At 45.8% G+C, this 144,179-nt stretch overlaps 1 protein-coding gene across 1 annotated transcript; it reads right to left on the bottom strand.

Moving 5' to 3' along the window:
- Positions 1 to 30,543: 30,543 nt before the first annotated feature.
- Positions 30,544 to 138,782, bottom strand: LOC144129281 (uncharacterized). The gene is made up of 10 exons (XM_077663300.1): positions 138,615 to 138,782; positions 137,005 to 137,086; positions 130,401 to 130,592; positions 125,066 to 125,223; positions 120,439 to 120,631; positions 116,047 to 116,204; positions 83,913 to 84,015; positions 73,353 to 73,471; positions 43,393 to 43,656; positions 30,544 to 30,687 (listed from the first exon to the last, which is right to left on the bottom strand). The coding sequence occupies exons 3-10, from the start codon at positions 130,570 to 130,572 to the stop codon at positions 30,544 to 30,546; spliced, it is 1,311 nt and encodes a 436-aa protein (XP_077519426.1). The 5' UTR covers positions 130,573 to 130,592; positions 137,005 to 137,086; positions 138,615 to 138,782.
- Positions 138,783 to 144,179: the final 5,397 nt, after the last annotated feature.

The raw sequence follows: 144,179 nt of genomic DNA, 5'->3' as shown, positions 1-144,179 counted from the left end.
AGTGGCGGTTTTTATGAGCTTATATGACATAACTTCGTGGGAGCTTGACGGTTGGACAAAGAGTAAATATGCTGAAAATTGTGTTAATAACTAGAGACAGGTTTGTCAAGTCTTTGTGTTTTATATTACATTAACAAAGCCAACTTGCTTGCCCTAGATAAATGCGCTTTAAGCAAGTATAACAAAATACAACACCAGAGGCTCTGGCTAGTTTTTCAAGCGGACTTCGCTCCTCTCTTCAAACATCCCACGACGTAGGACTCTATACATGTGGCTATCTGTGAGCGGCTTTGCGGAATCGATCTCATCGATCCATTGAATTGTATATGCGTTCGTTCCAGTCCCAAACAAGGATGCGTTCGTTTCTCATTTAGCATGGAGTGCGCAACGTCAGCTTGTGGAGCATCACCGGGCTGCGACGCCCGATGGCGCCACGTTCCTGTAAACATGTAGTCAAGAGTTCGACGGAAATCCGTCTGGTCAGGCATGGTGATGCAATGAAGTGAAGTAGCAGTCACTGACAATAGTCGAAAAAAGAAAGATGTTTCGAAACCGGTACGTGTTTCTTGTTCACAGTGAGCAGGACAAGAGCGGTGGCGAAATTATATCCGGAGAATGTGACGTAAAGATCGGGCGTAGATGCCTGGCATGGGGCCAGCGTTCTTGTTTAATGTTGCTTGTGTTGTTTGGATGAATAGCGATTCTAGCAGAAGGCGCGTCGTCAGGTTTCTTTCCTTAGATAAGATGGAGGCATTGCCCCAGTCAATCTGGTGGCCAGTGTCGCGTGCATGACCCGCCAGCGCATTTGTGGCATGCTTTTAGTTTTTCACATCACGTTGGTGGTCCTTTATGCATCTTGAGGACTTTCCTGTCTCACCGATGTAGGCATGATTGCAGTTCAGGCATGGTATTTTGTAGACGACTAATGGAAGCTGCTCATTTGGTAGTCGCTCTTTCACATTCATTCGCTGATTCCGCAGCTTGCTAACAGGCATGTGGGCCACGCGTAAGTCGTATTCTGAGAACACACGAGACAACGCTTCGCTGATACCACGCATGTATGGAATGCCTGCTCGTGTTCGATACGTCCTACAATCAGTGGTAGCTGGATGTGCAGCTCGTTCTTGTATCTTTGATATGAAGCGGCTCGGATAACCGTTGGCTGACAGTTCTTCGTGCACTCTTTTTAACTCCTTTTCTTGATGTTCTTGGCTTTTGCAGACACGTGTCGCACGTTTGGACAGTGATGTGACGACAGAGGCTTTGTGCGCAACTGGATGATTTGAATGAAAATTTAAGTACTGGGCTGTGTGCGTAGGCTTACTGTACACAGAGAGCGAAAGGCGATTGTCCCTCCGCTCGACCAGGACATCCAAGAAGGGAAGACGGTTTTCTTGCTCAAACTCCAGCTACCACTGATTGTAGGACGTATCGAACACGAGCAGGCATTCCATACATGCTTGGTATCAGCGAAGCGTTGTCTCGTGTGTTCTCAGAATACGACTCACGCGTGGCCCACATGCCTGTTAGCAAGCTGCGGAATCAGCGAATGAATGTGAAAGACCGACTACCAAATGAGCAGCTTCCAGGAGTCGTCTACAAAATACCATGCCTGAACTGCAATCATGCCTACATCGGTGAGACAGGAAAGTCCTCAAGACGCATAAAGGACCACCAACGTGATGTGAAAAACAAAAAGCATGCCACAAATGCGCTGGCGGGTCATGTACACGACACTGGCCACCAGATTGACTGGGGCAATGCCTCCATCTTATCTAAGGAAAGAAACCTGACGACGCGCCTTCTGCTGGAATCGCTATTCATCCAAACAACACAAGCAACATTAAACAAGAACGCTGGCTCCATGCCAGGCATCTACGCCCGATCTTTACGTCACATTCTCCGGATATAAATCCGCCACCGCTCTTGTCCTGCTCACTGTGAACAAGAAACCCGTACCGGTTTCGAAACGTCTTTCTTTTTTCGACTATGGTCAGTGACTGCTACTTCACTTCATTGCGTTCCTGTAAACAGCGCGCATTTCTTGCTCGCCATGACCAACCAGCGTTTTGGAGCGACGGGTGATGGTCCGTGGCAAGTAGTAGCTGTACGCGCTATTCTAAATATATCTTATAGCTTGCGCAGGCTATCACATCGTCGCCTTATCTCGAGCTCTAGTTCGGATTCATAAGGAAACGTCACTGATGAGTGGTTCCTTCTGCGACGTAGACGTAGCAATGAAGCATTGCTGGGTGAGCTGAGTGTTCACATGGTTGTTGTAACTATGCAAACTGCATTGCCAACCTCGGCATGAACGAGTTACAGAGAACAGGCAAACATGAATTACGCACATCCGCCACTTGCTCAAGTAGGCTGTTTTGATTGGCCGCGCTAATTGTCGTCATTGGGAGAGCGAAATGAGAATAGGGAGCCATGAACTACGGTGAATAAAAGTGGTTTGTGCTATTTACTCTGTAAAAGTGCATTATCACATGCACGAACGACTGCTCCTCTCATTTCAGCTTCTATTGATATTTGACCATCTGTCCTGCTCAACAGGCCATGAATCACAGTGCATAATAGTGTATTGTGATTTTATTCTGTAAAACTGCATTAAAAGAACCACAAACGACTGCTCCTGCCATTCCTCTTCTTTTTTGACCCTCTGGCCTCATTGACATGCCATGAACCATAGTGGATAATAGTGGTTGGTGCTATTTACTCAATGAAACTGCATTAAAACTACTAATCACAAATGGTCCTATCTCATCAACTTCCCTTCGGTCATATTTAACCTTCTGCTGTCGTCCCAGGCCTTGAAACAAATTGCTTAAAAGTGGTTTGTGATATTTACTCTGTATTACTGCATTAACGCCATCACAATCATCAACTTCACAACCGAGAGCGCAGAAAGGGCTTCTTCCCTATGATTCTGCCCACTCGAAGATAGTTAAGAGAGCCATAGTCAGCTCATGCCTGGAATCATCTCTGACGAAGTCATGCCCGCATGCAATGCACACCAGCTTTCACAACCAGATAAACAGGCTGCTTTCAGCCGGCTTCCCCTGCGAGGTCACCTCAGCTGTGGCCGAGAACCTTCTTCAGAAGGTAAAAAAAGGAAACCGCGCCAACAAAGAGGAGCGATTGCCGCGAAGAAAGACTACGGTCGTCCCGTATAAGCACAAGGTGGCCCACAATATAAAAAAGTGGCTAATAGGCATGGCGTCCCTGTGGTGTTTTCGGCGCCACGCAAGCTAGCTGGGTTGTGCCCAAGGATCAGCGCGGAAGGCGCTCGACAAAGAGCATGCGTGATAAAGCATGCGGCACAATTTGTAAAATGCGCCACGGGCGTTGTGTATCTCATCCCGCTCAAGTGTGGTCGCGTGTATGTGGGCCAGACAGGACGCTGCGTGAATGAACGCGCAGGGGAGCATCAGCGTTCAATTAGGAATAGAGAAGGAGCAAATTTGCCTGCTCATTGCATTGCATGCACGGGTTGTGAGCCACTGCTAAATAATATTAGAATTCTGGGCAGGAGTAATGACAAAGTTTCCCGTGAACTTCTAGAGGCATTCCACATCAAGGCAAGAGGTGATAACTGTGTGAGTGACACCTCCGTTTCATTGTACAACGCGGAAAAGAATTTTTTCGAGCGGTTTTGATGGATTGTCGCGCAGGGTTGATTTGCCTTCTTTTCCTCTCCTTCCCCTCTTCGTAGGTACGTGTGCACACTGCCTATAAAAGCGGCACTGAATCTAATAAACACCAGTTGATAGTTCGCGCTCTTTCAGTCTCCCTCGTGTTTTTTCCTGTGTGTGTCTTTTGTGCGCAATTCGTACCTACAGCAATCATCTCCTCCTACCATTTCGCCTTCACTTTATATTGGGCCCTCTGGCCTCTTTGACAGGCCATGAACAACAGCGTATAAAAGTTGTTTGTGGTTTTTAGTCAGTAAAACTGCATTAACGCAACCATTCCCGAATTTTCTTCTTTTATCACCTTCTCTTCAGTCATATTTGACCAGCATACTCCCCAGATCATAAAAAACAGTGCACAAAAGTGGTTTGTGCTATATACTCAAGGTGTGTTACCGCAAGCACAAATAGGTGCTCCTAATATTTTAACCTTCCCTTCATATTTGACCTTCTGGTATCCTCGACAGGCCATTAACTGCTGTGAATAAAAGTGATTTGTGCTATTCACTGTGTAAAATTGCAGTAACCAAACCACTGACTACTCCTCCTACCATTCCCAATTCTTTTAAAATTATAGCCTGTGCCTTCCTCCACAGGCCATAAACTTCTGTGCATGAAAGTGCTTTATGCTATTTGCTCTGTCAAAGTGCATTAACGCAAACACAAACGAATGCTCCTACTATTTCACCTTCTTTTCATATTTAACTTCCGGCCTCCTTGACAGGCGATCGACCACAGCTCCTAAAAGTTGTTTGTTCTATTTTCTGTGATAAACACTCTTAAAACAACTACAAACGGCTCCTCCTGCCACTTCTCTTCCTCTATTTCTTTGACCCTCTGTTCTTTATGACCGGCCATGAATCACAGCGCATAAAATTGGTTTGTGCTATTTACTCTGTAAAACTGCATTAAAACAACCGCAAACGACTCCTCCTACCATTTCGCCTTCCCCATGTTTGACCCTCTGGCCGCCTCGATAGGCCATGAGCCTCACTGAATAAAAGTGGTTTCTGATATTTACTCTGTAAAACTGCAAAAACAACCACAAGCGACTCCTTCTAATATTTCACCTTATCTTCATATTTGACCTTGTGGTCTCCTCGACAGGCCATGAACAACAGAGAATAAAGTGGTTGGTGTTATTTACCGTGTAAAACTGCATTAAAATTACCCCAAACGGCTACTCCTGCCATTTTACCTTCTTTCCATGTTTGACCTTCTGGCCTCTTCGACAGGCCACTAACCACAGGGAATAAAAGTGGTTTCTGCTACTTATTCTGTCCAATTGCATTAAAACAACCACAAAAATTTTCTTGCCATTTCACCTTCTCTTTATATTTGACCCATAGGTGTTCTCGACAGGGCATGAACCACCGTGAATAAAAATTGTTAGTGCTATTTACTCTCTAAAACAGCACAAAACAACCACAAACGATTCCTCCTGCCGTTTCTCCTCTATTTCATTCTCTGGTCTCCTAGACTGGCCAAGAACCACCATGCATAAAAGTGGTTAGTGCTATTTACTCTGTAAAACTGCATAAAACAAACACAATGACTCCTCCTGTAATTTTTCCATCTCTTTTATTTGACCCTCTGGTGCCTCCGACCGTCCCTGAGCCACAGTGCAAAAAGTGTTTTGTGCTATTTACTCTGTGAAAGAGCAATAAATGAACTACAAGTGACTCTGATCATTTCACCTGCTCTGTGTATTTGACGCTTTGGCCTCCTCGACAGGCCATGAACCTCGGTAAATAAAAGTGTTTCGTGCTATTTACTCTGCAAAACTGCATTAAAACCCCCAAAAACGACTCCTCCTACCATTTCACCTTGTCTCACAATTGGCCTGCTGTCCTACTCAACAGGTGATGAAAAACAGTAGATAAGAGTGGTTAGTGCTATTTACTCTGAAAATCTGCATTAGGACAACCACAAGTGATTCCGTGTCCTTTTTTACCTTATCTTCCTAATTGACCTGGCCTCCTAGTGAGGCCATGAACCGCATTGAATAAAAGTAGTTTGTGCTATTTACTCTGTAAAACTGCATTAAAACTACAAAAAAACGACTCCCCTTATTATTTCACCTTCTCTTCATATTTTACCCTGTGTCGTCCTTTACAGGGCATATACCACAGTTCATAAAAGTGGTTTGCGCTGTTTACTCTGTAACACTGCATTAACAGAAGCATTCACGATTTGTACTATCTTCTCGCCTTCCCCTCAGTCATATTCTACATTCTGCAATCCTCCCCAGCCTATAAACCGGAGTGCTTAAAATGGTTTGTGCTGTTTACTCTGTAAAACTGCATTATTACAACCACAAACGACTCCTCCTGTCATTTCTGTTTCACTTTTTATTTGAAATTCTACTGTCCTTGACCGCCATCAACCGCAGTGCGTAAAAGAGCTTGTGCTATTCACTCTGCAAAACTGCATTAAAACAACTAGAAACAAATTCTACCATTTCACTTGATCTTCATATTTTACCCTCGGCTTCCTCGACAGGCCATGAACCTCAGTGAATAAGAGTTGTTTGTGCTATTTACTCTGATAACTGCATTAAAACAACCACAAACGACTACTCTTACCATTTCACCTTCTCTTCATATTTTAACCTCTCGCCTCCTTGTCAGGCAATGAGCCTCAGTGATTAAAAGTGGTTTGGGCTATTTACTCTGAAAACTGAAAAAATAACCACAAACGACTACTCTTACCATTTCACCTTCTCTTCATATTTGAACCTCTCGTCTCCTTGTCAGGCAATGAGCCTCAGTGATTAAAAGTGGTTTGGGCTATTTACTCTGTAAAACTGAATAAAAAACAACCACAAAACATTCCTCCTACCATTTCACCTTCTCTACATATTTGACCTTCTGGCCACCTCCACATACTATGAACCACAGTAAATAAAAGTGGTTTGTGCTATTTACTCCGGGAAATTGCATTAACACAAGCACAAACGACTGCTCCTGCCATTTCAGCTTCTCTTCATATTTGACCGTCTGTCCTTCTGGACAGCCTATGAATCACAGTGCATGAAAGTGGTTTGTGTTATTTACACTGTAAAACTTCTTTAAACGAACCACGAACTACTCCTCCTGCCAATTCTCCTCTTTTTATTTGGCCCTCCGGCCTCGTCGACATGCCATATACCAAAGTGGACAAATGTGGTTTGTGCTCTTTACACCTAAACTGCATTAAATCTATTAACAAATGGTCCGATCTCATCACCTTCTCTTCGGTCATATTTAACCATTGCTGTCCTCTCCTGGCACTTTACCATAGTATTTAAAAGCGGTTTGTGCTATTTACAGCATCAAAACTGCTATTTACTGCGTAAACAGCAATAAAACAGCCACAAAAGAATCCTCCTGTCATTTCTGCTCCTCATTTTATTTGACCCTCTTGTCTTCACGAGCGGCCACGAATCATAGTGCATAAAAGTGCTTTGTGCTGTTTATTATGTAAAAACTGAATTATAACAAACACAAACGACTCCTCCTACCATATCACTTTCTCTTCATAATGGACCTTCTGAACTCCTTGACGGGCCATGAACCCACTGCATAAAAGTGGTTTTGCGCTATTTATTCAGCGAAACTGGTGGTTTATTCAGCGGTGGGCTTGGTGGCTGTGCCACGATGCGGTCGCTTAAGCTGTTCTGCCTCGCCATGTAGGTGATCGCTCCCCTCTGGATTACCATGCTTTTCCCCGCCCCTCTTGCTGCCTGTCCACCGGACATCTCGCCGGAATGGACGCCCGCTCTCAACCGAACCGATATGTGCCAGCCTTGCGCCAACACCGCTTCGCCCGATCGTGCGCTGACCTCACCAGTGCACTGCACCGTCGACAGACAGTTGGAAACACCATTGCCATCAACATCCTCTCCCGCTCCAGCTTTTAAGCAGCTTCGGCCACCGGCGTCGCTTTGTGGGCTCGGTGGCTGTGCCACGATGCGGTCCCTTAACCCGTTCTGCCTCACCATGCAGGTTAGTAAGCCATGTTGTCTTTACGCTAAGAAATCTAGTGATTACTTTTTGATACAGCTGCCGAGCCCGCAATGCTGCCTTGCCATTGTCACTGAGCGTTCTGATGTCATTATTTCCTTGCTTTTGTTGTCCGGCGACATAGAGACTAACCCCGGCCCTGCCTCACTCGAAACTGTAGTTACGGAACTTAAAAAATCATCCGCCGGTCAGTCGACATTAATCGCGGAAGTTACAGACCTCAAAAACCAGTTACTAACAACAGACAACCTTATTTCTGATCTAAGCAGGCGCATCAGCGCTCTTGAAGGTCATTACCAAACCATACAGTCACTACGCACAGAGATAGAAGGCCTAAGCACTCACACCACCCAGGCAACTCGCCAGCTCTGTGATCTCGAGGATCGCATAGACGAAGCAGAAAACCAATCACGAAGAAGCAACCTCATATTCTACAACATTCCGGACCCTGACCCATCTGAAACGTGGGCCGACTCTGAAAAGCTACTAATTCGCCATTGCTCCGAATTTTTGGACATCACCCTCGACCCCAAAACAATAGACCGCACCCACCGTCTTGGGCGCCACGAACCTGATCGCTGCCGTCCGTTAATTGCCAGATTCGCACTTTTCAAAACGAAGGATGAAATTCTAGCTAATAGCCGCAAATTCAAGGACACTGACTACTCCGTCGGTGAAGATTTTTCACGCCGCGTTCGCAATGTGCGCAAACACCTAGTTACATTGGCCAAAAGCAAGACTAACCGCTTTTCTTTGCGATACAAAACCCTGTTCATTGGTTCCCGACGATATATCTTCGACGAACCATCGCAATCTGTAAAAGAGATACCATAGCGGTTGCTGCGCCGCCAGCCCCCAGCCGCTCATGTACCTGCCACCCCCCAGCCTAATCTTTCCTTTTCGGCGATTTTCACAAACATACGTAGTTTTTTTCCGAAACGCGAAATCATCTCCAATCTTGTGTGTTCATCTGCTAGTAACTTGCTGATACTTACCGAAACATGGCTCACTAATGGCTTCACCGATACTGAAGTTCTTGCTGACTTACCGAATTTTAACCTTTTTCGCAAAGATCGCACATCCGCTCGAGGTGGAGGCGTTTTCATCGCAGTTAGCAATCAGTTCTCGTGTACAGTTATTAATATTCCATCAGGCCTTCAGATAGTATGGCTACTTTGTCGCGCTGCGCCCCAAACCGTACTGCTGGGCGTTTGTTATAGAGCGCCAAATACCAACTCCGATTTCTCTCGAATTCTTAATGACGTGATCAGACAATTAACGAGGAAATACCCAAAAGCGCATATCATTCTTTTTGGAGACTTCAATTTTCCAGAAATCAACTGGCAGACACAGACAGTAGTCGGCAACAGGGAAGCGAATGATTTTATCGAGGTCTGCCTAAACTTCAACTTAACTCAAGTGGTATCTGAACCGACCCGCGGTGCAAACATCCTAGATCTAATCCTGACTACCCACCCGGAAGCCCTCTCATCTATCACTTATCTACGCGAAATCAGCTACCATAAAATAATCCACGCCAAATTTGAGTTCCACCCATCACGACGCCAGAATGAAAACAAAACTATTCGCCTCTACGACAAAGCAAACTATGAAGCCTTTAGTCTTGAATTAAACCAATATCTCACAACATTTGAAGCATCTTTTCACGATAATTCAGTAAATGACAATTGGTCCCGTTTTAAGAAAAAGGTTAGCGAACTAACCGATAGATACATCCCCAAAATAAGCTTCCACTCGGACCGCCAGAAACCATGGTATACCAAAACGATAAAAAGACTCGACAATAAAAAGAAGCGCCTTTTCCGTGCGGCAAAATTAAAGCAATACGAAGAGTGCGCATTGGAAAAATACTATACAGCCCAACGCACCTACCTATCAGAAATTCGGAACGCAAAATACTCTTTCTTTCACAACGACCTCCCCAAATTGTTGAATTCCAATCCCAGAAAGTTTTGGCAGGTCATAAGTGAGCACCCGGCACATACCATCACTCTAACTAAAGAGTCTGGAGAGGAAGCTGATGACATTGAGTGCGCTGACATTTTTAATAACGCCTTTTCATCTGTGTTCACTAATGAAATTCACCCACCAACTGCAACTTTCGCCGTCAATATAGAGTCCAGCATGCCTGCTATCGCGTTTTCTGAAGCCGGCATTTCCTCGCTCATTGAACACCTTCATCATCGGCCGGCGTCGACGAAATTAACTCCAAAATACTGCGCAACACTAAAAATATTTCTGCAATGTACTTATTGTTATTGTTTTCACAGTATCTTTCTACAGGTTCCATTCCGGATGACTGGAAAGTGGGAAAGGTCATTCCCGTCTTTAAGTCCGGTAACAAAGATTCTCCTTTAAATTACCGTCCGATATCATTAACCAGCATACCTTGCAAAAGCATGGAACACGTTATCTATTCTCAAATCATGGACTTTCTTGACGCTATCAACTTCTTTCATCCCTCACAACACGGGTTTCGCAAGGGTTTGTCATGTGAAACTCAACTGGCCGTCTTCATGACGTTCACTCTAAACTCGACCTAAAATTACAAACTGACGCTATTTTTCTAGACTTTGCTAAAGCATCTGATAAAGCTCCCCACAGGCGTTTACTGCTAAAACTAACCATGCTAAAACTGCATCCTAACGTCTTATTGTGGATCGAAGAATTCCTTTCTAACCGCTCCCAGTTTGTTCTCGCTAACAGCCAGAGTTCCAACCCTCTTCCAGTAACATCAGGCGTACCCCAAGGTTCTGTACTTGCTCCCCTCCTATTCTTAATCTACATAAACGACTTACCCTCAAACCTGGTTTGCAATGTTCGTCTGTTTGCAGACGACTGCGTTATTTACCACACGATTTCCAACACCTTTGACCAATCACAGCTCCAAAACGACATTGACACAGTGCATGCCTGGTGCGATGACTGGCTAATGTCGCTTAATCCTAATAAATGTAAACTGGTATCTTTTCACCGCAGGCGTAACCCCCATAATTTCCCTTACTCCGTTGCTAACGTTCCACTAAAATCTGTATACTCATACAAGTACCTAGGTGTCACCTTGTGCCAGGATCTCTCCTGGCGCTCTCATGTAACGAACATCGTCGCATCAGCTAACCGGTCATTGGGTTTTTTGAAACGTCATCTACGGCACGCCCCTCAAAGTATTAAACTTCTCGCCTACCAATCACTCATTCGACCAAAACTACAATACGCATCTGCTATCTGGAGCCCGCAACAAGCATATCTTATCAGTTCACTAGAATCTGTCCAAAATCGCGCCACGAGGTTCATTCATTGTGCCTATTCATACGACATATCGTCACTTAAACGACAATCAGGTTTGTCAACTCTTGCCCATCGTCGTCGCATTGCTTCTCTTAGTCTGTTTCATAAGTTTTTTTACAGTTCCCTCGGACGACCACCCTACATCACACCGCCCGCTCGCATATCTCATCGCACCGGCCATCCACTGCAAGTGTCATGCCAACGCACCCGCACCGTCACTTTTCCCGCATCCTTTTTTTTCGCACTGCTAGACTGGAATGGCCTTCCCCACGACGTTGATGCCATCACCTGCCAATCAAGTTTTGTGAACAATTTAAATATGCATTTCATAAATATCATGAGCAATCATATTCAACCTATATTTGTACTCCCACCCCTTATGTAACACCCCCAAAGTGGGGTCTTTAGGGTAATAAAGTGAAGCGAAGTGAAACTGCATTAAAACAATCACAAACTACTCCTCGCATCATTTCTGCTTCTTTTCATATTTGACCATGTTGCCTCCCCTACATGCCATGAACCACAGTGCATAAAAGTGGTTTGTGCTATTTACTCTGTAAAACTGCATTAAAACAACCACAAACGACTACTGCTGCCATTTCTCCTTCTGTTCATAATAGACCCTGCTTTTAACTCCACAGGGCATGGAACACAGTGCGTTAATGTGGTTTCTGCTATTTATTCTTTTAAAGTGTATTAATGCAAACACAAATGACTGCTCTCAGGATTTCACCTTCTTTTCATATTTAACCCTCTGGCCTCCTCGACAGGCTATGAGCCACAGTGAATAAATCGGGTTTGAGCTATTTACTCTGTAAAAATGCAAAAAACTACCACAAACGACTCCTACCATTTAATCTTCTCTTCACCTTTGAACTTCTGGCTTTCTCGAGAGGCCATGAAACACAGATAATAATAGTGGTTACTGCTATTTACTATTTAAAATTGCATGAACACAACCACAGACTTCTCCTACCATTCCACCTTCTCATATTTGAGCCTGTGACTTCCTCCACAGGCCATAAACCGACAGTGTATAAAAGTCCTTTGTGCTATTTACTCTGTCAAACTGTATTAGGCAAGCACGGACGACTGCTCCTAAAATTTCACCTTCTCTTCAGATTTGACCCTCTGGCCTCCTCGACAGGCTATGAACCATAGTGCATAAAAGTGATTTATGCTTTTTACTCTCTAAAACTGCATTAAAACGTCCTGAAACGACTCGTCCTGCGATTTCTCTTTATTTATTTGGCATTCTGGCCTCCTCGTCCGGCCATGAACCACAGTGCAGAAAAGTGGTCAGTGCTATTTACTCACTAAAACTGCATTAACCCAACCACGGACGGCTCCTCCTACCATTTCACCTTCTCTTCATATTTGACCCTGTGTCTTCCTCCACAAGCCATAAACCACAGTGCATAAAAACGGTTTGTGCTATTTATTCTTTGAAACTGCATTAACCCAACCACAAACAATCCTCATACCATTTCACCTACTCTTCATACTCGACACGGTGTCTTCGTCCACAGGGCATTACCCATTGTTCATAAAAGTGGTTCTTGCTATTTACTCTGTCTAAGTGCATTAACGCAAGCACAAACGACTGCTCCTACCATTTCACCTTCTCTTCATATTTGACCCTATGTGCTTCTCGAGAGCCCAAGAATAACAGTGCTTAAAAGTGGTCTGTGCTCTTTATTTTGTAAACGTGTATTAAAACAACCATAAAGAATTCCTCCACCTCTTTCACCTTTTCTTCATATTTGACCTGGCCTCCTCGAGAATCTATGACGCGCAGTACATAAAAGTGGTTTGTGCTATTTATTCTGTAAAACTGTATTAAAACAACCACAAACTACTCATCCTGCCATTACACCTTCTCTTCATAATAGACCCTGTGCCTTCCTCCACAGGGCAATAACCGTAGTGCATTGAAGTGGTTCTTGCTATTTACTCTGCAAACTGGAATAAAACAACCACAAACGACTCCCCTTACCATTTCACCACGTCTTTATATTTCACCCTTTGGCCTCCTGGTTAGCCACTGAACCACAGTGCAAAAAGTAGTTTGTGCCCTTTACTGTGTAAAACTGCATTATTACAACCGCAATCGACTCTCCCTACTATTTATTCTTCTCTTCATAAGGCCGTGAACCTCAGTGAATAAGAGTGGTTTGTGCTATTTACTCTGAAAACTGCAATAAAACAACGACAAACGACTCCTCATACCATTTCACCTTCTCTTCATATTTGAACCTGTCGCCTCCTTGTCAGGCCATGAACCTCAGTGATTAAAAGTGGTTTGGGCTATTTACTCTGAAAACTGAAAAAATAACCACAAACGATTCCTCCTACCATTTCACATTCTCTTCATATTTAACTTTCTGACCTCCTCCACATGCTTTGCACCCCAGTAAATAAAATTCATTTGTGCTGTTTACTCTGGGAAAGTGCATTAACACAACCACAAAGGACCGCTTCTGCCATTTCAGCTTCTCATCATATTTGACCACCTGTCCTCCTCGACAGCCAATGAATTACAGTGCATAAAAGTGGTTTGCGTAATTTACAATCAAAAACTGCATTAAAAGAACCACAAACGATTCCTCCTGCCATTTCTCTTTGTTTTTATTTGAACCTTAGGCCTCGTCGACATGCCATGAACCAAAGTGTATAAAAGTGGTTTGAGTTATTTACTCTGCACACTTGCATTAAATCTTCTATTCACAAATGGTCCTATCTATATGAGATGAGGTGATGAGACTGTCTTCCACAGGCATTGAACCACAGTGCTTAAAAGTGGTTTGTGCTATTTACTCTGTAAAACTGCATTGACACAACCACAAACGACTCCTCCTGCCATTTCTCCTATTTTTATTGGACGCTTTGGTCTCCTTGTCCGGCCATAAACCACACTGCTTAAAAGTGCTTTCTGCTATTTACTTTGTGAAACTGCATTAACCCAACCACAGACGACTCTTTTTCTCATTTTCTTTTCATATTTAAACCTCTGTCTTCCTCCACAGGCCATAAATCGAAGTGCATGTAAGTGGTTAGTGCTATTTACTCTCAAAAACTGCATTAACGCAACCACTAACTGCCAAACTGCATTAATGCAACCTCACAACAATTTACCTGCAATTTCACCTCTTCATATTTTACCCTCTCACCTCCTCGACAGGTCATGAACCACGCTACATAAATGTGGTTTGTGCTATTTTTCTCTGTTAAACAGCATTAAAAAAGCCACAAATGACTCTTCCTGCCATTTCTGCTCCTCTCTTTATTTGGCCCTCTGGCCTTCTCTAGCGGCTATGAATCATAGTGCATAAAAGTGGTTTTCGCTATTTACTCTGTAAAAATTGAATTATAACAACCACAAACGACTCCTCCTAACATATCACTTTCTCTTCATATTTGACCCTCTGAACTACTTGACAGGCCACGAACCTACTGCATAAAAGTGGTTTGCGCAATTATTAGCCGAAACTGCAATGAAACAACCACAAACAACTCCTCGCATCATTTATTCTTTTCATATTTGACCCTCTTGCCTCCCCGACAGGCCGTGAACCACACTGCATAAAAGTGTTTTGTGCTATTTACTCTGTAAAACAGCATTAAAACAACCACAAACGACTCTTGCTGCCATTTCACCTTCTCTTTTTAATATACCCTGAGTCTTCCTCCACAGGGCATGAACCACTGTGAATTGAAGTGGTTTGTGCTGTTTACTTTTTTAAAGTCTATTAACGCAATCACAAATTGTTGCTCCCACCATTTCAGCTTCGCTTCATATTTAACCCTCTGGCCTCCTCGACAGGTTATGAGCCACAGTGAATAAAAGGGGTTGGTGCTATTTACTCTTTAAAACAGCAAAAAACAGCCACAAACGATTCCTGCTACCATTTATCCTTCTCTTCATCTTTGAACTTCTGACTTCCTCGAGAGGCCACGAACCACTGATAATAATAGTGGTTACTGCTATTTACTCTGTAAAAATGCTTCAACCTAACCACAGATGCCTCCTCCTGCCATTCCACCTTCTTTTCATATTTGACACTGTGTCTTCCTCCACAGGCCACAAACTGGGAGTGCATAAAAGTGGTTTGTGCTATTTTCTCTGTCAAACTGTATTAACCCAAGCACGGACGACTGCTCCTACCATTTCAACTTTTCTTCATATTTGACCCTCTGGCCTCCTCCACAGGTCATGAACCACAGTGCATAAAAGTGGTTTGTGCTTTTTACTCTGAAAAAATGCCTTAAAACATCCAGAAACGACTCCTCCTGCGACTTCTCCTTCTCTTTTTATTTGGCGCTCTGGCCACCTCCTCCGGCCGTGAACCACAGTGCATATAAATGGTTTGTGCCAACTACGCTGTTAAACTGCATTAAAACAACCACAAACGGTACCTCGTACCATTTACCCTTCTCTTCATATTTGACCCTCTAGCCTCTTCGATAGGCCATGAACCTCAATGAATAAAAAAGGTTTCTGCTATTTACTCTTTAAAACTGCATTAGGACAACCACAAACGGCTCCTCCTACCATCTCAACTTCTCTCATATTTGACCCTATAGTCTCTGCGAAAGGCTATGAACCACCGTGCTTATAAGTGCTTTGTGCTATTTACTCTCTAAAACTGCATTAACCCAACCACGGACGACTCCTCGTACCTTTTACCCTTCGCTTCATTGTTGACCCTCTGGCCTAATAGAGAGGCATTGAACCTCAAATAATAAAAAAGGTTTCCCCTATTTGCTCGTTAAAACTAAAAAAACTACAAATGAGTCCTACCATTTCACCTTCTCTTCATATTAGACCTTCTGGCATCCTCAAACGGCCATGAACAACAGTGTGTAAAAGTGGGTAGTGCTGTTTACTCTGTAAAATTGCATTTAAACAACAAAGGAATCCTCCTACTGTATCACCTTCTCATCATACTTTACCTTCTCGCCTCTTCCACAGGCCATGAAACGCAGTGAATAAAAGTTGTTTGTGCCATTTATTCTGGAAAAATGCATTAAAACAACCACAAACTACTCCTTTTGTCATTTCTCTATCTCTTTTTACTTGACCCTCTGGCCTCCTCGACCGGCCATGAACCACAGTGCTTAAAAGTTTTTTGTGCTATTTACTCTGTAAAACTGCCAAAATGCAACCAGAAACAACCCCTGCTGCCGTTTCACCTTCTCTCTATATTTTACCTTCTGTCCTTATCGACAGGACATGAACCACAGCGAAAAAAATTGGTTACTGCTATTTACTCGGAAAAACATCTTTAAAACAACCCCTAACTACGCATCCTACCGTGTCACCTTCTCTTCATATTTGACCTTCCAGCCTCCCCGGCAGGCCATGAACCGCAGGAAATAAAAATGTCTTTGGTAGTTACGCTGTTAAACTGCATTAAAGCACACTCAAAACAATCTACCTGCCATTTCACCTTAACTTCAGATTTGACCCATTCGCCTCCTCAACAGGCCGTGAACGATCGTGAATAAAAGTTTTTAGCGCTATTTACTCTCTAAAACTGCATAAAACAACGACAGACGACTCGTGCTGTCATTTATCCTCTTTTTATTTGAACCTCTGGTCTCCTCGACCGGCCATGAACCACTGTGCAAAAAGTGGCTAGTGCTATTTATTCTGTAAAACTGCATGAAACAACCACAAACGACTCCCCTTACCATTTCACCATCTCTTCATATTTGGCGACCCTATGGCCTCCTCGTTAGGCCCTGAACCACAGTGCAAAACATGGTTTGTGCCCTTTACTCTGTAAAACTGCATTAATACAATCACAAACAATTCCGCCAAACATTCTTCTCTTCATATTTGACCCTCTGGCCTCATCGAGGTGCCATTATCCAAAGTTTTTAAAAGATGTTTGTGCTATTTACTCCATAAAACTGAATAAAAACAAACACAGACGACTCCTCTCATCATTTCATCTTCTCTTCATATTTGACCCACATGGCCTCCTTGACAGGACATGAACCGCAGTGCATAAAAGTGGTTTGTTCTAAATACTCTCTAAAACTGCATAAAACAAACAAACACGACTACCCCTTCCAATTATTTTCTTTGTTTGACGCTCTGTCTCCTCGACTGGCCCTGAACCACAGCGCGAAAAGCGGTTTGTGCTATTGACTCTGAAACTACATTAAAACCACCAAAAACGACTCCTACGATTTCACATTCTTTTCATATTTGACCTGCTGTCCTCCTCAAAAGGCCACGAAAAACAGTCAATAAAAGTGGTTAGTGCTATTTACTCTGTAAAACTACATGAAGACAACCACAAGCGACTCCTAGTACCATTTCACCTTCTTTACATATTTTACCCTATGTCTTCCTCCACAGGGCATGAACCACAGTGCATAAAGTGGTTTGTGCTGTTCATTCTGTAAAACTGCATTAACACTAGCATTCACAAATTGTCTTATCTTCTCACCTTCTCTTCAGTCATATTCTACTTTCTGCAATCCTCCCCAGGCGATGAACCACAGGGCTTAAAATTGGTTTGTGCTGTTTACTCTGTAAAACTGCATTAGGACAACCACAAACGGCTCCTCCTACCATCTCAACTTCTCTCATATTTGACCCTATAGTCTCTACGAAAGGCTATGAACCACCGTGCTTATAAGTGCTTTGTACTGTTTACTCTCTAAAACTGCATTAACCCAAGCACGGACGACTCCTCGTACATTTTACCCTTCTCTTCATTGTTGACCCTCTGTCCTCTTCGACAGGCCATGAACCTTAAATAATAAAAAAGATTTCTCCTATTTACTCGATAAATATGAAAAAAACACAAATTAGTCCTATCAAATCACCCTCTCTTCAAATTAGACCTTCTGGCCTCCTCAACCGGCCATTGGCAACAGCGAGTAAAAGTGGGTAGTGCTGTTTACATTGAAAAATGCATTAAAACAACCAAAAACGACTCCTCCTACCCTTTCACCTTCTCTTTATATTTGACCTTCCGCCCTCAAGATTCCTTGAACCACAGGGCATAAAAGCGGTTTGTGCTTTTACTCTGGAAAACTGTATTAAAACAACCGCAACCGACTCGTCCTGCCATTTCACCTTCTCTTCATAATAAACCCTGTGTCTTCCTCCACAGGGCAAGAACCATAGTGCATTAAAGTGGGTTGCGCTATTTACTCTTTCAAAGTGTATTAAAGCAAGCACAAACGACTGCTCCTACTTTTTCATCTCCTCTTCATATTTGACCCTCAGGCCTCCTCGGCAGGCGGTGAATCACAGTGCATAAATGTGGTTTGTGCTTTTACTCTGTAAAACTGCATTCAAGCAACCACAAAAGAATTTACCTGCCATTTCACCTTCATTTCAGATTTGACCCATTGGCCTCCTCGACAGGCCTTGAGCCACCATGAATAAAATTTGTTAGCGCTATTTACTCTCTAAAACTGTATATAACAACCACAAACGACTCCTCTCGCCATTTCACCATCTCTTTATATTTTACCCTCAGGCCTCCTTGACAGCCCTAAACCACAGTGCAAAAAGCGGTTTGTGCCCTTTACTCTGTGAAACTGCAATAATACAACAACGAACGACTCCAAAAACCATTTCATCTTTTCTTTATATTTAACCCTCTGGCCTCATCGAGAGGCCATTAACCAAAGTGCATAAAAGTTGCTTGTGCTATTTACTTCATAAAACTGAATAAAAACAGACACAGACGACTCCTGCCATTTCACCTTCTCTTCATATTTGACATATGGCCTCCTTGACAGGTTTTGAACCACTGTGCATAAAAGTTTTTTTTTCTTATTACTCTCTAAAACTGCATATAACAAACATACGACAACTCCTGCCAATTCTTCTCTTTTTGCTTGACAGTCTCCTCTCCTCGACCGGCCTTGAACCACAGCGCAAAAAGTATTTTGTGCTATTGACTCTCTAAAACTGCATTAAAACCACCACAACGACTCCTCCTACGATTTCACCTTCTCTTCATATTTGAACTTCTGCCCTCGAAACGCCATGAAAAACAGTCATTAAAAGCGGTTAGTGCTATTTACTCTGCAAAACTGCATTATGACAACCACAAGCGACCCCTACCACCATTTCACCTTCTCTTCATATTTGACCCTATAGTCTTCACGGCAGGCTAGGAACCACCGTGCTTATAGGTGCTTTGTGCTATTTACTCTTTAAAACTGCAATAACCCAACCACAAACGACTCCACCTACTATTTCACCTTCTCTTCATATCTGACCCTGTGTCTTCCTCTGCAGGCCATAAACCACAGTGCATTAAAGTGGTTTGTGCTATTTATTCTTTGAAACTGCATTAACGCAACTACAAAGACTCCTCATACCATTTTACCTACTCTTCATACTCGACACAGTGTCTTCCTTCACAAGGCATTACACACATTCCATAAATGTGGTTTTTGCTACTTACTTTGTCAAAGTGCATTAACATAAGCACAAAGGACTGCTCCTACGATTTCACCTTTCCTTCATATTTGACCCTGTGTCCTCCTAGACAGCCTAAGAATAACAGTGCAGAAAAGTGGTTTGTGCTATTTAGTCTGTAAAGCTGCGTTAAACCAACCATAAACGACTCCTTGTACCATTTCTCCTTCTCTTCATATTTGACCCTCTGGCCCCCTCAAGAATCCATGAACCACAGTGCATAAAAGTGGTTTGTGCTATTTACTCTTTCAAAGTGTATTAACGCAAGCACAAATGAATGCTCCTGCGATTTCACCTTCTCCTGATATTTGACCCTCAGGCCTCCTCGGCAGGCCGTGAACCACAGTGCACAAAAGTGGTTTTTGCTAATTACTCTCTAAAACTGCATAAAACAAACACATACGACTACACCTGCCAATTCTCTTTCTCTTTTTGTTTGACGTTCTGGCCTCCTCGACCGGCGCTGAACCACAGCGCAAAAGTGGTTTGTGCAATCGCCGCTCTAAAACTGCATTAATACCAACAGAAACGACTCCTCCTACGATTTAACCTTCTCTTCATATTTGACCTGCAGTCCTGCTTGAAAGGCCATGAAAAATAGTCAATAAAAGCGGTTAGTGCTATTTACTCTGTAAATCTGCATCATGACAACCACAAGCGGCCCCTAGTATCATTTCACCTTCTCTTCACATTTTATAATGTTTCTTCCTCCACAGGGCTTGAACCACAGTGCATAAAAGTGGTTTGTGCTCTTTACTCTGTAAAACAGCAAAAAACACAGGCATTCACGAATTGTCTTGTCTTCTCACCTTCTCTTCAGTCATATTATACCTTCTTCAATCCTCCCCAAGCTATGAATCACATTGCTTAAAATTGGTTTGTGCTGTTTACTCTGTTAACTGCAGTAACACAACCACAGACGACTCCTCCACCATCTTACCTTCTGCCATATTTGACACAATATTCTCCGCGAGAGGCTATGAACCACCGCGCTTATTACTACTTTGTGCTACGTATTCTTTAAAACTGCATTAACGCAACGACAAAAAACTCCTTATAGCATTTCACCTACTCTTCATACTCGACCCAGGGTCTTCCTGCACTGGGCATTGCCCACAGTCCATAAAAGTTGTTTGTGCTACTGACACTGTCAAATTGCATTAACACAAGCACAAACGACTGCTCCTACCATTGCACCTTCTCTTCATATTGACCATTTGTCTTCCTCGGCAGCCCAAGCATAACAGCGCAAAAAATGGTTTGTGCACTTTACTCTAAACCTGCATGAAAAAAAACAAAAAACGACTCCTCCTACCCTTTCACCTTCTCTTCATATTTGACCCTCTGGCCTCCTCGAGAATTCATGAACCACAGTGCATAAAAGATGTCTGTGCTATTTACTCTGTAAAAGTGCATTAAACCAACCACAAACGACTCCTTGTACCATTTCTCCTTCTCTTCAAATTTGACCCTCTGGCCTCCTCGAGAATCCATGAACCACAGTGCATGAAAGTGGTTTGTGCTATTTACCCTGTAAAACTGTATAAAAACTTCCACAAACGGCTCCTCCTTCCATTTCACCTTCTCTTCATAACAGACCCTGTGCCTTCCTCCACAGGGCAAGAACCATAGTGCATTGAATTCGTTCGTGCTATGTACTCTTTCAAAGAGTATTACCGCAAGCGCAAACGACTGCTCCTACTATTTCACCTTCTCTTCATATTTGACTCTCTGGCCTCCTCGGCAGGCCGTGAACCACAGTGCACAAAAATATTTTAGTTTGTACGCTAAAACTGCATTAAAACTTCCAAGAACTGCTCCTGCGATTTCTGCTTTATTTGGCGCTCTGGCCTCCTCGACCGGCCATGCACCACAGTGCATAAAGGTGGTTTGTGCTATCTATGCTGTAAAACTGCATTAAAAAAACCACAAATGACACCTCGTACCATTTTAACTTCTCTTAATATATGGCCCTCTGGCCTCTTCGACAGACCATTAGCCTCAATGAATAAAATATGTATCTGCTTTTTACTCTGTACAACTGCAAAAAAAAATTAGTCCTACCATTTCACCTTCTCTTCATATTAGTCCTTCTGACCTTCTCGAAAGGCAATGAACAACGATGAATAAAATTGGTTGGAGCTATTTGCTCTGTAAAACTGCATTAAAACAGCCTCAAACTAATCCTTGTATCATTTCACCTTCACTTCATATCTTACCTTCTGGCCTCTTCGACATGCTATGAACAGCCGTGAATAAATGTTTTGTCCTATTTACTCTGTAGAAATGCATTAAAGCAACCATAAACAACTCCTTCTGTCGTTTCTCCTCTTTTTATTTGACCCCTGTACTCCTCGACCGGCCATGAACCACAGTGCTTAAAATTCTTTGTACTATTTACTCTGTAAAGCTGCGAAAATACACCCGCAAATACTCCTCCTGCCATTTCACCTTCTGTTTGTATTTTACCTTCTCGCCTCCTCTACAGGATATGAATCATAGTGAATAAAATTGGTTACTGCTATTTACTGTGTAAAACATTATTAAAACAACCGCAAACGAATCCCCTTACCATTTCACCATCTCTTCATATTTGACCCTCTAACCTCCTCGGCAGGCCCTGAACCAGAGTGCAAAAAGTGGTTTGTGCCATTTACTCTGTCGAACTGCATTAAAACAACCACAAAGCAATCTACCTGTCATTTCACCTTCACTTCAGATTTGACCCATTGGCCTTCTCGACTGGCCATGAAGCACTGTGCATAAAAGTGGTTTGTGCTATTCACTCTTCAAAACTGCATGAAACAACTACAAACGACTCCCCTTATGATTTCACCATCTCTTCATATTTAACCCTCTGGCCTCCTCGAGAGGCCAATAAACAATGTGCAGAAAAGTTGTTTGCACTATTTACACCATAAATCTGAATTAAAACAACCTCAAGCGACTCCTCCTACCATTTCACCTTCTCTTCATATTTGACTCTTATGCCTCCTTGACAGGCCTTGAACCCTGTGCATAAAATTGGTTTGTGATATTTACTCTGTAAAACTGCATTAAATGAACTACAAACGACTCCTACCATTTCACCCTCTTTTCATATCTGTCCCTCTGTGCTCCTCGACAGCCCATGAATCACTGTGCATAAAAGTGGTTTGTGCTCTTTACTCTGTAAACCTGCATTAAAGCAATAAAAAAACTACTCCTGCAATTTCACCTTCTCATCATATTTGCCCTTCTGGCCTCCTTGAGAATCCATGAACTACAGTGAATAAAAGTGGTTTTTTGCTATTTACTCTGTAAAACTGCAATAAAACAACCACAAACGGTAGCTCCTGTAATTTCTCCTCTTTTTTTTTTGATCCTGTGGTCTCCTTGACTTGCCATGAAGCGCAGTACATAAAAGTTCTTTTTGCTATTAACCCTGTAAAACTGCATTAAAACTGCCATTCACAAATGGTCCTATCTTATTACCTTCTACGGTCATATTTGGCCTTCTGCGGTCCTCCCCAGGCTATGAACATCACTGCTTAAAATTTGCTATTTACTCTCTAAAACTGCAATAACGCAATCACTAACGTCTCCTGCCATTTCACCTTGACTTCCCATTTGACTCTGTCCTCTTTGACAGGGCGTGAACCACAGTATATAAAAAATTGTTTGTGCTTTTTAGTCAGTAAAACTGCATTAACGCAACCATTCACAAATTGTCCTATCTTATCACCACCTCTTCAGTCATATCTGACCTTCTGCAATACTCTCCAGGCAAATAACCGCAGTGCACAAAAGTGGTTGTGCTATATACTGTGTAAAGGTGTGTTAACGCAAGCATAAACGACTGCCCCTACCAATTTTACCTTCTCTTCATATTTGACCCTCTGACCTCCTCCTCGGGCCACAAACCACAGTCCATAATAGTGCTCTGTACCATTTGTTGTGCCGAAGTGCATTAATGCTACCATCGGCGACTTCACCTACCTTTTCACCTTCCCTTCATTCATAATTCAAGCTCCTGCTGCTCAGGTCATGAAAAACATTGCATAAAAGTTGTTTCTGCTGTTTAGTCTGTAACTCTGCATTTACGCAACCATTCACGAACTGTCTTGTCCTCTCACCTTCTCGTCAGTCATATTTGACCTTCTGTAATCCTCTTCAGGCCATGAACCACAGTGCTTATGAGTTGTTTGTGCTATTTAGTCTGTAAAACTTCATTAACGCAACCACAAAAGACTCCGCCTATCATTTCACCTTCTCTTCATACTTGTCCCTCTGTCCTCGTCCTGAGGCCATGAACACAGTGCATAAAAGTGGTTTGTGCTATTTACTCTGTAAAACTTTATAAAACAACCACTAACGACTCCTCCGACCATTCGCTTCTCTTCATATTTTACCCTCTGGCCTCCTCGACAGGCTATGAACCTGAGTACATAGGTGTTTTGTGCGATTTACTCTGTAAAACGGCATTAACACAACCATTTATGACTCCTCAATGTTCTCGTCACCTTCCTTCAGTTCGATTTTGATCGTCTGTCATTCGGAGGACATGAATCACCATATGTAAATATATGGTGAAAGAATGCAGCGCGAAAAAAAACAAGGACGAACAGAAGTGGACAGGACAGGGCGCTGACTACCAACACATTTATTCAGAAAGATGAGCAGCTTATATAACGCAGTCCAACACCCACGTGACCAAGAAAATAGCAAACGCGTTCAACTATCTAATACAAAAAAAAACAAAATGAAGTACACAATATCAAAGTGATACATATCTAGGTAACGCAAAGTCAGCCAAGAACCGATAAAACCGAGAGGACCACGACGAACCGTAAGGTGCACGCATGGAAAATGATCAGTCAGCGACCTTTGCCGCCAATGCAGCACGAGGCAAAACGAAAACGAAAATAACAATATAGTCACCGAACACTAAGTAAAAGTCGAAGCTAAAAGCAGGGTCGGGGCCAAACGCATAACAAAACAATACAAAACGCAACGCAAGAGCTGAGTTAACCGTTCACAGTCAAACTGAGTAAAAAAAGTTGAAAGTTCTCTAGAACAAGAATTAAAAGCAGACGTCATTAAAAAAAGGACGTGTTTATAGTGGGCCTAGAAAACTGGACTCCTTGTCTGTAAGTAAAATTGAAGGCGTGCTAACGCACTTGTCTCCAGCTTTGGCTATCATCCTTGCCTCAATGATGACCCTTTCAATTTCTGTCCGCGCCCGTGCTCTGACAACCGTGCGCGTGTAACATGGTTCGCACCCTTTGCAAGACTTGCAATGGTCGTCCAGGTGCCCGCCTTTTTTGTTACGGACCCTCCGGCGGTGTTCAAACAATCTCTCGTTGAGACACCTGCCGGTTTGCCCAATATACACGCTTCCAAACTTCAAGGGAATCTCGTAAATGACACATGTAGCACAATGTGCGAGTGGTTCTACATGTCTAATAGGGCAAACCTTTTTCTTTTTCTTTTGCTTTGTCAGCAGTGTACACACTCGTGACAATTTGCACGGGGCTGAGAAGACAAGGTTTACGTTGTTTCTTTTTGCAACTTTCTTTAAATTGTGAGACAGCTTGTGAAGATACGGGATGACAGCCAAGGGAGGTCGTTTGGTCTGTTCTAGTTTGCCTGCGTCTTTGCCTTGCACTTTCAATTTCTGGAGAAGAGTCTCTAAAACGCTACTCACTAGTGTTGGTGAGTAGCCAGCACTGTAAAGACGTTGGACTTGGTTGTTAACACTGCTCTGCATCGTATGGGGACAGCTTTTTGTGAGCGCTGCCTGGATGACAGAAGAAACAATGCCTCGCTTGATCAATTTCGAGTGAGCGCTGTCATGCGGAAGAAGACCTTTCTTAGAGCGAGGGTTGTACGGCCAACCGAGGTGGGTTTGTTCAAAACTAAAAAGTACGTCCAAAAACTGAACATCCCTGCCTCTCGGCGGTTCACAGGTAAAGTTCAGGCCCCCAAAATGGGATTTCAAAAGGGCGACAATTTCAAGAATGACACGCTCCACAGAACCAGGTGGGCAACTTCTGAGGACGATCATAAAATCATCCACATACCGGAAGACCGAATGGACCACATCACCCGGGAGAACCTGGCTAATGCGCTTGTCGGCTGCCGCCAGGTAGATATCACACAGGTCTGGCGCAATTGATGACCCGATGCATACGCCATTCTTTTGCACGAAGTACTGACCGCTGTACTGAACAACAGTAGATTCAAGGTAGAACAGAAAAAGGCGAAGGAAATTGTCGCTGCTCACACCCGAGCGGTTCTGGAAACGCACTTCACCCGACTGTTGGATCACGTCGCGCACCGCTGCGTATAGACCACCGTGCGGAACGGAATAAAACAAGTCTTCAACGTCAATTGTAAAGCCTGTCGTAGCGTCTGAACTGTCTTTGAATCGCTGTAACACCTCTGACGAGTTCCTTACCAGAAAAGGGTCATCTAAAGGTAGGCCATTCAAGGGGCGTTGTAAGTAGGCACTAACTTCAGCCTGCCACGTACCTTTTTCCGAGATGATGGTGCTCAGAGGGCAGTCAGGCTTATGGGTTTTGCCTGTGAAGACTTCCAAGAAGCAGTCTCGGGCCTTTTCTGCCGATGATCTAATTCTATCGAGATGGAAACTTGTCAGTAGCTTCAAAGCCAAAGTTTTCTGTCTGCTGGGGCGGAATTGAACCTTCTTGAAATTCTTTTCGAGCGCTACCTCAGCCTTCTCCTTGTACAAGTGGTCAGGGAGGATGACAAATCCGCCTTCTTTGTCGCTTTGCAGAGCCATAAGGTTTCCCTCCTTGAGGCGTTTAGCAATGCACACGATGGGAGGCTTAGCATGCGTGAGCGAGGCCCCACAGCGACGTAGAACATCGACGCCATCCCCAATGACTCGTGCCTTGTCTTGCTCTGGTACTCGTTGTGCCATCTGCCGCGAGTACCAGAGCAAGACAAGGCACGAGTCATTGGGGATGGCGTCGATGTTCTACGTCGCTGTAGGGCCTCGCTCACGCATGCTAAGCCTCCCATCGTTTCGATTGCTAAACGCCTCAAGGAGGGAAACCTTATGGCTCTGCAAAGCGACAAAGAAGGCGGATTTGTCATCCTCCCTGACCACTTGTAGAAGGAGAAGGCTGAGGTAGCGCTCGAAAAGAATTTCAAGAAGGTTCAATTCCGCCCCATCAGAAAGAAAACTTTGGCTTTGAAGCTACTGACAAGTTTCCATCTCGATAGAATTAGATTATCGGCAGAAAAGGCCCGAGAGTGCTTCTTGGAAGTCTTCTTCACAGGCAAAACCCATAAGCCTGACTGCCCTCTGAGGACCATCATCTCGGAAAAAGGTACGTGGCAGGCTGAAGTTGGTGCCTACCTACAACGCCACATGAATGGCCTACCCTTAGATGACCCTTTTCTGGTAAGGAACTCGTCAGAGGTGTTACAGCGATTCAAAGGCAGTTCAGACGCTACGACTGGCTTTACAATTGACGTTGAAGACTTGTTTTATTCCGTTCCGCACGGTGGTCTATACGCAGCGGTGCGCGACGTGATCCAACAGTCGGGTGAAGTGCGTTTCCAGAACCGCTCGGGTGTGAGCAGCGACAATTTCCTTCGCCTTTTTCTGTTCTACCTTGAATCTACTGTTGTTCAGTACAGCGGTCAGTACTTCGTGCAAAAGAATGGCGTATGCATCGGGTCATCAATCGCGCCAGTCCTGTGTGATATCTACCTGGCGGCAGCCGACAAGCGCATTAGCCAGGTTCTCCCGGGTGATGTGGTCCATTCGGTCTTCCGGTATGTGGATGATGTTATGATCGTCCTCAGAAGTTGCCCACCTGGTTCTGTGGAGCGTGTCATTCTTGAAATTGTCGCCCTTTTCAAATCCCATCTTGGGGGACTGAACTTTACCTGTGAACCGCCGAGAGGCCAGGATGTTCATTTTTTGGACGTGCTTTTTAGTTTTGAACAAACCCACCTCTGTTGGACGTACAACCCTCGCTCTAAGAAAGGTCTTCTTCAGCATGACAGCGCTCACTCGAAATTGATCAAGCGAGGCATTGTTTCTTCTGCCATCCAGGCAGCGCTCACAAAAAGCTGTCCCCATACGATGCAGAGCAGTGTTAACAACCAAGTCCAACGTCTTTGCAGTGCTGGCTGCTCACCAACACTAGTGAGTAGCGTTTTAGAGACTCTTCTCCAGAAATTGAAAGTGCAAGGCAAAGACGCAGGCAAGCTTGAACAGACCAAACGACCTCCCTTGGCCGTCATCACGTATCTTCACAAGCTGTCTCACGATTTAAAGAAGGTTGCAAAAAGAAACAACGTAAACCTTGTCTTCTCAGCCCCGTGCAAATTGTCACGAGTGTTTACACTGCTGACAAAGCAAAAGAAAAAGAAAAACGTTTGCCCTATTAGACATGTAGAACCACTCACACATTGTGCTACATGTGTCATTTACGAGATTCCCTTGAAGTGTGGACGCGTGTATATTGGGCAAACCGGCAGGTGTCTCAACGAGAGATTGTTTGAACACCGCCGGAGGGTCCGTAACAAAAGTGGCGGGCACCAGGACGACCATTGCAAGTCTTGCAAAGGGTGCGAACCATGTTACACGCGCACGGTAGTCAGAGCACGGGCGCGGACAGAAATTGAAAGGGTCATCATTGAGGCAAGGATGATAGCCAAAGCTGGAGACAAGCGCGTCAGCACGCCTTCAATTTTACTTACAGACAAGGAGTCCAGTTTTCTAGGCGCACTATAAACACGTCCTTTTTTTAAACACGTCTGGTTTTAATTCTTGTTCTAGAGAACTTTCAACTTTTTTGACTCAGTTTGACTGTGAACGGTTGACTCAGCTTTTGCGATGCGTTTTGTATTGTTTTGTTATGCGTTTGGCCCCGACCCTGCTTTTAGCTTCGACTTTTACTTAGTGTTCGGTGACTATATTGTAATTTTCGTTTTCGTTTTGCCTCGTGCTGCATTGGCGGCAAAGGTCGCTGACTGATCATTTTCCATGCGTGCACCTTACGGTTCGTCGTGGTCCTCTCGGTTTTATCGGTTCTTGGCTGACTTTGCGTTACCTAGATATGAATCACTTTGATATTGTGTACTTCGTTTTGTTTTTTGTATTAGATAGTTGAACGCGTTTGCTATTTTCTTGGTCACGTGGGTGTTGGACTGCGTTATATAAGCTGCTCATCTTTCTGAATAAATGTGTTGGTAGTCAGCGCCCTGTCCTGTCCACTTCTGTTCGTCCTTGTTTTTTTTCGCGCTGCAGTCTTTTACCATGTTCACTGACCAACAAGCCCAAACAGCCGCTTTAGTTCATGTAAATATAGCCTGTGCTCTTTAAAGTGGTGGAAGAGCATAACTGAAACATTTAAGACTCCTGTGTCGTTCAATTATTTTCCCAGTGATCATTTTCATTCGTGTCGCAGGCTCAACAAACCATGAACATACGTACGTAAAAATGGGTTGTGCAATTTGCTTTCATAAACCTCCGTTGACTTGTGAAATTAACTACATTTGGGTTTCCTTCACATTCCATTCGGTCATTTTGTACCTGCATTCTCCTCCTCAGGTTTTGTTACTACCGTGCGAAAAAATGCTACATTAACGCAACTCTTTACGACTCCTCTAAAGTTCCCCTCAAATTCTTGTGGACCATTTTTTACCGTCCGTCCTCCTCACGCCAGGGTGGTACAACTGCAGTAACAATTATTTATGACTCCGGCGTTCTCCTCACTTTTCGTTCGCTCATTTTGACCCTCCGTCGTCCTCCTCAGACCGTAAATCACCATGAACAACACCAGCTTGTTGTATTTATTGTGTTAATTATGCCTTTACTATTCCTTAGAGATCCCTTAAATATGCTTCCCTACAAATTTGAAGGCATCAGGGAAGATGCTTTAGTTGACACTGTTTCTTATCTTTCCGTTATTCGCTCATCCTTTTCGGAGCTCAGTATTTCTCTGCATACATTGAGCAGTACGCGTAATATAGACGGACTCCTCCACTAGCTCTGATTGTGCTCTGCTGTCTTCGTGGACTTGCAAACTCATGCTGGGCTGGAATTCCTACAGCACGTGGCCGATTTTAATACGCCATCTCCTCCTCCCTTTTCAAACCGGCAAGTCCAGCCATCGTAAGCCAGATAACGCCACTTCATAAAAGTTTGAAAGTCTATGATAGTTGGTACTGAATTTTTTAGGACTTTAACTAGAAAAAATCTTCGTAACTTCAGTTCTAGAGAATGTTCACTACGCTATTCCGCGAAGGCATAACGTTGCCCGCCCATTCAGCAAACCTCCAAAGAAATCTCCCAGCACGTTACATTCTTAGGCAGGCACCTCAGAAAAAATAGTTGAAAGTTACATTTTTATATCTGCCATTAAAAATCAAGATATAAAATTCCTTTGAATGTACGTGATATGAGTGTCTGCTCCATCTTTAGATAGGGCAGCCTGGTTAGCAAGTAAACCTCAGGTAACCGGCGGAAGACTTACGGGGAATGCTTAGTCACACGTAGCGTGTGACTCGTCAGGCAGTAGAGCTTCCATGTGGTTAGAACAAAGCACAGTTGGTCACAAAAATAACAATAAACCAACAAATTATCAACTAAAATACTCAAACACAATAAAACTTCTAACTGAATAACTCAAGTCGATACGAATGGAAAGGACCGAAACCGGAGAAGTGGAACATAACCATGAGAAAACGTACACATATTTCGCTTAACAGGAATGATTAATGTTTGTAAAGCGGAAAGTTGTGTTCTCTCTAACGCTGCACCCAAATGAAGATTAAGAGGCATATAAAAGAAAATTTTGTGAAAGAAGTCTACTGGCTGTGCATCAAGTACCAGGAAACATAAACCCTCCAAAAATATTGCTTCCATGGTATACTTGCCCGCCTCTGCTACATCAGACCTTTTTACGCGACAGTATTCACTTCGCTGTAACAAGCCAAGCTAGCATTCGAAAAGTTATCAAGAGACAAGGCAGCACCTTTCCTTTTGCTAGCTTTGTTGTTCTTCAACTATCATTCAGGCGGGACATAGAACGTTATTTGACAAACACATTTGTTATTCACAAAGTTCTTCAAGATTGAGACTTTTCATCTCAGCAGCCCTTGCCGTTGCGTGCGCTGCAAGTGCTTGCATGCTATGAGGGGCCAATTCCTCGATGTCCTTGCCGGCTCTGACCACCACCTCGAGAATCCGCTGCGCCTGGACACAGATAATGGCGTGTTTTAGTTCAGAGGCAGCGGCTAAGAGACACATTATAGAGCACGGGCAGTCATGGTATAGGAGTGGCTGTGCGCAGGCGGAAAATCAGAAGAAAGATAGAAAACAGAAATAAACAGAATACACCAAAAACAGCAAAGTGTGAAGCCACATTCAGAAACCTCCCGAAAAGATTTCTCTAATTTTATAGATTAGAACAGGTGTTCGTTAAGAACCTCTTAATTTAAAAATATTCGGCAAATGAATAGCGCGCACGTAAGGCTCAGGGTATGCTTTCCTAGCTAATTAATATTCCTTAGCGACAACTACATGCTCCATTCCGCGATGAATTTGCGCGGCTTAAGCTGACTACCACAACTAAACGTATACTCTTCTCTTTAAGTTCTTTAATACATAACACCTGCATCGTCACTGCTCTGGTGAATATTTTAATGCGATTACATGTAAAATTCTCTGCTGACCAGATACTGCACACTTCTGAGCTTGCTGCGAGCATGTGACGATGCGTGCTCCACAGTGTTAGGTAGCAGGTGAATGCAAAGACGACGGCTTGCAAGTCAGTTTAGAAGTTGGACTGCGCACTTATGAGAAAGAAAGGAGAATTATGGAAACAGCTTTGGTAGCGAAATCATCATCTCCTCAACCTGCTTTCAGAACTGGCTCTTTTTCCATTACGCGGACTGATTTCGACCCCTGACTTTGTAAGTAGCTCATTTCGCGACACAGGCCTGGGGGAAAGCGCAGATGGTTCCGGCAACGTTAGAGACTCTATTCAAGGCGACCATAAGAGCCATGCCAAAAAAAACGCGCTTAAGTGAGCATCGCCTAATATGATACAAATAGTAGCAAGGACATGCCATGAAGAGTTTTTCCAGGTCATTTTATTTGGGCCCAAACGCGCAATTAGGTAGAGAAGGATGAGGGACTTCTGTGGCCAAAGGCTGGTTAAAATCCACTAAAATCCACTAGTGGATTTTACCCGTTCGCCCCTATGCCAGCTGTCGGGTTACCTTCACCGTGTCTTCGCGCCGCTAGTAGGAAAAGGACCCACATTCATACGCAACTCGTTTGACTTCACTGAAAAAGTGCGTGACGTCGTGGTGGAGGATGACGACATCATTGTGTCTTTTGACGTTACGTCGCTCTTCACCAGCGTCCCAGTCGATCTAGCGGTAGATGTTTGCGCGGCTGCCCTCCCAAATGACGAGAAGCTCAGCGAAAGAACACCCCTTGAGGCACAGGACCTGTCACGGTTGTTAAAGTTTTGCCTCGAAAACATGTACTTCTTTTTTCGAGGTTCGTTCTACAAGCAAGTGCACGGAACTGCAATGGGCGCTTCCATTTCTGTCACGGCCGCCAACCTGACCATGGAAGCCATCGAAAACCGGGCTCTGGCCTCCTTCCATCCACGACCTAATGTGTTCCTGCGGTACATCGACGACTGTTTTTGTATAGTCAAGAAGGACGCACTTGCCGCGTTCACCAGGCACATTAACAGCATAGAAAAGGCCATACAGTTCACTGTCGAGGAGGAGGTTGGCAACCAACTACCATTCTTGGACGTGTTAGTGGAGCGAGTGGGCCATAACCTCTCCTATCGAGTGTTCAGGAAGTCGACCCACACGGGCAGGTACCTACATTTTAACTCAGTGAACCCGGCCTGCTACAAACGTGCTGTAGCGGCTTCACTTTTGTTGCGGCTTTTGTTGCGGCTGTTGCGGCTTTTTCTCGACCTTTCGGTCGAGAAAAATTTGCTCACGACATCAAGACCATGCCTCGGACCTGGTGCAAGTGCGCCGTGAGTTGACGACTTGCGGCTACCCCAGGAAATTTCTAGCCTCCGTGGAACGCCGCTCAGTGCTCCTAGAGAACACGGCCCGCAGCCATTGCCAATTACGTGCCGCCATCCCCTATGTGCCTGGTGTAAGCGAAGCACTGGGACGTGTGCTGCGCTCGTACGACGTTCACGTTGCCCACGTTCCCACCCACAAGTTACGGCACGAACTTGTGAATGTGAAGTAAAAGCTGGAAAAGGAAAAATTCCCGGGCGTGGTGTACCGGATCCCTTGTGATGAGTGCGATTATGTATACATAGGCGAAAGCGGGAATTTTCGAAGGCGCCTGAAAGAGCACAAGAAGGACGTAGAAAACCAAAAAGTAGTTGCCAACGCTCTTGCGGAGCATGCCGTATCAGCAAAACATCGTATCTGCTGGAATGAGGCCTCTATTATCGCCAAAGAAAGAAACGGTCTTACACGCCAATATCTTGAGTCGCTGGCGATACAAACGACTAAAAAAACACTTAATCGCAATGACAGCAATCTCCCGCCAGTGTATGCAAGATGCCTCGGACGATTATTGAAACGTATTTAAGAGCCGGGTTTTTTAGTAAAGCCTTCAGTGAACAAGGCTTCCGTAAGGAAGCCGAAACGTCGTTTATTGACACAAGCCTTTGGTCGGTGATTCATGTATTTTTGTTTTCCTATGACGCTACTACCCGACCAGACGAGATTACGTCCAACCTTAGACTTCAAAAAGTACAATACTTCCGCTAGTTTCCGTGCGTTACTTTCAGGTTTGTACTCAGACAAAAAACAATTTAAAATCCGTTTTCGTGTATAAATCTGATTTTAGCTAGTTCTTGCGAATTAACACGTTCTTTCTAACAGGTAGAATAACACGACAACTTAGAAAGGAAAAGTAGGAAATGAAATGCTGTTCTACCAATTGGAAACGTTTTGACATCGTTCACCCCTCAGTTTCGAGCAGACTGTTTTAACAACCAGTTATTCGGTCTCGCGCTGACGCTTCAGCCGCAACTCGCTGTCACTATGAACAGGAGAGCCAAGAGCACGAAACGGCCAACCAGCCTGCATCGAAGCACCGCACACTTCAGTTCACCCTGTGAGCATGTTCCGCGCGTGCAGCTCCACTTCATAGCATTGAAGGAAACGCATACCCGTAGCGACTCGGCCCACGACTCCCAAGCTACGTAGGATAACAGAGCAGGAGGTCTTGTACTAAGCGTATCTGTCCATTCCTTCACAGTATTCCTGGTCAGAACCTCGGGACGTCACGCCTGTCGGTATAAGGTAGGGATAACTCGGCGCAAGCTGAATGGATCACGCACCCTGTTGTTACCAGCCCAATCCGTGGGAATAGGAGATCACAGTCGCTTTCACCTACACCCACCAGGTCCAGCAACGCGAAGACAAAGAGTTTCGGCGCCCAACTGAGCTTCTCGACACTACTATGTAGTATGCAGTGACCCTGCCTGTATCACATGGGAGCCGCCGCGGCAGCTCAACGGTTAGGGGCTCGGCTACATACCGTTAATGACTATGCTTAAGTGCACCACATTTTGTTACAAACTCTGCGATTAGCAGAAATGCTCCAAAAATTTTGCCATTAGCAGGGTATTCCCCTCCTATACTTCTTCACCGTTTGAATCATGCATAACGCGGGCGTGTCAGTCGCCTCCTTTACGTACCGCCGTTAACGCAATTTTTTTTTCCCCTCCGGGGGCCTTTCAGACACCATTCTCCTTTCTTTCTTGCCTCCAACCTCTGCTTTCCCTCTGCCAATGTCTCGACCGCAGAGCTCCGCCATCCACTATATCTATCTACTCCACTTGGCGGAACCGACCACGTGCTGCGACGCTCCGCGTCTCTCTCCTCTTCACCTCTCCCTTCTTTTCTTTAACTCCCCTATTTTCTATACCACAGTCCGGAGCATCAGGGGTGGCACCACTTAGCCCAGTCAAAATTTGCGTGCGCCAAGCGACTTTCCTTTCTTTTTAACATGACATCTTCTCTCTCATGCCTTCCCTGGGAAGACACTGCCTTTACTCCCGTTTAATACCTTATTTCAGGGTGCGGGAAGGGAAGCAGTATGACAATTACTGAGCTCTTACTACAAAAGCAGTAATTCCGCTCCCCCTGGCACTCTTCCGCGTGGCTGCCTTTCCGGGATTCAACTTACGCTCTGTTCCTTTCTGGCGCAGTGTAAAACCAGAAGCTGACGCTACAGGAGAAATCATTTCAGTTTTTTTTTTATTTTGCGGTCTGGAGCAGTATTACAGATCCTAGTCAGGTACTATCAATCTTACTTTTGCGCAGCTATAAATTTTCGCTTTTAATAAAGAATACAATAAACACTAATTTTCCCCTCTAATTAAGCCTCTTCGTTCTACCTTCTCACAGTGGATAGCAAGCATCGAGCTGTAATTTTAACCTTCCCAAATGTAGCAGTGTATATACTGAACGGCTGATGAATTTCAACGCTGCAAGGATATGCAATCAATTAGCCTTCACGGTCTAACTAGCCACGGGTTTTAAATTGACCTTTAATTTTTTTTACAGGTGTAATCATGTTTTACCTGATAATCCCGCTTTGCGAGTCCGCATTGATATCTTGTTCCTAATTTTTGTTTTATATATGTGTTGTTGTAACTTTTATAGCATTTTATTGCTACTTGCATAAATCGTTCTTTTATTTTAGAAATATGTATTTTTGTTGCGTATTTAGTAAATTTATGCTATTATTGTAGCACTGTATAGTGTATATTATTTTTTTGTACAGCCCTCCACCCTCTCCAGTTGAACCTGTTGGTAAAATTTGCATTGTACCTCCCGCTAGGACTTGAAGCAATATGTCCAAACAATGTTATAAATTTTTCTTGCTTTGACATAATAAATTTTATCTTTAAAAAACTCAGTGTCCAAGTACGGGTATGGATATCCAAGAATTGTCCAAGGAGCTGCACTGCCGCAACTTCAGCGCTTGCCAACTACTACGGCTTCTCAGTGATGTTAACGAGAAAGTGATTCCTTAAGGGCGTCACGCAACCATGTGGTAGACAGCTCAGCTCTGACGTTGTTCACGATGTGCGGATTAAGCCGTACTACACGCGGTAACGGCAAGTGTGTTCGAGTCGTCGCGAGCTTCAGTTGTGACTCTTTGCCCGTTTTTCTTTCTAAGTACTTTGTTTTTCGTTTTAAACTTATCTTGACTGCGACGCGGCCGGCATTGCTCTGCTTCTCGAAGAATTCCACCTAATATCAACCGGTGACGCACAGCAGACGTGCTGGGCGACGGTGCACCGCTCGCGCTATCGCGTATCGGCCGCCAATGCCGTATGGTTTTGCCTGGCTCCAGCTATTGAAGCACTCGTCGTCAACAACCACGGAAAAACACAATCCTGTCCGCCAAACTCACGTTGGAAATATATATTTACAAGGTTGCCAGAAGCTTTTTTCTAAGGAGAATGCTGTCAAACGCGACTAAAGAAATTCATTTAATTTTCTACAAGTCGCTTACTTGGCAATTTATACAACACACAGAGGCGTATGATCCCACATCAAAATGAAATAAAACACTTTGCACAATAGAGCGCAAGTCAACACATTTTATATATTCTAAATACTGCCTATGATGGTCAAAAAGTGTTAAAACAGTGTAGCGTAGAATTAGTGAAGTCAGAAGACAAAAGCACTGATCGAATCTTTTTTTAGATAATTCGAGGCACATTATAAATTATTAAACAATACTCTCTTAAGCTTCATTTCATACGCGGCCCACAAAAAAAAAAGAGAATAGTGTAACAGAACCTTACATTACAGGTGCTCATATACCGCTATTCTTTATTTGTAAAAGTGACTGAAATGCATGCAGAAATATGGCCGAGTGATGTTGTGGAGCCGCCTAAGGTAGAAGAATATTAGGTAGGTGCGGGCATGTGTTGCGAGAGCGGTGAGGTAAATTCTAGGCGTATTTTTTTAGGGTACCTTCTTCCATTAAAATATGAGATTGTAACTGTATTTCGTTTTTTTGGGTGGGGGGTGGGGGTGTTACCCTCTTCGCTTCGACTTGAGTAAGAGATGGCTGGTGACCGCGCTCTCGGCCAGTGGCATCCTCCGTGTTATTCTGTCACTTCCTCCGTAATAAGTAACTGAAAACCAGCTGATTTCTGACGATCAGCTTGGCAAACATATCTGCCTTATATTTGAAGACCGCAGTATGAACAAAGACGACCCAGGTGCTTCTAAGCCAAGGTTTGTCGTTTTATCTTCTACAAGTTGTGAGCCTTATGCATGGCTCATATGGAACCAAAAGGCAACATTGCACCAAGAATGACTGCAGGAATTGAACACATGGCAAATTACGATTATCATCCGCAAAACCGTTGTTATGACTTTCACTAATAGAATGGCATCTTCCGTGTTTACTTACAGAATTAAAAATACACCCCTCCAGAGCTTGAATCTATTCAAATGCCTTGGTCTTCGTTTTACACCCAACATGTCACGGTCAAAACATACAGATTGAATTACCTCAAAGCCACTAAAAAGTTAGGATACCTGCGTCCTACAATAAATTGGCTCCTGGAGATACGAAACCACTAAAGTATAAGTCGCTAATCCATCCGCTACTTGAATACGCCTTTACTGTCTGCAAAACGCATAAACAACGCGAAATTAACCAAATCGAGGCACTCGAGAAAAAAGCCGTTCGTTTCTTATACCACAGGATTGGTGAGTTTTCTCGCCTTCCATATTACTTTCAGCACTGGGCCTGCAACTGGTCTCAGCTCGACGAAGGGCTGAGTGTTTAATATTTCTGCATTGTATTATTAACTCTTCTTGCCGAACCTATGCAAATGATTATCTAATGCCAGCTATACTAACTAAAACTAGAAGTCGCCACAGCCTAAACATCACTCCTTATTTTGCCCGAATGGACAATTTTACGTACACTTATTTTCCGCGTGTAATTATAGAATGCTAGAATTCTTCACCTGGTTGTACGCGCTCTCTTCCTTTAAAGCTGTTTTTAGAAGTGATTGAATACTTTTGCCTTTTTTGCACTTGATTTTTTTCTACTCATATTGTCTCTACTGTTCGCCACTCTTGTGCTAATTGTTTCTCTACATTGTTTTGCTTACACCCACCTCAATAGGGCTGCAGTATGTACCAATAAATAAATAAATAATAAACCACCTTTAAGACATTTCGTCCACTGTTTTCGTAGAAAAGAAGGGGCACGAAGCTCTAGCAATCACATCGAAAGAAGACCTCATTTGTAACGCATATTCGTTCCTGAGTCTTCTGGGCGTATAAATTTACTTGAAATAGCATTGAAAATTGCGTCAGAAATCTGATGAGTCACATGATTTATGAAGAAACTTGAACGTTTTAATTGAAGACAATGCATTTGATTGATTTTCAGTTCGATGACGGGAAGGCAGTTCCTCAGATAGCCATTCCTAGTTTTCTTCTCCAGAATGTAACATTTTTGCGTATTAGTTTTCGTGCTAACGTTTGCTCTTCGCGCTTTGGGTTGACGCAGGTGGAAGTAATGCGAAAGAAAGAAATGTCATCTAAATCAAGGAAAGCACAGAGGGGATGGAGCGTTCGTTAATGCTTGTGTAGATTATGGTGAGAACGTCACTTTTTTATCTCTAAACCCTAGGGCCCCAGGATGAGTGACTGTGCCTATATCGTCATTCGGATGGATACCATCGCATTCGAATGTGAGGCTTCACTTCTTTCTACAGATTTACCACACACAGCATATGTGTCACCGTCTTCATTAAATTTCTTTTTCTCACTGCGCATTCCAAGACACCCTGACCTGATACCGAAGAGTAGGGCACTGCCTCCTGAGTTTTCCTAGAACGATGCGTTCCTGATCTGCTTTTTCCAGTATCTATATAGCTCTACACGTTACTTCTTCACCACTGAATTAATTCAAATTTTTCCTTCCGCGTTTTCAACGTGTCGTTTAATGTTCTTTCTTTCTCCGCCCTCGTGTCTGTCATACTTACTGGTTGGCTACCTAGTTCTTTTCCGCCAGTGTGAGTCAACTCTCCATCTGTATAGGTATTTAAATACCTTAGCTGCTCACCTGTTCTCGTTCAATCTCCTCAGGTGTTCTTCGTATAGAATTTTACTCCGAGCTTCCCGTACTTCGAGCGCCGACCAGCCAATACCCCCCTGTGCTGCCTCGTTTGTGGTTTTCCCGTGGGCACCCAGTGCTAATCTACCAACAGCTCTCTGATTTATTTCTAATCTCGACTGAACTTCTGTCCTTAAGCAAAGAACCGCATTCTCGAAAGTAGGCCCCGTCACCATTATTCGTTCGCAATTACATCTCACTGCTTCATAATTGTGGTACCCCCCCTAATCCCTATGTTTCTTGATCCCGGCAGCTCTTTGGCCTTTTGCTATAATAAACTGTTCGTGCTTTTCCCAGCATACCTGCCTTTCGTTTACTCACACTCCCGAGATATTTATTTTCGGCCACTCTAGGCATTTCATGCATTGTATTCTAGGCACCTGTTTGCTTGTATAGTTTAAAATTATCACACCTGACTTTGTTGCCCTCAAACTGAAACCTAGAGCGTCTCATTCTTCTCGCCAGCAATTAACCAGACTTTGCCAATCTTCCTGAAGATCTGCTAACAGTACAATATCGTCCGCTTACACTATACCCGATAGCCGTTGCTCAACGAACTTCACGCTTAATTTGTATGACAGATTATTGCCTAATTTGATTCATTGTAGCCTTGTTTCCATTTTTATCATATGAAGCATGAAGAGCAATGGTGATAGCGGACAACTTTGCCTAAATCCTTTTTGTACCTCGGCACTTTTTGTAATTTTTTTCCTTCCAATGTAATTTTAACTTTAATTTCTCGATATAATTCTTGTAGAAAAAACAATTGCCTCATGACCGATACCTTCGCCTTTTTTTATCTTGCACAGGGGTTCCCTGTTTACGCTGTCGTATGCACCACTAATGTCCAGGAAGGCTAAATACAGAAGTTTTTTCCGCCCTAGCTATTTCTATGCATTGAGTAAGCCCGAACAGGCTATCCACTAAGCGCCTACTAACGCTGAACCCGTTCTGAACTTCTCCGAGTATCCTATTACTTTCTACCTCTGACCGCATTTTTAATTTCACCGCCGGTTTTGCCAGCATGTATATAACGGATGTTATCGTATTAGGTGGGAAGGATTTTATGTTCATCTTGTCTTGATTTTATCTGATACAAAGACATGTTATTCGCAGGCTGATTTCATTCTTTGCAAATTTGTTCCGTGAACTATCAGCATACTTCCTCCTCCCTTCTTCTCCGCTGTTCTTGTGTTGCTCCCCTTCCCAGACGTAGCCATCAATAAACGGTGCATCTTCTAGTTATGTATCTTGCAAAGGGCCTACGCACCTACTTCCTCCTTTAACTGCTGTTCTATTTCTTACCATTTCGCTCTCCTTCCACCCTCTTCTATGTTTACTCAACTGATCCTGCTGTTAAATTTGTTTCTAGCAGTTTTCTTTTTGGACCTTCAGTGGCCATTTTGTTATATTTTCTACTTTGCTTCCAACTTTTGCCTATCCCTGAGCGTAGCGAAAAAAGGTACTGCCCCTAAAAAATCTATTGTCCGGCCTGTCACTCGCCAGCCGATGTCTGCTCCAAACCTTCCACCAGAATGGATGCCATCTCGTGTAAAGCCTCGGCCAAAGCTGCTCTATGCACTTCCCTGTTTATGTATGCCACTTCAAAGCCTTTCTCCAGTCTTAACTTCCTTATCACTCGAGTAACCTTCACCACGTCCGTGGCAGCCTTTCCGTTCCGTCCTTGCGCATTCGGCTCTGTACACACCAGCATCTGCCCTTTCTGTGCTGTCACTCTTATATCGTCAACTCCCTCGGCTGATCTTTCCACTACTTGTGCGGTGTCACCATTCAGGACATCATTTAGCCCGGCTGCCGTTACCACTACCAAATTGCGCCCTGCAACATTATCAGAAAGTTCGTTTTTTGCTTTTTTGTTTCTCTCAGCACCACGTTCATTGCCCTCACTGAGAATACCCAGATTTTTACCCACCTATCTGCCTTTACACGCTTCATTATAGCTACTTTTCTCCTCCTCATGTTTGAGTCACCAGCGGTAAGCAAAATGCTACTCTCTCCCTCCCTCCTAGCTTCCAGATTTTGCTGCCTCTTAACAGTGACGGACCTCAATCCTCAGGGTTAGCTTTTTCCCTTTCTCTCCATCCTCTCGAGACATACTGGTTGCCACCTCCACATAGCTGATTCTGTCTGACACTGCCCGATTTACTTTTTTATCGCTGTTCATGCCATCGCAGGTCCCGTCCACGTGTCTGGCGATGGAATGTCCGCCAATGTGGCTTCGGGCAACAGTGTCGGCCATTTTTTCTTGCAATTCACCAACTGTTCTCGAAGTTTGCGCTTCTCTGTCCTTTCTACCTATAGGTCTCTTTCTAGGGTATCTATACATAACGCTAGGTTGGTGTTCGCTTCGTCAGCCCTGTCCAGGTGTGCCCTTGATACGCCGCATTTGCGCGAACAATCTGCGCCTACAGCCGCCTTTACCGATTCGAACTACGTTTACTTCAAATTCAGCGACGCCTCACACTCCTTGCATTTAACCTTCAGTTGCTTGACCATCTTAACAGCCTTCGTTTATTGCTACCACAAAATGCTACAATATCCACAGGATAAAAACGCTTGCAAACACGTGTTCAAATAAAATTCTGCCTACCGCAGATGCCAATCACCTTGAAAATGAATAGTTACCTTTCTAACGCTGTTAAAACACAAATGAGCGCTGAAAATCTATAGCTGCCGGCCAGAATAGGCCAGGCTGTTAGATCACTGACCTAAATTCTGCGCTTTAGTCTGCACTTCACCTAACTAGCTTAAATATATAAACTAGCCGATATAAACTTTCAAAATATTAAAAAAAAACACTCATACGCTTCACGCAGTCACGTCGCTCTCGCTGTCGTCAGTCCGTCCTATTCCCGTCACCACACGCAATCCGAAGAGCACCAAAACGTGCGTCCGCGAAGCATGTCAAACATGCGGTTGACTGCGCGACATGGTGGCTAACAGAAATTTATCATAAAAACAGAAAAGAGCAGGAAGTGTGCTCTTTCTTATTGATGCTGTGGAGCAATGAGCTGGCGCTACTTATTTGAAACCTCAAAAGAGCTAGCTATCTGAACTTTTTTGTTGCAGACAGGCCCATCTTTTTTTGAAGGAGTTCAAAATTTACGGTGCGCAAACCACTTACCGTATCCTTTGCATGAGTTCTACCTTTTAAGTTTCATTTCGAGATGCTTTTGAGCCAAAATTGAAGTTTCGAAAGCTCTATAATAAGTCTGGAGTTAAGAACGGAAAATGTGCTGCTGCCCTGCAAGGAGAACGAAATCAGGCGCCTCCGATTGGATGTCAATCTATGACCTGCGCAAGCTGCCTGCGATGCTTTGCCACCTGAGCTACGATGACCTCTGCCTCACGGTTTACTTTAAATCTACAAAAAATCTTGAGAGTTGTACCGACGCGTGCCCCAGTCCTGACCAGCTAGTCTAGATCATAGATGTTTGCAGCATTTGCAGTGAACATTCAAGATGGCACAAGATTAGGCTAAAACATATTGGAAAAACCACTAGCGCTCGCATAAAAGGTCAATCATTAAAATATTCAAAGTGTACTCACACATCTATAAACACGCGAACTACGCGGCCGTTCAACACTCAGCGATGAAGCCTGCTGTAGAACTACGCTAAACTACGTCCGACGGCAAAATTGCTCGCTTCAGACAATGCACCAAGTAATATTTTGCGCATGATGTCTATCACTAGAGATCGCAAACTAACTATTGTAATGTCGAGGGGACGCTTGTGAGAAGCCTTCAGTTGCAATGCCACACTCGTTTTTCGAAGGTACAACTCGAATACATATTGACGATAACCCACACCCGCTGGAAAAGTCCGCTGCGAGGAACGGAGTAAAACAGTCCGTTGGTGTCCAACGAGAAGCAGTCATTCACATCTACTGGGCATAATTTGAAAGCAGCCGGTCAGGTAAAGGTAAAACAACTCTTCTAGTGCTTTGACAAAACGAAGCAGCGGCGTGTATTCGTGGCATGTGGTAACCCTAGTGTGGCTGCTTCATTGGAACAAAACATTAGCCAACGATTACGCTTCATGGTAATAAGAGCAACTGTCGTGGTTCCTGAACCGCAGGTGACCGCATACAGAACACGCAGTGCTGAACGGAGGCAGTAATGAATGTCGATTCGGGTAACGCGCAGAGCGTTCCGCCGCAGGTGAGCCTCGCCTGGGGCGAACGACAGCGGGCTACCGCTATCTAGTCTTCGCGTTTCCGCGGTTCTCTGCTGCTCCGCTTTCTTCCACGCCCTGTCTTCGCTATTACCGTAGCTGGAGAGAGTCGGTGGCACACGGCGCAAGCTCTCTAGTTGCCATCAGTCTCATAGCGGTGCCATCTATGACGAGCGATGCATACCTTCTCAGCGAAGTCATCGGTCAGCTGCCGGGAGCCCGCGCCACTCTTCGCTACTCTTCACGCTACAGCCATTCCCTCCTCCACCGATTTCTTCCTCGTGCTATATTCGCTATAGCTGTCATTCCTCTTCCGCTGCGCTCTGCGTTCACTCTTTTATCTTCCTAAATATTTGTTCACTCGGTTAATCATAGACTGACCGTGGCGCTCACCGCAGCAACGGATGCGTAATTGCTGCACTCTAGAAAGTATGCACGACCTATGCTGCGGGCACGTGGAGATAATTTGCTGCAGTGCTTGTACTTGTACTTACTTTCCTATCCCATGAAGCGCTGGAATGGCGGTTTAACTCACATAAGAGGTGTAGTAGGCCACTGGTGAGGCCAGCAGCTCATAGCAGCAGGCGCAGAACTGGATCGCCAAGACCGTGCGGAGTTCCTGAAGATCCCTCCTCATGTCGTCTTGGGGCATAGCCACCACAAGCTCACCAAGGAAGTGCAAAAGAGTTATCCAGTGGTCTCCTGTGTAGTATACTGTGGCGATTGTCGGCAGGGTGAGGTTGAAACGGCTGTAGCAGGCTCCTAGGAGGAAATCCAGGAAAATTCCTGGGTGCTCCTTCTGCGATAAACACAGTTCGGCATGCCGTGGAAACCATTACACAAACGTTCTTTCAACTCACTGTGCTCAAAAACAAAAAAATTGACCTTCCAGGCCTCTGCAGAAAGCTTTTCTCGGTTCATTTGTGCGCGCGCATAATTGTTAATGGTACCTTTATTTTCTTCCAGATGGATACGTTTTTGAATATCTACCGCGAGAGTTTTGTAGGAAGAGAAAGTACTTCAGGCACATCACTCTGAAGGGATATTGGAGATGCTAGTTTGCAATCTCGTTCAAGAATAAAATCATCCAAGCTGCATAAAGTGTCCGCAGCAGCCACAGGGGAGGCTTAAATTGCAGAGATAATGATGAGATCCTTGTGCTTGATTAGATGTGCTTAGGAAGATGCACTGCAACATCAATCTTCAGTTCTCTTTGATAATTACGCGACTTGTGCTACGACCACGGCTCGCTATTGCTTAGTCTCCCGAGTGCAGCTGTTGATGTTGCAAGGTGCCTCTTTTGACTCATTACGGATGACAGAGTTTCTTAGCAGCTAGTGCCAAGTTAAGGGTACCTAATAATACGAACCATTTCTGCCGTGATTAAGAGCTGGGAAAAAGCAGGTTACAGAACAGGAATGGAATTACTCTTGGTGGACCCTCTCGTCGCTCGGAGACAAAATCGCGATGGAAAAGGGCAGGGAAAAAATTGCTTCTTTAACCAACCAGACTGCAATGTTGGGCAGGTAAGTCAAACAAACATGTGCTAGTGTTTGTTGAGTCGCAAAAGAGACTACAGCTGCATGTTACACTGCATACAGGAGAACGAATGAAACACATGATGCGCTTGGTTAGACCAAAAAGTAAAGTTTAACGTGCTGATACATTTATTTAACCTATAATAAAGGGACAGTCAAGAGAACATTATCAAATTTTTTTTGTTAGCAAAATATGATAGTCCGGCATTTCACGGCTTTGTTTCCGCTTATCTGAGAGCGAAAGATGGAATTAATTGAAAGAAATTTGGATTCGAAGTTAAAAAAGTTTTCCCGCCCTCCGATTCAAACTCGGCGCCCTCTTATGACGTCACGGCGTCCTGTTATGACGTCAAAGGACGGAGTGACGTGATACGCGACGTAAACGCAGACTCCGTCATTTGTGGCGGCTAGTGGTGCGGTCTAGCAGCAGCCGAAATGAAAGTTGCCGCCGCCGCACGTTGAAGGCATCTATCTGAGGTCGCTACCGTTGCTACGTTTACGTTTGCACCGGCGTCTTGCCAGACTTAGGCCACATTCTCACAGCCGGTTTCTCGCTTCCTCCGTCACCTTTGTCGCCGCCAGAGCCGATGGAGGGGGACGATTTTGGACTGATTTCCTCCCAAAATCGAGCGGCCGGTGCCACTGGGCTCTGCTCTACGCTTCCATCGAGGGGCGGCGACGGACCCCGCCCCACAAAAAACGTGCAGTCACAGCGCGAGCTCCGCCTCACGTGACCCACGGCTTGCTTGCTGCGAGCGAGAGATGGCGCTGGCGAGCGACGCGGCTTCGGCCGGTGCGTGGGCTCCCAGGACCCGACAAAGCAAGCCATCGCCACAGGCCGGGCAGCAAGCGCCATGACCCGCAAGCCCCCCCCCCCCCCCCCCCGCCTACTTTTTTTTCTTTTCTCCGTTGTGAGATGCACGTGTCTTGCGCCCCGAAAAGCGCCCGTTGCCAAGGAACAGAAAGCGGATGATGGTTTTATTTCATTTGGCAATATACGATGCGTTCCAGGTAAACGAGTCTCCAATGAGTTTAGTGTTCGTATTGGGCGCGGGATATAAAATAAGCGAATTTGCATCTGTTGCAACGCCAGTTGTCGACACCAGGGTAATCCCGGCAGAGGGCTGCAAGCCTCGGCTACGGAGCTATAAAAGGACGGCAAGGCCAACGCCTGTCCGCAGTTTGGCAGCAGCGTACCATCGGGACCACATCACATATCTGCCTTTTGCAGCCTGGAAGGAAATCTCGGAAAGAAGTGCCGCTTCAGCAACGCCAGTTGTCGACACCAGGGTGATCCCGGCAGAGGGCTGCAAGCCTCGGCTACGGAGCTATAAAAGGACGGCAAGGCCAACGCCTGTCCGCAGTTTGGCAGCAGCGTACCATCGGGGCCACATTACATATCTTATCTGCCTTTTGCAGGTGAGGTATTTTTGTTAACTTCAGTGCCCGCGTATTATGTGGAAATTGTGCGCTGCTGCCAAACTATATTGACTAATGTGTTGAATGTGGTGTACTCAAAAAAAGAGACAAAAAGCTGTAAAATGGGAAAAGATGACCGCGATACTGCAAAAGCAATAGAAGACCTGCGGCGTGAGCTGATAGTTGAATTGAGAGCTATAAAAGATAGCCTACAAGGAATGACAGAACTTAAAGATGCAATTCAGCAAGTACTCAAAGAGAAGAGCCAACTGAAAGCAGAAAACGATAAACTCACACGCAGGCTTGATGAGCTCGAGCAGTATCAGCGCTCCAACAACCTTGAGATCGAAGGCATTCCACTGGATTGTGAACCGTTATCTATTGTGCAAAAAATTGGTGTCATTGTTGGAGTGGAAATTACAGAACAGGACATTGACATATGCATCGTGTACCCACTGCACGCCATGATGAATCAAACATTGTGGTTCGGTTTGTCCGCAGAACTAAGAGGTACGCAAAACTTAAGTCCAAGAAAGTCAGGATGGATGCAAAAAAGGTTGGGTTTGAAACCTCCTCTCCTGTCTATGTAAATGAACACCTGACGAGGTTTGGTAAACAGTTGCTTGGTGCGGCGATTAAGAGGAAGAAGGAGGTGCCATGGAAGTTTGTCTGGACCGCTGGATGCAAGGTTTTCGCGCGAAAAAACGAGGGCTCTTCGGCAGTTAGAATCACTTGCGTGGATGATCTAGAGAAGATGACAGCCAACGAAGAGTAGACAAATTCTCCTATATTTCTGCATGGCACGCAATCAAGATGGACACAGATGTAAACTGCGAGTACCATAATCTTGACTCTTTTAATTCATTCCTAGGCAGCCCGCAAAATCGCCTGACAGAATTGCATATAAATGCACGGAGTATTCGCAATAAGCAAGATAAACTGCATGATGTGTTGTCATCCTTTTCATTTTCAATTGATGTTATACTTTTCTCTGAAACCTGGCTTTCAGTCTCCATCACAATTTGAACAATACAGGTATAATGGATTAGTTCGTTCAAAAAATAAGGGAGGTGGTGTGGCCGTGTACGTGCTGCAGTCACAAAAACATGACGTCATATAGCAGTTTTCAATGGTCACAAATGATGTGGAATGCCTCACGATGCGGTTAGATGCAGCTGTGATTGTAGTAGTCTATAGGCCACCAGCAGGGAACAAGTTACACTTTTTTGAACACATTAAAGCTCTTCTTCATTACCTCAGCAGTTCAGGGCTTCCCTTTGCAGTCATGGGTGACGTGAATATCGACATGCTTTCTGACAACCCACCGGCGAGGCAACTGAACGAACTGATAAATTCCACTGCATGTGTGAACCTTATTACAAAAGCGACCCGACTCACGACAGAATCTGCCGCGCTACTAGATAGCTGTATCAGTAATATGCATCCGCCCGGCAGTATTTCTGGATTATTATCAGTAGATATAAGCGACCACCTACCAACATTTTGTTCCATTCCACTTGCGAATTTTAAAAATAAAGAAAGAGAAATTAAAGAGTCACGCATTATAAACGAAGCGCTCTGGAAATCTTTCGCTCTCATATCAGTACCACTGACTGGCAACCTGTTCTAAGTGAAAAAGACCCGAACAAGTCGTATGATGTGTTTTTCGATTAACTTATGTTGTGCTACGATCAGTCTTTTCCAGTAAAGACGCAGAAGCGGCACAGTAAAAAAATAAGAAAACCATGGATCAGCAAACCTATATTGAAGATGATAAATAGAAAGAACAAGATGTACCACGCATTTGTTAAATATCGTGACCCGACAGAGTTTGTTGAATACAAGAAGTATAGAAATATGGTGAACTCGCTAGTAAAACAAGCGAAAACTCAGTATTATGAGCAGCTATATTCAAAAATAAGAAGCAATCCCCGAAAAATATGGAATGAAGTTAGAAGCCTAACCAATCAAGAGAAACCGTGTGTAGACTTTCATTTTACAACGCCGAAAGGCGTCTTGTCTGGCTGTGCAGCTGCAATCGCCATGAATAACTACTTTCTTTCTTGCTCCGAATGCGCCGATCTTAACACAAAACAAACTTTCTTTCTTGCTCCGAATGCGCCGATCTTAACACAAAACAAAAAATAACTCTGTTACTAGTTGTGCTGACTTTTAAAATTCGATCATGTTAACTCCCGTGACACCTTCCGACGTGAAACGAATAAGTAATACGTTAAAAACAATAAAGCTGCTGGCTATGATGACATTTCATGTGGACCGATAAAATATGTCGCTGATTTAATATCTATTCCTTTGGCTCATATCATGAATTGTATGTTCGAGATCGGTGTGTTTCCAGACCGCTTAAAGATAGCACGCGTACATCCGATTTTTAAGGGTGGGAACAGCTCTGCTTTGACTAACTACCGACCAATTTCAGTCCTGCCGATCCTGTCCAAGCTTTTTGAACATGCCATCAACGTCAGGATACAAAACTTTTTCGTTAAATTTCATGTAATCATGCGCCTGTTGTGTTATCTTCTTGTCCGTGTCTTTTTGTGCGCAGTACCCCCGCCCCCCCTTGTATTTACCAGTAATATGCAGTACCGATTCCAAAAAAAAAACAAATATACAGAATCAGCCCTGCTTAACAAAAAAAATGAGATAATAACAAATTTTGAACAGAGAGAGTATACGCTTGGACTATTTCTAGATCTGCGTAAAGCATTTGATTCTGTGTGTCATGATGTCCTCCTAGTTAAACTGAATAGGTATGGGATCCGCGGAATACCACAAGAATTAATAAAAAGCTATCTGTCAAACCGCTATCAATTTTTCAGTTTCAATAAATGTTCACCTCCAGTTCTGCCAGTTAAAAAAGGCGTTCCACCGGGATCTATTCTCGGGTCTTTGCTGTTCATAACTTACGTAAATGATTTATGCTCTATTCCTAATACCCCGAAACTAATCATGTATGCAGATGACACAAACGTATTTTTCTCGAGCCATTCACTCCTGGATATTGAACATGCTGTCAATAACTATTTGTTCCACCTGTCTACTTGGTTAAACACAAATAAATTATGCTTGAACATTGAGAAAACGAAATACATATTGTTTGCACCACTAAACAAGCCTAGGAAATCTCCCACAAAAATTCTGTTTGATGGCAAAGAAATAGCTCAAGTCAAGGCTCAAAAATTTTTAGGCGTGTGGTTTGAAGAAAGCTTATCGTGGAGTTCTCATGTTAACAGCCTCATAGCTGACCTAAGTAAAACAATTGGCTGCCTCTTTAAGATTTGTCCACTCATCCCTCAATGGTTACGAACTGTACTTTGTTACTCACTCTCTTACTCCAAGCTTTCCTACTGTGTTTTAGTCTGGGGTACCACTACAAGTCACAGTTACAAAAGATTAATTACCCTACAAAAAAAAGTGTTAAGAATATTTGAGCAATATCACGGCCCACCGGAACTACTGCGGACAAGGCCGCTTTTCCTGAAATACAAAATGTTAAAAGCCAATCAAATTTATTATTTCAAATTGCTTCAGTGCATAAAAAAAGCGAAGCTTTAGTGTACAAAAATCCAATGCAGCTACAGCATACCCACTCCGTAAGGAAACTTTACGGCCGCCAAAAATAAAAACGAATTATGGACGACAACATATTGAATATCAAACAGCTAACCTTCTAAATGAAATACAAGGATTAACAGATCTGAGTGCTAATGTCTCCAAAAATAGGCTTAGACCTCTGCTCCTGGAAAATAACTTAGAACTCACATATTCTGCCATGTTTCTGTCCCTAATTCCTATTTTTCAGGAGTGCATTTTCAATTGTATTCTTGCTGTTGTTTTGTTATTATGATGTTGCAATTTTTGTTCTTCCAAAGCTTGCAACAACCATGTTCAGAATTTTGTTGTTTGCAATCTTTGTACCAAGTACTTTGTGCCGGCATGGAAGAATTGTTGTTTGTCTTATACTGTTATTTTTTTCGTTACATGATTTATTTACCTTTTTTTCCTCTTCTTATTTCCCACAGAAGATTTTGGTGTGAAGCTTTTTTTAAAGCTATGTTTAACGTTTGTGCCATACTGTATGCGGGGCAAGAGCCATCGTCAGGCGTTTCGCCTTTTGCTCTTGCTCCTCTTTCTGCATCAGAAAGGAACAAATAAATAAAAAAGTAGCACCACTGTTGTTTATTTGGATTTCTCGCGCTATCTTTTAGAGCTTGAAGAAAAAATGATTTGGACGAGACCTTGCTGCGAACAAGAGGTTAATATTTAAAAACTAGCTAGTCAGTCTAACCTAATTATTCGACTGTGCAGTGCGAAAAAGAAAGTTAGGCAGGGTTTAACCATGCTAATACCAAAGGTCGAGCGAAAGCATTTTGGCAATGGCCCAGACCAGATTTGGAGGTCTTCATCGTGTCGGGCACGCTCACTTTTGGTTGCACACTCAGTATGGTTGGACGCTCGTTATGGTTGGTCCAAATCGGCCGAGGTCTAATTTTTGCGCTGGCCCGGGTCAATGTTAGAGACTGCCATCGTATCGAGCACATTGAAATTATCCTGAAAATAGATTTTGGTCCAAATCAATGAAGGTAAAATTTCGAATGTGGGATGGGCAACATTTCGGAAACGACCCGGGTCTAATTTGGAGACACCATCTCATTGGCCATAGTCACAATATGCTGACCATATGACACAAAGCTGTTGCTATGAGAGCAGAAAGTTGGGCTATTTGGTCGATATGCATACTGAAGAAGTTGGCGCGGGAAAACGAGGAGAAGCGAGACAAACGTCTTTGTCTCGTTTGTCCTCATTTTTCCGCGCCAACTTCTTCAGTCTGTTGCTATGCAGTCGCTAAGTGCGAAGGTCGCTTCAATGTCATATACGCACACCGGACTGAAACTCAAGTTTTGCCTTGAATAGATACTGCAGAGAAGGCCACACGACTCTCAGCAGTACTGAACCCATTTTACGCGCCTAGGACACTCCTTCTATTGTTGAAAACGTGGTTACATTATGCTGGAAACCTGTTATATTTACATGGAGGGAGAGAGAAACGTAGGGAAAAAATTCATCCCTTTACTCAAAAAAACATTCGCTAGTTCGAGCACATAGAGTAAACACACAACTGTAAAATACAAGCATTTGCGATAGACATGGTTGTACACACAGATGCATATCAGAATAAAATGCATTAAAGCAGACAGGACTGTCAGCAAAACGATCCGGTATGGAATGTTACTGGCAAGACGGATTTATCTCTTTCACACTCATTGAGTTCTGCTATCGAAAAAAATCTGAACATTTGCATGTTTGTTAGTCTATACTGGTAAAATAATCTCCAAATTGTTTTGCTAGCCTAATTCTCGTACGTTAGTATAAAGATCAACCTAGGAAGCCCCGGAAAACCATTACTGTATTGATAACAGAATACATTACCCCCTACATATATTCGATTTCGTTCATATTGGCCAGAATAATGTGACTGCAGTGCGCGCAGCGCTTTAATAGTAGCATGCTATATTCCTATAAATATGTTTTGGTGCTGTACGCGTGATATTTCGCTGTAAAAACTGTGGTGTCGCGCAAAGTTATTTGTCTAACTGCAAACTTCTGCCACCGCTTGCGAGATCGCATTGTTTTTTCTGCGATAATAGTCAATCAAAGGAACGCAAGCAGACGACTTTCACCGCACCTTCGGCATCTCCCCCCCCCCCCCCCCCCCCCCCCCCGCCGCCGGTGTTTTTCTTTTTTTCCACGCGGGAGAAAAAAAAGGCACTGGCTTAGAGTCACGTGGGAGAAGCGAGCGCCCGCCATAACTGGTTTTCCGGTGTCCGGCGCCTTTTTCCATTAGAACACCGCGGCGCTCCGTTGCTGCCGCGGTTTCTTAACTCCAGTGCAGGGACAATGCCGGCGCGTCGCGCCAATCAGAGGCTGGCCGAAGCTTTGGGGCAAATGGATTGTGATTCTTTGAACGGCGCTGTTGCAAGGCGCAGCAGGCGGCGTCGAGGAGGTTTCGCACGGTTGTAAAGGCCAGGTTGTTTATTTTTCTGCCACAAAAAAACGAATGGGTGCTCAAGGGCGGTCGCGTTTAATGTTGGCGGCTTGAAAGTAGAACCGACCCAGGACGCTTCAACGGGTTCAGCGCGTTTCCGGAGGCAAGGGGTCCACTGGATCGGGCTTTCTCGCCCACTTCCATGTACCTTCACATGTGTGCTGTGAATGAATTAAATTAGCCGAGAGCTCGAAGAGAACAGCTCCGCCCAGCTGCCGAAGCTATTGAATGAAGCCGCAAACAAACGAGTTGGAGGAGAGCGGAGTCACAGTATCTGCAGGTCCCAAATCTCTTTTCCTTAGCTGCCCTGTATTTTGTCACCCGCCCGAATAAAGATTTACGTTAAATATTTCCAAGTTGACTGGCACAACCGGGAAGCTTTCGCCGGGCGAGCGTACGAATACAAAAGTGCTCTTTATACTGCTAACTGCCTTGTACGACCAAGGACCATAGTGCCATCATAGTTTTTCATCGACCATGGCGATCATCTGACCATTCTTAGTAGGCTCCCTCAAAGGTTAACTAGCACCTGAAGCGGCATTTGGAGTTCCTCTGCTGTTCGGCGCTTGTAAATGAAGGTGCGTCAAAAACAAAACCACAGGGCACGCAACGCTCATAGACGTGAAGCGCCACAACAAACCGAAACTCTCCTGGCCGCGCGAGGCGCCACCAAGATTCGGTTTTCTTTGCTTCCTACATTCAGGTTGTCTTCTGTCTGTCTTCCTTGTGTGATAAGAATGCATTATAAGTTTCAAAACAAAACTTACTTGAATATTGAACCGCGCAAGCTTCCTTTCTCAGCCTCGTGACATCCATGGAGTTATTAAAATTCCTCTAAGGTAGAATATCTTGTCCTATGACGTCATCACGCTTGTACTTGCGAGATTGACCTATGGAGGCGATGCCTGTATTTTGGCTCTTGCAATTTTATACCTTACAAGAGCTTTGTTTCCAGTAAGAGAGGCGTTTTTGTGATCAGGAACTGGTATTTTAACGATACAAGCCAACTTCAAATTCTCCTTTAATAACGTGCATTTGTCTATAGGTAAGATTCCCAAGTAAAGGCAAATTGACCACGTTGTTTCCATTTTTGAGGGTGGATATAGAACTGCACTAAACAATTATCGGATTATATCAATAAGTCTAATATTTTCTAGCGGTATGGAGTAAATTATGCGTATGTGATTAGTATCATTCTTAAATCGTCATATCTTTCTCAAATACTTTCTGCATTGTTTTATAAATACCATTGTACAGAAACAGCCCTCCTGAGACAAAGAGAGACTATTATAGATTCATTCAGCCATAAAGATATGACATAAGGCATATGCTTGAAATTTTTGTAAGACCTTTCATTTTATTATTCATTCTATCTTTCTTAACAAACAACGGAAGTATGGTATGCGCGGAACCGCCCACACACTGCTTAAACCTTATCTCTCCAGTATAACCCATTTCCTAGATATTGACAATGTGAAATCTTCACGGAAGCCAGTTATCACTTTTGCGCCGCAAAGTAGCATATTGGAGCCACTTTTATTTTGATTTACATAAATGACATTGTACACATCACAGATAACTCTACATTTGTTTGGTATGCTGACACAACATTTTTATTACAGGTAACATGAAAACAGATGAAGAAGTAAAGACTAACGATAAAGTGTCCGATATGGAAGTCTCGTTTAAATAGCGACCCCACAAAAATGAAATTTTGTACAACTGCATATTTGCAGTTTTCCCCAGAGAAACATCTAACAAAACCACCAAACCTAATAAGCACAGGCGGGAGTCTAATGCCGCAGAGTTTTAGAATGACCGCAAGACTGATGCTCGGACCATTTTATTCAGGAGTGCAAACTGCTGGGCTAGTTGGTTCATATTGCATAGAAAAGGAACCAGCGAAAATAGACGCAAGACAAGAACAAAGGAGGCACACACCACAACGCTATATCTCTGTTGACCAGGTTCTTCTTAAATAATAAAGAAAAGAACTAGATCATTGAGGCCAAGAAAGCAAAGATTGGATTACCAGAAGTTCTCCCATATGCACAGTTCGAGCAACACTGTCCTTCAATAAATGAGTCTGCACTGTTTCTTAATGACCCAGCGAAACAGTTACTCGCTAAATACAAAGGTCGCTTCCGCAGGTGTTGTGATATACTGCTAGCGGTTATGGTTATGATAGTTCACCGCTCCAGCAACGTTGCACCGTACTCCCATGCGCTGGTTTCTCGTCGCGCTATTTTTTTGCTGTGCTGCTTGGTCGCTGTTACTTTTTGTGCGGCATGCTGGTTTGACGCATGCTCTTATTTCCCTGAGCTGTTGTAAAGAAATAAGGAAACGAAGAAGCAGAAACAGCAGTTCCCCGGAAAGAAGCGCCTAGCTTGAGTAAAGTGCTACAAAGCAGAAACAGACGGCAACAGAAACCTGGGCGCCCTTGGAGACACCGGAACGGCGGCGCCCCGAAGAGAGCGGACAAAAGACCACCAACAGCCCGGCGCCTTTAATGGGCAGCGACATTAGGGAGAGCCGCGCGGTCGGCTACAGACGGCGCTTCAGCTACACGCCCGCAAGCGGTCTCCTTCCCGAATGAACTCCAAATGTCAAACACGGCGCAAGTGTGGGGGTGGGGACGTGACCACCAAACCATGTGCACGTGCGGGTGAGAGAGAAAGAGTGCCTCGTGGATTGAGGGTGAAAAAGCGTGTGGACGGGGCCAGTGCGGAAAGAAGAGTCGTCGGAAGAAGACGTGTCTAATGCCTCTTGAATAGAGACAATGTTTTTGTTATCGTTAAACAGCTTTGTCCCTGTGTGATTTTTCCGCTGTTATTCGAACCCCAAAAGTTTTATAGTTCAGAGTTGTAGCATTATCGCTAGATTTAAAAGAAGCTACTAGATATACATTACAGCTGTGTCGTGACTGGCCGTTTTCTCCCTTTGCAATTTTGTCACTCTGATGTTTTTTGTGCGCTGTTTTCACGCATGCCGTTTTGACGTGTGCTGTTCTTTCCTGTCAGCTTTCTGGCAGTATTGAGAAAATGATGCATGTGTGAATAGTATCATTTTTTAATTGCCACAACTTCGTTCAGTAATTTGAGCATGGCTCTAGAAAGCACCGTCCTACCGAAACACCCTTCCTGAGTTAAACAGAATGTATATTAGATGCATTGAGCCATGCACATATGACATAAGGCATATACATGGATTTACCGCCGGGGTGACTAAGTGGTTACGGTTTTTGGCTGCTGACCCTAAACACGCGGGTTCAACTCCGGCCACGGCCGTCGAATTTCGATGGAGGCGAAATTGTAAAGGCGCATGTTTTGTTCGATGTCAGTGCACAAGAAAGAACCCCAGGTCGTCAGAAATTCCGGAGCCCTGCACTACGACGTCCCTCATAGCCTGGGTAGCTTTGGGACGATAAACCCCCATAAACCAACCAAATACATAGACTTTTTTCAAAGACCTTTCATTTCATTATTACTTCTATCATTCTTAACAAACAACAAAATAGTACGGGCGGAAAAACGCACGCGCTTCTTGAACCTTATCTTTCAAACAGAACACCATTCGTAGATACCGGCAATACCAAATCTTCAGGAAAGACAGTTATCACTTGAGTGCAGCAAGGTAGCATTTTGGGGCCACTTTATTATCTATTTGCATAAGTAACATACGCTGCACAGATAACGCTGCATTCGTTTGGTACGGCAATGACACAACATTTTTGTTACAGGTAATTTGAAAACAGATATAGAAATAAAGGCTAACGAGACACTATCTGCTATGGAAGTCTTGTTTAAAAATAAAGCTCACGAAAACGAAATATTCTTCTCGCCGAGGCGTAAATGTTAACGAATAATATGAATTTGTTTCTCGTCTGCTAGCAATTAGATATGGCGCATTCTGTTAATACACCTGATTTGGAATTATCATGTTGAATTTCCTGCAATAGAAGCTGTCATCTCCCATTAGTTTTATTCCAAGCACATGACGCATTCTACATAGTAAGGTAATGTTAATCCTGTAAAATGTGTTAGTGGTATCTCTCATGCTGTACTACAGCATGGTGTGGGCCACAACTAGTGTGAGAAATTCGCACAAGCTACATTTGCTGCAGAAAAGAGCCGTGCATTACATAACTGACGTACATTACACTTACTCTACAGAACCTCTTTTTTTTTCAAATTTTAAACTATTCCTGTGTTTTGTTTTAACAGATATAGGTTGTCGTTTTCTTGTAAAGCCTTTCTTAAATTTGGTATTAAGGACGCAATTCACGCAAGTAATTACAAGTGTTCGTCCGAAAAGACAAAAAGAAGCACGGTTCGTGCCCTCCCCTTAGACCTACTGTGACAAACGATGGTTATCTACGCTATTGCTTAGCTGCTAAATTTCTCAGAGACACGAATACGATCCATACTTTAGCAGAAACAGACTCATCAAACGTTTTTGCCGGCTCATTTATTTGCAGGGTTAGTATAAGCTTTTCTCTTTCTTTTCATGTTCTTGTTGAGTACTGCTGTTTATATTGCCTATCAACTGCGCTGAATGTTTTATTGTTTGGCGTTTTTCTCATTTTTTACAGCCGATAGTTTGTAATGCTCGTGTGACGTTCCTTGTGTGTGCTACGAGGTTCCGCGTTCGACGGCGCGGCGTAGACGGAGACCCAGATGACAGCGGCATCATCAATTACCCAGCCATGCTCGTTGAGAGTGACGACCAGAACGAAGGGGTTTAAGCCCAACCGGACCCAACCGGACCCGCCGCCGCCGCCGCGGGGAAACGGGCTTTATCCTCCCCAATTGCCGTGGCGGTTCCAGGGGAGGCCTCCCGAGCACATCCCAGGAAAAGGGACCACTTTCCCGGCCGGTGACCCGCGGGAACTGTCAGCGGGCCAGAGCGCGCCTTACTTTGAGGAGCGAGTGTCAGTTGATGGATGGAGAGCGGAGGCCGGTGACCCGCGGGAACTGTCAACGGGCCAGAGTGCGCCTTACCACAGCCGACGCTATGCGCTACCTCGAAGACAACCTTCTTTCCCTCGGACTCAACACGTGAGGGGGGCGAGACCATAAGTGCGGTGGTATGTTTGTGCGCCCGAGTGAAAGCCCTAGCCCCCCTCCTTCCCCTCCGGCGTGGGCGTCCTCACCCTAGGGAGTGTGGAGAAGAGGATATAAAAATCGACAAGCAGTAGGGAAGAGGGACGCTCAGGACGACATCGTTCGCCAAGAGGGCCTTCAGCGCCGAAGCCCGACGGCGTGCAGCTTCTGCCAGCAACCGTTCGAGCTCAACTCCGGAGCCGTTCCATCGTCCCCATGAAGTCGTCGGCACGTAAGCTCGGACACCCCAGCCTCTGATGTATAATCTTAATCATGTGTAATTATTGAATATATTTGTTTGTTTAAAGTGAGCCATACGGTGTCTCTTTGCCTCTCCGTCCCGTGTGGACCTGCGCATTATGGGCGGTCATCACACTGGTGTCAGAAGTGGGGTCTCAAACGCAAATGTCCTCTGAATGCTGTGACATTCTGACTTCAAAATTGTAATCAAAAGGGAATCACGGGACTGATTGTGGGACTTTTACCCCCATTTGAAAGGCTTGAGGCACTGGAGGGCTTGAGAAAAAAAAATGTCTGTATCTGAGGGAGCTCCCACTCCACAGCCGTCGCTCGGAGCAAGCATGCTGGCATTAGGAAGCGTCATTCCGACGTTTCCGGGAGATAAGACAGGGGTTCCAATCTGCGATTTCTTTTCCATGCTAGAAGAGATTGGGAAAATGGGGGGATGGTCCGATGCTCAAATGCTGGGAATGGCGAGGTGTAAGATGGCAGGAGCTGCTCATGATTTTGCATGGCGAGACGAAAAGGTAAAATCCACAAAATCATTTGCGGAATTTAAGAAGCTCGCGTTTGAGCATTTCGACACTGAACCACGTCACGTGCGGGTACAGAGGTTCCGTGACGCCGGACAGATGGTAGGGGTGGACGTGCGAACGTTTGCGTCGCGGCTTCAGCGCTTAGCGCGCGATACGTTAAGCAGGGAGGAGGAAAGAGACCAGCTAAAAAAGAAATACGCGGAGGATATACTTAAAGAGGAAATGACCGCTTTGTTCGTGGCTGGTCTGCAAGACCCGTGCGCCGGTTCGTGCTCTCGCGCAAGCCGAGCAATTTCGACCAAGCCGTGGAGGCCGCATTGGATGAGGAACAAAATGAGGCGTTAACGACAGCCGCAGCGAGAGTACGCGTCATAGAGAGAGCGGTGCTCAACCCTGAGGTTGCTCTCTTGACAGAGCGGTTAGATCGCTTAGAACAGCTGCTATCTCAGCAGGTAGAACGCCAGGTTGAAGCGCGCGCTCAACAGCGCCCATTCGCTGGAAACCGGAGACCGCCACAAAGCTACAGGCGCGGTATGCGAGATTTTGAAGAAATCGTATGCTTCGCTTGCCAGGGTCGCGGACACATCGCCAGGTTCTGCCAAAACGTGCGCCGTGGGGAGCCACAAAGAGAAGCAGGCGAGACACGCCCTAAGCAAGCCTACAGCGGGGCTCCAGATACAGAGACAAAAAACTAGTTAGTCCTCCCCAGCCTGAGGAGCGTGGGGAGGGAGCAGTGGTTGATGAGGTGGTGGTAGTTTGTGTGGCCGACGAGGCATGCCCTGTTGTGCGTTGCAAGTTAAATGGTTGTTGCATGGAATTGTTGATAGATACGGGGTCAAAGGTGACATTGCTTAAGGAGAGCAGTTTTAACACGCTTCGAAGGAAGGGGGATCGCGAGGTGTTGGAAGCGTCTGGTGGTATGGCAACCAAATTTGTAGGCATAACGGGGGATCCTCATGGCATAAGTGAACTCTACCGGGTACACTTCTCTCTCGGCGGAATTGCATTGGAGCACCCCTGCTACGTATGCCCGGACACGGTGTCTCTGCCAAACGGAGTGTCAGGTATCTTAGGGCAGGATTTTTTGAGAAAAGGGAAGGTAGTAGTCTCATTCTCTGAGGAAGAGGTTAATGCGGGCGGCTCAAAAGTTCCGTTTTTGAACAGGAGAGGGGCTGAGATTCGCATTACCGATATTGACACCCGTCAAACAGTGGGATCATTGGAGAAGGTATATTCGCGGGTTGCCGTCAGGCTGGTCGATGAGGCGGTCGTCCTTCCTTGGTCGGAGCACATTTTGTACGCGTTTGTGCCTTCAGATGTAGAGAGCGGCGCCGTGGGAGCGCTTGAGCCGGTCGACTCTCTCAGCAATGGCCTGAAGGCAGCCGCGTGCCTCGTGACAGTTAATGACGCCCACAGAGTGCCCCTACGGGTGGTTAACTGTAGCCAGCAGCCACTGAGCCTTCCCAAGAACAAAACATTGGCTTTCTTCACCTCTGCGATAGAGAAACGTGAGCCCACCGATACGGTACTCGCAACTGTAGAGCATGCTAGTCCTTCGGCTGCTCCAAAGGTGTCGTTCCATCTTTCTCACGTAAAATCCAGGGAGAGGGAGGCTCTGGCTGGTTTGCTGAACGACTACTCAGAGGTATTCGCCGCGTCCAACCTGGTTTTGGGCTGTTGTGGCGTTATAAAGCACAGGATAGAAACCGGCACTTCATCGCCCGTTTACCAGCGTGCGTACAGGATTCCTTACTCCCAACGTGAAGGAGATAGAGCGGCAGGTGCAGGACCTGATTGATCGCGGCATTGTCGAACACTCAAAGTCACCCTGGGGAGCACCAGCACTATTGGTGGAAAAGCCAGATGGCTCGTATCGATTGGTAGTGGACTACCGCAAACTAAATGCCGTAACTCGCATCGATCCATACCCCATCCCCAATATACAGGAGACGCTTTCTCAGCTGGGCTCTGCCAGGTACTTCACGGTAGTGGACATGGCGGCGGGATTCTGGCAGATAGCAATGGATCCGGCAGATGCCGAGAAAACGGCATTCAACACGCCCTCAGGGCACTATGAATGGAAAAGAATGCCGATGGGTCTGGCCAACAGCCCTGCTGTCTGGCAGAGAACCGCTGATGTTATCCTGGCAGGTCTTCTGGGGAGGCTGTGCTTCGTGTATATGAATGACATAATCATATACACTGACAGTTTTGAGAACCATTTTCGCGATATTGAGCAGGTTTTGGTGCGACTAAGAGGATCGGGTCTCAAGCTGAAGCCCTCTAAGTGCCAATTCCTCAAAAACGAGGTGAAATCCCTCGGGCACGTTGTTTCAGCTGACGGCGTGCGACCGGACCCTGAGAAACTAAGGTGTGTCTCGGATTTTCCATCCCCGACTAGCGTCCGCCAGGTCCGGCAGTTTCTCGGCCTGATCGGTTACTACCGAAGGCACATAGAGGAGTTCGCCAAGCTCGCTAAGCCGCTCACCGCCTTAACAGCCAAATATGTCGCCTTTCGCTGGGACGAAAACGCGGAGGATGCTTTTGGGGCCCTGAAAAGGAAGCTAATGAGTGCACCGCTGTTGCGCCACCCGGATTTTAATTTGCCCTTCGTTATGGCCACAGATGCGTCAAAGTTCGCAGTTGGTGCCGTGCTATCTCAGGTTATCGAGGGCAAAGAACGTACCGTTGCTTTTGCTAGCCGACAGCTGAGCCCCACAGAGCAAAAGTACGGAGCTACGGAAAGGGAGTGCCTCGCCGTTGTCTGGGCAGTAAAGCACTTCAGATGCTACCTTTACGGCCGCAAATTCAAGCTAGTCACAGACTGCCATCCTCTGAAATGGGTGATGAGTGTCAGGGAACCTAGCTCGCGACTCGCTAGATGGAATCTACACCTGCAGGAATACTGCTTTGAAGTTGAGCACAAGTCAGGAAAGACACATCTGAATGCTGATGCACTCAGCCGCACAGCTGCCGTGGCAGCTATAGATGAGTTTGTCCCCGTAGTCGACCCCGCCGAATTACGCACAGAGCAGTGCAAAGATCCTGACCTGAAGCGAATAATCGAAAGCTTAGAGGGCGCACCGTCTCACCCCGAACAGCTAGGTTATTTCATTGGCAAAGACGGCACCCTGTGTCGGCGCACGAGGCCAACCAGGAAAGAGAGACCAGAGAAAACCGCTTGGGAGAGAGTCGTCATACCTCGGTCGTGGACAGAAAGGGTTCTTCGCACGTTTCACGATGCGCCATGCGCCGGTCATTTTGGCGTAGCGAAGACACGCAGGCGTGTGGAGCGTTTGTACTTTTGGAGTGGCATGCGACAGGATGTTAGAGACTACTGTGCGTAGTGTCATTCCTGTCTCGAAAGAAAAACACCCAAGGGACGAAGACCAGCTCCAATTCAGCCGTTCTCTGAGGTTTCGGCTCCCTTCGAGCGGACAGGTATGGACATAATGGGCCCATTGCCCACGACCACCTCCGGAAACAAGTACATTTTAGTATTTGTCGATCACCTTTCAAAATACGCGGAAGCGGTAGCACTCCCAGATCAGAAGGCAGACATGGTTGCAAGAGCATTTGTCGAACAGATCGTGCTCCGACATGGACCCCCGAGGCAACTCTTGACAGATCGGGGAACGAACTTCGTGTCGCAGCTAATGAGGACAGTTTGCGAGCTGCTTAAGATCGCTAAGAAGCAGACAACCCCGTACCATCCGGCTTGCAACGGCGCGGTGGATCGACTGAACCAAACCGTGGCCGGGTTCCTGTCGCATTTTGTTTCGCGCGACCAGCGGGACTGGGACTTGTGGCTCCCGTATGCAATGTTTGCCTACAATTCCGCAGCACACGAGAGCACGGGCGAATCGCCATTCTTTCTTCTCTACGGCCGAGACCCGGACCAGCCTAGTGAAGTGCCAGAGGGCCCCCGTCGTGTCCCATACGCTTCACTGGACGACTATAAGGTTGAGCTAGAATCGCGCTTGCAAGTGGCGAGGGACATCGCAAAGGAGGCCTTAAAGAAAGCGGCGAAGCGCAGGAAGGAGGTGCACGATCGCAGTGCTAGAGACACGCCGTTTGATGTGGGGGACAGCGTGTACATTGAAAACTGCCAAAGGCAGATTGGGCTAGCTCGTAAGTTCCAGACGAAGTGGAGAGGACCGTGCGAGGTTGTCGAGAAGCTTTCTCCGGTAAACTTCAGAGTCCGAGACGTGAACCGGCGCTTGATAAGGATACACGCAAATCGCCTCAAGTCGGCACCGGTTCAGTATTCACGAAATGAGGAAAGGGAAAGCGCGGATTTTGATGGGGACAGAAGTGAAGCGGAGCGCGCAGATAGTTCGCAAGAAACGCCCTCTTCTGCATTTGTTCGGCAGGCGCCAGAGGTGACGGCCGGAATGCCACCGGATTTACTTCATGCATTGCTAGAAGAAGAAGCGCGCGAGGTTGCCGCGCAGATAACGCCAGGAGAGGCTCCTGCCACGAGCCCCCGCGAGTCCCAAAGCAGACAAAGGGTCACAGACTTACTTAGTATGACTCATGAAGGCCGATATCCGCTGCGAAATCGGAAAGCTATGTCGGACTAATGGCGTAAACAGAGCGGAGTTGTGAACTGGTTAGAATTGTGTAATGCCACAGCTCATAACATTGCTATGTGCTTATGTGTTAAGTTATCGGAGTTGGTAGGTAAACCTTTCTGTCATTAAGTAACACCTTCACAGGAGAGCATGCGGAGCGCATGCAGAACCTGCCCTACTTCCTTTCGTTATCTATATTTTTGTCTGTGCCGTGATCGTGCTAGAAGTGGGAGCTCCTTTGTAACTGTGGTAAATTTATTTCGTCCAGTTTGGACTAGAAAGGAGAGGCTTGGGTGCTGAGTTTCATGTTTACCTGTAAAAGAAGATCAGTGCTGCCCCTGGAGACGCCAGTTATGACAGCGGAGGCATATGGTGTTGTGCAGTGGTGTTGAGTGCAGCGAAAAGTGTTTTGTCGGACGCACTGTGCGAGGCGATTCAGAAAACAACGGGAGCTGCATCGACTCAAATGTTCGGAGAACATTCTTCTGGAGGGTGAGCGAGTGTGACGTTCCTTGTGTGTGCTACGAGGTTCCGCGTTCGACGGCGCGGCGTAGACGGAGACCCAGATGACAGCGGCATCATCAATTACCCAGCCATGCTCGTTGAGAGTGACGACCAGAACGAAGGGGTTTAAGCCCAACCGGACCCAACCGGACCCGCCGCCGCCGCCGCTGGGAAACGGGCTTTATCCTCCCCAATTGCCGTGGCGGTTCCAGGGGAGGCCTCCCGAGCACATCGCAGGACAAGGGACCACTTTCCCGGCCGGTGACCCGCGGGAACTGTCAGCGGGCCAGAGCGCGCCTTACCTTGAGGAGCGAGTGTCAGTTGATGGATGGAGAGCGGAGGCCGGTGACCCGCGGGAACTGTCAGCGGGCCAGAGCGCGCCTTACCACAGCCGACGCTATGCGCTACCTCGAAGACAACCTTCTTTCCCTCGGACTCAACACGTGAGGGGGGCGAGACCATAAGTGCGGTGGTATGTTTGTGCGCCCAAGTGAAAGCCCTAGACCCCTCCTTCCCCTCCGGCGTGGGCGTCCTCACCCTAGGGAGTGTGGAGAAGAGGATATAAAAATCGACAAGCAGTAGGGAAGAGGGACGCTCAGGACGACATAGTTCGCCAAGAGGGCCTTCAGCGCCGAAGCCCGACGGCGTGCAGCTTCTGCCAGCAACCGTTCGAGCTCAACTCCGGAGCCGCTCCATCGTCCCCATGAAGTCGTCGGCACGTAAGCTCGGACACCCCAGCCTCTGATGTATAATCTTAATCATGTGTAATTATTGAATATATCTGTTTGTTTAAACTGAGCCATACGGTGTCTCTTTGCCTCTCCGTCCCGTGTGGACCTGCGCATTATGGGCGGTCATCACACTCGTATATTTCCAATTGTCATGTACGACAAGCCGTCATCTTGCTTTTTCCCTCGTCTTGTGAAGGGTAGGGAACTCGTCACGTTGTTTAAGCTTTTAGTCCTGTATTTCCTGTTTTCTAATTAAAATATCATTAATTCATTGATTCATATGATAAGAATACAACAGGAAAAGTTATTTCGAAGTATTTTCTCGGGAGATTTTTCCTTTCAATACAAAGATTGAGAAGAAACTTAAGCCAGAACCAAAATATTCCAATTACAAACATTCTTCAAACATTCAAGGAAAGTAAATGTTAATGAAAGACTAAACGTCCCCGCTCCAGCCTTAAGAACAAGATTAAGGAAAACATCCAGCGAAAATCACGCAACAGAAAAAAAGAGTCAATTAATTAGACTAAGTTTTGCCGCAGATAATGTCTAAATCATTGCAAAAAGGACATCGTTACTTAAGGGTGTGTCAGCAGACGTAAATAGCCAATGTGGTTCAGAGCAGAGTCCAATTATAACATCACGGCACTGGCTCCCAGCATAGCAATATTTCCTGCAATGCAACAAATGATACAAAATGCGCAAGAGCAGTGCGATAAATGTCTGATGATATTCGTTCCCACTGTGACCTTGGTGAGATCCAAAGGAAACCAATCTCAGCGCAATAACCACAGGCCTCGGAGCGGTTAAGCAAAGCCACTTTGACAAACCGCAGCATAACTGCAGCCGCCTGCAGATGGGGTATCCAAAAGACAACCCAAATTTTGTCCCAGCAGCCAAACTTCTCTTATCTCCTTTTCCTTGGTTAACAATATTTTGTGATAAACCATGACAAACACAGGCCCCATGGCGCGAGACGACCCCGCAATAGACAGAGCTATGGGAGCGTGTTTGCAGTAGGTTTGCTCCTCTCAGCCTCCCAGAGGGTGCGTTAAAGTTCATGCGCTATACTCTAGTTGTAAACGCTGCTCGGCGCTTTTCGGAGCGAGCGAAAACTGCATCGCATTGCGGTCTACAGGGGACGTCTGGGCCGAGACAGCCGCTGAGGACCCCCTTTTAACTTGCAGGCACGCGTTCCGGATCCTTAAATAGCAACGCTCTGCAGTTCGCCGAAATACCGAGCGCAGCAGCATTAGAGACCCAGGGGTTCTCGCCTCATTCTTTCTGTCTGTTTTTCATTCTGCATTGAAGAGATCATATGAGCGCCAGCCAGCACATTCCGTGCACACACACACGCAAAACCTGTATGTGGATGCTGCTGATATCTCGAACGGTATTCATGATAGACCACAATGACTGAGTAGATTACAATATTGTCTACACCTAGAGAGGCCCTAATATAAAATAAATTTATACGAATGATTTTCGCGCTGTGTCAGACACGAGCGCATGACCTATAGAGGCCGGGTTATTTAAAAGACTACCCGCTCACATCTAAAACGAGGGAATAAATTATAAATTGTGATATCAACGCTACATTAAGCTCTACAACAAGCTGTCTCCCGTTTACTGGCAGCACCAATGCATTTTATTCAAGTGCGAAAGTGAATGCAAAGGACTTAGGGAACGCTTTAAATAAATCTTGCTAGGCTACAGATTTTGCGAGACTGATCCTACAGATCATTTCGGTCAGTCGCGAACGCCGCTGAAGACATCAGTTACTTTCACGACTGAATAATCGCGCAAAAATTTTATTTTGTTATAGAGATGCGCGCGCTGGCCCTTATATATCGAAAGCGCAATGAAAAAAAAATGCTTGCTGCTTAACTGTGGCTCCACCTTGATATACAAGCGAGTTTCGCGCGCTTGGACTTCCGGACCCTCTCCAGTGAAGCCGCTCGCCGGGCGATATCTACGGGGTGGTCAGACGCCGCTTTCCGACGACGGCTCAAAGCCTCCCATTCCCGCGCAAAGCCCAGGGAAGTCGGCCCGGCCTCGCTCTCATGCATGACGAATCTCGCACTGACTAGACCAGCGTGGTGCTCCTCTTAGCCAGACGCGCGGTGAGTTACGTGGCCAGGAGGCGGCCCAGCTGCGGAGAGCGCATACGCCCGGACGACGGCGGCTGGCGCACGCAGCGGCGGCGTTGCCAAGACTACGGCGCAGCTCCGGTCAAATTAAGGTCAACCTACAGCCCACGGCGAAATCGGGCCCACTAGGCCAGTAAAGCTTTCGCCTAGAAGAATTCAAATAAGCAGGTCTCTGGACCACTACTGCAGCGGTGATGATTTGCGCTTCGGCGTGCTGCCGCGCATTTCAAGCAAACGAGTCAAGAGACATGTCTGCACATCAGAAAGGGTTCTCCGTCATGTGTCTCGACCCAGGCGTCCCCTGTAGATGGCACTGTGATGCAGTTTTCGCTCGCTCCGCCAAGCGCCGAGCGTAGTATACCACTTTTGCTCCCTAGAGTGCATGAACAGACCGACGCCTCCGCTCCGCTTGCGCGCGGAGCTATGCATAGCGGTGCTTAAGAACCATCGGGACCTATAACCGCGGCTTCTCATAGTTTCTTACCGTATAATATTGCTGGGTCCGATGAACAACAGCACCCGAGTTGATTGTATTGCAGGCTAGCAAAACTTCAGAAACGCGAAAATTTCTCTTGTCGCACAGAGGGACGATGAAATATTTCTCTTTTGATTGCTGTAGTTGATTATATTTTAACTTCATGGTGGCCCTAGGAGTTTAGTTTATATATTTTGGGTGTTTAACGTCCCAAGGCGACTCAGGCTATGAGGGACGCCGTAGTGAAGGGCTCCAGAAATTTCGACGACCTGGGGTACTTTAACCAGCACTTACATCGCACAGCACACGGCCTCTCGAATTTCGCCTCCATTGCCGGGATCGAACCCGCGTCTTTAGGGTCAGGAGCTGAGCTCCATAAGCACTCACCACCGTGGCGGCTTCGCCTCTAGGAGTGGTTTTCCCTTGTTGCCTATCAGCACTAATCTAAAATTCGCTTTCACCAGCGACGCTACTGTTTGGATAAGCGTTGCTGCGAACGGGCAGCAATTTTAACGTTACCTTGCCCGAAATGTTTCCCAGGGAGTTACAGTAAACAACCTCTTCCAAAGCGAATCCACTCCAGCCTACGTTTCGTGGGGTTTTGGAATCCCGCGCGGTGTCGACTAGAAAGAGAAGCGAGCGGCGGCTGCAAGCACCGCCAGTGCATGCGAATGCGAGACTCTGGACGATTCAGAAAGGCGTTCCACAGCTTGAGAGCGATGCAGAAGTAACTGATAGCAAACTGAAATCACCCGCACTGGCTGACGAATACCCAGACGAAGGCTCAGCATTGACTCCTGCGTCCGATGGCTGGAGGTAGCTGGCTCAACTTTGGGAGAGGCGTTTTTCTTCCTGACGGCGGTTGGGTTTGGTGTGATGCGATGAAGGCAGCCGCGGAAACGCGCGTTCTCTTAGTCGCCTGTCGATACTCGCTCGCGCATATTTCCGCCTTTAGGTGATCAATACTTGATCGAAGATGAGAACGTCATCCCACGCGGACGTCGAGTGCAACGATGGTTGAAAACCTATCTTCCCTCTCTCAATGATCTAGGACTTCGCTTAGAAAGACGGGAGTGGGGAACAATAAGATTTACTAGCGGTGGGATGATGCGGGCCACGAAGTTGCAGCAGGATTTTAAGACGGCGACGTTGTGGTGCTCGGAGGTAAGTACGCATTTAAAATTACTCTTTAGTCTACTGCTGGCTCCGGCACAGTTGAATGCTCGGCGTCAGCGGAAACGTTCAGACAGTTCAGCGTATTTCTTACGTAGCCATTTGTAGTTTCTGCAACCCAGAGAGACAAACTACTGCAAATTGTTTTTTTACTTGCATACCGAAATTTTTTGTCCCTCGCAGCAACATGACTGGCATTAGATTTTTGGCTTGTATATTTTCTTTACAGAGGCTTATGTTGGATACCGGATGTTTTCAGCGAACACTTTCAAAAATCTTATAAATAGGCTGTATGAGAAAAAAAAGAACACTCTTAAGAAGGAAATTGCAATTTGCGTCGGGAGTCAGGAACTGGAAAAGGCGTGCGAGATAGTCACGGGTTAATTAAAATTTACTTCAGTTGGGAAAAAACTGATGAATTGCCGAACCAATAAAAAAAGATGCCGCAGGGATCCGTTATGCTGGAATCGCATTTTTTCAGCACAGAGAGCGGCAACCCTAAAGCAACATTGGAAACGGCGCCCTTTAAAAAGCACACTGTGTATTTCTTTCCAGTAAGGTTGTCATCGATTAAGTAAGGACGAACAATGCGGCTGTTATAAATGACACACCAAACGTTGGCTAAGCACTTTACTGGGTGCTTATGCTCACGAAGCGAGTAGGGGTTCTGGTCGCCCAATAATGTGTGCGCTGCAACTTGACGTTTTAATATCTGCGAAATTTGGCCTCGTCGGCACAGAGCACTTTCTTGGAAATTCAGGATCTTCGACGAATATAATGACACATAAGCTGCAGAAATCGAGCCGTATTTGAAACTCACAAGGTCTCATTTTTTGAAGCTTGGAAAAAATCCACCTTGGCGCAAATAAATTCACACAGACAAAACAATAGAGACTAGGAGACAACGGACAGGCGCCAACTTCCAATTAGTTTTGCACAGAAAATCGTACTCCTCCGCATTCAAATTGACTGAAGTATCACTCACACACAAAGCTGCAGAAGCATTGCAAAAAGGTAGAAAATAATAAAGATAAATATTCCAATTTGGTCAGCCATGTTAATACGTGAAAGTGTGTACCTCGGCTGGAAAAGGCAAGGATTCCGGGCTGGAGCAAGAGTAAAAAGGCGAGGCTTTTTTGGAAACCTTTCACATAAAGAAAAAGGCAGCTTTGTGTGTGACTGATACTTATGCCAGTTTGTATGTTGCGAAGTATGATTTTCTGTGCAAAACTGATTATGCGAGGTGATAAGTTACGGCTGTGATAAGGCACGTGGAGTGAAAAAAGTGGGCGTATTCTGAGGCTGTAAATCTATGCGGTTTTGGTTCTTCAATAAACAGTTGGAAGTTGGCGCCTGTCCGTTGTCTCCTTGCCTCTATTGTTTTGTCTCTGTGCATTTATTTTCTCCAAGGTGGATTTTTTTCAAAGCCTAGAAAAAATGCTAAACAAACTAGCCCAGCACCATGCCTTACTAAGCAATTGGTCTCAGTTCATGGTGCAGGCACACATCATGTGGGTGGTAGCAGTGTCTTGAAAGTGACCTCCGAAATGACGCCGAGCCAGCTCCATGTGCGCTTGTAATTTCCCTGATCCTTGCTTACGGCCTGACAGCCACGTATGCCAACACATCTGCGTCGAAAACATCGGTTGCACTAGCTGGCCGTTTCCTGTTCTGAGCATCAATTTATCACGTGGTCCTGAATGGATTAAATATCAAAATGAATGTGGGGCGAGTTCCGGTAAGACGGTGAGGATGTTGGGCAGCATACAGTCTCGATGCCAGCTCCGCGTCCATTTGCGCGCTCACATAAGCTAGCACAATGTCACTTTTCGGCAACAGATTACTGGAGTTTCTCTGGCGTTCCATTCCCACAGTGTTCATGCAGCGGCGTTGAAATATTTTCACATGGACGAGCTGACACCCGTGGTATTGCAATAGCTATGTCGCACGCGTACCTCCAAACAAGCACCTCAAAAGCAAATGCCACCGCGCATGTAAAATTGGCGCTACAGTTCGCAAAGACAGGTGCCTAATACAATGCAGCGACTGCTGCGAAAGCCTTGTGTGCTTTGCAGACGAACGTTTATTTCTATGATGCGCTTCCTAACACGCAGCTATTATAAATGAACAGCAGCTGAACCTAATCATTGAATGAACGGACGGTGACGCCTGACATCTGGAACTTCTGGTAGCCGCATCAGAAGTGGTGGAAATCAAGTAAAATAAACCAAATGGCCAGCAGCGCATATCAAGGCTCTCAATATAAAGCCAGCCGCGGTCTAAGCTGAGGCTGCCAAGCAGGAGAAATCGCCGCAAACAGTGGTAATTGGGCGCCGCATTTTAATGCAACATGTTATAAGTGGACGTTGCGCTCTCGGTTTCACATGCAAAAGGACGCCTGAGTTTTGTGCTCTCCAGGTCTTCAGAGTGTGACTGTTTCGTTCCTTTAAAAAGTAAAGTGTCATTGTCGACTCTGCGACTAAGAACATGCCATTGAGAAAAATCACCAATCTTGGATAAATAAAAAGTTAACTAGTAATTTTCAACTAACCAGTAACTAATTAGCATGCCTAGTTTTCACACTAACTGACGTCCGTCGAAACAGTTTCGTTCTGTACCTCACCGGTACTCACCTAAGGGGCAGAAACATGGGAGGATAACGAAACAGGTTGAACTTAAATACAACGCAGTGAGCTATGGAAAGGAATACCATCGGTGTAAAGTCATGAAAGAGGAAGAGGGCAGATTTGACCAAGGAATAAACACGGGTTAATGGCATGCTAGTCGTTATCGAGAGGAAGTTATGTTCAGTTTTATCGCTAAAAGGCCCCAATTTCAGGGGGAGTTACATAAGGGGTCGGATAACAGTTTGTACAGGAAAACAAACGGTGATTATTACATATCACTGAAAACGATCAGTTACACAATCTTTAAAAGCAGATGATGAGGCGATGGCGACGATGTCATAGGGTAGGCCGTTCTATTGTGTACCTGCTCGAGAAAAGAAAGAAGCTGAAAACGCAGATGCCCTTGCACCATAAAAATCTATAGTCATCAAGAGAGAACAAAACTTTTTTGCTTTTGTGCGGAAGCAAAGTAAATATAATGATAGTGCTTATGTGCTAAAGATAAGTGACAATATCTGTTTCAAGCAGCAATATGTAAGACAAGCTTTCACTGGGCACTTTATCTCTTCCTTTGCGCTCTGAGAGCACAACAGATGTTACCGGTCAGAAGGTGCTTTGGCAAATGCAAGGAATTTCTTCCGTGCGTATAGAACGGGCTAGAAGAAGCCCTCTTCGATAGTGTAGTTCGTGTCTCATAAAAGTTCGTCTTTGGTTTTGTGAGATAGTAATTTTACGAGTATGCGAAGAGTTCTTTCGACTGAATGCTTACCGAGAGAATGAGCTCTTTCTGTGTCGTTAGGTTGGAAATTTATTTCAAAATTATTGCGACAAAAATCATTGTTTAGTGTCTTCGACTCAGCACACGTTTTATTGTTGGTAGGTTCAGGGATGCCATACAGAATATGGTCATTGCGCTTTGTTGTGTTTTCAGTGTCTTCTGGGCGTGTTTTAAGCTCCTCAATCTGTTTAGACATGTTCAGTGTGTTTGCGTCCATTTGTTCAATGTCGTTTTTGAGGTGAATCATTGTTTGGTAATGCATTTCGTGTTCAGCCACATGAGTATTCAAGCCTGTTATTGTTTTACCCGTTGTGTTTAACTGGCGTTTTCGGGCCTAGTATTTCGGTGATCAACTTGGTCTGGCCAGCGCTCAACTTCTGTAGCTCAGCCAGAAGAGCAGGGCTGCGGAAGGGGAACCAGGATTAGTTACTTTAGAATTTAGGCATGGCATGTAAGGCGATGGAAAGATAACCTGCGGTACTTTAGAGTAACGGAGTGCATTGAAAGAGAAGGCAAGTGTAGCATCTTGTGGCAGAAAGATTGGTGGCCGTATTATATAAAGAAGTTTGCGGGGATAGGGTGGCCGCAGCTAGCACTGAGGAGGGTTAATCAGAGAGATATAGGAGATGCCATAGCTCTGCAGTGAGCGCAGTCAGGCTGATGATGCTGAGGCTGCCACTGGGAGGGACATACATTTCGCCAGTAAACTTGTTTATTACTCCTCGTCCAATACCTCAACTGCCACGGCTACCACATGATTCAGGGCGCTGACACATTTAACATCTTGCTGTACTTTCATTTCGTAAAACTAGCACTATATAACAGGTACGAATAGCTCAATATGAGCTGTATACTTCCCTCCGAACGTGCCCTTTTACTCAGTTTTACGACCTAGGAGACGAATGTAGTAACATCTGGCAGTATCTAGAGTGGTATGTGCGTAGGTGCAATGTCGCAGTTGTTACAAGGACGCTTTCTTCCGTGGCAGCGTCGAACGACTGACGAAGATCGAGGATGACATGAGTAAGCGGAGGACTCGCCGATCAATTTGCCAAAGCGGGCCAGTACGTGGCCCTCTGGCGCTTAAGATTTCTACGTTTTTGTTTTTAAGGGACACGCGTGCCACCATTCTGCAAACGAGTGGACGATTCCTCAAGCTCCGGTGACTTCTCCCAACGCCAATAAATTGCCTTACGTTAAAGGGTCCAGAAATTCAGGATGCGTGAGAAAAAGAAGGAAAACGAAACGGACAGCCACGTATGCCAACACATCCGCGTCGAAAACATCGGTTGCACTAGCTGGTCGCTCCCTGCTTTGTAACTCCTTACGTGTTAGCTCTGACCCTATGTGTTCGTATTTATTTGCGGTCCTTTTGCCACTTTTGTGCTAGCGGATCGCACCTTAGCAGTGCGAGCAAAGCACCGTTATGGATGCGTTGTTAGCAAAAAGAGAGGAACGGATGTGCTCTTGCTGATTAAACAAAAACGTGGCTAATATAGCGCACGTGTATTCCGGATAGATTGTCCCGTGTCCTGTATATGGCTTCACTTGTCGTCTGAATGTGGAGAGAATGCTTGAGCAGGCGCATAGAGAAGAATTTTTACGTTTTCGAGTCTGTGTAATTCCAGTCATTCAAATTGCTCGTGTTTTATGGTGTTCTTCTATGGCATTGGAAGGCAATTTCCCGTCTTTTATTATGCAGATAGTGTCCTGGGTCTTACTAGACGTACTCATCCTGCTAGCAACAAACGGTATCGCGACCAGCGTGTACAGAATACTCAGGGAAGTACCTCAATTTTTTTGAGCTCACTGATTTGGGCAAAATCCATCAATAGCCTCGTCGGTTTTTAAACGGGAACTCAAGCTTTGCTTAATCACAGGGAAAAGGACCGAGTAAATCAGGCGCATTAAGACAGGCCTCTCAGAAAACGGCTACCCATGCCATGTAATGCATTCGTAAGAACGACGCGCAACAGCCCCCACAGGCGAAGCTAGAAGAAAACAGATGAAGCGCGCAAGCATACCCTGTGCTCGCGTTGTCAGCGAAACACCATCTTGTATATTAGCCGACTACGACGTTCACGTGGCGCACGTCCTTCTAACAACCTCAAAAGGCACCTGATACGTGTGAAAGGCCCTGGAAGGAGCAGCGAAGGTTGAATGAGCGGGCCAAGATCCGGCTCGAACAAACAGCTCGAAAAGCACAGACAGGACACTTAAAACAAGAACACACAACGAGCGCTTTTTTCGCCCTGTTACTTGGAGATGGGTCACCAAGAAGCCCCAGCTGCTGTTGCGGCCAAGATCCGGGCCGGAGCAGCCAGAGGGGCCATGGGCAAATGATTCCACTGCTCCGCAGCCAAAATTTACGAGCCAAACAAGCCTTTCTCTCTTTCTCTCTCTCTCTCTCTTTCTCGGCGCCGTCATTGGCTTCTTCGTTTGTTTAGTTGTGTCCGTGCTTTCACTTGGAAAGAGACGGCAAGTTCTTAGAAGGCGCGTGAATGCGATGATCGGCGAAGTCACTTCAGAGCAGTCAGCAGAGACCCAAGAGACACGCCAAAGGTTTTAATGCACTGCTTACCTTCAGGATGCGGGCAAAATAAGCGGCCGCGAGTCTGGTCATGCTGGGATATTTTGCGACTGAATACCACACAGTTCGCAGCACCGACCATATCTGCTCTCGCGTCAGAGTGGCAGGAGCTGTAAAAAAAAAATACGCGCCATTCTGTTATAACGTACCCTGCGGCCGAGAAACAAACCAGCATGCGCAATAACTGTGTGCTGCGCTTAGTAACAATGACAGCAAGAATTCTATTGTGAGGCGAATTACTTAAACACGATGCCGAGAAGACAACTTTTCATGAGTGCCTGAAACAATACGCGAACTACCAATTATTTGGAATCAAGTCCCTTGAGCTTGGATCAAATATTAATGCATAAAACGAAATTCAGAATTAAAACATTGCAAGAAAAAAAATCCTAATCCGAGAGCGATGGTTCTAACTGCCTGGAATGATGAATTTCTATCTTAACCTGAAAACTAGCTCTACCGCAAATCAAGGCCTAGACATCTGTTCCTTTCACTTAGTTTATCCAACTTGAGCTCTTTTAGGTCTACAAATGCTGCAAAACAAGTTACCCCGATTACTAAACAGTTTGCAAGCTAAAAATATCCAACTCGACAATATAACTTTCAAAGCACTGCGCGATCTTTTCAAAACGAAGTAAAACGAGATTTTGTGTCTATAATGTTTCCCCATCAATGTATTAAAAATATGAGCACGTGTTACACTGAAATATGGTAACAGTATATATGTTTTAGCGTTTTTCTTTTAATATGTTGTATTTTCACTTTTTTTTTCTTTACATGTTGTGATAAAATATGCTGTGTATAAACTTTTTTTTACGACATTCCGCAAACTGCCAATGAAAGGGGGCCTGCGGCCCTGTCAAGCTGGCTTCTGGCAGCTTTTTCTGCAGGCTTCCTGCATCATGTAATGTGATGTGAATAAACTTCTTCTTCTTCTTCTTCTTCTTATTACATTGGTCCGTATGTTACATAACTACGTAGAGCGCGTAGACATACCTAAAAAATATGGTACTCGGCTGCTTACCGGAAGACGCGGGTGCGACCCCGGCCGCGGCAGTCGCATTTGAATGAGGGCGAAATCCTAAAAACATGTGTACTGTGTGATAGTGCACGCTGAAGAACCCCAGGTGGTCGAAATTATCAGCAGACCTACACTGAGGCGTCCGCTACAGCCTGAGCCGCTTTGAAAGTAGGTTTCTATAAACAAACCAAACCAAGCGTGAAATAGGTGAAACGAAGGTTTTCTTCCTGTGTTCATGCCTAAATCTTTGTAGCTTATGCGTCTTTTATTAGAAAACTAAGCCGAGCACTTTTCTAGTGCTATGTGCAGCTATGAATCAAAATGGTACCGAATGCATTTACTTGTAGAGATCACAATGTTTACGGGCATGCATGAAACATTTCAAAACCCTCTTCAAGCCCTTCCGCTTGTGCAGCCTGCCAGAGCTAAACTACCATGCTCGCATGAACGAGAATGCTGCTCTACTATTCAGAGTAAAGTAGACGCAAGCGGGCAGCACTGGTTTGGCTGCTTTAGACCATGCGCCTTTGGGGGTTGCAGCGGCAGCCCGGGCCAGTAGGGAAGCCCTTCTCGCGTGAAGCCAAGCTCAATGAAACACCCATGCGCTCCTGCCACCGCCTACGCCGCTGTATTCTTCTGAATCGTCGCAACGCTATTCTACCTTCTACGTCTGCCGCTGTGGAGCGGCATCGTCGCTTTCTATACATATCAGGATCACACGCAACAAATGCGCCACTTCTACGATGTTTCAAACTGTTCGCGGTGTTTTGTGCATGTGTTCTGAAAAGCTACAAACTCAAACCCTTTAATCTAAAATCCCAACAAATCCCCCCTACTAGCGAGTGGTGCTGTGCTTCTCACAGGGCGCACATTCACGGACTAGGAGCGCTGCGTCAGCGCGGCTTGATCAGCGGGAATGCGTTAGTGGTGTGTTTCGCCAAGAATTTTTCCTTCCGTTCAGGCTAGTGAAACTGCCTAGTAGAGCGAGAAGCACTCTTCCCGACCCCCTGCCGCCCGGCACCACCTTCGAGGTTAAGCAGTGACGTTTGAGCAGTGGTCGTTGAGGGCACATTGTCGGCATAGTGCAGCTTCCAGCGATGGGGATTGTAGTGAGGGATTTGTTCGAGTAGACCTCTCTTCGCCGTTGTGGCACTTCTTTTAGTGGCACACCACTCAGGGACAGCTTTATGCAGGATTTGAGTTTGGAAGGTGGATGCTGCCATGTATAGTATACCTAGCGCCGCCTACTGCCGACGCCATCTTGGTTTGCTGGCAGAGCAGTACATAATCTGTAGCAGTACTATACGCTTGCTTTAGTCTTGCCATTCGAGGAAATTGTGTGAAGGGGCTCGCCCCATGTTCATCCTTCGTGCGTGGTATACCATTAGGGTCTGCTACAAAGAAAAAAATGGCTACCATGCTTCGACAGAGCGAACGATCAGCATCGGTGAGTTCCATGCTCGCAGTTCACGGGCACAGTTTGTCAGCGCTCGCATCTATAGGGTGAATGTGGCAGTGTGTTCCATGATGGAAAAATGAAATCGGATTGTGTTCCAAATGAAAATTTGTGAGTGCGATTAAACATCCGTGGTTTTGAGAGGCACGGTTTCTCATTAACGCTCTCGCTTCCTGCTTGATCATGATGCATGTGAAAATTTAGACTGCACAGCTTATAGTGACGGCTTTCGCAAATTAAACATTCGGGTGATAACGGCGACTTACGTGATCGAAACGAATCCGCAAGTGATTGACGCAACGTTGGTTTTCAGTGTTACAAAAAATCGAAAGAAATAAAACTTTGGTCGCACTCAAATGATTCATTATGTTTTCCTAAGCATCCTAAGCACTAGATGTTTGTTGTCTGTCCAGGCAGCAAAGTGCTACAACAGGTGTTAAGTAAAAGCATGGGAAAGAACATTTCATTGCATTTGACCGAATAAAAATGGATAAATAATGTTACGTGGCGGCCTGCCGAAGAAAGAGATGCGATGATCGACGGCAATGAGGTGAGTTAATGGCCGCTTTCCTAGCGCGAGCGCTCCTGCCAGCGCCACTGCACAGTTCTTCGTCTTCTTTGTCACACTACCCGGATCCACCGAACGATCGTCCCCATCGGTGACAAAGAGACGCGAGGAATGGTTACGGCATTCAAAGGATGGTAGGACAGCAACAAGAAAGTGGTGAGGTCCTGGCTGCCATGATGTTATGAGATGGCTGATTGAATCCTCGTCCACGATGCTTCCGGGCCACAGGTCACCAGGAGCCTACGGTCGAGGCCCCAGGACGCGCCGAACGGCCTGGGCAGGGGAACGTTGTCTTCAGATGTAAGCGGTGTCTGGTGTTGGTGGGGTCGGTAGGTCAGATCCTTGCGTCGGGTCAAGTTCATCGTGTTGAGTGGTCTGGGCGAGGGACGGGGCGGGGGGGGGGGGGGGACAATGGCGAGGTCGGTTAGGGTCTGAAAGGCTGGGGCACGGCCGAGCGACGCAAGCCAGAAACGCAAGGCCGACGACCACGGCGGACGCCGGACGCCGGACGCTGAAGCTCCCGGACCAGGATGCCGATGATATCCCGCATCTCACACCAAATGTTACTGGCGGCCAGCCAAAAAAAGAAACGCGATGATTGATGGCAAAGAGGTGATTTAATGGCCGCTTGCCTAGCGCGAGCGCTCCTGCCTGCGCCACTGCAACTTTCATCGTCTTCTTCGCCACAATATAAAGAAAATCAAGATAGTCAATAATAATACATATTTTATAAGGTAATAAAAATAAACAATAATTCAGCAACGGACGAGTGTCAGTAATGTGTCCAACAGATTTTGACCGCTGCTGTTATAAAGCGTCCCCCAAGAGTGAAAGGCGTGCTTCCATCGCCCTCTTTATACTTAGAATGCGCGGAGTATTGAAGCGCCGCGATAGCAAAGCGCAGCCACACCTGGCGCATTAACAGTGGCATGAGGCTTTTGTGACCAAGGCTACGTTCACTCTTATAAATGCGAAAGAGGTGTATAGAAACTCAATGAAAATGACTATTTATCGCAGTGATCAAACACTTAGAAATTGAAAAGCTTCGCCATTCGGCGCCAAAAAAGGTTTGGGGTAGTATTTCTGTAACAAAAAAATAATTCACCTAAGAAGGCAACAGCAGGCATTCATTGGGCACTAGTTGGTTTGCGGCAGCTAGCTGTGCCTGTCATTAATTTTGTGAATATGGTGTATTTTAAGGCATAGTTCTTTTGTGAAATAGATCTGTGCCTAAAGGGAAAACTTCAAGATAGTAGGCGTCTAGAAAAGAGCTAGAACCTGAGACTTCGATGATTTCACATGAGATGATTGAGCCAAATGTCATGTAATTCTACGTGTCGCTGTTGCTCGTAATGCTCAAAAATTTGGCCAGTGCTGCCCCTGATATGTGATAAAAATGTTGAGGAGCAAGCTTGTCCTGAGCCGCCTCTACTGCCAATCACACAATAGCAAATGGGCCGTTCCCAGGCTGCAATAAATCCCCACTAACCCTATTCTTCTTGAAGTAGTCTCAAACCTGTTCAACTGCACGAGACCTAAACACCCAATGTAGCCCCAGAAGTGTAAAAAAGCGGAGTGAACTTGAAGACGGGATCACCACTGGCTAATGAGCGTATTTTGACATTTGAAACCAGAATGATAAAGTTAAAAATACACGCTTGCTTAAAATGGGGCGCTGAACAGTCCATTTTCCTTTGATATAATTATTTCGCATCGGTGCAAAGGGCAAAGCTCTCCGCTGTTGATGAAATTCCAAACTTTAGATTCAGCATTATCATTAGCCTGACTACGCCTACTGCAGAGCAAAGGTATTTCCCATGTCTATCCAATTTGCCCTTTCTTGTGCCAGCAGCGATCACCCTATCACAGCAAAATTATTCATCTGCCTCATCTCATCTGCCTACATCACTTTCTGCCATCCCGTGACACGCTAGCCTTAACTTGGAATCAACTTTGTTACCCTTAAGAACAATCGAATATCTTATCCCAGGACTTGCCCTGCCCAAGCCCATTTCTTTCTTGTGATTCTGGCTAGCATGTAATTAACCCGCGTTTGTTCTCTCACCCAATCTGCCCTTCTCCTGCCACTAAGCCTTTTTTTTCATTTTTCTTTCCATAGCTGACAGCGTTGTCCGTTATTGAAATTCAACCCTTTTCAGTATCCTCCACCTTTCTGCCTCATAGGTGAGTACTGCTCAGATACAGCTGTTATATACTTATTCTCTTGAGATACTCGTAAACTGCCAGTCATCATCTCAGGGAACGTGCTAAATGCTCTTCACCCCATTCTTACTCTTTTAGTTATTTCGATCTTGTGAGTCGGATATGTGGTCACTACCTGCCCTAAGCAGATTTATTCTTCTGCCATTTCCAGCACCCTGCCAGCAATTCTAAATAGCTGTTCTCTTCCAAGACTGTCGTACATTACTTTGCCCATATTTTTGGACCGACGGTTCTGCTCTGTTTATCTCATCTGCGTGAACGACTTGGCAAAACAATTTCATCAGCATATAGCAGTTTACTATGGTAATCTCTATTAACTCTTATTCTCGGCCCTTCCTTATCCTAAGTTTTGAATGCCGGCATAGTTCCTGAGGTTTCCACTGAGTCTTGGTTTTTGCAATCTGCGAAAGCTAAAGGGGATGATTGTATTCTGCACTTTTATCTATCTCCTCATTGACATTGTGAATATGGTCGGTTGTCGAGTATCCTTTACTAAAGCCTGCCCGATGACTTGATTCATTGAAGTCTGATGTTGTACAGAGTTTATTAGCGATTACCTTAGTAAACACATTGTAGTCAACGGAGAGTAAGCAAACCTTCCTAATTTCTGGAGCCCTGTAGTTCAGTTTCCCCCTTCAGGTGGAGATGAGAGGAAACACTTTGTTGATGATGAAATTGGGGTTTCTTAATTTCCCGGTGGTACTAACTTGCAAACGTTCACGTTACTCAAAGAAAGGAGAATGTTAACTATGTATACACAACATAAATAAAACAAGAAGCAAAGCAAGGAGAAAACTATTTGCATGACTAAACCATTGATCAGGCGAATGCAGCAACCCGTTCAACCCACAGCGCTTGTTTTTAAACCCTCTGTCTCCGCCCTTTGCGAGGACAGCAGCCAATAAGTTTACAAGTGACACACCTCACCAATCAGCAGTTAGGGAAAAGAAAATAAGGTTTCCGCCATTTAATCAGATATTGGGAAAAGAGTGCTGATTAAACATTTGGGAAATGAGAGCTGATTAAACATTTGGGAAAGGAGAGGTTGCAATCAAATACACAAAGAGCACAAACGCGACCACCCTCTCCCACGGCACCCACGGCACAGCCGTTACTACTTTCCTAACACTGCCATATGTTTTCTCTTTCGCACAGGCGACAAACATATGCCGACGAGACAATCACTCAAGTTGTTTACAGAACACATTAAAAGAGAAGACGACAGTCGTTACGGGAATAATGGGATTCATGATGACTCGGCTCCTACCCAGCCGTACCTCCTTCATTTCCGAAGCCTCGGCAACCCCTTGACAACGCACACATTTCGACCGCTATACATGGTTCCGCTATACATGGTTAGGCTTCTTAAGACGGGTTATGCCCGTGACGGCGTGGAGGAAAATAACGACGTCTGCTGCAAGAAGGGGAGGCCGGGACGGGACGGGTCTCTTTGTTGTCGACTTCCCACCCCACTGGAGCGGCCTTTTTGCGAACACGAGACCAACGAGTTCGCGGAAAGGTCAGCGAGCTCCACACCTTGACATTTCGTTTCTTATGGATTAGCGTTTTACACAGCTTCTGGTCAGTCAAGGTGATTATGCATTATGTATATTGGGTGCATAATTTTTCAAGCATAACCTACACTAACGTAACCTGCAGAACCACTGCTGCATTGAAATCATGCGTGTCGTCTGCTAGGTGATGAGAGAAGTACAAGCTCGCCACACTTGAAATTTTTGCGTGATCGCAAAGCCAGCCAAACTAATGACGTGTCCGCAGCGTTCCCTCTGGGTGCAAGGAAAATGCAATGAATTACGAATTAGTGCAAAGCGCTTTCAGTGAACATCTTGCATCATTTAATACGGCATCTTGATGAATATACTAGTGCGAAAGACGGCGACACGAAAGGAAACAAAAGAAGCCCTGCACCCTGTTGTGGCCCCTTTTCGTTCGTGTTTTTAAGCGATAGATTCACCATGACATCATAACACCTCGCGTAAATTTCTATCCTTCTGCAGTTTAATATGCTTACGAAGCACCACACATTTCGTAATAAAAATGCACTATAAATGTTGCTTCCAACTTGCACATGTAATGCACTCGGTAGAGCGATCAACAAATGAAGAAAGGCACCGACAGCGTGATCGCGTGAGTCGGACTAAGTCGACTGCCCTTGAAGAACATGTAGTGGCACCCAAATTATGGTAAACCATAAGTGATTCTGGATAAACCAATAAAGCTGAACAGCAGCGGTGGCCGAATGGCTGAGCATCTGCCTCGGATGCGGGAGGTGCGGGGCTCGATCCCCAGTGCCGCTGGGTACCCACCGGTGATAGAAAGGGTACAAGCTTTCCCCTGGTCTGGTGCCTGGCTTAATTAGGGTTAAATTCTTGGGAATTAGGTCTTTGACCCCACCTTGAGAAATCAAAATACCTTGTGCCATGGCACTCTTTGGCCTCAGATGCCCTTGCGCCATAAAAATTCATCTTCATCACATCAATAAAGCTGGAGTTGTGCCCAGGGATGAATTTTGTCTTGATGCCATTAGTCCATTCAGCGTCGCTGGAGCTCGGGAAGAAACTCGAGCCATCCTAGACCTCCCGCCTCTTTGTTGTTGGTTATGCACTGCCTAGTACCCGCATGAAACGCGTGGATCTCAAGGCACGCAGCGCGGGACGACCTGGGAACAGGTGTGCCTCCAGTGGCATTCCATGCCTAAAAAAATCCGCTCTGTTGAACAAACAAATTCCTTCTATGCGCACATTTAAAGCGTCAGTATTCGAGGTCTCGCTCTCAATAGAAAAGCCGGAGTCAGTCGGCGTCCCAAAAAACGAGGCGGACATGATATAATTGACATCATTTTAATGTAGTTGCCACCTGTCCACCGTGGTGCTGCGCATCCGTTTATTGGTCGAGATATAGAACGCCTCCTGCAGCGCATGTGTGTGTCCTCCTTGTTATAGAGCGCAGTTATTTGTCCTCCTTGTTCTACAGCGCAGTTGTGTGTCCTCCTCCTTTTCGTTCGTTGTCTGCAAGCGCTGTTTTTCTCAGACTGTACCTCAACCAACTCGTAGAGCAACAAACCTTGCTCCCGAAGAACTCTTTGTGCAAAAATTAGTCTAAAAGGGGGTCGGGAAGGGCATCCTCTGTTTCACAAGCCCCACAGGTCGCCGATAGTAGCAGCATGAGGAGTCTCCGCGATATTTGAATCTATGAAAGAAGAGTACTTGCGGGTATTGCATTGCATTGAGTGCTTGAGCTCGTGTAGCATTGTACTCATAAACCAACCCAAACCCCCCTAAAACAAACCCTCATAACCCAAATGAAATCGCATTCACCCTGCCATTATCTAGCCGTCATGCGTGTTGACTTCGGCCGCGGCGGTGAAATTTTGATAGAGCCAATATTCCAGAGGTCTGTTTACTGACCCACGTCAGTGCATGTTCATGAACTCCAGGTGGTTGAAATTATCGGAGCCCTTCACTACAGTGTAGCTTATAGCTTGAGTCGTTTTGGAACGTCAAAGCCTTGTAAACCAATTTAATGAGCGCTCACCCACCATATTCTTGCCGTCTCCGTTAGCTCAGTCTCGAATGCACCGGTGACGCGGTGGTGCCAGGTTGAAACCCCGGTTCGAGACGAATTTTTCTTTAGCTTTCCTTAAAAGCTGTACGGCTGCGCTTGGATAAGTGTTACTGAGTGATTACTTCCTTATTACAAAATCTACTCCTACTTAGGCGATTCTCTTCACCAATGTAGGTAAGAGTCTCTAAATCTACTTCGCAGTCTTTCGTTTCAGTTCTCTAAAAAATACTCTGCGTAAATTATATCTTGGTGCAAACACTTTGGCGGGCAGTTCCGCATGGTATCTACCACCAATGTGGAAGACTGGGCGAGTTGGTAGGTAGTCATTCTAGAAAAAACAGCGCACACAGGACAGGGACCAAGGGAAGAACCGACGACACGAGCGCCGGTTCTTCGTCGGTTCTTCCCTTGGTCCCTGTCCTGTGTGCGCTGTTTTTTCTAGAATGAGTATCTACCACTTCCACATTGGCATTTAATTCCTGACACGAATGTTTAAAAAGTTCAAATGCACTTGCCAAATAAGTTTGGAGAACGAGCAAATAATGCTGACGAAACCATGCGTCTCACAACAACAATCAATCGTTTTCAGTTAACAAGGACTCTGATTTTAAACTTTCAGTGACCCTTCATTGGTACACCCGGTGTAGGAGCCCTCGATAAGAGCCGCGCTACAGAATCGCTTTCTAAACGTTTTGCATTGATCTGCGGGCAACTGGAACGCCCGCAGTGTCGCCGCTGTCGTGCATTATGACAGTAATTTAGGAAGCAGTATCGGCGCGAGCCCACTAACGATGAGTCGACTGCAGTAAGGGGTTCAGCCCTGATTGTCGTGTACGTCATAAAGCTTTGTTGCGTCTGTTTATAAAAGAGGCGGAACGAGAAACCTATGTCCGGTCGACACTTTCCTGCATTCAGAAGGCTCGAACGCGGCCTTAATAGGCTACAGACACACAAATCCGAATGTGAATAAGCGAGCTCATTAATTTCATTGGTGTAAGGAGGTGTCTTGCAAGAAGTTTCAGTCGCATTAATAAGTTATTGAATGCTGCGCGAGCTGCTGTTGGTCGCAATTAATGTGAAGTCACCGAGATTTGCGGTTGTACACAGGATCAATCAGTGCTTTCAGCGACGCCGACGTCATCATTATTGTAGTACCCAAAATTCTCAAGTCGACCGTTGCGTAAAGGTGCAGTCATGAGATTCGCGCGGCCAAAACGAAAAGAAAATGTGCAAAATTGCTTGCAATAATTTATTAACGTCGCCCGCGGCGTTTTCAGTTCATTTAAAAATTAACTCGCATGGCGATCTTTTTCAAAACAAAATAAAAATGGACACCCAAAAAGTAACTGTGTGTAGCCTGTCGGCAAAGGCTTTGCGGAATGGCGAAAATTAAGTACTTCTCCCCCCATATTTCCTGCGTTTGTAACCGCGTTAGACCCTTGCTATGGCTGGGATCTCTGTATTCACTGGAATGTACCTGTAGCCTGAAAACTATTGCTCAATACTGTGGTATTTCTCAAAATTCGCGAGTAACTTGCAAATTTTCAGGCAGAAAATTTAATGAAAAAGGAAGAATTTTCGAAACACAACTTCACCATGCGGCATTAGAAAAGAGTTGGGACTGCGGTACCACAATCCTCACTAGTGGCCGTGGAATTATGAAACGAACACTGCGTTTTTTTTTTTCTGCGCACTTACCATCCGTAACCTTCATGAAAATGTCAACGCCGGGCGACTGCCAGTCCAGTTGCTCCTGCCCTGTATGGTGCTCCGAGTCCATGTGGCAAGATCGTTTGAAACCCTGCGTTTAGGGGTGCAGGCTACGGTCTATGATGTTCCCGACACAGGCGCGAGTTTTATAAGGTGCACTAACAATAAATGCATTCCCAGATATCTGTCATGGCCCTCGAATTATTTCAGATCTAAAGCGACACTGGAGACCAACGCGCAGATTTTTTTTTGCTCGAGCATGCTGCTAGCAAGCGGGAGGTGCGGTTTTCGATTCCCAGTACCGCTGGGTAGCCGGCGGTCATACAATGGGTACAAGCTATTCCATGCCCTGGTGCTTGGCTTCTTCAGTTGTAATGCGCAGAAGTACTCATTTAACGATACCTTGAGTAAAGGAAAGACGTACGCCTCGCTCCATGGTGCTTTTCCTCCACAGATGCCCTTGCGCTAACCCACAGGCGGCATGCTTGTTTTTTTCTGCTGCATTATAAATAATTTTCTTTAAGCGATAGATTAATAGAAGTATTATTTTCCCACTGATCAGCACTACACCTTAAAAAATTAAACATTCCCCAATGCACCTTGGTTTCGGTGACTGTTGGCTCCATTCATAAGTTTGCCAAACGAGCACCTCAATTTCTTAACTTTGTCTGCTAATAGCTTAACGAGGGTCTCGGTTTTGGCAGTCTTGATGCCATAGGTAGCATAAGAGGGCTCTCGCACAGTTTACGCCCTCGCCGTTAGATGACGTTTCACGTCACGGTCGCGGTAATTCAGGAGGTGCGACGTTCGTTGCTATGGAGGAGGGTGGCGCTGGTGAACACTCTCAAGGTTCGCTTACACCCAATAAATATAAGTGCCCACGAGAGCAGCAAATTGGACAGCCGTCGCCGTAGCTCAGTTGGTGGTGCATCGGACGCGATATTCGGACGTCGTGGGTTCGGATCCCACCGGCGTCATGGTTGCTTTTTCTGCTGCTTTATAAGTATTTTTCTTCAAGCGATATACTAATCGAAGTATTATTATTCCACCGATCAGCACTGCATATAAAAAAAAATTAAACATTCCCCTATGCACCTTGGTTTCGGTGACTGTTGGCTCCCTTCATAAGCTTGTCGAACGAGCCTCTCATTTCCTTAACTTTGTCTACATATATATATATATATATATATATATATATATATATATATATATATATATATATATATATATATATATATATATATATATATATATATATATATATATTGCCACGCTGCTGACTTTCTGCCGGCGCCACCTGGAGGTCGAACTGTGTTCCCGAGCGCGTGGCCGAACGTCTTCTTTGTCCAGAACGAGCGCGGCGGTGTTGGCAAACCTCGCCCGAGTGAACAGTTTGGTTCTCTGTATTTTCGCCGGTGACATTTTTGGTGGAGCCGTGCTGGGTATCATCCCATGTACGCTGACCGGGACGATAGCCCTGACGCTTCTCCCCGACGAGCAGACGCCACACCTGTCCACAAAGCTAGCCGTCGCCTGCGAGGCCTCCAACCCGAATTTGAGCCACTCACGATTCCTGCTCGGGCCATGACTTCCGCCACTGGCAGCCAGACAGGTCAGTCCTTCGGCAGTGCCCCGCCGTTCGTCTTTCTTGCACCTCGGTCGCCACCATCCTTCCACGGCGACCGGTTCGAGGATGTAGAAGATTGGTTGGCCGGTTTTGACCGTGTGGCCGCGTTCAACCAATGGGACGACGAGCGAAAGCTGCTGAACGTGTACTTCGCACTGCAAGACTCGGCGAAAACGTGGTTCGAGAACCACGAGGCGTCCTTCTCTAACTGGGCAGCTTTTCGCCGCGAGGTGCTCGCCACGTTCAGTTCGAGCGAGCGAAAGGAGAATGCCGAGCTTGCCCTTCGCTCCAGGTCACAGCAGTCCAACGAGAGCGTGGCCATGTTTATTGAGGACATGACCCGCCTCTTCAATCGGGCCGACCCAGCCATGCCCGAAGCTACAAAGGTGAGGCACCTTATGCGTGGGGTAAAGGAGCAGCTGTTCGCTGGCCTCATGCGCGACCCTCCGAGAACTGTCGCCGCCTTTGCCAAGGAAGCGACGACCATAGAACGTTCCTTGCAGGAACGGAGTGCCCAATACGGCCGTCAGGCAAATGTAGCGGCCGCTCAGTACTGCACGTCCTTGCCAGGCCCCGGGGATGAGGCGCTGCGAGCGCTTGTGCGGAGCATTGTCCGCGAAGAACTGCGACACCTCCACTTGAGTGCTCCGTCAGAAAGCGTACCTTCGACAGGCGATGTTCTCCGTGACGAAATCCGGCGAGCGGTGCAGCCACCCCCAGCACCCCTTTCGGAGCCGCACGTAATGTCCTACAGCGATGCCCTGCGCCGACCTGCCCCGGCGCCGCAAGCGTTTCGCCCCGTTGCCGAACCACCACCACCCCATCGTTAGGTGCGTCCCATCGAGCAGCAGCAGGACCCGTGCCCTCCATTCCGCAAAGCGTACGTGTGGCGAACGTCCAACGATCGTCCGCTCTGCTACCACTGCGGGGAGCCCGGCCATGTTCTGCGGAATTGCCCGTACCGGCGGATGGGTCTGAGAGGATTCCCACCGGACGCGCCTCGACCGCGCTATGGTGAAAGACCGCGGGACATAGAGGAGTACCTGAACTCTCAAGTGCCGCCCCCGACCTCACAGCGGCGACAGTCGCGATCGCCATCCCCGAGGCGCTTTGCTACGCCCAGTCGGCCCTCAACTTCCGGTCAGTTCGGAGGCACGTCCCCTCGGCGGGAAAACTGAAGACGGCGTCCTCCGGGGGTAGGGCCGCCGCCGCTGCACGAAGTCAACAGCCTCCACCCGACGATTGGACGCGACGGCCCGAGCGTCAACGACCCGATCCGACGACCCCACCGACGTGCTGCGAACGATTAGTTTCCGCTGAAATTTTAGTAACCGTCGACAGTTATGAACTGACCGCACTCGTCGATACCGGCGCTGATTTTTCTGTGATGAGCAGGGAGCTAGCCATGACACTCCGTAAGGTTCTGACGCCTTGGTGTGGACCCGTGATCCGCACTGCCGGTGGCCATGTCGTGACACCAATCGGCGTCTGCACTTGCCGCATCCAAATCCGTGGTCTTACTTTCACCGGCTCCTTTGCCGTCTTAGCTGACTGTTCAAAGGACCTCATACTGGGCATGGATTTCCTTCACGAGTATGGTGCGATCATAAACCTTCAGGAACTCATGGTATCTTTTTCCGCCCAGCGAGCCGTTAACACAACCACCGAGCCCTGTAAAGTAATGTTGCGCATATGTGACGACCACATAACAATCCCTCCGCGAGCCAGCAAGTTCGTCACAGTCGAGTGTACTGACAGCACCGGCGCTCTTGGCATTGCTGAAGCGAACATGTCCCTGCTACTCGCTCGGCAAGTTTGTGTCGCCCGAGGCCTAGTAGACCTTGCCAATGGTCGTACCGAAATCTTAGTCACGAACTTTACTCGTGAACCGCAACATTTGACGAAGTCAGAAGTCGTCGCTTATTTTGACGAGCTTGGAGAGTGTACGAGGCAGTGCTCTTTATCCACCACGTCAGACCTCGCCGACGCGACGGCTACAGCCATTCCGACTGACGTGAACCCGCACCTCTCGGCCAGTCAGAAAAACTGCGTGCAAAGCCTAATCTATTCCTTCCGCGACTGTTTTGCGGAAACTTCCAAGGTCCGACAGACGCCGCTTACCAAGCATCGAATTGTCGTTGCTGACGACCAAAGACCAATTTGCCAGCGTCCTTATCGCGTGTCTTCCAATGAACGCGATGCCATCCGCCGCCAAGTTACACAGATGCTCCAGGACGACGTCATCCAACCTTCCACGAGCCCCTGGGCATCGCCTGTTGTTCTCGTCACGAAGAAAGATGGCACCCTCAGGTTCTGCGTCGATTACAGGCGCCTGAATACCATCACGAAAAAAGATGTGTACCCTCTGCCCCGAATTGATGATTCCCTAGACCGCCTGCGCCATGCCACCTTCTTTTCATCCCTCGACCTCCGCAGTGGGTATTGGCAAATAGAGGTCGACGAACGCGACCGAGAGAAGACCGCCTTTATTACGCCAGACGGTTTATACGAGTTTAAGGTACTCCCTTTTGGCTTGTGCTCGGCCCCAGCCACGTTCCAACGAATGATGGACACCGTGCTGTCCGGTCTGAAGTGGCAGACATGCCTCGTATATCTTGACGATGTCGTGATCTTCTCTGACACGTTTGATGAGCACCTGAAACGCCTGCGTGCTGTTTTCGAGGCCATACGTTCCGCTGGTCTCTCTCTCAAGCCAGAGAAATGTCACTTCGCATTTCAAGAGCTGAAGTTTCTTGGCCACATTGTCAGCGCACGAGGTGTTAGTCCAGATCCCGAAAAGACGGCCGCCGTAGCTGCCTTCCCTAAGCCAACAGACAAACGGAGCCTGCGTCGTTTCTTGGGCCTCTGCGCGTACTATCGCCGGTTTGTTCCCAAATTCTCCCGGCTAGCAGAGCCTTTGACCCGCCTGACGAAGGATTCTGAATCCTTCATCTGGGGCCAAGACCAGGACAGCGCCTTCACAGAACTCAAGTCCCGTCTGCAGTGTACGCCTGTGCTTGGCCACTTCGACGAAGAGGCCGACACTGAACTGCACACTGATGCTAGTAACGTTGGCCTCGGCGCGGTCCTTGTTCAGCGGCAGGATGGTCTAGAACGCGTGATTGCTTACGCCAGTCGCACTTTGTCCCGTTCAGAAGTCAATTATTCCACAACGGAAAAGGAATGTCTAGCTGTGCTGTGGGCCGTTACGAAATTTCGTCCGTACTTGTATGGCCGCCCGTTTCGGGTCGTGAGCGACCACCATTCACTCTGTTGGTTGGCGAACCTGAAGGATCCCTCGGGGCGGCTTGCTCGATGGAGTCTTCGGTTACAAGAATTTGATGTCACCATCGTGCACAAGTCTGGCCAGAAACACAGCGATGCTGACTGTCTATCTCGCGCCCCAATCCTGTGCCCCACTGACGAGTCCGACGACGATTCCGCTTTTCTTGGTGCTCTCACCACGTCCACCCTTGCCCAACAACAAAGGGCCGATTCTGACCTGCTGCCCCTCATAGAATACCTTGAAGGAATCGCCCCATCTCCACCTCGGCTCTTCAAGCGCGGACTGTCATCGTTTTGCTTGCGCGATGGGGTACTCTACAAAAAGAACTACGGCCCAACGGACACTGTCTATCTGCTTGCAGTGCCAGCTGCGCTTCGCGACAAAGTTCTGCGCGCGTGCCACGACGACCTTTCTTCGGGCCATCTCGGGTTTTCCCGCACGTTGGCGCGCATACGCACCAAGTACTACTGGCCCAAGCTTGCTGCGGTTGTCCGCCGTTACGTCCGAACCTGCCGAGAATGTCAGCGCCGGAAGACGCCACCGACTAAACCAGCCGGGCTCCTGCAGCCTATCGATCCCCCGCGCCTCCCATTTCAACAGGTCGGCATGGACTTACTCGGTCCGTTTCCGGAGTCTTCCATGGGTAACCGGTACATTGCTGTTGCCACTGACTATCTCAGCCGCTACTGTGAGACCAAGGCTCTTCCCTGTGGTACCGCCGCCGAAGTCGCAAGTTTTTTCATTCATAACATTGTGCTTCGTCACGGAGCTCCAACGGTCGTATTAACTGACAGGGGAACCCCGTTTACGTCGGCACTTACGAACGAGGTACTTCGACTCAGTGGCACCAGTCATCGAAAGACAACGGCTTACCATCCGCAAACCAACGGACTGACTGAGCGGCTTAACAAGACAATTGCCGATATGCTCTCTATGTATGTCGACGATGACCACGCGAACTGGGACCGGATACTTCCTTACATAACGTTCGCGTACAACACTGCGCTTCACGAAACGACGCGCTTCACTCCTTTCCATTTGGTGCACGGTCGCGAAGCCTTGACCATGCTGGACGCCATGCTTCTTCCGGATCCTACTCCCTCTTCTTTCGTGGATGCCGACCAATTTGTCCGTGACGCCGAAGTTGCTCGCCAAGTTGCTCGACAGCGAATCCGGTGCCAACAACAACGCGACGCCGAGCGTTACAACCTCCGCCGCAGGGAGGTGATTTACACACCCGGTGACCAAGTCTGGGTGTGGAGCCCAATCCGTTTGCGAGGGCGCTCCGAGAAGCTTCTTCGCCGTTACTTTGGTCCGTACCAGGTGTTACGCCGCCTCAGCGCGGTGACCTACGAGGTGCTCCCTCAAGGATCTGCCCGGTCCTCTCGACACCCGACGTCCGAGGTCGTCCACGTGGCGCGAATGAAGCCGTTTTATTCCCGTTAGCCCCGGACCGAACCCGGCCATTACCTTTCGCCTTATTTTTTTTTCTTCCCCTCGCGTGCGGCATCGAGTCGATGCCTCTTAGATGGGAGGGGCAATGCCACGCTGCTGACTTTCTGCCGGCGCCACCTGGAGGTCGAACTGTGTTCCCGAGCGCGTGGCCGAACGTCTTCTTTGTCCAGAACGAGCGCGGCGGTGTTGGCAAACCTCGCCCGAGTGAACAGTTTGGTTCTCTGTATTTTCGCCGGTGACAATATATATATATATATTTAGGTAACGGATATAAGGGGCTTGTACTGCTATATAAAAGTAGCCAACAAGCAGAGAAAGCAAGGAGCAATTCGGAGTTCCTGGGTTCGGATCCCATCCGTGGCATGTGGTTTCTTTTCTGCTTTTTATCCAGTTACCACTAATGGGAATAATTTATCAACACTACAAATAAAAAGGTACCCCGGTGCTCTTTGGTTTGTGTGGCAGTTGGATTCTTTTATATATATATATATATATATATATATATATATATATATATATATATATATATATACTAGAAAAAGGCTGGTCTCCCAGCCGAAACGTTATGAATTAAATCCTGTGATGTATCTACAATTTTTGGTGATTGTGTGTGTGTGTGTGTGTGTGTGTGTGTGTGTGTGTGTGTGTGTGTGTGTGTGTGTGTGTGTGTGTGTGTGTGTGTGTGTGTGTGTGTGTGTGTGTGTGTGTGTGTGTGTGTGTGTGTGTGTGTGTGTGTGTTTACGCTGCTTTGGGTTCCACATGGTAAAGGTTAGGTGGAATAGGCTGCATTTCTACAACGACACATTTATTGTGGATGTTTCGACCGCGGTGTGGTCCCCTTCAGGACAGCAGTGGTATCGCGTCAGATCGACGATGTAAGTTTGTGAGCTGCAGAGGAGAGCGAAATAGTATGTATCCCGCAAAATGCAGCAACTGAAATAATTAAATGAAAAATTGGGGGTGAAGGGGGCAGGCTGGGACAAGATTGGGAGAGGAAGAATAAATAAAAGAGGTGGCGAAACGAGAGAAATGGGGAGGAAGGCGATGCGGGGGACATAGGCAGCGCGGCAACAAGCGTGCGAAAACAAAACAAACACAAACAAAATACTCAAGCAAAAAACAATGATGGGCGACACTGAACATGCGCGGCCTAAGAGGCGTCGCTGCGCAAGTGACACTGGCGGGGACGAACAGGCAGAACCAGGCGCCTTTCAGAGGGGTTTCACTAATTTGCCCTGAGCCGACAGTTGGAATGTCAGCGAAGAAATGGGCTACGTTGTCACCAGCATGTGGGTAAGAACTCGCACGAGCGGTCCGCGTTTCAGTGAACAGTGCTTTCTCCCTGAGGCTCCAGTTGGTTCTCTCTGGGCGGGTTGTCGAACCGAGTTCAGCGGGAGTACCTGTTTATAGTGGAGGGCGGCCGTGCTGTGTACAAAGCTTTCAAGTTCTCACAAGAAAAAGCGAAGAAAACAAAGAAAAATTAGCAAGGAAGAACGGCTGTTTATCAATAGAGCACGAGGCAGGGTTGTTTGAGTAAGGAGGGCATGATGGCATCTGATTTATACTAGGAGTTATAAAAGTATATGTAAGTGGACCGATTAACTAGAAGTGTAGGATAATTTTCCTTGGAGGGTGTGGATAAGAGAAAGAGTAGCAGGCTTGTCATTAAGAGCTCCTTGAATGATATTAAACTTGTGGATAACTTATAATTCACATTGTTCACGTTGTCGAATGTTTCTGAAGCCCCCTTGAAAAATTGTTGCTTTTAGTTGGTAAAATGAGTGTCCTTCTGAATTTAGATGCTTGGATAAGGAAAGATTTGGGAGAGAATTGGTGTGCGCACGGTGATTGTCAAACCGAGTGCGGAATGCAGTGTCTGTCTGTCCTATGTATTGCTGGTTACACAGAGTGCATTCATGGAGAGAGTAAATGTGTGATGAATCGTGGACAAAATTGCCTTTGATAGAACGCCTGACCACCGTACTCGTTGCGGAGCACGTAATAAGCATGTGTTTGAAAACTTTGCGGCGACCTTTACCACAGGGGCGACATCCATATATGGAAGTTTTGTGTTCCTTTAAGTAGATTATTCTGAATTCGGAGTAGATACTTCTGAATGTTTTTTTGGTGCGCCTGTAAACCACGCGGGGTGCGCATGTAGATACATTAGATAGTCATTGACTTTGTTAGAAGATACTAAAGTGCCTACTATGAATTCTGCTTATTTTCGGAGCTTTAGTGTTATATGTGAGAGTATGGTTCATAGCGCAATTTTTCAGTTATTTTTTCGCTACCCCTGGAATATCTGATTATGGTTCAGATTTGAAGCTCTGTTTGTCGCGTCATCAATACGGGAGGGTAGATAGCGCTGTGCTAAGAGCACTTTGCGTATGTGTGTTCTGAGTTGTCATGCAAGCCTAAGTCTTTAGAGCAGATTCTTCTAAAACGTCGGGCCTAAAAATAAGGAACGTTTAATGTGCAGTGGCGGGAAAGAGAGCTTTAAATATGCAGTTATTTCTAGGAGTCGGTTGGTTTTCTATGAACGGTTGTACGAAGCGACCCCTTGTCGAGCAGAATCTGAACATCAAAAAAAATTACTAGGTATGTTGGGTACGTGAGCGTAAACTTGATGTTTGTACGGAGTGAAAACTGCCAATTAAATATAGAAGTTGTTGTTTTGTGTTTGCCCATATAAAAATGTCATCTCAATAGCGCTTGTAAAAGGACGGCCGAATTGGACATGAAAGAAATTGACTTCATGTGGTGCATGAAGATGTGGGCTTAATTTGGGCCCATTCTTAATCCCTTAGTGGTGTCACTTTTAAACAATCATGAAGATCAAATTCGAAGCTATTATATTCTAATGCAATTTTGGCTAATGTTGCTAATAAATTGGGCTTGGAGATCCCTGAAATCTGTGCTGTTCATAAGATTCTAAACGGGCTGCAATGTTGCCGGCGTGGGGAATGTTTGTAGATAAGGATCTTACATCTGTGGTGACAAGAATGGCTCCTTCGGGTTATGTTATATTGTCTATTTGGTGAAGAAAGAGCTTTGTAGCTTTGACGTAGGATGGATGTGTGGCCGAAATGTGACTAATTAATGTGTCAATGTACTTGGGTATTGGTTCTGTGATGGGGCCGATTCCGGAAATTTTTGACCCTCCAGGGATACCGGCTTTATGTAACTTAGGTAGCATGTAAAAAGGCCCAGGAAATAAACTGGTAGCTATGAGTGCCCTGCATAGTTTTGGGGACATTTCATTGCGCTTTGTGAGGTGAAGGATGATATGAGATATAGCTTTTGAGTGTTCGTCGGTGCGATCGCCGTGAAGCCAATTTCAAAATTTAATGACAGAAAGCTGTCTGATGCCTTCTGCTATACAGCCACCCTGTTGAAGATAACAATGCCTCAACCATAATCAGCTGGCTTTATGAAGATGTCGGAATTGTTGCTCGGTGCCTTCATAGCAGTACGTTCTTGTTTATGAAGATTTTCTGGTCCGAACCTGCTATTTTTAAAATTTGAATAATGTCGTTTTGAACTGCCTTATTATAAATATGCAAGTGTTTTCCCTCTCTATGTTGGGAGTCCAAGTATGGATTCCTGAGTGCAAGTCTGAGTTTTTGTTTTTTTGTGGCGGGGGGAGGGGTTGGGCTTATCTAAGAAGTTTTCTCTCAGACGAAATTTTCTGGCGAAGTGGTCGAGATATTGCATGAGTTGGAATTCGTTGTATTTGCCTGTGCGAGAAAAAAAGTGAGCCTTCTAGGTATGACAGCTCGGTCATACTCTGTGAGCGGTGTTATAGATAGGTTGGTGGTGTTGTCTACACTGTGAGGACCTCCTTGTGAGAGTGTCTAGGCTTCATTGACGTTTCGATGAACGAGATAGGGGTGGAGAGAATTTGATCCAACCCTACTAAGTTCTCTCAGCTATTCGCGATGGGGAACGTCGTCCCATGTAAACTTACTAATTTTCGTTATGCCTATTTCTGATATTTTTTTCTTTTTTAAATGTCTAGTTCTTCGGCCTACAGTGCAGAAACAGGAATATTAATTCAAGCCCGGCGATCCTCTGTTCAAGGTTCACCCCTGCTTCCTCAGAATGCCGAATTGTGATTTTGATTAATTCTCGGGAGGCTGATTTCAATATGTCGCTGTATTTCTTTTTGTCTCCTTTCGATAGATTATTCATCGCTGGTGTCAGCTTCGCTTGTAGACCTTTCGGTAGCATCTTAGCCAGAAGGTGCGTTTTAAAGGTTTTAACATGTAGGTCCTGTCTCAGTCGCTTATTGATGACTTCGCATAATGCTAAAAAAGCTGAAGTGGGGTTGGATAAAATTCTCCCCACCCAAATATTAGTCTGACAAAGGTCAATCAAGGGCAAGCAGGCTCAAAAAGGGGGTCATCACAGTGAATTCAACATCACAAACGTATTCATAACACTGCTCACAGAGTATGAGGAGCCGTCATATCTAGAGGGCTCACTTTTTCCCTCGCACAGACAAATACAACGAATTCCAACTCATGAATGATCTTGACGACATCGCCAGAAAGCTTCGTCTGAGAGAAAATTTGTTTTATAAGCCCGAAAACCCCCATTAAAACTCGGACTTCCACTCGGCAAACAAAAATTATACTCCCAACAACGCGCGGGAATAACATTTGGATATCTGTTTTGACGCAGTTAAAAATGAGATTATTGAACCTTTTAAAAACTACAAAATAGGATCAGATAATCTTCCTTTCAATTCAATTCAATTTATTCAACATCTTGAGGATGTCGGTACGTGCTGCTCTACAAGCATTGAGAAACCTTACCGACATCGTCATAAAGCGAGCTGATAAGGGTGCAGGCATTGTTATCTTGAACAGGGATGACTATATAGCAGAAGGCAGCAGACAGCTTTTTGGGACAAATTAATTATATAAACAGCTTCATGGCGACCCCACCCTCGAGCACTCAAAAGCTATCGTATTGTATCTGGTGCTGCGCGGCCCTCGTATCTACGACCCGTGTGACTTACGCGATATCAGTCTAATGCTTGTAACATGTTAATGCGGGAACACACCCTGCTCTCCCAAATTAGTGTATATTGCCACACTGCGCACATTCTGCGAGCGGCATTACTGGGCTCGTGTGGGGGAGCGAAGAGGAGGACGTCCCCGTTCGAACGCGCGCTGCTGGGTTCCTGACCTTCGGATTAAAAAAAGCCCTTTTTTCGTGCCGCCCTACGTTTGTCGGCGACAATATACACATGGCTGATCAATAAAGTGGTGGTTGTTCTGCTCCCTTTGCTCGGGGCGTCTGGTCGTGTCTCGTCTGTAGCACGCAACGATGCAGCTAAATCTGATATCTTCAGCGAACTCACAAAGCGCTATGAAATCTCACCAAAACTATGCAAGGAACTCACAACTAGCCAACCTTGTCCTGTGCGTTTTTACATGCTTCGTAAATTACAAAAAGCCGGTATCTCTGGGCGGCCAATTTTTTCTCGGAATCGGCACCATGACAGAACCAATACCTAAGAACATTGACACACTAATTAGTCACTTTCCGGCCACACATCCGTCCCACATCATAGCTACAAGCCACTTTCTCCGCCAAATAGAAAATATAACATTAGCTGCAGGAGCCTTTCTTGCCACTATATATGTAATGACCTCATGCACAAACATTGCCACGCCGATGGCAAGGCAGCCCTTTTAGAATCTTATGACATCAGAGACCTCATAGATCTCTAAGCCCAACCGTCTTACGAACATTAGCCAAATGTGTGTTAGAATATAATAGCTTTGAATTTGATATAACGTGCAAGTGAGTGGCGCCGCTATGGGAGCAAGAATGGCCCCAAGTTACGCCAACATCTTTATGCATCATCATCTGCAGCCTGACTACTCCCACACCAGCGCAATTTAAAGGCCTCTCCCATGTTTCTCCTGTTAACACTTCCTTTGCCAGCTGCGCCCACCGTATGCCCCCAAACTTCTTGATCTCATCCGCGCACCTAACGTTCTGCCGCCCCTTTCTACGCTTGCCTTCTCTTGCAATCCTCTGTGTTACCCTTAACGACTAGAGGTTTTGTTGCCTTCGCATTTTATGCCTTGGTCAAGCACATTTCTTCCTATTGATTTCGAATATGATGCCATTAACCTGCCTTTGTTCCCTGACTCACTCTGCCTATTTCGGTCTCTTAACGCTGCACCTGTCATTTTTCTTCCCATAGTGTTATCTTCGTTGTTCTTAATCTGAGCTGAACCCTTTTCGTTAGCCTCCACGTTTCTTCCCCTTAGGTGAGTACTAATAAGATACAGCTGTTGTACACCTTCCTCTTGAGGGATATTGCCAAACTGCCATTGGTAATCTCACAGAACCTGCGATATACACTCCACTACATTCTTATTCTAGTTATTTCCCTCTCAAGATCCGGATCAGCGGTCACTACCTGCCCTAAGTAGACGCATTCCGTCACCGTTACCAACACCTCTCTACCAATTGGGAACTGCTCTTTCCTTGCTAGACTGTAGAACATTAGTTTGGTTTTCTACATGCTAATTTTTTGACCCACCGTTTCAATGCCAGCCTCAGTGATTAATCATGCTTTGAAATTCACCTGATGAGTGACTCAGCAAGGCAATGTCATCAGCAAATAACAGATTATTTAGGTATTCTCCGTTAATTCTTATCCCTAATTATTCCCAGTTCAGGCCTCGGAATATCTCCTGTAAACATGGGTGAATAGCAATGACAATATCATGTCTCCCTGAGTGACGCCTTTCGTTATTGCAATTTTATTGCTGACTTATAGAGGATTGTGGTAGTTGTGCAGTTGCTATAGAAATCTTCCAGTATTTTCACCTAAGGCTCATCTATACCCTGATTCCGCAATGCCTGCGCGACTCTTGAGGTTTCCACTGAGTCAGATGATTTATCGGAATCAATAACGACCATATATAGGAGTTGGTTATTTTCTGCGCATTTCTCCTTCAACTAATTGATAGGGTGAATATGATCAATTGTAGAATACTCTTTACTAAAGGGTGGCTGATCATTTGGTTGATTGAAGCCAACCAAATGCCTGCTGAGTACGGCCGATCCGACTGTCCAACACCCTCTCCTCTCCTCCTTTCCTGCTCTCTCTCGTCGGCTAGCCTTCGCGCCTGCTCTACGCCTGTGAGGGAGAGTGCCATTTTAGTGGCGCCGGACGAAGGAAAGCGGACGAAGACAAATTTTTTTTTAAAACTTCTCTCTTTCCCCGTGAGGCGGCGCTCTGCATCCCTCATAGCAATCAGGCTCCCTGTCAGGTATTGACGCGCCATAGAGCACGCCGTTTGTGGCGGTGCTCACCATTAAGCCGCTGCAGGCGCTGGTATTAAAACGAGCCACAGAAAGTGCGGTGCAGCGACGTCACAAAAATCTTGATGCAGTCCTGTTCGCGTACATACTCGGATCCTAAAAGCGAAATGAGTGACTTTCAAGATTCGTCTGTGATCTTCTGTGAATCGGTCCCGCAAGCAGCCACAGTGTGCTTGGTTGCGTTCGGTGTTCGGGCGCCGACAGGGCGTCCGCTCCGGGGAATCGGCGTTCAGGCGCAGACATGGCGTCTGCTCCGGGAATGCAGTGCATCTCAGCACAGAAATGCAAGTAATAAAGAAAATATGGTTATCGAGGAAGGCTTGCAGGCTCCGGAAGGAGAAGAATGGAGGATACAACTAAGGTGCATGTACGTTTCTGAACAAGAAGCTGAGAGACAAAGGAAAGCTAGCGAAGAGTGAGCAGCAGAACTGCTGGTTAAGAAAACACTAAGAAAAAACACACCTCTTTCCAAAAGGCTCAACCTACACAGAAGGGATGGGCCAAAGTAGTAATCCGTCCTAAGAGGGCATCGAGAAAATCACTCAGAATTTAGGCTCGCCCAGCTCACAGAAGCAATGCACAGACGACAGACGAAGCAATGCACGGGGACCAAACAACGGCCAATTTCAAGAATCATATCATTATGGTAGCCACCGAAAGTGAGGAGAGAGCGAGAAGATATCAGGACATACAGGTTCTCAAGTATACGGGAGGAGAGGCTAAGACGCTATCGTACCTGGCCACTCCGGAGACCTTCGGCCGAGGCGTAATTCATAGTATCCCCGTCGGCATAACGGATTCTGAAGTGCTCACAATACTAAATTGCTCAGATAACCCGACTATTGCATCAACCAGGAGGCTTGGAAAAGATTTTGGAACAATTCTGAATTTTGTGGAGGAGGAAGTGCCGCGCACTGTAAAGTTTAAGTCAACTAAGCGGAAGTGCCGCCTCTGAGAAAAAAATATCAAGTGTGCAAAACCTGCGCATGTTTTGGGCATGGGGCGGATGTGTGCCCGAACCTGGACACACGCAAATGTAGGGCATGTGTTATGGTTAATCCTCTGAGCGATCACAAATGCACTCCTAGGTGCGCACTATGCCTGGGACACACATCAAATGGGGGACAAGAATTGTGCAAAAATTGACAGGACTCTGTACCTTGTGCGCCGCAAGCAAAGGGAAAAGAAGCTGCGCGAACAGAATAGTCTGTCCAAAGCAGGACATATCCCCCTAGGTAGTAGGTTTGAAAGCCCGACAGCAACGAGGGGAGGATCCCAGTCACGCTCGAGAAGCAGATCGCAATCTGCCGCTAGAGGAAACGCGGTCGTAAAGATTGCTATCCAGAGAAAGACTGATAAGGACTCCCAAGACAAGTCGAAGCCCAAGCCATGCTTCACAAGACCCCTTCGAGGACGAACGTTGGGCAAGGCGCGGCGAGAGAGACCCGGACGACCTCTGGGGACTGAAGAATGCAGCACAGACAACCAAGCATGACGGTAAGCTCTCCCAGGTGGCAGGGCAAAGCCTAGAGAAAAAACTAGATCAATTGACCATGGAAAATCATATGCTGCCCTTGAAGCTGAAAAAGATACAAAAGGAGAATGCAGAGCTAAAGCTGGGGGTTCAGTATTTAGAAGATCTAAATTTAAGGCACCCCCCCGTCAGCCTTGAGGAAGAGAGCAGAGATCGAGGCCCTCCTAGTAAGAGGAGGGCTAAAATGATAGGCTCAGCAGAATCTGACAGGCTCGGGGCAGACATTAGGGCCCTGAAGGAATCGGCAGATAAGAACAGGAAAGGCAAGAAAACTTACAATGCGAAATACAAAGTATTGAAGGAAGCCTAGGTTGGCTCATGCGCACGCTTCACGAAAGGGGGTCGTTGGAGCAGATAGGAGTAGACGCAATGGTGAACAGAAATAAGAGCGGGAAAGCTGCCGGCTGCGTCATCTGGCAGTGAAACTGGCGGGGATACCCGGGCAAAAGGTGGGCCTTGCAACAAATCCTTACTTCATATGCAGCTCTTCTATTAGTGATTGCTCTCCAGGAGAACAACACGCATAAGGCTGGTGCCAAAGGCTACAGATGCTTCCTGAGTTCCAAAGAGGCGAAGGCCATAGTTGCCACTCTGGTCGAGCATAATACTGCTGACACGCAACATCCTATGGAGGTGGATATAGAGGCGGTTCTAACTGAAACCCACTCCAGTGACCAGGAAAGAAAGAACCTTTTTGTACTTAAGATCTATAGCTCCCCTAGGCAGAGGGAGGCATCCTTCATCCCCTGTTAAAAAGGAACTTAAAATTGAGTGAAATAGCAAGCTCCTCATATGCGGGAATTTTAATGCAAAACATCCGGAATTGGGCTACAACACTCACTGCACCAAACGAAAAAGACCCCTAGAGGTCATCCTAATCAATGGGATGTCTATCTTAACGAACCCGACGGCTACCACTACATCTGGGAACAGCATCAATAATGACACGTTACCAGATCTTACTCTAGCACATAGACGTGGATGAGTGGAATGGAAAAACACTGGCGAGCACTTCGGGAGCAATAATTATGTGCTGGAGATCACCATCAACCTAAGGGCTCCCAAAATGAATAGAAAAATCACTGACTGGGATAAATTCTAAGAAATTAGGCAATCCAGGGAAGTTAAAGCTTGGCCTACTCTCAAAGCATGGCAGAGGGCACTTAATAAATACCTAGTGGAAGCAACAGATACTATTCAAAACACCCTAGCGGTACCCCGAGTGGACAGTAAACTAGCCAATCTTCTGAGAAAGAAAGCGGATCTAAAAAGGGAACTGAAAAGCCAACGATGGAATCGCAATATTACGAGAGAAATTGCGAGACTGACCAAAAGGATAGAAAAGCATGCCGCCGATCTGTGCGAAAGGAGCTGGATGGAGATGTGTGATTAAGTTGGATCTAATATGAGTCTATCCAAACCATGGGCCATTCTCAGGTATATGATTAATCCAACCAAATCCAAAAGGAAGACCAGGCTAAATCAAACCAAAATCAAACATAACTTTAAAGGGAGTAATGAGGACCTGCTAGATAAGATTTGCAAAACCTATGTTTGTCAAGACCCATGCTCTCCACTACCGTAATATGAAGGTGGGAAAAATAGAAGCATTGATTCTTCGTTCAAGGCTGCAAAGGTGTGGGTAGCGTTACAGGACCTGAAAAAGAAATCGGTTCCAGGACCTGACGGCGTCACTAACACCACTCTGAAGAACTTGGATGGTAAATCTATCTCTTTTTTAACTGGGCTATGGAACAAGACTTGGTACAGGAAGGACTTACCGGAGGAAAGTCTCTAAATTAGTACTTATCACTAAGCCAGGCAAAAGTCGATCTAGGCAACATGCGACCCATCTCTCTGACGTCTTGCTTGGGCAAGCTCATAGAAAAGGTGGTGCAGACAAGACTCTCGCGCTACATGGAGAGCGAGGGACTCTGGCCTGTTAAAATAGTAGGTTGTGGACCGCGTCTTAGCGCACAGGACGTTATGTTAAGGCTTAAACATAATATACTTGATGATCCCGACGGAACTAAAGTAGGTAGGGCAATCTTGGGGCTGGATCTTACAAAAGCCTTCAATAACGTGAAGCACAGAGCTGTCCTTGAAGGCCTCAGTGAGGCCGCAGTAGGCATCAAGTGCTTTAACTATGTCAAATGATTTTTAAGCAATCGAAAGACCATTATAATCTTTGTAGGGCTCTCCTCAAAGCAGATTGGCCTCGGCAATAAGTGGGCCCCACAAGGTTGTCTTCTCTCCAATGCTCGCCTTTTTGTCATGACAGGACTGTCCCAAAGGATAAATAAAATTGAGGGGCTAAAGCACAGCATTTATGCCGATGATATAACAATTTGGACAGCAGGGGGAACGAACGCTGACGTCTCATAACGGCTGCAGGCCGCGGCAGAGGTAGTTGAAAACTATGCTGTGGAGAGAGAGGGCTTTCCTGCTCCCCTGAACATTCTTAGATCTCGCTTAATATCAAGAACCAGATGAAGAAAGAGACTCGCTTCCCTCACCTATACGGTCCGATAGAGGTAGTCGTTGGGGGCAGGTTAGTACCATAGGTTGACACTATAACATTCCTAGGATAATTTCTCCAGACGAACCTTAACACCTATGCGCCCAAGTTATAGGTATCTTTAGCGGATCTTCTTCAGAAACAAAGGCCAGCGAGAGCACTGTCTCCTTAGATTAGTAAAAGCATTCACAGTGAGTTGGATTGCATACGCGACTATATTTCTGAATCTTAGTCAGCAAGAGGAGGAGAAAATAGACAAGTTAATACGAAATGCATACAAAAGAGCTTTCGGCATACCATCTAACTCCTGAACGGAGAAACTGCTTAGTATGGGAGTCCACAATATTTGTCAGGACATCACCAGGGCAGTAAGAGAAGCGCAAATTTAGAGGCTTAGCTCCTCAATAGCAGGCAGGCAGATCCTCAATGACCTAGGGGAGAGCGAGAGGAAACCCCCGTATACTGCAGAGCTAGTACCCTTAGACATACGGAAGAATCTCAAAATTGCCAATATAATAAGAGCATGCACCCGGGGCTTGATAAATAGAGAAGACATAGAGCTCGAACAATAATAAACAATCTTGCCCTGGACCTGCCGAGTAACATAGCCTTCTGCGACACAGCCTTTGGGTCCGATGGTGCCTCCGTCATTGCCGCCGTTGATGGGAATGGGGAGAAAGTGACTGCAGCATAGATTAACACTAGGTATGCGTTAGTGGCAGAGGAGGCTGCTATTGCCCTAGCGTGCGTCAGTAACAAAGCCAAAATCAATTTGTCTGTTAATAAGGCAGCTGTTCACAACTTTTGTAAGGGGGTGGTCTCCAGTCAAGTCGCCAAATTGCTAAGAAGATACCGCTCAGGCAGAGGTCTTCCTCATATGGGTTCCTGCTCATGAGGCCATTCCGGGGAATGAGGCTGCTCACAACTTTGCTCGAGATTTATACATCCCTGCTGCATCCCTGCTACTCTGGTACCCGCCGCGGTGGCTCAGTGGTTAGGGCGCTCGACTACTGATCCGGAGTTCCCGGGTTCGAACCCGACCGCGGCGGCTGCGTTTTTATGGAGGAAAAACACTAAGACGCCCGTGTGCTGTGCGATGTCAGTGCACGTTAAAGATCCCCAGGTGGTCGAAATTACTCCGGAGCCCTCCACTACGGCACCTCTTCTTCCTTTCTACTTTCACTCCCTCCTTTATCCCTTTCCCTTACGGCGCGGTTCAGGTGTCCAACGATATATGAGACAGATACTGTGCCATTTCCTTTCCCCAAAAACCAGTTATATATATTGCTGCTCTGGAAGTGCCCCTGAATGAGAATAAATACCCTCTCATAACGTATGAAGAAATATCCCAAACATCTAGACTGGATAGTAGAACACTCCAACTTCAGAATAGGTCACTCACTCCAAAGGAGTGCAGGGTCTGGATGAGGCTTCAGGTCAACAGATTCTTTCCGTACTCTTTACTACACGATGAAGACATTGGGGAGCCTGAGCTCTGCAGTAGCTACCACAGAACGACTTCGCAAAATCACTTAATGTCGGAGTGTCAGGATTCTCCTGGGGCTAAATCACAAAGCATCCCAGACCTTGCCACCTGGGAAGAGCTGATCCGTAGCCACGACCCGGATCAGCAAATACTCCTCATCTGTCAGCCGAAGACAGCTTACCACAAGACTCTCTACGCGGTCTCCGGTACTGAGAGCCGGCTGGGAGGCACCCCCTCTTAATTGCTGCGCCCCGACCATGAGGCCCCATGATGACGGGAATGAAGTTCGTTAATTCCTTCATTCATGCAGCGGCGTCGGCATTGTAACGAAAGGCTGTGACGACTTGTTCGAATAATGTTTATCTTTTAGCTACAACGCTGAAACATTCCTGGAGAGGTACTGAAACTGCTTGGCAGAAATATGAAATCAGAGGGTAAGGATAGTTAGTTATAATTTTACTCTATTGATTTGCGACTCAATCATGTTGAGTAAGGAAAATGGAAGAATGAATAAAAGAAGGAATGATATATCTTCCCGAGAAGGCATTTTTCGAAACTGCCAAGAAGCAGTAGCTTTCAAGTCGTAGCTCTACTTTTTGCATGCTAAGCTGTCATCGTTACAACTAGATAAAGATGTTTCTCTGTGCGTGGAAGACTGCAGCTACGATTGTTTTAAGAAGCGAAAAGAAATCCAGACGCAAATGCACGGCACAGCAGCTGATGCCGAAGCATTTCGGAAGTTCTGCCTGGTCTTGACTACAACCAGGCGCTAATAAAACGATGCAAAGCTAGAACAGCGCTTGAAGGAAAGGAGGCAGACAAAATCGAAATCAAGTCCCCTGGACCACGTCTTCAGGCGCAGTCACTGTAAAGGCCGAAAAACAAGGCAGCGTTTCTTCGGAGCAACATCAGCGTTTATTTTACCGGCGTTGTCGCTTCAGGCCGCAGGAGAGGGCGATCAAACACACGATGGCGTACGAACTGGCTGTTCATACGGGTAGTAGGTGTGTTTTGTTTCGTTCACTGTTGTTCCGCTCGCGCACGAGATGCTTTGTCCTCCTCGAGAGTACAAATGTGGCTGCGCTACAGTGCATATTGTTTCTGTCTGTAAATAAGCGTCAGTACAAGCAAATACACAATTTCTAGAAATGTAAATGACTATAAACACAAAGTTGGAATATATATAGCAGCAGACACATGCAAAGTATTGTTTATGCGATTGCTGTAAAGAGTTGTAAATATATGTAAATAAATGCACGTGAACGTCACCTTCTTTTCTACAAACGACCCTAAAATTTCCCACACTTCGCACAAAATTGAAAGCAGCAGCCGTGCTTTCCATAATAAACTGGTGCCACTTTAGTGCTGCTGCGAGGACATCTCGTCAGCGTCGCGGACCACACCAGTTATCCGCGCAAAACAATTTTCGTTAATCATGGTGCCACGAAACGAACAAACGTAACAACTTACAACGGTCTATTCCTCTAGCAAGGAACAGCATCCTCAAGCGATAGACGGAGCGAACGCCTGAGCTCACTTCTGCAAACGGCAAGCAAAGCTGCTGCTCCAGCCAAGTGTCGTTGGAAAAATCGCTGCGCCGCGGAAGAATCGAGAGCTACGCAAGAAGGGGTACGAAGAAGGAATATGACAGACGCGTGGTGTAGGACTGTAGTACAGTAGTAGGAGAGATAACGCCAGCACCGCGCGACCGTTGGCAAGCATGACGCAAGCAGTCCAACCATCTTAGTAGCGCCGCAGCGCGGCAGCTAACTTAAATGAGGCGTACCGGCGGCTCCAATTGCGAAGCGGGCGATACGACTGGCATTGTGAAAATTGAGGAGGCGCTGATTGAAGTCTAAGGTTGCCCTGACACTATTATCGATTAACTTAGTATCTTGTAGGCAAGGACAGTAAGCTGATCGGTCTGTAATTTTTCAAGTCCTTGGAGCCTTCTTTCTTGTGAATTAAGATAATGTTAGTGTTCTTTCATGCTTCTGGTATGGCCGAGGTCATAAGGCATTGCTTATACAGGGTGGCTAGTTTTTTCTAGCACAATCTCTCCTCCCTCCTTTAACAGATCAACTGATATCCTCCACAGCTGCTTTCTCTATTTGCTTTCCTCCTAAGGCTTTCGTTCCTCTTCCGTAACGGGATGATAACTTCCTCTTTCCTTCATGCATCACATAAATTAAAAATTTCTTTCCTCTTGTCCAATTCAGCCGTCCTTTTACAAGCGCTTTTGGGATGATATTTTTATAACAGGGACAAACACGAAGCAACAACTTCTGCCATTCGATGACAGTTTTAACTCCGTACATCCAAACGTCAAGTTTACGCTCACCTTCTCAACAAGTCAAACAAATTTTCGTGATGTTGACAATGTGGTCGACACGGGGTCGCTTTTTACAACCGTTTATAGAAAACCAACCGACTCCCAAAAATATCTGCATTTTCAAAGCTCCTTTTCCCGCCGCTGCACATTAAACATCCCTTATTGGCAGACCCATCGTTTTAGAAGAATCTGCTCAAAAGACCTACACTTTCATGGCAACTTCGAACACATGCCCAACGTGCTCTTAACACTGCGCTATCCACCTCTGCTCACTGATGAAGTCATAAGCAGAGCTTCAAATCTAAACCGTAATGTAATATTCCAGGGGCGTCGAAAAGATAACTGAAATGATTACACTACAAACCTCATTCTCAGATTTAACAGTAACGCTCCGATCATAAACAGAATTCGTAGTAAGCCCTTTAATATCCTCCAGCAAAGTCAGCGGCTATCTAATATATTTACATGCGCACCTCGCGTGGTTTACAGGCGTGCCACAACATTCAGAACTATCTATTCCAAGGAACACAAAATCCCAAAATAGATATCGCCTTGTGGCAAAGGTCGCTGCAAAGTTTGCAAACAAATGGAGATTAGGTGTTCCTTAACGAGTAGGGTGCACAGGCGTTCTACCAACGGGAATTTTTTTCTGCAATTCATCAAACATGCATTTTCTCCTTGAATTTTTATGTATTTCCACAATACCGCAGACCCTCATTTGAGTCCAGACAGGGAGGGCAGAAAAATACATTCACTCAACACAAGAACAGTTACATCGTAAAACACAGAACAATAAAATTGTGAAATGTAGTACATATATTTAAAATAGCTCACAGAGTACCTTGTCAAAATCAACAGCGTTCCATTCGTCAATCGTTTGTGGAAAAAAAGAAAATTTAAAAGTGTTAGTAGCGCGATGTATGGTGCTAAGGTGTGATCATGATGACGACGAGTTCTACGCGTTTCTGAAAACTGCACATAGGGGACTGGAGAAATGCCTAGTTTTCCATGGATTAGCTGGTTAAGGAAGGATAGGCGGGCTATCTTGCATCTGACGTGGAGTGGTTTAATATAATTTGCTGCCATTAACGAAGATGGGGAATCAGTTCTCTTGTATCTATTAAATATGAAACGTACTGCGCGTCTCTGTATTTTTTTTCTAATTCTGCTATGTCTTTTTTTGCATGGGGGTCCCAAACGATGGCGGCATATTCAAGTTTTGGCCTTATAAGCGTATTATAGGCTAATAGTTTGCAGCTGCTAGGTGCGCCCTTAAGTTTATCGCGATCAAAACCAAGTTTACGTAAAGCTGAGGATTTAATATGGTCTATATGGTCATTCCATTTTAGTTGCGAGTTTATTACAATACCAAGATACTTATACCTTGGCACTTCTTTAACCGGAACGCCATTAATGCAATAGTTGAAGGAAAACGGATCTTTCTTCCTTGTTATCCGCAAGAGCACAGTCTTCTGAGTATTTATTTCCATACCCCATTTTTCACTCCAGGAAACGACACTAAGCAGAGCATTATCTAAATGTTCCTGGTGAGAAACGGAAGATACCGGAGTGTATATCATGCAATCATCGGCAAACACAGCAATATTAACAGCTGGGTTAATACCGAAAACTAGATCATTTACATAAATTAAAAAAGTAGTGGACCAAGCAGACTTCTCTGAGGGACCCCAGAGGTTACAGGGAGCGGGAGAGAACAACTACCGCCAATCTCCACAAACTGCGTCCTGTGTTATAGAGAAGCTGCCATCCAAGCAATGAGCGGAGGTGGTACACCAATGAGCTTCAGTTTTAAAAGAAGTTTGTTATGTGGCACCTTGTCAAAGGCTTTGGCAAAATCTAAAAATAAAACATCAATTTGGCCTGACTTGTCTAAAGCTGCACTGAAATTATGAATGGCTATTATCAGTTGCGTAGTAGTAGAGAATCCTTTCCTAAAGCCGTGCTGAGCAGGGTTTAACGCACCATTACTGTTTAATATTGCAAGTATATCATTGGAAATAATATGTTCAATAAGCTTACAACAGGATGTCGTTAGAGAGATTGGGCGGTAGTTGTTTACACAGAGTCGATCATCATTTTTATAAACAGGAATAACCTTCCCTGTCAGCCAATCAGGCGGCAAGGAGCAAGAAGATTAAGGAAGCTCGAAATATTTTGGACAAAAAAGAAGACAATGATTCAGCATAGCGCCGCAAAAATGCATTAAGGATGCCGTCTGGACCGGAAGAACACTTCGTATCTAATCGGAGTAGCATTTCAATGACACCCCCATCAGATACAATGTCTAAAGGTTCAAAGGGATCCCAAAGAAAACCGTCATTTCCATTTCCATCAGCTGAGAATACAGCGTGGAAATAATTATTAAAAGCTGTGGCAATGCCCATTTGGCACCTAACAACGCATCCATTCCCAACTATTTGCTCTATCGGCTTATGAGACTCTCTGATATGATTCCAAAACTTAGCAGAGTTACTTTTTATGAATTCCGGGAGACATTCTGTGAAGTACCGTTTCCTAGCAAATCTAATAATCGAAGAAAGTTCAGCTGCAAGTTCTGCTAAAAGATCTATGTTTGCCCGTTTCGAACGCTTCAGGCGCTTTACGTTATGTTTGAGACGAATAATGTGGCGATTAATCCACGGATTCTTTTTCTTTAGAGCTTTTTTTTGTCTTGAATGAAATTCAACAGACAAAATTCACAGTGCTCCTTGAAAGTATCCCACAAAACTTAAACATCTTCACCCGAAAATCTGTCAAAAGCAATGTCTAAATAATCAAGTACTGATTCATCATTTGCACGCGAAAAGTCTTTGGTCTTTAAGCAATTTTTTTCGCGGTTTATTACATGGGGGTTGCATGGGGAGATAAGTACGTTCTCCACACTCAATGGCGGCTGACACGGTTCAAAGCCCCCTGGACCCCACCACGTGATCGCGTGCGCTACCGAGCGCTCGCCGACCACGGCGGGCCTTGCTCTGGAGGAACAAAGGAACGACACATTGACTGACACAAACAGGCATTTATTGCTACAGAAACAATAACGCCAGCTAGCAACAAGGTACGCTAATGAATCGAGGACGTCCGACTCACCAGCAAGGTTCCGAGCGAATGTTCGCCCGCGCTAGGGCAAGGGATATATACTCCGAAGGCCGGACGGGACGAGTACGGGAGCCTGTCTCCCCGTCGCTTCCTCGCCCCGCCGGCGAAGAGCGGAGCCGCGAGCGACGCGTCCGCTCGCGCCCATGATCCCAGCCGAAGACCCCCCTGCCCCCTCTCCCGCGCGCGGGCTTTGGTAGTCTCCGCGCAGCGATGCTGGCGCCCTCTCTTGCCAGTTAAGGTAACTCACAAGGGAATCCGCTCAGCCTCGAGGTGAGACCGCCGCTGCACGGTGCCTCGCGGGAAAGCATACTCATGGGGCTGCAGGGCAGGTCCCCACATCCCCCCAACCTTAAATAGACCCACGCGCCTGAAAGTACATGCTATGAAGGAGTCTCCTGATCTTCATGTCTTTGAGGCACGTCTTGCAGCGGAGGTGACGCCGACAGCGTCCACGCAGACTTCCGCGGTATTCTGAAGGCGGCGTGAAGGTCTCCGCTGGGACGACTCGTATGGCCCGCGGACTACCGTGTCCGCAGGCCCGCGAATTGAAGGCCGGTGGGAAAACTGCAGGCCAGGATCCTGCAGTAGTCGCCAGGGCAGCAGCAGCCGGAGGTGACTGCTGACTGGACTCGCCACAGCTGCCCCGGATGGATAAGGCGAACAGGATACAGGCCTCTCCGTCGCAGCAGGTGGCAGCGAGACGATGTGCACCGGTCAGCAGTGGCTCCACCAGATCTGCAAAATTGCCGAAACGCTCTCGGCGTGCCTTTAACGTAGGTCACGGGAGGGGAAACGGCATCCGCAAGGGCCTCGTGGCCCAATGCCTAACTCGCTAGCAAAACGTGTCGGCGGCTGTGCAAACGCAAAGTTCGAGTGAACAAAGCCCTTTCTTGAGTTGAACGAGACTGCTCAGTTCGTGCGAGGTTACAAACAAAAAAAACGGGCGGGCAGCAAAGTGCGTCCCCTCTCAACGACACGGTCCGGTGGTCCCGTTTCTTTTAAAGTGGTGCAGGCAGCTCTGAAAAGCCTCAGGCCTAACGACCACTCCGACAACGACCGTGACCACAACAAAGACCCGAAACGGGTTATGTGCGCGCAGCCGCGAGGAGACGTCAGCTTTGTGGGGTGGTCCTACCCCGCTCACTGCACAAAGCAGCTTCTGAGCAGTCGGCGCCCACCGTTTCAGACGGTGTCGGAGCGCCCGGTGCCGAGCTGCAATACCAGCGAGCTCGTAGCGGCACCGGTGGCCCCAGGCCACCCGGCTCCCGGAGCCGCGACTCCCAGACTCGAAAAAGAGACAGAGAAAATATATACAGAAACTCGGACCACCCACGCGGCTTCCGTACTCACTCGCTTCGGGCTCGGCGATCCGCGGGCGCTAGGCCTCGCGCTCCCTCGATGCGGACCAAGTGATTCTCACGAAGAAACACCAGGGAAAAATGTGCTGAGCATGTCGAAAAGTTCAAACATGCTGCAGCGCAATACTCGCCCTCAAGAAAGCATGCCGCAGGTCCTAGCGATCAAAATTCACTCTAGGCCTAGCACTTGTCAAGTGCGGACAAGGAGCGTTCCCCGAACCGAACCGACAGTGGTCCAATGTTCCAAGAGCAGGCCCCACGTTGGGCTGCCAGATGTGGGGTTTGAATGGGAAGATAAGTACGTTCTCCCCACTCAATCGCGGCTGACACGGTTCAAAGCCGCCTGGACCCCACCCCGTGGTCGCGTACGCTACCGAGCGCTCGCCGACCACGGCGGGCCTTGCTCTGGGGGAACAAAGGAACGACACATTGGCTGACACAAACAGGCATTTATTGCTACAGAAACAATAACGCCAGCTAGCAACAAGGTACGCTAATGAATCGAGGACGTCCGACTCACCAGCAAGATTCCGAGCGAATGTTCGCCCACGCTAGGGCAAGGGATATATACTCCGAAGGCCGGACGGGACGAGTACGGGAGCCTGTCTCCCCGTCGCTTCCTCGCCCCGCCGGCGAAGAGCGGAGCCGCGAGCGACGCGTCCGCTCGCGCCCATGATCCCAGCCGAAGACCCCCCTGCCCCCTCTCCCGCGCGCGGGCTTTGGTAGTCTCCGCGCAGCGATGCTGGCGCCCTCTCTTGCCAGTTAAGGTAACTCACAAGGGAATCCGCTCAGCCTCGAGGTGAGACCGTCGCTGCACGGTGCCTCGCGGGAAAGCAAACTCAGGGGCTGCAGGGCAGGTCCCCACAATCACGAAAAGAAATTATTACAGAAACAAGTACCAGTCTGTGATCTGATATTCCCTCCAATACAGAAGACGTGCACAGAAAACAAGCGGCTGACAAATACTAAGTCTAAAACGGAATTGCACATTTCTCGCACCCTTGTTGGCTCAGTTACAACTTGTACAAGGTCATGAGCAATCATTAGGTTTGAAATTATGGCGGCATTTTCAGAAGGTTCAAAAGATCCAGTACACAATTCTTATTTGGAATATTAAAGTCTCTAGAAATAATGATTTTACTTTTCCTAAATGAATACATATGATCCTGCAATTTGCGCATATAGCCAGGACCAGAATCTAGAGGCCTATACAGCGCGCCCAGAATGAAGGTGTGACCAACGTAATTAACCTTTAGGAATAAACTTTCATGGTTGTCTATTTGCTGCAAAACCTCACTTTTAATATCACGTTTTAATAGGATAGCGACGCCGCCGCCACGGGAACCCCTATCACGCCTGAAGGCATGGTAAGAGGGAGGAAAAACGCAGTCGTCACTAACGCCAGAGTGAAGCCAAGTTTCAGTTATCACAACTATGTGGGCACTATGAGTGATCAGTAAGACTTCAAGCGATTCTGCTTTATGGAATATGCTCTGAGCATTGAGGTTAATAATAGTTAGGTGTCGATAGTTTCCAGAAGTGTGAGCGGGTAGTCAGTCGGATTTCCGTGCAGGGTCCGAGGCGATTTTAGTACGGCTATTTGATGCGTCGTTCCAGACAAACGTTTCATTGTCAACAATCAGTCTATCGTGAACTAACCTCACTTTATGGCCGTCATCATTTTCCTTTCGAGCTGACTGCCAGAGTAACTTGCGTTTTCGTAATGTTTCCTGAGAGTAGTCGTTCTGAATGTAAATGCCAGTGCCTTTTAGTTTCGCTATGTTTTTAAACACGGCGTTCTTTTCATCAAGATCTTGGAAACGAGCTATTATTGGCCTCTTTTTATTGGTTGATTTACAAAGTCTGAGGAAACGGTCTACTGATGAAGCAGAGACATGTTTGCGCGCCTATTACGATCTTCCAAACCGACCAATTTTCGGTTTTGCATATGAAGAGACTGATGAGCAACCAGCAACACATAAGACAGACAGACACTGCATTCCACACTCTGTGTAACAGTCGCCGTGCTCGCACCAAGTCTCTCCAAAATCTTTTCTTATCCTAGCATCTAAACTCAGAAAGACACTCATTTTACCAACCAAAAGTAAGGAATTTTCAAGGGGCCTTCAAAAAGACGCGAGAACGTGAACAACGAGAATCCTATTATCCACAAGTGTAATAAAATTCAAGGAGGTCTTAGCAGGAAGCTTGGTACTCTTCCTTTTACCACACCCTCCAATCAAAATATTTCCCGCACTTCTTATATATATATATATATATATATATATATATATATATATATATATATATATATATATATATATATATATATACTGTGGCAGACTGGTGCGTACGTTGGGACATGTCCTTAAATATAGACAAAACTGTTCACGTCACCTTCACAAGAAAACGTGCTAATCATCCGTATAGGTATAGAATTAATGATATTACTCTTAACATAAGCAAGTCATTTAAATATCTAGACGTCTTTTTTACATCGGACTTACGATGGAATAAGCACATTAATTATATTGCGAATAAGGCAGCGTCACGTTTGGGTTTTCTACGGCGGAATTTTAGCCATTTACCAAGTAACTTAAAAACACAGCTGTATTTCAGTTATGTACGCTCCATACTTGAATATGGATGTGTTTGCTGGGACCCACACACATCTGAGTGTGTAGGAAAATTAGAGAAAATTCAGAATAGGGCAGTTAGATTTGTTCTTGGTAATTATAATTGGCAAGTTAGTATGATGGAAAGCAAACGAAAACTTAACTGGCAAGAGTTGAAGGACCGTAGAAGGTACATCAGATTGAAATTTTTTCATGAGATTTATTATTCAAAAACTGGCATAATCCGCGAACAATATATCCAGGCACCTCATTATATATCAAAGCGACTGGACCACTGCATGAAGGTCAAAGAATTTTCTTGCAAGGGTGACGTCTTGCGTTATTCTTTTTTTTTGTTAGAACTGTTCGGGACTGGAACAGTTTGCCATCGTATTGTATTGCCATCGTATGTATTACATCTAACGAAGCATTTTTCCATGCACTGCAATAATTGCTTTATACCTCTAAATGAAGTCTGTACCCCCCTGCTGTAATGCCCTGCGGGGCGATGCAGGGGCGATGCAGGTATATATATATAAATTGAAGGAAGCCAACAGTCACCGACAGCAAGAGCTGCATATTGGAATGTTACTATTTTTTTAATTTTTGGTGTGAAAGATGAGAGTATAATAGTTCAATGAATCACTTTCCTGATCGAAATTAATTATAATGCAGCAGAAAAAGCAACCATAGTGCAGGATTCCAAGCGCCTCATTTCCCTTCGCTCCATAGCACGTGCTACGTCCACCGCTATGGACGAGGGTGGCGCTGGTGAACACTCTCAAGGTTCGCTTACACGCAAAAACATAAATACCCACGAAAGCAGCAGATTGGACAGCCGTCGCCGTAGCTCAGTTGGTAAGAGCACCGGACGCGATATATATATATATATATATATATATATATATATATATATATATATATATATATATATATATATATATATATATATATATATATATTAAGGAAGCCAACAGTCACCGAAACCAAGGTGCAATGTTTTTTATTTTTTTAAATTTATAATGCCAATCAATTGTTTTTTTTTAAAGAAAAGTACTTATAAACCAGCAGAAAAAACAACCATGCCGCCGGTGGGATCCGAACCCACGACCTCCGAAAATCGCGTCCGGTGCTCTTACCCACTGAGCTACGGCGATGGCTGCCCAATCTGCTGCTCTCGTGTGTATTTATGTTTACTGGGTGTAAGCGAGCCTTGAGAGTGTTCACGAGCGCCACCCTCGACCATAGCGGCGGACGTAGCACGTCCTGTTATACCGCGAGCGTGACGTGGAACGTCATTTATATGTGTGTGTGTATGTGTATACATATAAGCAGACAAGGCAAAGGAAATGAGAGGCTCGTATGACAGACAAACATATGAAGGAAGCCAGCAGTCACCGAAACTAAGGTGCGTAGGGGAAATTTTCTATTTTTTATTTTTCTAATGCTAATCAATGGGCTAATAGTACTTCGATTAACCTGTCGCTTGAAGAAAATTACTTACAAAGGAGCCGCAAAAACAACCATGCCGCCGGTGGGATCAGAACACCTACGACCTCCGAATATCGCTTCATTATGCACCTTGGTTTCGGTGTGACTGCCGACACACACACACACACACACACACACACACACACACACACACACACACACACACACACACACACACACACACACACACACACACACACACACACACACACACACACACACACACACACACACACACACACACACACACACACACACACACACACACACACACACACACACACACACACACACACACACACACACACACACACACACACACACACACACACACACACACACACACACACACACACACACACACACACACACACACACACACACACACACACACACACACACACACACACACACACACACACACACACACACACACACACACACACACACACACATACATACATACATACATACATACATACATACATACATACATACATATAATGCAGACAGGGCCCGAGACTTCTGTCATCTGGAACTTCGGCAGCTAGAGTCAAGGCCGAATCAGTGGCGCCATGAGCTTAACTAGGCACACATGTCCGGCCCTATCTGCATTTTATTCTGTTTATTTGTTTATTCTTTATGGCCGGCGCACGCGAGTGCACGCGTCTCCAATTTTTATCTGTTGGACGCTCCCGCCACCATCTGTTTCTCTGCATCTTACTCGCCGCCGCTCTTTTGCATTGAGGGGTGGCCATAATCCCCTTCCGCTCCTCATTTTTCTTTTTTTTGTAGTTCCCGGGCGGCCTCCGCGGCGGCGGGGGACGGCGCGTTTTCCTTTCCATTATTCCCTTCTTTTCTCTTTCTCTCTCTTGTTTTCTAGTATTATTTCCTTTGTGCCCATCATCTTTCCGACAGCTGTTGACTTGTTTTGTTCATGTGTCTTACATGTGTGCCAATATCATCTCCTTAAGAACAGGAAGAGCACTGTAACTGCGGTCTTGAGAAAGGACAGGCTCTGTCCGAAACGTCGAATCAAAATAAATCTTTGGCTAAATGAAGCGTTTCACAACTTTGCTTATATATATATATATATATATATATATATATATATATATATATATATATATATATATATATATATATATATATTCTATGCAGGCATTCACGCCTAGGCATGAAGATTGGAGAAGGAAAAGGCTTGAAAAAAATTATGGGCAGCGGCGAAATCAATGAAAAGGAGTTTTGTTATGCTCATGTTAAGCTCCAGTAGAAGAGCAAAGTGGTTCAGGCAGCAAACGCAACTCAACGACATCCTTGATAAATAAAATACATAGCCAAGGCATACAACGCGAAGCAAAGATAAGAGACTGCCAATCAGGGCGACGAAGTCTATACCAACAGAAGCTGAAGCGCATTAGAAGGCGGCAAAGGCGGTTGACACTGACAAGTTTGTATATGTATAATAGGGTCGATAAGAGCAGTTTCTGCTTAGAACGCCAAACTCGCTGATTTATACAAAGCAAGCTGTCGCTGTATTTGCATTCAGAACAAAATAAGGCACTGAGTCTTTCTATAGTTTCCAGTCTCAAAGCTATTCGAAACGATAGCTCGCAGGGGGCCTCTGAAATGGATACTGACCTTGGTCAGTACTCACCTTCGTCAGTGACCAGTGAACCTCATCAAGCCATGATTCCTGACCAGACGGTATGCCGTCGAACCCTCGACTACGGATACTGAAGAAGTTGGCGCGGAACAACGAGGACAAGTGAGACAAATAAAGACAAGCGCTCGTCTTTGTTTGTCTGTGTTGTCCTCGTTCCGCGCCAACTTCTTCACTGTGCATATCAACCAACTAGCCAACTTTCTGCTCTCTGAAATGGCCACAGTAAGTTCGGGGCTCTATTTTTGTTAGAATCTAGTGAGGACTGATGGAAGACAAACCTGAAGGAGAGCTTGTTCCGCACAAGCATTCGCCCGACTCTGCTCTGGAAATCCCACCGCGGCCTTTGGTGCCTCGGTGCTCGTGGTAGGGCCTGGCTCTGGGATAGGGCGGAGTGTTCGCTTGGCCTCAGAGGGAGACGCCGGAGCGAGGCCGTCACCTGCATTTTCCGTGGCAGAATTCGAAGCCAACATTGAAGCCTCGTTTTCCTCGAACCAGCTCGAACTTCCAACCCGCCTTTGTGTTCCTCATCCGGCCGTCATCGCATTGGAAAGGGCGACAGCCAATTTATGTTTCAGAGCGTACGTTGTTGGGCTAGTCGGTCAATCATGGTAAATACAAGGGGAGGGGGGGGGGGGTACTGCGCACAAAAAGAAAAGGACAAGAAGATAACACAACAGGCGCAGACTCGCGACTCAGCGCCTGTTGTGTTATTTTCTTGTCCTTGTCTTTTTGTGCGCAGTAGCCCCCCCCCCCCCCCCCTTGTATTTACCATAATTTGTTTCAATGTTTGATTCCTTTAGTTTTGCCTCAACGTAATGCTTGTTCACACATGCGAGTCAACCGCGTTTGCTGCACACTGGCAAGAAGCTGCCAAGCAAGGAGGTGTGCCAACAATTAAAATGAAGTTTTTTAATTGTTGTCTTTTTATTCCTGTCATAGGTACGCGCCGCCTGGCTTTTCTCAGTTTGTAACTAGGTCGATTACCAGCCCAGAGGCATTAGGTTGACTGACTGAAGATTGAAAAGTATGAGGGAAGCTTCGGCCAGGCAACCCCTTTAGACCCGCAAAACTCGATGGCTCTGTGGAAATGACGTTCGGCCGCTCATTTGTGAACTTCATCCCGGCTGTTCCAAATGAAATATAATCGAATTAAAGTGAATCAGTAAGTTGTCCTCTTTTAAAGGAAGAGGCTGCACAAAGTTACCACTAAAAAATCTATAAGGGGCGAATTTTCCTCTTTGTCTGCAGTAAGATGGCGTAGCTATTCCTAAAATTTCGATTGGTCAAGATAAGAATGACCGCACAGCTTCTCGTGCCATCACCGAAACGGGGGGGGGGTAGTCGTGGGGGGTTGCTGGATGTGTAGCGTCCTAAGACTCCCTGACATGGGAAGTTTGGAAGTGTCCTGGCAGCTGTCAGGTGCAATAGACACGTGACATAACCGGGGGCGGTAGCCGCCTTGTAGGAAGCTAGTAGCTACACTTGGCTGTGCGCATGAGTTGTCTAGACAGATTCTTCTAATGCACTCTGAACTCATGGCCAACACCGCGAGCCTCTACCGCCGTTGAATATTCCCTCTGGCGAAGAAGACGAGCACTGAAGTACGACGATCGCTATAGCAGCAGCCCAGGCTCAGAATATGCGCAGAGCAGCAATGACGGAGGCGGAGAAGCATGTCTCGCGAATTCAGGATTTCATGCTGCCGCATTCATTGCAAGTAAAAAGCTAATTTTTGCTGAAACTTTATTTTGCTATCTTTGGTTTCCGTGCTCCAAAAAACTCCTCTGTCTAAATTGCACTTCGGTGCAAACACTTGAGCCGGCAGTTTCTCATGGTAGTGTACAACTTCCACATACACAGTTTATTCCTTACACCAATATTCTGCTACAAAGTAACTGTCTCGTTCTGCTGAAGACCCCGGGGTTCAAATCCACGCAATCTGCTCGCCAAGCGGGCACGCAAAACAGCAGCCACAAAGAGTTTCCGTCTTAACGTATTAGAGGGGCATCTAGAGGACACATTGTGGCATGTATAATTTTGTAACGTGTGTTTTGAATGTGCGCTGATGATAAAGGTTGGTTTGGTTTTATGGGGTTTAATGTCCCAAAGCGACTCAGGCTATGAGGGACGCCGTAGTGAAGGGCTCCGGAAGTTTCGACCACCTGGGGTTCTTTAACGTGTACTGGCATCGCACAGTACACGGGCCTCCAGAATTTCGCCTCCATCGAAATTCGACCCCCGCGGCCGGGATCGAACCAGCGTCTTTCGGGCCAGCAGCCGAGCGCCATAACCACTCAACCGCCGCGGCGGCTAGATGATAAAGTAATTAAAAAACAAAACGAATTATAAATATGCTGATTCGGGTCAGAGATTCCATGGTATCCAAGGGCGCAGTTATTGTCCTTGATTTCACTCAAAGAAATGCTCCGTATAAAGTTGCTTCTCCTTATAAAAGCAATTTAAAGAAAATGCTGTTTCGAGTTAGGCCAGCACCTCTTTCGTCATACCATTATCAGCGGTGTAGAACATCACAATGCAGATAATACTTGCGAACTAGCTGGATGGTTAACTAAAATTGAATAATTAAGTTCCAGCTGTAAATGTGAGGGCTACATATTCATTGTGTGGAGTGAACGCCACCGTCCCTAGTATGTATAGTATGTATATATATATATATATATATATATATATATATATATATATATATATATATATATATATATATATATATATATATATATAAATTTTCAGAATTTTTAATAGGCGGTGACTCAGGCGTTTTGGCCAAACAAATTGTGGCTCGGTCGAGGAGTTGCGTGCGCTGGAGACGTTGGTTTGCCTGCAAGCTTCACGGTGTAGACAGAAATATAAATCACGGTGAGCTGCACGCCCCTCAAAAATTAAGGAGCCTACAGTAATAGGTAAAAAGTTAACTTGCTACTTGACACCTCCTAGGTGGATTCTTATGTACTTCTCTGCTCGCAATGCTATGTGGAAAAAAGCGGTCTTTTAACTGAAAATATCATTTTTAAAAACTTCGTAAAGCTTTAGTGAAGTTTACGAGAGCGAGTTGACGGGCTAGTTGGTATTGCATGGTGTAAGAACAGCGCTAAGAACAGTACAGAAGTCAAACATGGAAGCACAGGGACGTGCGCACGTCCCTGTGCTTCCATGTTTGACTTTTGTCCTGTTCTTAGTGCTGTTCCTACACCATTTAGTGAAGTACTCTGTATGTAGTTATTGGGCAGTATGTCGTTCAGTGTAACTAGATAATCAATGGTGATGGGTAATCCGTTACGTCTAATGTTCAGTGCTATCGATGAACGTGGCCTTAATGTGATTCTGGATTGGCAATCGGTGGAATTGAGGAAGGAACGAAATGAAAGTAATACAAGATGACGGGCTATGGTATCTATTCTTGATTAAATTTATAAGCGTCCTTTTAGTATAATAATTTGCGCTTGCCAATTAAGTTAACCGAGCGAACAGATACTGCTCAATAGGCTATCGTACTCGCAACACCAATCACAGGGTGGAAATCGCCTTCTACTCTCCGCTTTAAAACATTTGGTCACTGTTAGCAGGGACATCCGCTGTTAGAGCCCGGAGGAAGAGCCGAGGCATGAAACTGCGTTGTATTGTTCTATATTGGCCTGCGCAAAGCATAAAGACCCGATGCGTCAACGATGTCGAAGATTAATGGCAGTAATTGAAGAAGCAGTTACAGGGCGAGCACTCTATCGATCGGTAGACAGCACTGAAGGGTTCAGTTCTGATCGCCGTGTACGTCATAAGTAGTTGTTTCTTCTCTTTTGAAAAGAGGCGGCGTGTGAAGCGTAAGCCTAGTCACAATTTTTCTACATTCAGAAGGCTCGAACGCGGCCTTCAAGGCAGACAGACACACAAATTCGAAGGGAAAAAAGCGCGCTGAATTCAATCATGGGCGTGAGGAAGTGCCGTGTGGTAAGTTCAATCGCATTGATATCATCTTGAATGTTGTCTGAGCAGCCGCACGTCACTTCCACTCCAATGGAATGGCGTGAAGATGCAGTTGCTACAAAATTGCAACACCACCGAGCCCTGTCGGTGATCAGAGGAGCAACCAGATCTTACCAGCAATGGCGACCTCGGTATTGAGCAATTTCTGGCTGGCAGGTCGACCGTGTGATGTCACGGTGCGCTCCAGACACCGAAACCAAATCTTGCATTGAAAAAATTCCTTGCAACTCATTCGTTAATTAAAGCTGTGCGCGCTATTTTCAGCACATTGTTACGATTAGGAAGACCGTCGGAATGCTTGAAGGCAAATTTACATATAGCAAAAACTATCTGTCTGTAGCCCTTTTCGGAATGACGAGCAGGTTTCTCCCTGTGTCTTCTCCATTTGAACCTGGGTATTGGCCTTATTATGGCCGTTATCTCAGCAATCAGTCGAAAGTACTTTCCGCCCAAAAACTATATTTTTCTTACTTCTGGTAAAGTCTATGGGTTCCCTTTATCCACTGAATAATTTTCCGGCTGAACATGTCCTGAAAAAGGCAAAATTGATTAATGCAGCACAACGGTATGATTATCGACTGTGCTATGGATGGACTGTAGAATCGTAAAACATCAATTGATCCCGTTGCATTACAGAACGATCAGTGCCCTTCTGTCCTACAGTTCCTTACTCTTCATATCTGTCGAGACATGCTTGGTGGTAGTCGCCTGTGAACCTATTCCGTCGAGCTGGGAGCGCCACCAGATGAGGCTCCATTCTTTCTCGCTGTAATGGAAGAGCCTCTTTGGGTCGAATAGAACCGGCCCCGGCTTCTCCTCCGCCGCTCCATACTCTGAGTCCATGTTGGACGCATCCTTGACACCCTGCGTATTGCGGTTTAGGCCATGGTTTATCGTGTTCCCGACACCTGTCTAGGAAATTTAACATACACTCAAAAATATAACGTGACATTCCCAGCTATCTGTAATTGCCCTCAAACTTCTGCGAGAAGTAAACATGCACCTGCCACCAAAGCCACCAAGCATCCACCTGGCATCCGGGAATTGCGGTGTTCGAACGGCAATGCTTCTGGGTAAACACCGGTCATACAACGAGTAAAAGCAATGTTTTGCCCTAGAGCTCGGCTCCTTCGGAATGAAATGCTGGCTAGAATGTCTTCGACCACACTTTGAGTAAATAAAAACAACTCGTTCTATGGCGCCCATTTGCCGCAAAAGCTCACAATATATTAGCATCGTAAGCAGCACAGTACGATACGTTCATCCCGTTCCTCCACAATAGCAATGCAATAATATTCCTGCCCGGCACGGATAAAAGAGGTAAAAAAGGCCTCATATCCAAAACAAACAACACCAAAGGGAGGCCGATGAGCACCAACTAACTGCACCTTAGTTTGAAGGACACGAATGTTGCGCCAGCAAAAAAAAATGGGCAGGTTTTGTCCGCAATGTATCAGGCCTTTCAGAACACATGGGGCTTAAAATGACGCTAACATTAGCTTAATCACTAGGAAATTCAAGGCTGGAAGTGTATTTTTTTGAAAAAATATTTTTTTCATATGAGCACTGCTTGAAGTTTCGGAAAATTGGCAAAAGATGCTTGCAGTCCGAAATAGTAAACACAATTTCAAAATCTATCACTTGCGTAGTTCTTTATATTATACTTTACTAATGGAGCCATGCAATAAATACCCGAGTATTTAGAGTTTAGAAAAACGGCGTCAACAGTGGCGTTTTCAGAATTTTTTTTACCGAAACGCGCTCAAAGTTAGTCTCATTAATGTGTTTTTTCTGCTTTCACCTTTTGCAGAAGGACAGGCAGAAATAAATCGGAACTAATAAAGCAAGTACTTGTTAAAAAATTACTTCCTGATTTTGCACACAGTGCGACGCATAAGATGTGACAGCAGGTTATCGCATGGCAGAGAACTACGGGGCATATTTCTGCCACAACATTAGGGAACTGCACCAAATGCTGTGCTTAACTCAGTGAACCCGGGCTGCCACAAGTGTGCTGTTGCGGCTTCACTCATCGAAAGGTCGAGAAACATTTGCTCACGACATCAAGACCATGCCTCGGACCTGGTGCAAGTGCGCCGTGAGTTGACGACTTGCGGCTACCCCAGGAAATTTCTAGCCTCAGTGGAACGCCGCTCAGTGCTCCTAGAGAACACGGCCCGCAACCATTGCCAATCACGTGCCGCCATCCCCTATGCGCCTGGTGTAAGCGAAGCTCTGGGACGTGTGCTGCGCTCGTACGACGTTCACGTTGCCCACGTTCCCACCCAAAAGTTACGGCACGAACTTGTGAATGTGAAGGAAAAGCTGGAAAAGGAAAAATTTCCGGGCGTGGTGTACCGGATTCCTTGTGCTGAGTGCGATTATGTATACATAGGCGAAAGCGGGAATTTTCGAAGGCGCCTGAAAGAGCACACGAAGGACGTAGAAAACCAAAAAGTAGTTGCCAACGCTCTTGCGGAGCATGCCGTATCAGCAAAACATCGTATCTGCTGGAATGAGGCCTCTATTATCGCCAAAGAAAGAAACGGGCTTACACGCCAATATCTTGAGTCACTGGCGATACAAACGACCAAAAAAACACTTAATCGCAATGACGGCAATCTCCCGCCAATGTATGCAAATGCCTCGGACGATTATTGAAACGTATTTAAGAGCCGGGTTTTTTAGTAAAGCCTTCAGTGAACAAGGCTTCCGTAAGGAAGTCGAAACGTCGTTTATTGACACAAGCCTTTGGTCGGCGATTCATGTATTTTTGTTTTCCTATCCTCGTATAGGCTCAAGGCCTTTTTGGCTGAGAATGTATTGCTCACAATACAAAGATATCGAAGACATTTTTGTCTACGCTTGTCTTGTAAAGTTGAGCCGACTTATAATCGCCGCAGTGTTAACGAAAGGTCGATTATTACGAACCGTTTTAATATGTATTAGGGCGATGGGATTGCATCTCCTTCACAACGAACAAGTCTGCCGCACAACTTGGTTACAGCACACCAGGAGGCGCTGTAAATTTTGCCGTGGAATAGAACACCTTGGTTTCACTTTGGAGCGGAGAGCGACAAACACTTCCAAGACCCCGTGACGCCACCTCCTCTCTTTCCAAGTGAAGCACTTAGCCCCCAAAAAGCAATAAGTAAGAAGTTTTCGGACTGTATGGAATGCCAGCATAAATTTTTCTCAGATGTGCTTATCGAAAAGGCAAGCTGTGTACGAAGCTGATGAGGACTGCAGTAAGCGCCTTGTTACAGTCCATAAATGTGGGAGCATAAAAGACAGCGGCCAGTGGATACCGCGTCTCTTCGTGAAGACTAGCAAGACACATTCCTTTGGAACCTACATGCTCACGCGCACGACACAAAGGACTGGACGATGCGTGACATTTTGATTGAAGAAAGCGCCACAAGGCATAAATTTGCGACATGTTTGCCGACTCGATTGAAAAAAAATTTGAAGGCTTTATCAGGCACCGCGTGCTGCCTTTTCTGACTGCGGCGACCACAATCTTCTGCCAACAAACGTTACGAGGAAGGCCTGCAACTGGACATTGGTAAAATTCACGTCCTCGAGTTGTTCTATCGGCACCCCATCACCAAAGTGTACTGATATCAATTGACTGACAAGGAGCTGGCATCTTATTCCGACACACTCTGTTCCCATCGTAGAATAACTTCGTGTGGATGGAGCTGTCTGCGGCATGCATCAACTGTTGCTTACGTAAGTCAGAATTCGTGACGCAAGACAATGAGGAGGACGCTGTCGAACAACGAAGTTATCGAGCGTATGCTTATTTCGAGCAACGTGTCTTCAGTGCGCAGCTAGCGCACCCTCATGTTGCCTGGGATGACTTCTGTAATGGCCGCATTTAGGCGATTTGGGTTTCCATGCTGAACGTAAAAGCGCAAAAGGACAATGACACAGAATAACACAGACAACACAAGCGCTTACTTCCAAGTGATTATATTTTATGCAAGAAGCGGAATTTTATACTCCCGATATGGCCTGCGCATGCTTACAAGGCATTACCACAAAGTGGTGAAAGAAAACAGTTATCGAGCGACACAGTTGAACGATGTAAGATATGCCATCTGTTTTTGTGACAACAGAATTGACGAAGCAGACACGCAGTCATGGCCAGCTCTTGCTGTCTCCAAAGCCTCAACTATTTCTCGCTAAATTTTAAATATTTTCATTAAAGGTATTTGCACTTATGAAAGAGAAGACAACCCTCTTTTTTTGCTTTTGCTTTTGAGACAATGGATGCTTATATGCCCCCCATTTATTGTTGTTCACAACGTAATCATGCTCACCGAATTTCTCATTTAGGCATCTTGCCGTTTCGCCTATATAATATTTACCACAGGTTAACGGCGCTTTGTCCACAACACCTTCTGTGCATCTCGCCAATGGCTTTCGATGTCTGATTGTGCAACCAGCTGTTCCCTTGTTTGCTGAAGTGCTTTGATTGCATAATGAACTCAGCTTATTTGGGGCAGAGAACAACACCTAAACGTTTACGCGCTCTCCCCCCGTCGCCCACTCAACAGACCCTGGGAGCCGACAGAAAAAAAAGAGGAGAAAGCAAAGGAAGAAAAACGAGGGGCGGGAGGGGGTAATAGCCACCCCGGAAGACAACAACAACAACTCGTTTTTCTCCTTTTCCGGGGACGGCTCCCCGCAGCTGCTCCGGGGGCCGCCGGGGACATAGCATTTTTGCTTTTTTCCCTGTTTTTTGTTTCTTTCTTTTTTCGTTTTCTAGTATTATTTTCATTTGTGCTCATCTTCATTCCTGCATCTGTTTGCTTGTTGTCTTGTTCATGTGTCGGACATGCGTGCCAATGCCAACACGTTTAGAAGGGGAGGAAGATCGCTTTAACTTAGGCCTTGAGGAAGGACAGGCTCTGTCTGAAACGTAGTCAAAATAAATCTCTGTGTTAATGAACCATTTTTCAACTTCGCATATATATATATATATATATATATATATATATATATATATATATATATATATATATATATATATATATATATATATATATATATATATACAGCAGCACAGGTTCAATAACAGCAGCCTCCGCCTAGACTACCACACTCGCTTGTTTATACAACGCGAGCTGTCGCTGTATTTGCATTCAGAATGAATTTAGGCACTGGGTCGTTCTGCAGTTTCCTGTCTCAAAACTATGAGAAACGATAGCTCGCAGGGAGCCTTTGAAACGGCCAAAGTAGGTTCGGGGCTATATTTTTCTCGAATCTTGTGAGGACTGATGGTACACTAACCTGAAGGTGGGTTACCTGCGCACAAGAATTCGACCACCTCTGATCTGGCAATTCCACCACGGCCTTTGGTGCCTCGGTGCTCGTGGAAGGGCCTGGCTCTGGGATAGGGCGGAGTGTTCGCTTGACCGCAGAGGGAGACGCCGGAGCGAGGCCGTCACCTGCGTTTTCCGTGGCAGAATTCGAAGCCAACATTGAAGCCTCGTTTTCCTCGAACCAGCTCGAGCTCCCGACCCGCCTTTGTGTTCCTCATCCGGCCGTCATCGTAATGGAAAGGGCTTAAGGCCATTTATGTTTCATTGTTTCATTCCTTTAGTTTTGCCTGAACGTAATGCTTGTTCACACATGCGAGTCAACCGCTTTTGCTGCACACTGGCAAGAAGCTGCCAAGCAAGGAGGTGTGCCAACAATTAAATTGATGTTTTTGAATTGTTGTTTTTTCATTCCTGTCATAGGTACGCGCCGCCTAGCTTTTTTTCATTTTGTAACTAGGTCGATTACCAGCCCCAAAGCATTAGGTTGACTGACTGAAGATTGAAAAGTATGAGGGAAGCTTCAGCCAGGCAACCCATTTAGACCCGCAAAACTCAATGGCTCTGTGGAAATGACGTTCGGCCGCTCATTTGTGAACTTCATCCCTGCTGTTCGAAATGAAATAGAGTCCAATTAAATCGAATCAGAAAGTTGTCTTTTTTTAAAGCAAGAGGCTGCACAAGTTACCGCTAAACAATCTATACGGGGCAACTTTCCCTAGTTGTGTGCAGTAACACGGCGTAGCTATTCCTAAAATTTCGATTGGTCAAGATAAGAATGACGGCTCAGTTTCTCATGCCATCGCCGATACGGGAGGGGGGATGGTAGTCGTGGGGGGGGGGGGGGGGTTGCTGGATGTGTATACGTCCTAAGACTCCCTTACATAGGAAGTTTAGAAGTGTCCTGGTAGCTTTCAGGTGCAATAGACACGTGACATAACCGAGGGCGGCAGCCGCCTTGTAGGCAGCTAGTAGCTACTCTTGGCTGTGCGCAAGACTTTTTAGACAGCTTCTCCTAAAGCACTCTGAACTCCTAAAGCAGCCAGGGCCAACACTGGGTGTCTCTACCGCCGTTGAATATCCTCTCTGGCGGAGAAGACGAGCACCGAAGTAAGACGAAGCAGCCCAGGCTCAGAGTATGCGCAGAGCAGCAATGACGGAGGCGGAGAAGCATGTCTCGCGAATTCAGGCTTTCATTTTTGCTGAAAATTTATTTTGTGATCTTTGGTTTCCATGCTCAAAAAAGAAAAACTCCTCTGTCTAAATTTTGCTTCGGTGCCAGCACTTGAGCCGGCAGTTTCTCAAGGCAGTGTACAACATCCACATTCACAGTTAATTCCTGACACCAGTATTACGCTACAGAGTAACTGCCTCGTTCTGCTGAAGACCCCGGGGATCGATTTCGCGCCCACTGCGTGCCAAGCGGGCACGCAAAACAGAAGCCACAAAAAGTTTCTGTTTCAACGTATTAGAAGGGCACCTATGGGACACATTGTTGCATGTATAATTTTGTAACTTGTGTTTTGAATTTGCGCTGATGATACCGTAATTAACAACAAAACCAATCACAAATATACTGATTGGCGTCGGAGATTGCATTGAATCAAAAGGCGCAGGTATAGTCTTTATTTCACGCAATGAAATGCTTCGCATTAAGTTCTTTCTCCTTATAAAAGCAATTTTTAAAAACGCCGCAGTTTCGAGTTAGGCCAGCGCCTTTTTCGCCATACCATTATCAGTGGTGTATAACATCTAAGTGCAGATAATACTTGCGAACTAGCTGGATGGTTAACTAAAATTGAATAATTAAGTTTCAGCTGTAAATGTGAGGGCTACATATTCATTGAGTGGAGTGAACGCCACCGTCCCTAGTATGTATATATATATATATATATATATATATATATATATATATATATATATATATATATATATATATATATATATATATATATATATATGAATTTTCAGAATTTTTAATAGGTGGTGACTCAGGCGTTGTGGCCAAACAAATTGTGGCTCGGTCGAGGAATTGCGTGCGCTGGAGACGTTGGTTTGCCTGCAAGCTTCGCAATGTTGACAGAACAGAAACATAAAACATGGTGAGCTGCACTCCCCTCAAAAATTAAGGAGCCTACAGTAATAGGTAAAAAGTTAACTACTCAATATAAGTTAACCATTTTGCTAGTTGGCACCTCCTTGGTGTATTCTGATGTACTTCTCTGCTCGCAATGCTATGTCGACAAAAGCGGTCTTCTAACTCAAAAATATCATTTGTAAAAACTTTGTAAAGCTTAAGTGAAAAACACTTTATGTATTTATTGGGGTAGTATGTCGTGCAGTGTAACTAGATAATGAATGGTGATCGGTAATCCCTAACGTAATCTCTAATTTTAGGTGTAATCGATGACCGTGGCCCGTAATGGGATTGCGGATTGGCAGTCGGTGGGAAATGAGAAACAAAGGAACAAAATGAAAGAAATAAAAGATGAAGGGGCTATGGAATCTATTCTTGAGGCAAATTATAAGCGTCCTTCTATTACTACAATTTTCGCTTGCCAATTAAGTTTACCGAACGGACAGATACTGCTGGCTATGCCAAGCGACTCGCAACATCAATCACAGGGTGGAAATCGCCTTCTACTCTCCGCTTTAAAACAATTGGTCACTGTTAGCTGGGACATCCGCTTTGGGAGCCCAGAGGAACAACCGAGGAATGAAACTGCGTTGTATCGTTCTATATTGGCCTGCGAAAACCATAAAGGCCTGATGCGTCAACAATGTCGGAGATTAATGGCAGTAATTGAAGAAGCAGTTACAGGGCGAGCACTTTATCGATCGGCAGACTGCACTGAAGGGTTCAGTTCTGAACGCCGTGTATGTCATAATTAGTTGTAGTCGAGGGTTCGACGGCATACCGTCTGGTCAGGAATCATGGCTTGATGAGGTTCACTGGTCACTGACCAAGGTCAACAAAAAATGACGTTTCGGGAGCGCTACGGCTCCCTTGTTCACAATGAGCAACCAGCTGGACGTCCCGGGCTTTTTGTAGCGGTTACTATCGTTTTGAGACATTTCGCGTAGATAGGGTGCAACGTGCCGTCATTCTTATTTATTGTGTTGGGCGTAGTCTGGATGATTAATGACTCGAGATTTCGGCGGGCTGATACATTCTTTTCCGTTGTCACTATAACCGCTTCATCCAAGTTAATTTCGTGACCAGTCTCTTGCGCATGCTCCGCGATTGCGTTCGTGGTCACTTTTCCTTTTCGTACATCGTACTGATGTTCTTTCAGGCGTCTCTTGAAGTCTTTCGTTTCCCCTATGTAAACTGATGAACAGTCGGCGCAGGCAATCTTGTAAACCACGCCGGGAAAACTGGCACGAGGGAGCTGGTCTTTCACGTTTACAAGCTCATTTCTTATCTTGCTTGTTGGGACATGTGCAACATGGACGCCGTGCTTGCGGAACATCCGCGCCAGCGCCTCGCTGATCCCCGGTACATACGGAATAGCGGCTCGTTTCGGTGCGTTAGCTCTTTCGTCTTCCCGGGCAGCAGGCTCACTTGATACAGCCACTCTTTGCGTGTTCCGAATGAAGGAAAGCGGGTAGCCGTTTCTTTTCAAATCTTTTTCCACGGTCTTCATTTCGTGGTTTAGGGCGGCGTCTTCACTGCATACTTCCCTGGCACGGTTGATTAGAGATGCCACCACTGACCGCTTATGACTGACAGGGTGTGCTGAATTGAAATTTAGGTACCTTCCGGAATGCGTCGGTTTCCGGTAGACGCGAAAACTAAGACCTGTTGGAGTACGGGTTACCACGGTGTCGAGGAACGGAAGGCAGCCGTCAGTCTCTTCCTCAACACTGAAGTTGATTGAGGGCTCAATGGCATTAAGGTGATCGAGGAAAGTGCGGGTGTGCTTCCGGTCTATGACGCAGAAGCAGTCGTCCACATACCTAAAAAATACTTTTGGTCGCGGTTGGAAGGTGGCCAAAGCTTTGCTCTCGATGGCTTCCATAGCGATGTTAGCCGCTGTGACCGAGATGGCTGCCCCCATTGCTGTGCCAAAGGTCTGCTGGTAGAAGTTGCCGCTGTACGTAAAATATGTGTTGGTGAGACAGAATTGCAAGAGTTGGCAAAGTTCCGCTGCTTCGAACGGTGTCCGATCCTGCCACGAGGTGTCATTCTCGAGACGTTGCTTACATGTCTCAACTGCGAGATCAACAGGCACGCTTGTAAAAAGCGAGCAGACGTCGAAAGAAACGATCTCGTCTATGTCTTCCAGGGCGACCTCTTTGATCTTGTTGATGAAGTCGGATGAATTCTTGATGCCTGCGCCTGTCTTGCCCACCAGCGGTGAGAGAACGCCATGAAGGTACTGTGACAACGAGTATAAAGGAGACTTTCTAAAATCCACTATTGGGCGCAGGGGAATCCCTGGTTTATGCACCTTTGGTAGTCCGTATATGGCGGGCGCTGAGCCGTTTGTACATAGCAACTGATAATAAAGCCGTTTCATAGACGGAGGGATGCCCTTGAAGATCTCTGCTAGCATTTTTTGAAGAGACGTCTGCACTTTGGGAGTAGGGTCTTTCGGGATCCTGCAGTAAGTGGTCTCGTCCTGAAGCATGGCCTCCATTTTTTCCTTGTAAGAAGACCGGTCAAGGATAACAGTGACATTCCCTTTATCTGCCGGTAGGACGGCTATATCCTTGTTAGCCTGGAGGCTTCAGATTGCTGAGCGTTCATCTTGACCAAGAGGGCGGTTTGATGACGTCTTCTTCATGCGTGACAACACACCTATCGCCTTCGTTCGAACTTCGTCCTGAACGTCTCGTTCCAGAAGTCGTACGGCCCCTTCTACGGCCCCTTCTACGAAACGTCAATTCTCTTGCGGTTATTTTTTTCCTTTATGAATTTGGTGAGTGTTCGTTTAAAAGGATATGCTAGCATAAACTATGTGTCTGTAGCCCTTTTCAGAATGGCCAGCTGGTGTCACCCTGTGTCCTCTCCATTTGAACCTGGGTTTTGGCCTTACTATGGCCGTTATCTCTGCAATCAGTCGAAAGTACCTTCCGCCCAAAAACTATCTTTTTCTTACTTCTGGTAAGTCGATTGGTTCCTTTTTTAGCCACTGACTGATTTTCCCGCTACAAATATCCTGAGAAAGGCAAAATTGATTAATGCGGCACAAAGGTATGACTATCGATTATAATATGGATGGACTGCAGTATCGCAAAACACCACTCGATCCTGTTGGATTACAGAACGATCAGTGCGCTTGTGTCCTACAGTTCCTTACTCTTCATATCTGTCGAGACATGCTTGGTGGTGGTCGCGTGGGAATATACTCCGTCGAGTTGGGAGCGCCACCAGATGCGGCTCCATTCTTCCTCGCTATAATGGAAGAGCCTCTTTGGGTCGAATAGAACCGGCCCCGGCTTCTCCTCCTCCACTCCATGTTCTGAGTCCATGTTGAGGCAACTTTGACACCCTGCGTATTGCGGTTTAGGCCATGGTTTATCGTGTTCCCGACATCTGTCGAGGAATTTTAACATACATTCAAAAACATAATGTGACATTCCCAGCTATCTGTAATCGCCCTCAAATTTCTGCGAGAACTAAACATACACATGCCACCAAAGCGCTGACTTTTGTGGGTCGAGCATCACCCTGGATCCAGGAATTGCGGTGTTCGAACGCCAATGCATCTGGGTAAACACCGGTCATTCAACGAATACACGCGAAGTTTTGCCCTAGAGTTCGGCTCCTTCGGAATGAAATGCTGGCTAGAATGTCTTCGACCACACTTTGAGTAAATAAAAACAACTCGTTCTATGGCGTCCATTTGCCGCAAAAGCTCACAATATATTAGCACCGTAAGCAGCACAGTACGATACGTTCATCCCCTTCCTCCACAATAGCACTGCAATATTATTCCTGCCCGGCACGGATAAAAGAGGTAAAATATCCTCATAACCAAAAACAAACCATACCATAGGGAGGCCGATGAGCACCAACTAACTGCCCCTCAGTTTGAAGGACACGAATGTTGCGCCAGAAAAAATGGGCACGTTTTGTCCGCCGCGTGTCAGGGCTTTCAATGCACATGGAGCTTAAAACTACGCTAACATAAGGTCAATCACTAGTAAATTTAAGGTCTAGCATATTTTTTTTTCGAAAAATTATCTTTCTCATATGAGCAGTCCTTGAAGATTCGGAGAATTAGCAAAAGCTGCTTGTAGTCCGAAAAAATAAACACAAGTTTAAAATCTATCACTTGCGTTGTTCTTTATATTTCATTTAACTAATGAAGCCATGCAAGAAATACCCGCCTATTTAGAGTTTAGAAATACTGCGTCCACGGTGGCGTTTTCAGAATTTTTTTTACCGATACGCCCTTAAAGTTAGTCTCATTAATGTTTTTTTTTCTGCGTTCACCTTTTGCAGCAGGATAGGCAGAAATAAATTGGAATTAATAAAGCAAGTACTTGTTAAAAATTACTTCCTAATTTCGCACACAGTGCGACGCATAAGATGTGAAAGCAGGTTATCGCATGGAAGAGAACTACAGGGCATATTTCTACCACAACATTAGGGAACTGCACCTGAGGTTGTGCTTAACATAGCCGAAGTCAAAAGCACCCCACTTACACAAGTATCCAAACTGCTTTTTATGTGGCGCTTCTAGCTAACTTTAAAAATTTCTAGTATCATTCTGCTTGCACTCTTTCATGACCTTAGTTCACAATACATCGCGTGCAAAGCAGTTCATAATGAGCGCGATAATACACGTGTTCTGCACTGAAGACAGTTGGACAGTATCAACCGAGGAGGCTGGCCACGAACTTCAAATTTTTTTGCCGTGAATTTACATTTATGCATATTAAAAATTTTATATCGCCATCATCGAAGTTCGTCTTTAATATGAGCCATTACTTATGTTTAGCTGGAGGGCCTGATTCCAAATTAACCCTGAATCTCGGACAAAGTTCGTTGTTGTGAACAAGTACTTGCTTTATAATTCTAATTACCGCAAAATTTTCTTATAGCTTTATAAGCTTATTTTTAACATAAGTTACAGCAACAGAAGAAAGCAGCAAAAAGTACGTTTGCAGCAATGTTAATGACGTTTACGCCTAACAGTCTTGCTTGTATACTGAATCAAAAAGTGAATATTCGCATGTTTCTATCAACAACGTATGAAAAGGGAACTACAAAAGCAGAACGATCTAAAGTATGATTTGTAATTGTAGCCTGTTTCACATTTCATTTTTACCCCGAACACGTTTGGTTATTTTCGGAAAAATCAGACACAGCTGACTTAAGCAAAAATTTTTTTTCCGCGAAATACCTAATCGCCAACTTCCCGAATGTTTATGAAGAAAAGTGGCGTTGGACGCTTTTCCAGACTGGGAATATTTCGTGTGGGTTGACCCCGTGACAAAAAAGATACGGCATGCTGGTCGGTGACTACAGTGCACTCACGCTCCTATAAGGTGCGGTTAGCATGCCCCCTGAGACGATGGCTGAATAGAACATCCCTAAACAGGCGAAAAAAAATATCCTCGTATATGCTCATGGCCTTTGATTAGGACTTTTGGCCGAGAGTGGAATGCTCGCCATAGAAAGATGTCGAAGACATATTTGTCTACGCTTGCCTCGTAAATTTGAGCTGACTTATAATCGCAGCAGTGTTAACGAAAGCTCGATTATTACGAACCGTTAAAATATGTATTAGGGCAATGGCATTGCATCTCCTTCGCAACTAACATGCCTGCCGCACAACTCGGTTGCAGCACACCAGGAGGCTCTGTAAATTTGGCCGTGGAGTAGAAAACCTCGGTTTCCCTCAGGACCGGAGAGCGACAAGCACTTCCAAGACACCGTGACGCCACCTCCTCCCTTTCCAAGGAAAGCACTTAGCCCCCGAAAAGTAAAAATAAGAGAGAAGTTTTCGGACGGATTTTTTTGGAAGCTACATGCTCACGCGCACGACACAAAGGACTCGACGATGGGTGATATTTTGATCGAAGAAAGCGCCCCAAGGCATAAATTTGCGACAAGTTTGCCGACTCGATTGTAAAAAGTTTGAAGGCTCTATCAGGCACCGCGTGCTGCCTTTTCTGACTGCGGTGACCACACTCTTCTGCCAACGAACGTTACGAGCAAGGCCTGCGACTTGACATTGGTACAATTCACGTGCTCTAGTTGTTCTATCGGCACCCCGTCACCAATGTGTACTGATATCAATTGACTGACAAGGAGCTGGCATCTTAGACCGGCCGACCCTTTCCCCCTTCGTGGAATAAGTTCGTGTGGATGGAGCTGACTACGGCGTGCATCAGCTGTTGCTCACGTAAGGCAGAATTCGTGTCGCAAGACAATGTTGAGGACGCTGTCGAACACCGAAGTTATCGAACGCATGCTTAGTTCGAGCAACGTGTCTTGAGCGCGCAGCTAGCTGAACCTCATGTATCCTAGGATGACTTCTCTAATGGCCGCATTTGGGCGACTTGGTTTTCCATGCTGAACGTAAAATTTCGTGATTTCATGCGAGAAGCGGAATGTTAAACGCCCGATATTGCCTGCGCATGCTTACAAGGCATTACCACAAAGTGGTGAAAGACAACAGTTATCGAGCGACGCACTTGAAGATGTTAGATATGCCATCTGTTATTTGAGAACAGAATTGATGGAGCACTTACGCAGTCATCGTCGGTTTGTGCTATCTCCAAAGCATCAACAATTTCTCGCGTAACAATTTCTCGCGTAATCATATAAAGGAAATTGCACTTCTGAAGGAGAGGACTAGAACCCTATTTTCTTTTTCTTTTGCACTTGAGACAATGAACGCTCATATGCCTCCTCATTTATTGTTGTTCACAACGTAGTCATGGTCACCGAATCGCTCATTAAGGCATCTTGCCGTTTGGCCTACATAATATTTATCACAGGTTAACGGCGCTTTGCACACAATTTCTGGCATCTCGTGAACGGCTTTTGATGTCTGACTGTAGAACCAGTTTTTTCCGGGTTTCCTGAAGTACATTGCTTGCATAATGAACTCAGGTTGTTTGGGGCCGAAAACAAGACGTCAACGTTTACCCCGTTGACAATTTTTTTAAGATTGTGCGAATGCTTATGTTTATAAGCAACAACTGCAAATTTCTTATTGGATTTTGTCTTTTCTGGCTCTTCCTGAGACTTGAATTCTCTTTTTTTCTTTTTGATAAGTCGTTCTGCCACTGAAATCAGCATGTGCAACGAATAACCCATATCTTGCAACTTGTTGGTCTCACGTAGTCTCAAGAAGCGCCGGAAAAGACAAAGGCCATTTGTGTCATATAACCTATGAGCCTTTGGAATACTGTATTGAGAAAATAGCTGTGCTGAGGAAGATATAGGTGAAACGTTGGCTATCGCTCTTTATGCATTTTTCTGTGGCACTAATATTTCGTTCCTATTAGTCAGAGTAGTACTTCCCCATATCAGATTGCAGAAGTGAATGTAGAGTTTAAAGAGCGCGTGATAGATGGAAAGGTGAAACCTCCGCAAAATACCTAGCACATGGGCAAGTTTGACTTGAGGGTGTCCTATGTGATGTCCCAGAGCATATGTTCAGTGAACTATGTGACTAGTCTTTTGACTGTCTGGGTTACCTCTATTACATTATCGTATTGGACAAGGGGAATGTCACAGTTGTATTGATAATTGTTTGCACTGAAAAGCACCGCCTTTGTTTTATTGGCATTTATTAGCAGCGCGTTTCTCACTGAACATTTCTGTAGTTTGGCTCAAATCCAATTATCCTTTCGCATCAGTTCATTAGCGTCGGTTGCTGACATAAACCTACTTGTGTCGTGAGCACACACTGTATATTCAGCCCCCTAGTCAATTTCTACTAGATCATTAATTTAAACGTTAAATAAAAAGAGATCCAAGTATGCTACCTCCAGGTACTCCATGATGGAAGGATTTGTATTTTGACTTATGTTTGCCATTATAAACGCACTGCACACAATTTTGTAAGTAGCTTTTTTACAATATCAAGTGCCTTTCCTCGAATTCCGCATACTGATAGCTTTCCAGTAAGAGTAACATGATTTCCCTTCGAAGGCTCTGGGAAAGTCGATAAAAACTCCCAAGTTAAGCTTTCTGTGATTATGTTGTCAATGATTATTTCTTTTTTGTTCCAGTAAAGCGGCGTCTGTGGAAGATATTGATTTAAAACCATACGTATTCCTCGTTATAACAATACATTTTTAACAGTTTGATATCCTCTTAAATATCAACATTTTAAGACCTTTAAAAAAATTGCGCGGATAAGGGTCGGTAAATGAGAAGAACATTTTTATCCCAACCTTTGTAAATAACGATAGCCTTATTTTTGTTCATTTCACAAATGGAAAGTGCCTGACACGAGAGACATGTTGTAAATATAAGATAAAATTGGTGATATAACATCTATCACATGTAAAATGGGCTTCAGTTTGAGACCAGCACGTCCTCGGTTTTGCTGTTTCTCAGGTTTTTGAAGATTGATAATAGCTGAGCATCATCACATGTTTGAAAAAATGTACGGCTGTTTACAGGGTTAGACAAGTATTGGAGATCATTAGTATCATGCACGGTGTCTACTAATGAGAAAAAAAGTCATTAAATTTGTCCAGAAGCGCGGAACCACTAAGTGTAATGCCATTAACTGTTAGTGTGCCGAGATTATTAGAAGTGGTTCTATGAACCTTTTGCCATGCGTTCTTAAGGTCTTCATAGTGTAAAACATATTTATGTGATAATCAATTTTAGTCATTCAAAATGTAATATTAAGTTTCTTGCAGAAGGCTCTGAAAGCGGCAAAAGCCTCAGCTTCGCGTGTCTGCAGGAAGTTTTGATACAAGATATTTTTTGAAAAGCATTTTAGGAACATCTACCTTAATCCATGGCTTTCGAGCTTTTTTCGTTTGTTGACAGCCTTATTCGGAATGTGGTTTCTGTTTGGCAAGATCAATTCCCTCAAGAAACTAATAAATGCATCATCCGCTGTCTTCTGCTCATAAACTTCATCCCAGTTAAATGTTGTGATGGCACTAAGGAAGGGGTTCATTGTCCGCGGGAAAATGTCCTCTCTTGTCACGCATGTACGTCGCCTTTTAGTTCTGTAAATATTGTTATTGTTCAAGCAATGTATACCGGGAAATTATCACTGATGGAATCGGCTAACGAAGCTCCAAACAGACTGACAGGTGGAGTTTGTGACAAGTAGATCGAGAACTGTTTATGATTCAGTAGTTACAGGCGTAAGTAAATTCAGAACATTTACTAGAGAATAGGGATCTAAGAGGACCTGCCGTTGCTTCCTGCGAAACGACTATTGATTCATGTTGACAATGAAAACGCCACCAAGAAAGAGAGATTACTTATTTTAATTACAGAAGCAAAATATTTTTTTTCCAAATGATCACAAAATTTATCAATACATCCATCTGGTGATCGGTACGCTACAACAAGCAAGCATTTACCAGCTAGCACAGGTAACACTTCATAGTCTACAGGACTTTCATAAAGTGAGTCTCCCCGCTCGGTGCGTAGATTTTCACTCGCAAAAATACACACACACCGCCCTCTTCTTCCCTGGCGGTATTCGGCAAGAACAAAACAATCACTGTTGTCGGAAATACAAGTTTCTGTGAGCTTGTCTGCAGTGAAACAAAAACTGAAATGATGCAAAAACGCTTGAAAAACATCTTATTTTCCTTGAACCGATTCAATAATAAGATGAAACAATGATAAACAAGAGTACTGCTCAAGAACTAAAGAATTACCACTGCTAGGAGTGGCATAGACGTCAATGAAGTAAGTATCTACAGAAAGTTCAAGGAGAGACACAAAGTTAGAGGACTCACTTAGATTCTTTAGACGTTGACGTTTGTCTTCTCAGAAATAAGGTGCGGCAGCTTGTTGAGGCGTGGTTGCCGACGCCAGCGCCTGAAATGAAGGCAGTTAGGGTCCATGAATTGAGGTTGCAGCGTCAGCTGCATTTTGAAGCGAAAGCTTCACTGCGCTATGTGCAGCCGCACTTCGCGGGACACTAAATTTCACGCTCACAGGGTTAGAGGTCATGCATGGCTCTAAGCCGCACCACAGCTAAGCCCTTCAGCCTAGCAATGTGGATGATCTTGGCGTCGCACCACGTGGTCATGACCTTTTACCTCGATCTTTAACCTTACGACGACCTTCGATCTTTGGGTGACCTTTCAGTCTTGTGTTAGGAAAAGAGGGAAGGGGTCATGTGATTACCCGCGTGGATGACGTCACGTAACCACTGCTGTGAAGCGTTCGCTGAATACCATGTTTAAGGATGCTAAACATCTGCCAATTTTTTTACTATGGCGGTGTTCAGCCGAAATATCCAGTATGATATTGCCTGATTATGTCAGCAGAAAAAAATGTTTCCATTGAATTGAAAAACCCACGATAGTTAACCACAGTGTTTCGAAGGGGGAAGTATGTTTCGCAACCAACCACTCAAAAATTCTAACAGCAGGGTCGCTCTTCTCGTGTTTTTCAGGGTTTAACGAGCACTGGAATAAGAGCGCGATGACTCCAGGTGTTCGCAAGCACCGTCAAAACTACACGTCTGTGTATTTAAAGCACTTGTCAAAGAAGGTACAGGATGCCGGGTGGTGATTACTGTGACCTAACGCTTGTATAAGCAGCAGACAGCGTGCCTGTGCAGATGATGGCGTATCAGAACATCCCTGTACATGCGAAGAAAATATCCTCGTTGATGCTCCTGTTTTCTGCAGATGACTGACGGCAAAGTACGTTTTCTATATTAGATTGTGCACTGATATTAGTGCTCTTTTGACTTCCATGGAGGTGCCGCGATGTGGTGCGTGGTAATTCTAAGGAACCCCTGCGCGCTTAGCACTGTGAAATGTGGCTTACATAGGGGGCCTATCCGAGCATTACCTAAGCAAACCTAAGTGCAGTGTTTCGCTGGCCGGGAGTTGACGGCTCACGGAACAAAGATGTCGACAACTGAAATGTAAACATTTGTTCTGGGCTTAAATTCTCTAAACGAATCTACAAAACTGCGCTGTCATGATTAAGAAAGCCGAGGCCCCCAAACAAATGCTCTAACTCATGCGCTTTTTACCTGCCAGCTCCAGGTGAATAAAGGAATTAATAAACTGAAGCTTCAAAATAACTCACTCCGAATTTGATCCCCTGTCATATAATGACAAAGGAATGGCGCCTCTCGGTGTGGCCGTATAGATTTAGCTTTGACTTGAAAACGATAGCTCCAGTCTATCATAGCAAACCAGCTGATTCTTACGACACAGGCTGTAGCTGTATTTGAATTCAGAACGAGATAAGGCACTGGGTCCTTAAGTAGCATCCTATTTGCGAGCTATTCAAAAGCGGAGCTCACAGTAGGCCCTCGAAACGTTCACCGTAAGAACGAGGCACTATACTTGTTAGCAGCTATGAGGACTGATGGCTGACTTACCTCAGACGGGGTATCGTGCTCAGGAACTGACGGCTGGCATGGCTGTGGCGACCCAACCAACTCTCCTCACTGATGCCGATGGGACTGTGATCTCGTCCCGTCCTGGGGCTGGGACTAGCGTTCGCTTGGACGGAGCCGGAGATGCAGCAGCGTCGCCGTCCCCTGCGTGTCGCGTGGCAGAATTCGAAGCCAAAGTGGACGCCTCGTTTTCCTCTAAGAAGATCGAGCTACCGACCCGCCTTCGTCTTTCTCTTCCAGCCGTTGTCTCACTGCTTGTGGCGAAGGCAGTTTATGTTAAATTTTTTTTTTTGGGGGGGGGGCTGCCTCGACATAACACTTGTCAACACATGCAAACGAACCGCTATTGCTGCACACTAGCAAGAAACTGCCAAAGGGGGAGCTGTGACACTAGCAAGAAACTGCCAAAATGGGAGCTGTGGCAACATATAAAATGAAGTGTTTTATTTGACGTCATTTTATTCGTATTTTTGGCACCCGCCGCCTTACTTTGTCTTGTTTGAAACATGAAGAATAACTACCTGAGAGGCTGCAGGTTCAGTGACCGAGAATTAAAAAGTATGAGGGAAGCACTGACCAGATATTCTCTTTTGCCCCACTCACCTTGATGGCTGAGTGAATATGACGTTAGGATGCTCATTTGTGGAATGAAATTTGGGCTGTTTCATTAAAATAGGAATCCAAATAAATAAAATGATTTTATTGTCCTCTTCTGCAAAGGAGAGCGACCGCTGCACAAAGCTGCTGCGAAAAGTGTGTGCGGTGTGCCTCCTGCGGCATCTGCTGCGCCAGCGCAGTACAGTTCCAGAGGGGTAGGGAACTTCGTTGGTGCCACGTGATTGCGCTGCACCTGCGCGCCGAACACGGAGGAAATTTTGCGGAAAAGGAGGAATTCGTTTACTCGCTCTGTTGCTGCATCTGTAATTATCATGCCCATAATTACTAAAGTAGGCCTGAGTACGTAGCTCGAAGATATGTTCTTGAGTGTGCATTCACCACACGCGCCTTTATTCAGCCGCAAACGACGACGTTTGTTTAATGGTTTGGTGCCGTGACGTTGTGGCAACGTCGCCGTCTCGCACGTCCGCAGCCTGGCTTCGATGCCCACATTCTGGTGATTGGTCCGCTTCGGTTTGCTTCTCTGCAAGTTGTCTTGCCTTGTTAGTTAGTTACCTTAACTGACAAGGAAGGGCGCCGGTGTGGCTGTGACTAGAGCACTGCTGGTGGCGTGATTTCTGCGCGCGCTCGCGGGTATAGTGTTTAGATAACCTGCGCTGCCCGGGGGTCGCGCCTAAATCTGATGCGCACCGCCACCTGGTTTCCAAATGAGTAGACTTATAGAAGAACAAAGCATACGAGAAGAGGGCAAATACGGGCTGGTTGGTACATGCTTTACGAATTGGAAAAACAGCGCAATCAAAGACGAGACACAAGAGAAGCACAAAACACCAGCGCTGGTGTTTTGTGCTTCTCTTGTGTCTCGTCTTTGATTGCGCTGTTTTTCCAATTCGTAAAGCATACGACGCCGTTGTAGCGTGGCTGGCGTAATCGCTGACTTGTCAACGTTTGTTGCGTTCGTAAATCTTATTTTCTCTTTCTTACTGTTCCTAAGAGCAAGAGATTTTCGAGATTAGCTTTGCAACCCGTCTTGAATGCCGCGCCTGCCTGGCAATGTCAACGACGGCTATGCTTTCGCAACACTGCGGGAAACTTATGATGAGACCTGTTGACGCTGTACTACGGGCTTCGAAGTAAAACTCCTTTGGAGTGCGTGTTCTAAGGCAAACCTGAGCTAAAAAGCTCAGGTTTGCCTTAGAACGGCGCAAGTATTTGCCTAACAGATTATGTGTACCCCGGTAGGGAAACGCTCTCAAACACGCAAGCTGCGTGCCAATTCCCGGCGTCAACATTGAAGAGGCCTTTCGTAACTACATGCGCTGCGCACAGTAATCTTGTTCAACATTTATTTTTGGTCTTTCGAGAAACTAGTATCTTAACCAGGTCAAAATCTGTCCACTTTTATTGGCCCTCGCCCATCGTAATATAAAACGCATGTGGTGAGTCTGACAGCCAACCAATGGATGCATATCTGGACGTGAAAAAAATGAATGTCTTTGCACCTCAATACATTCTCACTAGCTTACGGTCGTGTACGACTGCCATTACGTGGGTTTTATCCAGAATCCTACTCATTATGTCTGCGAAATTAACAGCTCGGGTGAGTTCCGCAGGTGCTTCATATATATCATGCACCTGCTAGGCTTGCTTCAAGGACAATGCAAGCCCGACGTTGCAATAGGACGCCGCTGTCGTAATACGCGACGGAGGTAAGCCACGCCGAACAGACGTAGGCGTGAGGACGACTCAGTTATAACCTGGAGCAGACTAGTGTGCCTGAGAACGTAGTCTCTACCTTTAGGAGCAAAAAAGGGTATTCAACATTGGAAGTCGTTCCATACAGAGTCACAAAAAAATAGTTGTTCACAGGAAACTAGAACAAATATTTCTGAGTGTCGTCTGCACTATGCCAAATTTGTGGCTTGGTAAACTTAACATGTCTTACTCTGCCCCGTTAGTGCGCCTGCTACGGTCATAAATTGTAGAAAAATTGTTTTCTTTAGATGCAAAACTAATGAAGATATGTAATCACTGGGTAGTAACAAGTATCTTGAATCAAATAATGCGGGAAATTTTCTCTGCTGATTAGGCGAGCAAGTACTAACACGGAAGCAACTAAAAAAAACAAAAGCGCCCCTTGTTCAGTTGAATCGATGCGGGTTTCAGTTTTTGTGTTGCCTATACAGCGAGCAACGCCCAACCGGTGCATTCTTTTTTTAAGAGTGCACAGCTTACTTATGCATCTTAACGACCATTAACGATCCTTAAGGACCCACTCCAAGAGCCTGCGGTGGTATAATCTGGGGAGAGCTGCCGACACATGTAGGGCGGTGCATCATGTTGCTTGGCATTGGTGGGAAAATATTTGCTCCTTAGGCCGCCGGCATTAGTTTGCACGTTTGCACGTTTGCACGTCTTATCTGCAAGTTCTATATGCACCATGAGCGAAGAAGTCGTATTGCATTATGCAAATTAAAGCTTCCACGACAAACCAACGAACGATTTAGCCTAATGAGGATATGCCGTGCTTGTCCAACCGACTGAATCTATTTAGGCAGCCACTTTTATTCGAGCAGCCAGGACGGAAAACAGAAAAATTCGTTGAAGATCTCTTAACTGCGGAAGACGAAAGTCGTTTGCGACTCATTGCATTGATTTCAATTTGGCGCGCTTGAATTCATTTCACGATCGAAGAGAAGAGCAGCTGGCCCAAGCGTGGCATAGACATCACGTGAACCCAGGTCCCGTGGCATCACAAGGTCACGTGATATTGAGGTCAAGTGACCTAGGTGACGGGAGCTCAAATGTAACGGACGGACGCGAGTATGAGCCGTTAAAATTTAACGCCTTAAAACGCTCTCATCGTAGCCTTGATTGTGACATTTGCCAACGCCACGGTATGTCGACGGTTTCGGCGTTGTTTGGGCGCCTTTCCTCATTTATAGCTCCGGTATCTGCCCTCGTATTACCCAGTAGTGAGGCGATAGCCTCTATTGCGGCGCTAGTGGAGGCGGGGAAAGACCAGTGCAGGTTCCCTATAGCGCGGGGCAGCCATCTCTCTCTTCAGCTCAGGAACTCGGCGCGCAGGGATAGTTCGGCGCGACACTCCGCTCTCCTTCAGCGGAGCGAGAAATCGTGATGCAAAACAGTCTCCCGTGACCTCGTCCCGTTCGGCCTCGCAGTTTAGCCTTTGCTTTGGCGTGGGGAACGTTCACTCGAAGCCGTGTTGATGAGCCGGACGACCTCGATACCTTAGCGCAGCTTGTGGCTACACCTGTTGTCATTGTGTTGTACAACTAAATGGCTTTCTTGTGTCAGCCAGAGTGTGGTTCCTTTGTTTCCCTGAGAGCAAGGCCAGCTGTGGTCGGCGTGCCCGGGGTAGCGTACGCGTTCACATCATCGGGTTTGGCTGTCTTGAACGGCGTCAGCCGCCATTAAACGGGGATGATGTATTTACCAACATTTATAGATATACTTCAGTTTCAAAACTCTCCCGCAGGAGTCGGGCCAACTTGCTCGTAGGGGGTGTGAGAGCGCTGGAGTCCACGCTTGCGCCGTCGTGGATGTCTCGCGGTGCGAGCGACAGTGAGCATCTCGTTGGATATGGTGGTAGAATGTTTCGATGCGCGTCCTGTTTTTTTTTACTTGACATGTCATTCCATTTATGATTTTCAGTAGCGACTAGCCGTTCTCCTTCACCGTTTGACACTCATCAGAGAGAAGTTTGAAAGCTGTCATGAACGGCGCTACCGCTCATGCATATGCAGCCGCTCCCTGTCAGGTAGTGTTATTCTTATCGAACTTCCAAGCGTTGAAGCGGTGCAGCACTGTTTTATCCACTCCGATTATCTGGTATTCAACAAATAAGACTGCTTGCTTTGTACGTGGTTGCACTAGCGGCTGATGATATGTGACCCTGTATTCCTAAAAAAACTGAAAAAGAGGACAACCCCTGCGCTATGAAGCTCCTCGAGAAAACAAACAATATATGTGAGTAAGTTTCAAACAATCACTTAGCCTAAAATCGTAGACATCAGCGGTGACGTCGCGGAGATGCACAACGGTGCATTCACTCTGAAGAAAAAAACCGTTCTGACGCGATCTTCAATCAATCCTGCCTAGCCGCCTGTGGTTTTCCTTTGAAAATCGGCGATCTCCGCTGATGGTGGATGAAGTTGAGCAGCACGCAGCCAGTATCTTTTAAATGTGGTTAGCTTGGATGGAACAAAATTTTTGAAGCGGACTTATCTCTCTAGGCTATTACCTAAATTGGTGCTTCCCATCCTTCGGCTTCCACAGAACTGGAACATCTCGCAAGGCCAGTTTACTTTAACGTCGCTTTTAGAACCGCTGCGTGATCTTCTAGAAGTGCATTTTCTTTTGAAACGGATAGAAGAGGCTGTGTATATTCAAGAGACGCGAGCATCAGTTTTCGCTCAGCTGCCTGGAAGGCTAGTTGAGCCCAATTGGTTCAGCTTTTTCGGTAACACAGATGTATTTCCTTTTTTTGCAATATTAAGATGGCGAAAAAAATCTGCACAGAGAGAGCGTCTGTAGAGGTATTCGGTTGCCCGGGCCCAGAGCGAGGCTGGAGCAGCCTAACACCGCCTGGATTATAAAACGGTCGCTTGTAGGAGTTTACCTCTAAATAGTTCAACAGTATGAATAGTTATTAAATTTAAGTGTTTCCTTTCAATTTAAATAGCCTTAATATCATACTTTTAGTATTGTCAGTAGTTTTCAATGGTGTGACTTATTTTGGTGATTGCTTTTCCTGATTCGAGGTGCGATCCTTCATTGAAAATTCTCGCATTCGAACGATGCGACCTTGCCCAGTGCTGCAGTGTTGAGTATATCATGAAGCAGTACGCTGAGGAATGTTGCATCATGAGCAGCAACGTAAACCAGAAGTACAGGGTGCTGAGCGCA

This window comes from Amblyomma americanum, chromosome 1, assembly GCF_052857255.1.
Source record: "Amblyomma americanum isolate KBUSLIRL-KWMA chromosome 1, ASM5285725v1, whole genome shotgun sequence".
Classification (NCBI taxonomy): domain Eukaryota; kingdom Metazoa; phylum Arthropoda; class Arachnida; order Ixodida; family Ixodidae; genus Amblyomma; species Amblyomma americanum.
This window is presented reverse-complemented; position numbering and strand designations above follow the sequence as displayed.

Excerpts from the sequence above, each read along its gene's own strand:
- LOC144129281 (XM_077663300.1), bottom strand. The coding sequence starts at position 130,572 with ATGGACTCAGAACATGGAGTGGAGGAGGAGAAGCCGGGGCCGGTTCTA. Across the intron at positions 84,016-116,046 it reads CGGAACAAGCTCTCCTTCAG|GGTTTCAAACGATCTTGCCA; the intron begins GTTTGTCTTCCA and ends CCCTAAACGCAG. Across the intron at positions 73,472-83,912 it reads TTTCATGAAGGTTACGGATG|CTCCTGCCACTCTGACGCGA; the intron begins GTAAGTGCGCAG and ends TTTTTTTTACAG.